Genomic DNA, 144,179 nt, shown 5'->3' on the forward strand with positions numbered 1-144,179 from the left:
TCCCTTGGTGCACAACCTGCTTTCACCCAATCTTTCATTTCCTCATCTCCTGCCTCATCCTGCAACTGCTTCACTTCCTCCCATGTTCCCACCGCATTAGTAAACATTAAGGAACAAGAAGACATTTCTCTTTCTTTACTCCGATTAATGGAATGATTATTCCTTGCACAGTATTGTGCTATGTCATTGGCAAATTTGTTCCCAACGGTGACAAAATCATCACCTTGACCATGAGCAGCACATTTTACAACTGCTAGTTCTTTAGGCAGCTGTATCGCCTCTAGCAATTTTCCAACCACTTCAGCATTCTTTATGGGAGTTCCACTTGAGGTCAGGAAACCTCTTTGTAGCCATAGCTGGCCAAAATCATGGACAACTCCGAAGCCATACTGGCTGTCAGTCATCACAGTCACTCTCACATTTCTTCCAATCTTGCAAGCTTTCGTTAGGGCTACCAATTCTGTCACCTGAGCGGATTTAACTCCTTTCAAAGGTGATGCTTCCACAACTCCTGAAACTGTACACACAGCATATGCAGCACTCAGTGTTCCTTCATCCGTTCTCAAGCAAGATCCATCCACAAACAACACATGATCACTCTCAGGCAGTGGCAGATCTCTTATGTCTGGTCTTGGTTTTGTACAGTAATCAAGCACATCCAGGCAGTCATGATCAACTTCATTCCTCACTCCCACACATTCAGCATCTGGCAACAGTGTCGCTGGATTCACATTCACACATCTCTCAAGGCTCACATTTGTTGCACCAAGAATGACTTTCTCATATTTAGTCAGCCGACTATGAGACATGAACTGTGTCCGGCTCCTTGTTAAAAGGATTGCCACATCATGAGGTACGAATACCCGTACAGGATATCCCATTATGATTCCTTCACTTTGTTCCAGACTTCTGCATGTAGCAGCTACTGCTTTCAGGCAACCTGGTAAACCCACAGCTACTGGGTCAAGTGTTGATGAGAAGTATGCAATTGGCCTTCTCAGACGTCCATGTTTCTGGATTAACACTGAAAGTGCACATCCATTTCTCTCACTACAGTACAGCTCAAATTCTTTTTCGTAATCTGGCATTCCTAGGGCAGGAGCTTCACATAGTCTGTCCTTCAACACTTTAAATGCTGCCATTTCCTCTGGGTTTAATTCCAATGGGTCTTTCACCTCACTTTTTGTCAATTTAATCAATGGCTTGGCAATCAGGGAAAAGTTACTTATCCACTGACGACAGTAACCAACCATTCCCAGGAACATTCTCACTTCTCTTTGTGTCATTGGGGCTCTCATCCCTCTAATGATTTTAATCCTGTCAATGGTCACTTTTCTCAGGCCTTTCTCAATGTTATGTCCCAGATACTGGACTTCTTTTTTGCAGAATTGCAATTTGGCTGGAGATACCTTTAATCCTCCATCTGCCAAGTGATTCAGTAGAGCAATGGTGTCTACTTCACAGGCTTCACGTGTTTTTGATGCCACAAGCAGGTCATCAATGTATTGGACCAAAACTGAATTTTCAGGCATTGTTAGACTCTCCAGAGATTTCTTCAGAAATTGATTAAATATCGAAGGGCTCTCTGTATACCCTTGTGGAATTCGGCACCATGCCAAAATTCGCTCTCCAAATCTAAATGAAAAAATTGGCTGGCTGTCATGATGCAACGGGATTGAAAAGAAAGCATGACACAAATCAATTACTGTATACCATTCTGCATCATGGGGAATCTGATACAAGATCACTGATGGATTTGGCACAATGGGACAGCATGACACAACAATCTTGTTAATTTTCTCAAATCCTATACTATTCTGAACTTTCCATTTGGGTTTCTTCAGTCCCATTATTGGTGAATTACATGGACTGCTCAATATTTCTCTTAACACCCCCTGCTGGATCATTTTCTCAATTATGGGTGTTATTCCTTCAATTATTTCAGGTGTCAGTCTGTATTGTGGAATGTTTGGGTAAACCACTCCCTCTTTTACAGTAATTTTTACTGGATCTACATTTCTCATCAGACCCACATCTTCTCCAGTAAAATCCCAAACTGCTGCTTTTACTGTCTGCTTTAATTCTGGGGGTAATGCATCTGGATTAAACATAGCATATGTTCCCATAGCCTCACATTCCCTGTTATCCATGGTCATTCTGTATAAGACATCCTCATCTGGTGTTTCAAAGGTTATTCCATCTGGAGTACAGAAAATAGTGCAATTCATCTTGCACAGCAGGTCCCTGCCTAGCAAGTTCACAGGACTGGTGTCACACACCACAAATCGGTGCATTTCAGAAAATGTCCCTATTCTAACTCTTACTGGTTCAGTAAGATGAGTTTTGATCTGTGTGTTGGACACACCAACTACTTGGATTGCTTCATCCGAGAGAGGAAGATTCTTTATATCAGCTGACCTGACAGTTGATCTCGTAGCTCCTGTGTCAACTAGAAAAGTAACACTTTCACCATTGATTTTTCCATCTACAAATGGTCCTGCCTGGTCTATTTCTAGAGTTGCGCCAAGTACGCACTCCTCCTCCTCTCTTCGGCACCGTCAAAATTCTCCCTCAGAATCACTTCCCTCATTCCTTAGCCAATATTGTGACACAGCGCTTGCGCGTTTTGGCTTGTTTACCTGCTCTTCATCGCAGAACCCCGAATCTTGGCTGTACTTCTGGGATCCTCTTCTTTGTGGCAAGGGTGGTTTTGGCACCTGATTCTGCTGCTTAACAGCCTTCTGCTGTTGCTGATGCTGACCACACCCCTCACTCTGCACCTGTGAATTCAATGATGGATTGTCATCATTAGTAGACGGTGGATTCTTACACTCGGATTTCCAGTGCCCTAATTTTCCACAGTTGTGGCAAGGAAACCTTTTCTTTGTTTTCTCAATATTACCTTTCCCTTTTCCTGGGCCAAATCTGGGTTTATTACCTGGGTTATTTGCTTGTTCAACCAACTGAGCTTCCTGTCTTTCTGCAACTTTCACCTGTGCCCACATTGCTTTTTCCTTCAGTTTCCTTTGCTTTGCCTCAATTTCATCACTGAAGTATTTTGCATGTCTCAGGATCTCATCAATCTTTTTGCTCTGCCAGTCTACGGTATGCTGCCTTATCATTTCACTGATTTCAGGTCGCAAGCCATACACAAATCTATATACAAAATGGCTCAGATCCTTGTCACCCAGATGTTCCTCTCCACTGAACTGTTTGAAAGCCAGTATTAGCCTTTCATAGTAAGCATGGACTGATTCTTTCACTTCCTGATGCGTTCGATCTATTTTAACCCAGTCTGTTTCCTTGGGGGGTATCTTATTTTTCAGGAACGCCATAACCTGCTCATACTTTTTCATAACCTCCGGGTCTGGAGCTCCTGTCTTTGGATCTCTTGGGTATTCTTTAGTGGGCCAGTCTATGACTATTTTACATTCAGCCCACAGGTCTGCTGGTACAATTATATCAAACAGACTATTCAGGTCGATCCACAGCACTTTTGACAGCTTCACAAATCTGTCTACCTGTCTATACCACTCGACGGGCTTCTCTCTTAGTCGAGGGAAAAAATTTGTAAATGATAAAATATCTTGTCTGGTCCATGGGACATGTACATACCCTCCTCCTGGAATCTCCCTCATGGGATAAGCTGTCACTGCTTTCTCCTTTTCTTTTAGGGGGAATGTTGAGTAAGTTCTGTCTGCTGCATCCTCTCGTTTTCTATACCATCTATCTTTCCATCTTTCCACATCTCCCCATTTTCTCAGCAAAGCAATCATCTCCTTAATCTGTCCTGTTAGGCCTGCATTGTTCAGATTCTCAATGTCCTTATCTGTAAAATCCACTCGGTAAGGCTTTTGTAAAGCTTTTACCTTCTCCATGTCGATCCCCATTTCACTGGCTATTCCTTTCAACCTGTCATGTATGTTCTTTGCTCTCCACGTGATACTCTTGCACAGGAATAAAATCTCCCCTTCCTGATAATTTTTCAGCGTTTCTGTAGGGATTGTTCCTACAATCAGCTCCTCCATTTCCATACGTATTCTAGCTACATCAATTCCCTGGGATTCTTTTTCTTTCCTCTGCAAAGCTTTCAGCCAATCATTCAAATCTTCCGCAGTTATCCCTGCGGATTTTTCTGCACCCCCTGGTTCTGTCACTCTTTGTGGTTCTAAGATCGATCCTCCAATCATTCTGTTCCCTTCCACACAACCGGAATTCAAACCTGTGTTAGTCTGCACATTCAACACTCCTCCACATATGGTATGTCTCCACTGATTTTCTCCTGTTCTCCACTGATTTTCTGCCGCTCTCATTTCTGCCTGCTCTGGAGGAACAATCAATCTGTTGGCTACATATGGAACTGTCAAACCACTTTCGCCAACCCTCTGCTTGATGAAAATCGGCATAACCGGACCTATCGTCACAGGCACCGTAACTGCTTCAAGATTTTTCGTCAGTTCTCTGATTTTCTCTGTCAATTCAAATGTGGTCCTTGCTAGTTCTCTGGTCTTCTCATCCTCAATTTCATTCTCCCTTTTTCTTTCTCTCTCTTTCTCTCTCTCTCTCTCTCTCTCTCTCTCTGCAAGGGAATTACTGCTTTTTAACTCAGGGGTCATAACCTCTGTCTTTATAATCCGCAGGGTGTCTCTCATTGGGGTAACTGCTGTTCCTACCTCTGGTTCTCGTCTATACGGGGGTGGTCTTTTGTAGAACATGTCATCCAAGACATCATCATCAGACTCATTCGCCCCATACCTCCCTGTCTCTATATGATGTTCTTTTTCTGTACACTTTCTCCCTTCTGTCTCCTCTGCAGTTCTCACAGGATATAATCCCTCAGTCATGCTGGCATCTCGCCATCTTCTCATCCGATCATGATGAGTTTCGTGATCATACTTTCGCCAAAACATGTACCTGTAATTTCATCCACTCCTCTGCTTTTCTCGCTCATGCACTTCATCTTCCCATTCAGTCAATGCCTCGAACTGCGTTGGCCTTGGCCGAGGCTCTAGGCCCATCATCCTCTCCCGTAAATTCCTCATTATGGCCAGATTAAATGAGCCATGCTCTGGGAACGCTAAAACTCCATCATCTTTAGTATACTTTACCCAGTTGTCTAACCAAATACAGGTATGATACCCATATTTCGCAACCATGAAGGATGCGGGGGTTCTTATCGGAGGAAGTAACTGTCCTTCCCTAGTCACAATATCCTTATCCTTGTCAAACCAGTTCTTAACCTTACTAAACAAGGATTTATTTTTCTTTTCCTCAGCGTGGTAATACATTTTGTTATTTTCCGCAACCCTTTTTTTTTCTTTCTACAACTGTACGATCTCCTGTCCAATTGTAGCGCGACTCACACTAACGCACCAATCCTGGAGCGTCTACGTCACTGACTCAGTCCACTAATCCCAGCGCGACTCACACCAACGCACCAATCCTGTATGTCTCCCAATCCTTGCGCGGCGTACACTAGCACACCAATCACAGTGCTTCCACCGTTCTAACCCTCCGTCCAATCACAGCGCGGTCTTCCTGACGTCAGTAGTCGCTGGAGCAGCTTCTGCTCCTGTCTCGTCTCTCTCTCGTCTACCCCTCCTTTACAACACTACTTGGTAGACTTTGTTTCAATTTCTACAAGTCTGTTAGTTACAACATACAAACATCTCCATTGTCTCCATTGTCTGCTTCGCTAACCACAGAACAGCAAAAGACCTTTCCCACGAGAATTCTGCCTTTCCCGAGAGCAGCGCTTACCTCTGCCCTACTACAGAATCATTACTTCAGTTGATAAAGTAGCACATCCCTCTACTCTACCCTTCTATCAAGCATCAATTAACTGTTTTCTCCGGAATGCTCCTAAGAGTTTCACAATTAACCAGAATGCCTTCTCATTCACGCACTTTCACATCAGAAAATGTAGTACATTCACACAGAATTCTGTCTTTCCCGAGAACAGCGAACAGTCTGTCCTACTACAGAATTATATCACGCGTTAACAAAGCAGCGCTTACCTCTGCTCTGTCCTTCTAACAAGCTCAGAGAATACCTATTACCTTTCTAGTGATAAGCGTTAACAGAATGCCATAAGGATCCCTGATACCTAAGACCAGAACTTCACAGATAACCTTCGCCATTATATACACTTCTATCACACAGAAAATACGTTTCTAATGGTAACACACGGCGATGCTACCTCATCGGACCCAGACAATGCGACGCGCAACTTCAATTGTCACACGTTTTCCCCTGTCTACATACAGGGCTAACAATCCCGCCTTTTTCCGAGAGCAGCACTCCCTCTGCCCTACTACGGAACTTTCACCGACTTCCTACGTCCCAGAAGCCGTACACACTACACAAAACTCAATACGACTTCAACAAACAGTGTTAGTGCAAACATCAATATCAATCAATAATCAACAAGCTTATATACACGCAAATTCACCAGATCAAGACAATAGTTAACCATCATTCTGCTACCAAGAAACTGGTGCAGATCAGAGCTTCCGAATCCCCTCTACTTCCACGGACGGAGTTATCTCACAGTCACACACGCACACACACATCATACGCTGGTGGGGCCCATAACACCAACATTCATCCTACCACTCTATCCGTGCCATGTATAAGGAGAAACACCTTTTCTCTATTAGTACCAATCTGCATATACCTTGAGGTCAATGGCATCAACTAGTTGCTATAGATTTGGTGAAAAACATCATATTACACTCAATATTCAAATAACATGACAATAAAATAACCACCCGACACAGTAATTCAAACAGAATTTTATCTAAAATTGTAAGAAAAACCAATTAAATGCAAGTTCATTTCTCTCATATTTACCTGTTCTGGCTAAAAGTCAGATCCTAAGTCAGAACCGGTCCTCAGCAAAATAGTTAGAGTTTCTAGCCGTCATGTAGAGTCACCGTCCTCTCCTGTCAGCATCGGGACCTCTGATCATCAGTTCGGGAAGAAGTGGCGCTAGACCTCTCTAGTCTACTAATATGTATACTAAAATTACATTCCAAATGTTGCAATCATATCTTACAAAACAGTCGAATGGCGAAAATGATGTCGTCTTGGTACATTGGGATACAACGGTAGTTTTTCACACGCATTGATAGTCTCAAATAATGAATAGAAATTAGGAGTCCATAACTAATTCGTTACTTCTACGGATGTCTCTTTTGGGTAAATTGTATCTCCTTCGTGAGACCACTATAAGTTCATCATGTCGGCATTTGGATTAGTAACAAATCTTCACATTCAGGGGCATTTAGCATCTCTCCCGGATTTGTCGTCATGATGATTGGCTTTTCGGTTCAGCAGGAGGGCAAGGTCGCAGTCAGCGCGAAGCCTCCTTTCAATTATTCATTTACTCAAATGCAGGCTGCGGGTGGTAGCCATATTTTAGCAGGCCACAATGGTCAACTTAAGTAAAAAGAAACACAAAACATAATTACTGCATAGAAATGATTATACAGTGTTATTCCCCTGCTAATACCCTTATGTGTATGCATTTACCTAGCTATTTGCGACATCAAAAGCCATTAATGCGTACTAATTATAAGCGCAAAACAACATAACATCACATAAGCAACATCTATTTCTGTCAGTTTGCTCACCAACTTAGTTCACTTATTATTTTAGCCATGCAATAGCATTCCCACGTGTACTTCTTCTTTAATAAGGTTGATTAGACCAGACTCGACAAATCTTTAGTGATTAATAATTAATCAGTAGTACTTTTAATTATAACATGCGAAAATGAAACAGGTATTTGGGTTTAAAGTAAAAACCCTGCTCCATCACGTGCTCCCCAGGAAGTCCTGGTGCGCCAGGCGAGGGTTCAACCGCATGGGTTGGTCCCAGGGTTGGGAAGCCAGGTTCAGGTGTTATCTGACCTGGAGGGTGGGACAACTGTAATCTGTGTCCTGACCCATGTTGCTTCTAGGGGTACCACTCCAGTTGGGAGGGTACAGCCATCTGGAAGGGGGTGCAGAGGGAGGGAGTCCTCGCCTCTGACCCCGGCTCAAATGAAGGGTTTAGACCCTAGGTTGGAGGGCCAGGTTCAGGGTGTCCCCCCTGACCTGGACGCCCAGTTGCAGGATAGAACCCCTGAACTGGTGGGCGAATTGCACAGGACACCTGCCACAGGTGCCCTGGCAATTCTGGAAGGGGATACCACTCCAAGTGGGAGGGTACAGAGCCCCAAGGAGGAGGACCGGGTGTGGGAGAGGCCACCCCAGTCTTTGGTCCAGCCGCCGGGTATAGGCCTGGGGCTGGTGGGTCGGTGCCAGGATGTCATACCTGACCTGACAGGAGGGAGAATGGACAAAGGTTGCCAAGCACCTGGGGCTACTGTCCCCTGCTCCCTGGCGCCACAGAGGTTTGAGAGCCCTGAGAGGCATAAGGCCTGGGTCTCATCCCTGACTACTGTCGGTGACCACTGTGGCATTTGGCTGTCTGTCTGTTGGGACACACCTGGGAGCCAATTAAGGTTAGGTGCTGCACAGGTGGTGTCCACAGGTGAGGAGAAGGGTTCCCCATGGATTGGCTTGGTGGTCCCTGAGAGTATGGACAGAGGGATTCCAATAGGTTCAGATTGGCGTAGAACTGGAGTCTGCCCCTGCAGTTGCGGGCCAGGTGCTTGTTCTATCGCCCCAAGTAGGGAAGACCATCACGGTGGTGATTGGTCTGCCCTGCGTTTTGACTGGAAGGGGGTAGTGTTGGACTTGGGCCTTTTTGCAGGGTCATCCCTAAACCTTTTGCCTTCCCCCTGCATTTTTTTGGACCTGTTGTTGGCTGTTTTATGACTCTGGGCACTATACCACTGCTGATCAGTGCTAAAGTGCATATGCTCTCCCCATTGTAAATTGCTATGTTGGTTGGATTCCATAATTGGCTTATTTGGTTTACTGTCAGACCCCAGTAAAGTGCACCAGGAGTGCCAGGGTGTGTAAATACAAATGCCGCTGGTGGGCTCGCAGCACTGGTTGTGCCACCCACAGAAGCAGCCTGGTAAAATGTGTCTAGGGTCTGCCATCACAGAACCTGCGTGCAGTCTGGTACTGACATGCTGACCGGCAAGTGCACCCACTTGCCAGTCCCTAAACCTTCCCTTAACTTCATGTTAGTCACCCCTATGGTAGGCCCAAGGGCAGGGTGCATTGTAGCGTAAGGTAGGACAAGCCCTGATGTGTGTGGCATGTCCTAATAGTGAATTACAGCCAGTTTTGTTTTACACTATTGTAAGGCTACCCTGTTCTCATAGGCCAGAATGGGCTGTTAAGATTGTTACATCCTATAATCCTAACAGACCCAGGGAACATGGTAGAAAATGGATTTTAGTATGCTTGAACTCAGAATAGTAAGGTACATCTTTTCGTAAGGTTTATTTTAATATTCTGCGGTTGCAAATGCCACTTTTAGAAAGTTGGTCTTTGCTTGCCTAACCATTGCAGCCTGCCTCTGCGTGATGTGTATCTGCTGTCTGGCTTGTGTGAGTGACAGGGCTGGGGAAACCCAGATGGGCAGGGCTAGGTAGCCTGGTGGTGAATAGAAAGATTGACCTGTAGATGGGTGGGAGGAGTACACCTGGACTCTGAATAGGGCTGTGCTCTGCCACCACAATGCTGGCTCCGCCCCCTGTGGAGCGTCTGCTGGCTCTGCCCCGCACCCTGAAAGAAGAAGCCTGCATCGCATCAACAAAGTGCTCCAGAACTGGACTGAACTAGGCAAGGGCCCCCCTGGCCTGGAAGAACAAAATAAATGGTGTATAAAAGAAGGAGCCCTGCTCCTAAGAAATCAGATCCGCTTTGAACCAAGAAGAATCTCTGCCTGAGGAGGAGGCGCCAGGAAAGCTGTAAGGAGGAAGATTGTCCCTATCCTGGGGGACTGGCCTGCAGTGGTGACCTTGCTGACGAAGGAGAGAAGAGGAACCTTTTGCTAGAGACTTTGCTTTATTTTTATTTTCAAGAAACTTGTGCTTTTCAAAACGATCTCCAAGGGCTTGGAAGCAAGCTTGCCCCCTGAACTGAGCCCCAGGACCATTGGGCTCATCCTGACCTTCACCCGCCTGCCGCTGGACTGTGGTGTTCCTTCCCTCGCCGGAGCTGTGACCCTCGTGCTTGTAAGCCCCTCCTCGAGCCGTGACCGGGCTGCTTGGTCGCCCCCGCCTTGAATAGAGCCTCGCTCGATCTGAGTCGCTCTCTCTACGCTGTGCTGGGCTGCCCCCGTCACCTCGCCCGCTGGAGGCCCGCTGTGCACCTTTACCCCTCCCGCCGGAATCGGCATCGTGAGCATCCCGAAGCCTCGGATGCCCCGAACGTAGACTGCGTGCCCGGCTGCCCAACTCTGCTCACCTGCCCCATCTGAGCACCCCGCTCCCCCTGTAAGCCTGAAGGATCGGACCCCCCCGTAAAGTGTGGGAGCCCCGGACACCGCCTCACTCTCCTACAAGAGCCGCTGGACACCCCAAAACCACCTTTGCTACAAAGAAACAAGGTACTTGGACCAGGGTTCAATTCCCGCCTCGGCGGGTCTTGGCAGGTCTTGGGCTCATAATTCCTCGGACCTGATTTCTCGCCTCGGTGCCTATTCTAATCATGGGTCCCACGCTGCAACCCTGGGCAATAGCTTGCTTAATCTCCACAACGGTCCCAACAGCGCTGGGATGCCTGGCTTCACCCTGGGGATGCCCAGGAGTGGACATTTCACAGGGAAAAACCAGGAAGGGTTCCCTAGCGGTATGAGTACAGCGCCGGGAAACCCCGAAATGGGGTAGCTGTGCGCTATATAAGCACAAACACATTTACTGTAACTCCCAAACTCGACCGCGAATTCGCATCGGATCCAGGGTCCGCAACGTTTGTTTTCCCTGCTCTCCGGCGCGCTCTACCCGGTCGCCTCATCAGCGCGAAGCACGCTAAAGATCTACAGCTCTCCTTGTTGTTACGTATCAAAGAACTTGCCATAAGAATAGAAATTGTGGCCCCACCTGTTCAACGTAGGGGCCCTGTACGAAGTCTGCATAACAGTATATAAAAACCTTATTTTTCTCTACAACCTGCCTAGTGTCCGTTTGTGGTGCATGTAATGAATTTACTGTGTTTATGATTGCCAATGCTTAACCGCATACGCCCTGAGGTTTAGCCTTGATTGCTCGTGCCACGCACCTAGAGGGTGAGCAAGGGTTATTCTAAGGAGCCATCCTTCGCCCTGACTAGAAGTAAAGGGTTCCTGCTTGTCGCTGGTACCTGCCTGCGCCAACCAGAGTCCCCTCATTTCTAACAGGCTGTATAGCCCACAAGGCAGTGTGCTTGGTCTGTGAAAGTAGAACAGCAGAAATATACAGTTAACAGTAGAAATATACCGTTAACATGCTCTTATATTGACTAGCACCCAAAAGCTATTTTTACTGTGAGAAGGCTCTTGCTATCCCAAAGGGAAATACTGGGAAGCGATTGTAAAAATAAATGTTAGTATCTCCATTTAGGGTCCAGCTACAAAAATTATGAAACAACTATTTTCTATTAGTTATTGAAATCCCAACTCAATGGTGTGAAGTCGTATTTTAATGAATATTAGGGAAAGGTATATTTTAAGAAAGTAACATTTTCCCTGCTTGAAGCTGCTCTGGCTAATGTGCATTCTCTCATAAGCAGTGGCACAGCCAGGAATAAGCTGTGATGAATGGTATGAAAAATGATCGTAGGGCAGGTACAATGGCTTGGGAATCAGGAGTTGTTTTTCTCTTCCACTGGCAGAAAGACCAGTGGGGTTGGCCCAGGAACTTAATTTACTTTGAAGGGGTGTCCCCTGTAACAGGCAAATCTTTGGTAACACATGGAGATGTCCGGACTTATGTCCTTCTTCTTAGGCAGGCCCCAAATGCTACCTCCAGAACTGGTGAAGGGTGACCTCAGAGAAGGAGAGTGTTGATTTCCCTGGTCATACATCTGGGAGGGCAGTGCACATAGGCTCTGTATAAAGAGAAAAGGATTTCTCCATCTTGGATTTTGAGAGTGAGGGGGCACTGTGGGATTGTTTACAGAAGGGCAAACAGGGACAGTTTAAAAAGCGGGTAGGGTTACAGCTAGGAACTTTTACCCATTTGCTTTGGGCGACATTAGTTGGTACCAAACATTAATATGGAACCTCAAGGCACCCTTTTTAATCACACTTTATGGACCTGTGGAAGAAGAGAAGAGGACCGGACCTGATTTCTGTAATCAGAGCAGAGCCTTAAAGGATTGGACTTGCTTCCCCTTGTAACCGGGACAAAAAAGTAGACGCCTGTTGACCTGTGTAGCTATAGGGCCACAACAAGCTTCAAGAGGACTTTTTCATGAAGTGCCCAGCTGACCAATAACAACTGGACCTGACTTGGAACCTGCTGATGGCCTCTCCTGGCGTGAGTCTTGACTCCCAACTGTTGTTTCTCAGGTGCTGGAAACCTGAGCTGTGTCTAACTGCACTTGTCATACATCCTCTGAAAAGTTGTGACCTACAATGTTTTAGATTTCCAGTTCTCAGGAGGACCAGAACACACAAACCCATTCTATCCACCCAAGGCATAGCCACGCTGGTTTGAAGAAAGTGATTTCTCCCACTTGGAGCTTCTCCGCAGCAGCAAATCAGTGGGCCCTGATCGATAAGGTACCCGGCCTCATGGAACTCACTGTCGGATACAGCCTGGCGGCTTGACCCACTGAAGGATTTTGACTTCAACTTCAGAGACTGAGTCTCAAGGAAAAACTCTACTGTGGCCATTGATTATCAATGGTGTGTAATCCCTTTCAGTGCTTTTATCACTTTAATCTTGTTTTGGTGTCATTTTGCTTAATAAATTTTACTCTATTTTTAGAATTCGGTTTGGTATTTTTATTGCTTGGTGTTCTTTTACTTTATTACTGTTCTGACAGTGGATAAATAAGTCAGACATTGCCCTAAATTAAGCCTGTCTTAGCTACACCATTCCTATCAGCGGGTGGAGCTTAGGTTAATTAGTGACTTTGAAGGCGCACGCTGTCTCGAGTTGTGATTATTTCTTGAGATGTATAGTTGTCCACTCCAAATATGAATCCAATTTCTTGCAATCATAGAAGAAATGCATATTTTTAAAGGACTGCTTTGTGTGCTTATTGTTTTAGGTGTAAATCTCAAAAGGAAAAAAAATACATAGTTGTATTGCTTTTTAGGTTGAGCCTAGGGAACGTACATGTGCTGTCTGGATGACCTATTATATTGATAAGGGAGTTTGCTCCTGCCTGCTGCTTACCATTGGTTCAGTCGTGTGTCGCTCTTCTTTGTTGCTTCCTAAGTGGTTCATGCAGCTAAACCTCAGTTCAGTTTTTCGCAGAGGAGCACCGCCTATATAGTTTCTTTCCACTTGCATTCTTCATCTGTTGTTGGGGAGAACTATTTTTTCTTATTGTTGCAGCGTGGTACGCCATGCTTTATCACTGCAACAAATGTAAAGCCCAGCTCGTATGTACAGCCGCCCACACCTGCATTTCTCTCATTTCCAGCCCACAAGCCCCCATTTCTATCATCAGCCAGTGGTGAGAATAAAATAGTGGAGGCTCGCCTGGATGCTGTGAACTTATATGCATGAAGTCTGCAGTCCGTGCGACAGTGCCTCTGCTAAGAGCCGTCTCGCTTCTTTCGCTAGTACTTGTTTTGTGTTGCTGCCGCTGTATTAGGTTTGCGAGCTCTCAACCATGATTATGCAGTTTGCGATCCCTTAACCAAGATGGCGCATCCAAAGCTGATTACCTTCAGTGTTGATAATATCTTAACTAATATGGCGCCCCTTAGGGTGACAATGTACGGGTGCTGCGCTGGTCAAAATAATCCAGTTTTTGCCTTGCTTCTCCCTGCAGTGCTGGCTGAGCTGCTGGAGGCCTGGAAGGCAGCAACAAGCCTGTGGGGTCCAGCTGCTGCAGCACAGCAGGTGAAACTGGGCCTGGCGAATCTGGAGCAGGCAACGCGCATGGCTTGGAGCTCCATTTGTTCAGGTAGGGCAGAGGTGGTTTCCTGTCCGGACAGGTACTGCATCACAAGTTCGGCAGGAGTGCTTTTTAATACAATACATGCTGAACACCTGAAATTGTTATCTGCATCTTTGCAAGGCATACAAAATGTTTCTGGTGCATGCTTTGGGTATAGTTATACTCCTGATTTGTGAGGCTAGACTATTGTTTTTTCAGAGCGCAGTGCAGCCTTATTTCTTCTTCGTAATGCATCAGTGAATGTATGGGTCAGGTGTTTGGTGAGAGAATAAGGACTTTCACCTAGCCCATCAACTAAAGCAGTACATTAAACATTCTGGGGCCGTTTCACAGATGAGTGCTCCAGCACTAATTGTCCCTGTGCGTCAGAGTATGTCTGTGCTTATGTGCATTTGCATCTGTGCGGTAATACAATATGTGCACAGACACAAGCGCTTATATGCACAGAGTTCAAATTCTTCACCAACATCACGGCGCATTACATACTGATCCTCTGTAATGCCACTGGGGGCATAATCTGGCGCACAGTGACAATTAGCGCTGGCGCAGTCATCTGTAATACGGCCCCAGAATATGATTTATTTTGTTTGGTCTTCCAATCGAGTAAGAAACAGAGATACTGGAAAGGTGCTGCTGTGAAGGCTCACTCAAAAATGTTGAAGACCTCGGAATAAAAAGACAGTAATGCTGCCCCTGCTGTGCCAGTCATGCCATCCCTTCCTTGCCCTCACACGGTTACAAGTTGCCAAGCTCCGGAAACATGTAGCATGCCTTTTGTGTGCATGACATGCACCATAGAGTTTACAAATAGGCCTATATTTGGCAGTCTCAATGCCACAGAGTGGCATAATTGTGTTCATCAACAGGGCATTGTCAACGTGTCCTTGCAAAGTGTAGAACACCACATGCAAGTGCAATAAATGGGACCAGTCATCAGACTTTTCCTTCATCAGTCATAATTAGTAACTGTCTCTTGTAAGGTTTAATGGAACACAGCATTTAAGATTTCAATGGGTTCACAAATTGACAGATGGCTGAGGTTACCGCTGTCTATTGCTGGCAGGGTAGCCAACATCAAGATGGTTTTCCTCCCCAAATTTGTATACCTTTTCAACAATATTCCTATACCCCTTTCAAACAGCATTTTCTCGACGCTCAAATCACACTTGATATGATTGGTATGGGGTGACAAACGGGCCAGAGTCCGCTGGCAAGTGCTCACTCCCCTGTACAACAGAGGCGGATACGGAGTGCCGGATCTCCATTTGTGTTATTTAGTAGCTCAGTGCAGCTATGCATATGCTTGGTTCCAGGATCCTTTCCCTTCGCCCAGAGTCTGACCTAGTCCTCTCCGAACAATTATCCACGGTCCTACCCAAAGGCCTCCCCAGAAACCCAAACAACATTCAGACAGTCTCCACAACTAGTTGGGCCTGGGAGAAGCTTCGGCGGGTCACCAACATGGCCACTCTGTACTCAACACCGACTCTACTCTATAACACATACATATTTACATTTACAACGCCAATAGCTCTAATTCTCGTTTTCTAACTGATCACTCCACTGCAAACAAAAACAAGCATTTGCAATGCAATAGGTCTCGCATTTGCGAGAGTTTAATATATCGGCATTGTAAATGACAATGCCTTTTATTTATTTGTTTTGTAATTAACACATAAATAAAAAGATTGTAATTTACAATGCTAATAGATCAAACTCTTGTGAATACGAGATCTATTTCCTTGCAAAGAAGCAGCCACCATTGTCTCGGGCTGCTTGGAAAGTGAAAGCACCCATGGTGTGCTGAATGTTGCAGGAAAGCCTGTTCTGCCTGTAGTATGGGAAACCCATTTGAAAACCAGCATTAGATTGTGCTGTGCAGCATGAGACACATGCGTGCACCAGGTTCTGTGCGTGAAAACCAGCCATGTGGGAAACCAGCATTAAAGTGTGCTGTGCAGCGTGAGACACAAGTGTGCACAAGGACCCGTGCCTTAAAAACAGCATTATGGAAAACCAGCATAAGAGTGTGCTGTGCTGCATGAGACACAAGCGTGCACCAGGGTCCATGTATGAAAACTATCATTAGTGTGTGCTTTGCAGCGTGAGGCATGAGAGTGCACCAGGATCCGTGTGCGAAAACCAGCCGTGTGGGAAACCAGCATTAGAGTGTGCTGTGCAGCGTGAGGCATGAGCGTGCACCAGGATCCGTGCACGAAAACCAGCTGTGAGAAACCAGCATTAGAGTTTGCTGTGCAGCGTGAGGCATGAGCGTGCACCAGTATCCGTGTGCGAAAACCAGCCATGTGGGAAACTAGCATTAGAGTTTGCTGTGCAGCACGAGACATGAGCCTTCACCAGGACCCGTGCATTAAAACCAGCCCTGTAAAAAACCAGCATTAGTGTGTGCAGTGCAACTTGAGACACGATCTTGCACCAGGATCTGTGCGCGAAAGCCAGCCATGTGGGAAACCAGCATTAGAATGTGCTGTGATGTGTGAGACACAAGTGTGCACCAGGATGCGTGTATGAAAACCAGCATCAAAACGTGTGCAGTGCTACATGAGACACAAGCGTGCACCAGGATAAGTGCATGAAAAATACCCCTGTGGAAAACCAGCATTAGTGTGTCCTGTGCAGCATGAGACATGAGCGTGCACCAGAATCTGTGCATAAAAACCAGACATGTGGAAAAGTAGCATTAGAGTGTGCTGTGCAGCATGCGACACAAGCACACACCAGGATTTGTGCAGGAAAACCTGCCCTGCTATGTGGAAAACCAGCATTAGAGTGTGCTGTGCAGTGAGTGACATGAGCATGAACCAGAATTCCTGTACAAAAACCTGCCAGGTAGGAAGCTGGCACCAGAATGTATGCAGTGAGCCACCAGCGTGCACCAGGATCCGTGTACGAACAAAGGCAGTAAGGAAACTAGTCCCAGAATGTGTGCTGTGAGCAAGAAACACGAGCGTGCACCAGTATCTGCATACGAAAACCAGCAATGTGAGAAACGAACATCAGAATGTGTGCCACCAGTGTGCTCCAGGAACCATGTATGGCAAGCTTTTGCAATGCAATAGGTGTCACATTTGCCAGAGTTTAAGCTATTGACATTGTAAATTACAGATTTTTATTTATCTGTTTTTCTAATTAACACAAATAAAAGGCATTGTCATTTACAATGCCAATAGTTCCAACTCTTGTAAATGCGAGACCTATTCAAAGAAGCGGCCGCCATTATCCCTGGCTGCTTGGAAAGTGAAAGCACACATGGCGCACTGAATATTTCAGGAAAGCATGTTGTGCCTGCAGTAGGAGAAACTCATTAAAGAAAGTAGTGCTTACAGACTAAAAAACACGTACCGTGTAACAACTGAAGTCCTCATGGGAGGTTACAAATGAAGACAAGGCGGTACTAAGGAGGGACTTACAAGCCTATTAACGAATCAGAAGCCAGCATTTACGAAGGCCAATGACACAAACCAATGGCAAATATGGGAGGAGAGTGGTCGGGGTGTCTATTCCATGCTCCAATACATCATACCACAGAGTAGCGCATGCACTGCCCAGGCTCAACCTAAAAAAATAGTAAAAAACATTCAGGCACATGCATCAAAGCTTTTCGCGATTGCAAACGGTGCAATTCGCAAAAAACGGCCGTTTGCGACTGCCCAAATAGCTTTTGCGATGCATGAAACCACTTGCCACTCACAATTTAAGAAATCGCTATTTTTTGCGATTTCTTAAATTGTGATTGCATTTAAGGAATCACAAATTGCGATTCCTTAAATGCAATGCAAGAAGCCTTTCAAAATAGCTAATTCGCTATTTGGGCCCGCTATTTACCGTGGATTCATACCACATGGTAAATAGAGAAAACTTTGAAAAATGCATTTTTCAAAGTTGTGGGTTACACACACACATGTCCTTGGGACATGTGTGTGCGCAACATATGTGCACAGGTCAATTTCAGGGGTGCTACAGGGTGTCCTTTTGACACCCTTGCACCCTTAAACTTGCATGCACAATTTGTGAGTACCTATTGGTACTCGCAAATTGCGCTCGCTATTTCCCATTCATGTGTGGGAAGTCATTTCTTATGTGCGACTCGCAATTTGCGAGTCGCAAATAAAGAATGTGTAGGAATCGCTATTATTATAGCGATTCCTACGTGCATAGGATTTTGCGAGTCCTTAATTGCAAATCCTTAATATTCGAAATTAAGGGCTCACAAAACCCTAGCTTGATGCATGTGCCTGTGTGTCATTTACAACGCCATTAGCTCTAAGTTTCACAAAAGTATGAGACCGATTGCATTGCCAATGCTTGTTTAATTAGCATGAACGCAAAAAGATAGGGCAGCTGGTAAAATGCCAAGTATGTTGTATGAGTCACACTAAACATTCACTGTTATTCAACTTATTGTGCAAGTTATATGTTTGTCATTAACACCTTGTAACATATTCATTATTTGAAAATCAAAACACTTTCTTTCCCCATTTTAATACTTTGCTTTTTTCATTGCCTTTTTTTTTTTACCTTTACCCTTTAATCTTTCGCTCGTTTTGATATTATTTTTCCCCTTATTTGAACCCCTGCTGTTGTTTCTATTCTCTTCCCCTCATGTTATTTCGATATGCTTCAGCAATAGATTATTTGCTTTCACAATGTTTATTAACTTAATTTCTATTTCCATTACGATCTATTCTCTGTTTATTTCTGTCCGTCTCTCTTCGTGCAAAAGTTTCAGGGGATTTATCGCCAGAGCCGAGTTTGGCATCCTGTTGAATCGTGTATCTCCTGTACTATCGTGACCCAGGGCCTAGAAGTAAACGGCTACACCACACGTGCCTTATAGTAGTGGCCAGTGTAATGCTTACCACGCCCAGAACTCCGGGCTATTTATTACTTTTATCACGTGCCTCCCGTGTGGACATCGGGCACGTCCACTGCGCGCACGCTCAGGGGGGGGAGCTCATTTACCATTGCCAGGGACCCCAGTAACAGTGGTCGGGTCCACTTGGCAAACACTACATTCCTCCTTTACCCACAAAATGCAAAAACTAAACAAACATAAGGCCTAGCGACAAAGCATCTTTAAAGTCTCAAACTCAGTCTCAGCAGGTTTCCTGAACAAAAAAAAAGAACAGCCTTACTTGGTCTTGGCGGAGGTACAGCTCACTTCCACCTCGGGAGTTGACAGCAGCCACAAAGTCTCGGTACTTCTGGGATGGCTGCGGACATGGGCGTAGATGGTACCTGCTCTGGCTGCGCCCTTCTGGAGGGGTTGGAAACATGTCCTCAGAACAGTCTGTACCCGCCACGCCGGGGCGGCTCTGCGTCCTTTGTGACTCCAGATCTCCTTGGGCTGGTGTGGTTGAGGTGTTCTCTGCGTTTTCGGTTCTGCGTGGACCTTCTTCCGTGGCTTCTCGAGGACCCGGGGATGCCGCTGGGCGGTAGCCTTCTGGCTCGGGAAACTCTTCCTCTCCTTCATCTGGGACTTTCTTAAAGAAAGACACATTTCTTGTGACCTCTTCTCCATTCCTGACTGCTGTGATCAGCGTTCCGTTGACCCTCGTGACCGTCCAGGGGTCTAGCTCGAAGGGCAGGCGGAACTTTCCCCCTGGGTGGCGGTCTTTCACAAGCACTCGGTCTCCAACTTGGATGGGGCTGTCGGCAGCTCTCCTCTTCCGGGATGCTTCGCGATTGGTTTTTGTTCTGTGTTCCATGGACCGGTTAGGCAGGGTCGGTGCTGACGCCCACATGGGATGGTGTGGGATGGTGTCGGTGACTGTTCTGCCAAAACAGAGGCGGCTTAGAGGAACCCCCGTGGTGCAGTGGGGCGTCAGCCTGTATTCGCGTAGAAACTTATAGAGGGCTAGCTCTATGCCCTGGCCGTCCACCAGTGCGATCTGAATGGTCTTGTTTAGGGTTCTCATTAGCCTCTCGACTTCCCCGTTAGCTTGAGGCCACCTCGGGGTTATGCGTCGGTGCTTGATACGGTGGGACTGCAGGTAATCTGCTAGCTCGGCGCCATTGAAAGGGGGACCATTGTCCGTGCGCAGCTCCCGAATGAGGCCATGGGTGGCGATTATCTTTTCCAGCTTGGGAACTACCTCAGAGGTGGCTGTCGAGGACAGGAACTCCACTTCGGGGTACCGTGAGAAGTCATCCACCACCACCAGCATGTACTTTCCCCCGGGGAGACTGCCGAAGTCTGCGCTGGCTCGCACCCATGGAGACGTTGGTCCTTCCTCGGTGATTACTGGCGCTGAAGGGTTGGGTAGGCTGGTCGCTAAACATACTGGACATCGCTGGACGATTGTTTCCACAATTTTATCAAGGCCGGGGAACCAGAGCTTGCTCCGAAGGCAGTTCTTTGACTTTACAATGCCTTGGTGCGCGCCATGCGCCGGGAGGGCTGCCTGTTGGGTGAGACAGTCAGGTAGCACCAGGCGGGGGCCTCTCAGGAGGCATCCTTCCTGAGATACGGACAGTTCTTTCGGGACTTGATGGAGCGCCTTAAGCGTCGCTTGGGCACCAGGTGTGCGGAAAGACGATGGGCTTTGGAGGGGTTTCCAGTTGCCAGATGTGACGGCCTGGATGGCGATCTGTAGGCAGTCGTCATCTTTGGTGGCTCGCGCTACCTCCTCCAATGAGATCGGTAGCGGCCGTGACCTTTCCACGATCATCCTGACATACTCCTCCGTGGCCGCGGCTTCTGCAGCTTCTGAGTCAGTGGCTGGGCGTGCGTGCCTCGACAAGAAGTCGGCTGGGTTCCGGGTGCCCGGCCGATACTCCACAGTGATCTGGAATTCCTGGAGCTGGAGCACCCATTTTTCGATCCGAGGAGGAGGACGTGTGGAGGAACCTTGGAACAGCGGGACTAGAGGTTTGTGATCTGTGATGACCACAAAGGGGTGCCCATACAGGTAGATGTGGAAGTGCCGGCACCCCCACAGGATGGCGATGGCCTCTCGTTCAATCTGCGAGTACCGCTGTTCCGTTGGCGTGAGGGTTCTGCTCGCATATCTGATGGGGGCCCATTCTCCGCATGCCTGTTGTTGGGTTAGCACGGCCCCCAGGCCTGTCGGGCTGGCATCCACCACGAGTTGTGATTCGTTTCGGGGATCGAAGTAGGCCAAGGTTGTGTCAGCTGAGAGCGCCACTTTGGTCTTTTGGAATAACTCTTGCTGTTCCGGACCCCACTCCCAGCTTTTGTGAGGTCCCGAAGGGGGCCGGTGAAGTCAGACAGATCCTTGATGAACCTCCCGCAGTAGGTGACCATCCCGAGGAAGCTGCAGACTGCTGTCACCGATGTGGGGGCGGGGGCCGCGTGAATATCCTTGACCTTTTCTGGCTCCGGGCCAATTCCTTGGTCAGAAAACTTGTAGCCAAAGAAACTAATGTCCTTGCGTAGGATGTCGCATTTTTCTCGGTGGAGGGTCAACCCTTGTTCTTGAAGCCGGGTGAACACTGCCTGGAGGCATTTGATGTGTTCGTCCAAGGTTGGTGCGTGGACCAAAATGTCGTCACTGACATTTAAAACTCCATCGAGCCCTTGCAGGACATTCTGGATGATATTTTGAAACACCTCCGCTGCACTCGATATTCCAAAATTGAGCCGGGTGTAACGCCAGAGGCTCGTGTGCGTGGAGAAAGTGGTAATCGGGAGCGAATCAGGGTGTAGGGGAATCTGGTGGTATCCAGACCTCAGGTCCATCTTTGAGAACCACTTTGAGCCAGACAGCTCTCCGACTATTTCGTCTATAGTTGGTGTCAGGTGGCGCTCGCGCTTGATAGCGAGGTTGGGGATGTGCATATCCACGCAGATCCGCACGGCGTCTGGCTGTTTCGGCTTCTTGGCCACCACGATGGGTGACACCCACGGGGTGGGCCCGCTTACCCTTTCAATGATTCCCGCTCGCTCGAGTACCCTCAACTCTGCTTCAACCTTGGGTCGTAGGTGGAACGCAATGCGTCGGTGACGGAGGGCTACCGGGGCGACCGACTTGTCTATGTGGAGGTGGATGGCGGGTCCCTTCAAACAGCCGATCCCTTTGAATAGAGACGTGTGTTTTAGAACTAGATGGTCAAGGCTGCGGGCTTGGACTGTGAGTGCGAAATGGATCAACCCGAGGTCTTGGGCTGTTCGGCAACCAAGCAAGAATCCCGATCCTTCTTGCGACACATAGACCTTGGTTTGCAGGCGAGTGGTGTCGTGGGACAGATCCGTCCGGAACACCCCGCACAGGCGGAGTGGGCATCTGGTGCCGTAGGCGTATACATGTACCCTCGTGGGATGGAGTGCCGGGGCATTTTCTAGCTTCCGGTACACGCTGGCGGCCATCAGGTTGATTGATGCGCCTGTGTCGATCAAGGCCGCCACTGCTTGGTCTCGCACATTGACCGTGCACATGGGTTCTGAGGATGGTGTAGCTGCCAAGGTGTGAAGCACTCTCACGACATGGACGGAGGCTGCATCCGCTTCCTCATCATCCATGTCGCTGCTAGTAGACGTGCTGGGTAGCTGATTAGTTCTTTCTAAGCACCACTATTTGGTAGATGGTCGTGGTAAAGGCTAAGACTTTTGTGTTGACCAAGCTGAACTTATGCATCAATAAGTCTACGTCCCAAAGGAATTCATTTCATTCATTTTTAATTTTAACATGTTTTCTTGATCAGTGGCTGTTTTTTAAACGAAGTGCAACATTGTGATCTAGGCATTATACGTTATTATACAGTGGCCGAATATATGAAAAGAAACCTTGCTGTTATGTGGGTCTCTTGAAGGAGTGTTTCTCTGGATGGTGCACAGTATAATATAGATCCAGATAGCATGTTAATCTGGACAAGGAAATAGTCCTAACAAAATCTTGTCTTTTTTCACCCAATCCTAGGTTATAATAGCTGACGACTATTCCGATCCGTTTGATGCGTAGAGCGAGCTTAAGAACAAGAGGGGAAAGGGGAAAACAACGGCTACATGGAACCATATGAAGCCCAGAAACTAATGACAGGTAACAGTCGATGTAGTGGGCCACTATTTCAATGTATTGTTGATTTAGAAACTATTGACCTTGGGCTGTAGTTTGTACAAGGTGCCTTATGCCCTCTTTTTGCCTGTGTGTTCTTACCAGTGCACACGTAGGCTATTTAAGTTAGAAAGTCAGAGTCTAGTCCATATTGCAAGCAGCCTAAGAATCAGAAACCGTCTAGTTGCCTGCATTTTGAAAGATTTCTCCTTTTATCAGTGCTCAAAGTGGGTGGAATCTGAGGGGCGAGACGTGTCCTTACTTTTTGCATTTATCTATAACAGTTGCCCCAACTTTTTGTGAAAGACAGCCGTCCTGGGACAGTTAATTCTGACAGTTTAAATGATTCATCTGAAGTGTAAGACAGAATCTGCTGTGAAACCGAGGGAGGTGCAGACAGCTAAACAAGCCTTCTTGCCAGGGTGCCCCCTTGCCTGAAAGAAATGTAAATGTGCACAAATGGTCAATCTGCAAATGTAAAGGGTGCTTGGAAGCAGGTATTGGCTTTAATTCAAAGAATCACTTGAAGCTTCTTGATGAGGCATTTATTTTTTTTGAGTGGTATTGTAAGGGAGTTACCATCTGAGCTGTGAACGGTGTCCTTTTAAAAGACGGTTATCAACAAATGTGTACTACATACAGTCTGGGTATTGCTAAAATCTATATTTTGGAAGCTCTTTTTACCTTAAACCCATGGAGGGGAGGTTTCATTTAAAAAAAAGAAAAAAAAGTTAACTTGCCTTCACCGGTCCGGTCCCGCCCTGTCTCTGGTTCTCTGCTCATCTCCTTAACAGGAAGCAGGCAGCCTCCCGCCCCTCCCCTAAGCCAATGCCAGCGTTGTGATTGTTTGGGACGCCAACCAGCCAGGTATCTATGGGGAGGCCATTTTCTCCATGTAGGCTGCATGAAGCCTACATGGAGAAAAGGCAGAGTGTACTAACTGGTTTGGTAGGCCCCAAAGGGCCGACCAAACAGTCAGCGCCCTCAGCAGTGGGCAAGCCACTCCTCACCTGCCCTAGAGCAAACCAGCCCGCCTCCCAACCAAACCTTTCTGCTTTCTTGCAGTGCGAGAAGCAGAAACATAAAATGGTATTTATAATACCATTTTAGGTTTCTGTTTCTCACACTGCAAGAAAGCAGTGTGGCGACGCTTCTCTGCCCACATGGAGGAGCCGCCCCTGATAGGCACTGGACACTGAGCTGGGTAATGGTGATGTTTCAACGTGGGTTCGGTGAGGTTAAAAAACAATATCTTTATGCCGAGTTAGTATTCATGATGTAGCCGAAATGAACATCTGATTAACCAAATGGCCCCACATCTTGATTTTCTTTGCTTTTTTTCTTCCTGGTGCTCATATTTTTTTTGCTGGTTGATTTGTCATGAAGCCTTGCTGCATCTATTGAAGTTTGTCCTCGTGTTGCAAATGTGACAAGAACCTTCTTTTTGAAAAGGAGCCAAATTGATATAACTTGAAGCTTTATTCTTTTTAATTGTTCTGAGAATTTTTTGTCTCCTAAGCAATTTCTGTGGGTGCTTAACAAAATGGACGTTTGTGACATTCCTCTTGGCCTGGCGTAGACAGCTCCATACAAGTACCGGCACTAGGAAGGATTAGTGACTCAACGCATAATGTAAATAACGATCGGCTGACACCATTCTAAACCGGTGCATTGTACTTTTAACAACTGTTGAGAAGCTGCACTGGTGCGTGCGCGGCCTCTGCAACAGGAAACGATCTGTAACTTGCTGTTTACACAGGCAAGCTGTCATCGGCCACAGCAGGGCAGATGCCCTATCAATCACCAGAGATGTGCGTTTGCACTTCCTGCAGGCTTTCACGTTTGTAATGTTATACACAAATGTATTATTGGAAATCGTTCCCCTTCTTTCATGTGTTACACCTTCAACTAGTCTTGACATTTTTGGCACTCCACCTTCTGGGGCTTGTTTTAAGATTTTTCCATTTTATCGAATCATGTATGAACCTAAAATAGGCTGACCAGATTTTGAAAAAAAACAACTGTACAGTTTGCAAACACAGAAGTAGGGCCACAATTCTGCTTCACATTAAAAAGTGCCTCCCTCTGAAATACTAAGGATGTTCGGCAACTTGCAGTTGAATTTAGTAAAAACAGGCATTGAAAATGCAATAGGTCTCGCCTTTGATTAAGTTAAAGCCATTTGCTTTGCTAATGGTATTGTATAGCAAAGCAAATGGCTTTAACTTAATGAAAGGTGAGACCTATTGCATTTTTAATGCTTGTTTTGCATTTGTCACCCCGAGTGGGAAGGGTATGCCCAGACGTGGGTCCCGTGCTCTCCATGCCACTGTAATCAAGCTATCCTGGCTGAAGAGGGTTGAAACCCCCAAACCGGTCCTATGATTCTTGTTTCCAGCCCAGGGAGGACCTAGCTTGGCAGTTTGGGCTGGACTGTTCCCATGAGGCACAGGGTCAAGACTGATTTGCATATGGCTGGGTTCAAACTGGAAAGGCATGGTGAGCAAAAAAACGATGGATTTAGGCCCAGATCTCTGTACTGGGATGAATGTATGACATTGTTCTGCATTCTGTCCATCAACGGTTGTTTTTGCTCCAGGAATAAGTCACCAGCGAATCGCTGCTTGATGACACTCAGTCCAATATGCCTCGCCTTCCTGTGCAAACGTGAGTTTTAACAGTATTGAACACTCTTTGCCACAGGAACTCTGCACATCCGCAACACATGCAGGCACTTGGTTTGTTCTGCATTCTTCCTTGGGAACGCTGCCTATCTTGTAGCACTCACTAATCATGTTAGGGAGTTACCATATGCGATTAGCATGACACATTTTAACATGATTCTGTACCCAGTATTAACTCATGACCTGCCAATTATCTTAACTACAGTCGAGGCTGCAGGTCTATGTTTCTTAGCGTATGAAATGTGCGTGTTATTAATTTTTCCTTATCTTGCAGTGGGACTTTGTGAATAACCTCCTATGAGGTGGACTGCATGCGTTATACAGTTTATGCACTTTGGATTTACAAACAGCATTCTATGAGGAGTAAGTGTCACTGGCTTGAAGGCCTACCTCAAATCACGACTGATCAATGCAATATGCATTAAACACACACTTCAATGTCCGACGAGTGACAGGGGTATTTGCTGGTCTTGTACATCACATATAAACTATCACAGTTAATTAACGCTAATCAAACAGCATGCTATATATGATTTCTAGAGTGCCACGTGCACTGTAGAGGCCTGAAATATCAATATCTGTTTACAATGACTTAAAGGCTGTGTTTCTGATGTCTAGAATGACAACATAAGGGGAGGTAACGGGTATCAAGCACACAACCTAATTGCCCCTGTAGAAGGCAGTGTTTCAAGTGGAAGCATAATAATAGTTTCTACTGTAGCAAAGATGTGAGTGCGGTGTGTCATCCTGTGCCAGTCAATCATAAGGATACTAACACTAGGATGTGAACTTTAACACGAGGTTATGGGAGCAGGTGGTGTGTTAGTGAGCCCGGTAGTATCCCAGACACTTGTTAGACAACTGGTAAGGTATGAAAATGCGAGGAGTGAGAAAGTGGACATTTGCAAGCACACCGACAGGTTGGGGTGTATTCGGTACCCCTTGCTTTGAAAAGAACACATAGCTAGCTCAATGTATCGACTACAGATGGCTAGGGTGTCAGCTTACACACAAGAGAAGAAATGGTATACACCTCTTATCAATTCATACTGTGGCAGGAGCTGGTGCCAGGATCATGGAACAATAAAATAAATAGGTGGATTTAGTAAGGTCTGTCATTACTCGTGCTATTTTCAGAGAGCGTTGTTATAATTCACGCTACGAACTCAACCATATTTGGGGGTTTAAAGAAGTGCTGGTGAAAGGATGCTTTCTTTGAGCAGTACAGGCTTTCACACACCGCCAGCAAGCTCCAACTCAGTAGGTCAAATAAGGAGATCGTCCACAAGCCATGTTTTCTCAAAACTAGGCCTCCATGCAGGGTGTTAGACCTGGCATCTTTGGCGTGGTGTCCCCTGACTTTTTGCCTCTACCTCCTGTATTTTTGACGCTGTGCAGGATTTCGTTTTTGCTGGTTGAGATGCTTTGGGCACTTTGCCACCGCTGATCAGTGTCAAAGTGCAAGTGCTCCCTAGGTAAATTGTTATATTGATTGATTGGTTATCCATGATTGGTATATTTGTTTCACCTGTTAGCCCCTAGTAAAGTGCACTGAGTGTGCCAGGGCTGGTGATTCAAATGCTGAAAGTGGGCCTGCAGCACTGATTGTGCCACCCACAGGAGTAGCCCTAAAATGGTGTCACAGGCCTGCCACCGCAGTGCCTGGGTGCAGTTGCTAACTGCCATGCTGACCTGACCAGTGTCCACACTGGCCAGGCCTAACCCTTCCCTTTCTGTACAAACTGGACACCCCTATGGAAGGCCCTAGGTAACCCCCCAGGGTGCAGTGTATGTGAAAGGTAGAACATGTATTGGTGTAGGTGACATGCTCTGGTAGTGAATTACAGCCATTTTCGTTTTTCACTATTGAAAGGTTATCTTGCCCATAGGCTATAATGGGGAATGATGAGTATAACGTTTACCTGCATATCTTCCCATAGGAGCAAGATAGGAAATTAAAGTCTGGTATCCCTGAACTCAGAATTTAATAACACATCTTTTAGGAAAGATGGTTTTTAAATCCTGTGTGTGAAAAAAGCACTTTTAGAAAGTGGCTGTTTCCTTTTCTGCCCTTTCTGTGTGCCTTGGCCTGTTTGTGAATTGACTGTCTGGTTTGTGAGTGACAGGGACACGTGTGGCCCCCAGAGGCTGAATGAGTCAGCCCAGGGCTGAATAGGGAAATTCCCCTGTAGATGGGTGGGAGGAGTAGCACTTGGGCCTAAATATAGGGCTGTGCCTGCCTTCCACAATGCTGGCTCCACCCCGTGCCGGGCGGCTGACGACCCTGCACCTCTCTCTCAAAGGAAAGAAGAAACAGAGTGCTCCAGGACTGGCCAGAACTGGTTCTGACTAGGCCAAGGCCCCTCTCCCTTCAGAGGACAAAGGATTTTGGGGTATAAGTATTGGGACCCAGACTACAGAAAATTAGATCATCCTGGAATCAAGAAGCTGGAAGACTGAAGAAGAAGGACTGACCTGCTGTAAGGCTGACCTGCAGTTGCTTTGCTGCCAAGGAGAGGGGAAGGACTTTGCTGTGTGCTGTGTCCCCCAGCTTGAATGAATCTCCAAGGGCCTGAGTAGAGCTGGCCTCCTGTTAAGAAGTCCCAGGAACAAAAGGACTTCACCCCCAGCTTCCCCCTGAACTCTGCTGTTTGAGTTCTGCCCTTCCTAGAGTGCTTGATCCAATTGTGGGGCCTCTGGAAGTGGTGCCTGCTGTTGGGAAGCTGACCAAGAGAAAAGAAGTAAAAGATCTGCAACTTTTTCACGCACCGCAGGCTTAGCGTGAAAATTTCCGTCACCGTGAAGATCGTCGCAGCGCCTGTCACCGCTGCAAAGTCAACGCCGCGTTCATCTTCGGAGCGCATCGCCCCTGGAGCGGGAAGATTCCCCTCGCTGCGAGTATCGTCGCAGAGCCTGCCGCCACGGAGTGAGATCGTCGCACCGCTCGTTAGCGGGCCGCATTTCGTTGCTGCGAACATCGTCGCAGAGCCATCGAAGATCGTCACACCGCTCGTTAGCGGGCCATATTTCATCGCTGCGAACATCGTCGCAGAAACATCGAAGATCGCTGCATCCTGCCTTTGCGAGTAAATTTCTACTGGAGAAGCTACGCCTTGGAATCCATACAAGTATCGCCTCACTCCCCATACAGGCCGGATTCGTCACACACGCCCGCTGCGTGCAGCGGGGTTGTAGCATCGCCTCCCCAGGGTCTTAGGACTGACGCTGTGGCTTGTTTTTCGACACCTGAGCGCCGCTAGGAACTTTTATCGCATCACCAGGCACTGTTGGCTAAGATCGACGCTAATGTGGATTATTTTGTCGCTAAGCTAAGAACTCTTTTGTAAAAGTACTTTATTTATCTACACTGGTGTGGAGTCCATTTGTGGTGTTTTCACTGTGTTACTGTGAGTGTTTGTACAAATACTTTACACATTGCCTTTGATAAGCCTGTCTGCTCGTGACAAGCTACCAAGGGAGTGAGCAGGGGTTATCTAAAGAGTGTATCCCCCTTACCCTGACTAGAAGTAAGGGTCCCTATTTGGACAGTGGTACCTACCTCTGCCAACTAGAGACCCCCAGATCTAGCACAGGGACACCTTTCTTCCAGAAAAACCACTAGGAATGAACAATACAAGAGCCACCTGATGTAGTAATTTTGGGCACAAAGTGTTACTGGGCTGTCTGTATCTAAGAGGACAGAAGAGTGAACACGGCGTCAGCTAGCAAATACTCATATTCACATATACATGTATATATACACAAATTGCATCTAAAACACACGGTGTCAGCCTGTACATGAAAACTTGATTTGACATCCCCGTCCACTCAAGCACTAACCTAGTCGTATACAGCAGGGTTTTAACCCCTTCCATGCTGCGCAAATTCCGCCGCTGTGCTGACGGAATCTTGCGCGGGCGTGGTCATGACGGAACGGTTCCGTCATGAGCACAGCTCAACCGTGGCTCATGACGGAACCGTTCCGTCATGAGCACCGAAGGGGTTAAGCCTATAATGTGAAATGTTTGTCCAGTTACTTAGTTGTTCTTTATTGACCTGTTAGACCTCGAATCAAACTCGTTGGATGCAAGAATTGTGTCAATAATCCCGTTGATCCTCAAATTGTCGTTGATCAGATAGAGCATAGTTCTGCTCTTTCCTGTATTTTGGAAATGACAGGCCGGAACGGATACTGTGAGGGGCAGTAAACTATAGATAAGAGAACAAACTGGATAAACTACTCACACATCACATACTGAGTTTACCTGTTAAGTAGTGCGAAGGAGGACGTACAATTATACTATAATACTGAGTGGAAGCGCCTTACAAGCCTCCTCTCGCACTGCACAGTACACCCACAAGGCCCCCTCACCTCGGAGCTGTGGCAGTGGTGAGAGCTCCACCACATTGCCCTGACTGCGGAACTGCGACGAGCCTTGGGAGCGCTTCTGGCGCTGCGCCGTGCGCACGGGTTTGCGCGTGAATCCGTCCACCTTCTCCGATGCAGAGATAGCCGACATGGCTGCGGCTATGCTGGCGGCTCAGTCTCCGACAGAGGACGGCGCTCAAAAGCTGCTGTCTGCCCCGGTATCCTTGGTCACTTCTCGTCCCGCACATGCCCCGGGGTACGTTCATGTCCGCCCGAAGGCTGCTGGCTCTGGCCCCCTTGGAACCTCCTGAACCGACACCACTTGTCAGTGTGGAGTGGCCTACTCCCCCAGACGTCCGCTCCTGCTCTCTCCCGTTAGTCTCCGACCCCTTGCTTAATTTGCAACCACCACAGAACGGGCACAGCGCTCGAGCACACCCCCAACAGACAACACTTCGAGTAGAACCCGCGATGTAAACATAGAGAGCGGACTAAAGCCCTGTCTGCAGCCACTGCTCTCCCCTGCGAAAGCGCCATCTTTAACAAGTCAATGATCGACAGCAGACACAAACTAAACATTTTATTAAATTAAAGATCAAATTAAAAGTAAATATAACTTCAATGAAATAGTTATATTCACATATATAGCGATACGACATTTTTAAATGTTAAAAGGTTCCAACTTTTTAAAATAGATACCTGCCATGTGTATAAATGGTATACATTCTGGTGCCGATCACGATCCGGTAAAAACCGGGTACGAACTGTCGGACGGAGCATATTCTCCGTCCGACGCGTACCCGGTCGTCAATTTCTACAAACAAGGAATTACGAATCGCACGGGTACACCATGACCGTACGATTCGTAAAAAAGTCCGACCGAACAAAAAAACACCTACCAATGCGATCCGGGAAAGTGCCGACCTGACGTCGGGACGCTCGCAGCCAGCCATTCACGACCCAGGAATCACGATTCGCACCGACGTCACCCCGCACGGTGAATATTTTGCGGCAGCCAAAAACTGCCGGGAAATCAGGACGACGCGAACAAGGACCACCAGTACGCGACGGACAGATGACGACGCGAACAAGGAGGACCAGTACGTGACGGACACACAGGACGACGCCACCAAGGAGGACCCGTACGCGACAGGACGACGCGATTGGAGTACCAGTACGCGACGGACAGACATGGACCCGAACCTACGAGTCATCCCTGCCCTCATAGCAGTCCACCTGCTCTACAGGCACCGACGCAGACGCCGCAGAAGGTCAGAATAACTAAGGGAGGGGGGAAAGTGGGGTGGGGTGGGGGTGGCACGACCAGGGCAGGCCACAAAACAACCACATAAGTCAGACATGGCCTGGACATACCTGACTCCCATGCCCTGGTCACCACGAGGGGGTGGGGGTGTGTCCTGATAAGCCAGCGACCGCCACAACGGAAGTCCGTCACCACGCGAACCGGCAACACAACCAGACAGGTACGTCCCGTACCCACGCCTGAAGAGCGTGGGTACGAGTCGTACCACGCCCACACACACGTCACCCCAACAATGGCGGGACGGATCGTACCCACGTGGCAAAGGCCTGGGTACGGCCCGCACAAGCATCACATAGCGTGGGGACGGATATGTACGGACCCTACCCCCACCCGCGTATGCATGGAGCGTACCCCCACCCCAACAGTGTAAGTACGACTCGAACCCTCACCCGCGGACGTACGGACCGTACCCCCCATGCCAACAGTGTAAGTACGACCCGTACCCCCACCCGCGTATGCATGGAGCGTACCCCCCATGCCAACAGTGTAAGTACGACCCGTACCCCCACCCGCGTATGCATGGAGCGTACCCCCCATGCCAACAGTGTAAGTACGACCCGTACCCACACCCGCGTATGCATGGAGCGTGCCCCCCACCCCAACAGTGTAAGTACGACTCGAACCCTCACCCGCGGACGTACGGACCATACCCCCACCCCCACCAGTGTAAGTACGAGCCGTACCCCCACCCGCATATGCAAGGAGCGTACCCCCCACCCCAACAGTGTAAGTACGACTCGAACCCTCACCCGCGGACGTACGGACCGTACCCCCACCCCCACCAGTGTAAGTACGACCCGTACCCCCACCCGCGTATGCAAGGAGCGTACCCCCCACCCCAACAGTGTAAGTACGACTCGAACCCTCACCCGCGGACGTACGGACCATACCCCCACCCCCACCAGTGTAAGTACGAGCCGTACCCCCACCCGCGTATGCAAGGAGCGTACCCCCCACCCCAACAGTGTAAGTACGACTCGAACCCTCACCCGCGGACGTACGGACCATACCCCCACCCCCACCAGTGTAAGTACGAGCCGTACCCCCACCCGCGTATGCAAGGAGCGTACCCCCCACCCCAACAGTGTAAGTACGACTCGAACCCTCACCCGCGGACGTACGGACCGTACCCCCACCCCCACCAGTGTAAGTACGACCCGTACCCCCACCCGCGTATGCAAGGAGCGTACCCCCCACCCCAACAGTGTAAGTACGACTCGAACCCTCACCCGCGGACGTACGGACCATACCCCCACCCCCACCAGTGTAAGTACGAGCCGTACCCCCACCCGCGTATGCAAGGAGCGTACCCCCCACCCCAACAGTGTAAGTACGACTCGAACCCTCACCCGCGGACGTACGGACCGTACCCCCACCCCCACCAGTGTAAGTACGACCCGTACCCCCACCCGCGTATGCATGGAGCGTACCCCCCATGCCAACAGTGTAAGTACGACACGAACCCTCACCCGCGTATGCATGGAGCGTACCCCCCACCCCAACAGTGTAAGTACGACCCGTACCCTCACCTCGAATGCATGGAGCGCACCCACACTGTGTATGTCCCATGCGTACATATCCAGAAATTGGAGGTGTGTGTGCAGAGTCCTCCCAGCAGTGCACAGAGACAGGAGGGTGTGTGCAGAGTCCTCCCAGCAGTGCCCTGAGACAGGAGGGGTGGGTGTGGAGTCCTCCCAGCAGTGCCCTGAGACAGGAGGGGTGGGTGTGGAGTCCTCCCAGCAGTGCCCTGAGACAGGAGGGGTGGGTGCAGAGTCCTCCCAGCAGTGCCCAGACGCAGGAGGGGTGGGTGCCTATCACTCCCAGCAGTGCCCAGAGTCAGGAGGGGTGGGTGCAGAGTCCTCCCAGCAGTGTCCAGACCCAGGAGGGGTGTGTGCAGAGTCCTCCCAGCAGTGCCCAGAGACAGGAGGGTGTGTGCAGAGTCCTCCCAGCAGTGCCCTGAGACAGGAGGGGTGGGTGCCCATCACTCCCAGCAGTGCCCTGAGACAGGAGGGGTGTGTGCAGAGTCCTCCCAGCAGTGCCCTGAGACAGGAGGGGTGGGTGCAGAGTCCTCCCAGCAGTGCCCTGAGACAGGAGGGGTGGGTGTGGAGTCCTCCCAGCAGTGTCCAGACCCAGGAGGGGTGTGTGCAGAGTCCTCCCAGCAGTGTCCAGACCCAGGAGGGGTGTGTGCAGAGTCCTCCCAGCAGTGTCCAGACCCAGGAGGGGTGTGTGCAGAGTCCTCCCAGCAGTGTCCAGACCCAGGAGGGGTGTGTGCAGAGTCCTCCCAGCAGTGTCCAGACCCAGGAGGGGTGTGTGCAGAGTCCTCCCAGCAGTGCCCAGAGACAGGAGGGTGTGTGCAGAGTCCTCCCAGCAGTGTCCAGACCCAGGAGGGGTGTGTGCAGAGTCCTCCCAGCAGTGTCCAGACCCAGGAGGGGTGTGTGCAGAGTCCTCCCAGCAGTGTCCAGACCCAGGAGGGGTGTGTGCAGAGTCCTCCCAGCAGTGTCCAGACCCAGGAGGGGTGTGTGCAGAGTCCTCCCAGCAGTGCCCAGAGACAGGAGGGTGTGTGCAGAGTCCTCCCAGCAGTGTCCAGACCCAGGAGGGGTGTGTGCAGAGTCCTCCCAGCAGTGTCCAGACCCAGGAGGGGTGTGTGCAGAGTCCTCCCAGCAGTGTCCAGACCCAGGAGGGGTGTGTGCAGAGTCCTCCCAGCAGTGTCCAGACCCAGGAGGGGTGTGTGCAGAGTCCTCCCAGCAGTGTCCAGACCCAGGAGGGGTGTGTGCAGAGTCCTCCCAGCAGTGCCCAGAGACAGGAGGGTGTGTGCAGAGTCCTCCCAGCAGTGTCCAGACCCAGGAGGGGTGTGTGCAGAGTCCTCCCAGCAGTGTCCAGACCCAGGAGGGGTGTGTGCAGAGTCCTCCCAGCAGTGTCCAGACCCAGGAGGGGTGTGTGCAGAGTCCTCCCAGCAGTGTCCAGACCCAGGAGGGGTGTAACACATGTGTGTGATGCCAGAATTACCCACATCCATACTGCCTACAAGGGAACATGTCCCCATGAACTCATGTCAACTTACTCCACACACAAGTACAGTGATCACCAAGGATGCCACGATTGTTGCAGGTGGAGACATGCCCATGCATGCATGGCCAAAGTAGAAGGGCTCCGTCACACACACAGCTCATGTAGACACAGTTCTGCGCTAAACATTGTGAACACCCTGCAGGGAAGAAACTGGGTACACAGAGGAAGGAATACACCCTGGGACATTTGAACCATGCAGTAACTGCTGACATGACCTAAGGAAGTTAGCCAACACCTTGTGATGGCACACAGATCCCAGGGTCGCCCCAAAGAGCAGAACACTACTACAAATCCCACACACCCAAAGCGTTAAACACCACCCAAAACATTGTAGCAGCCCCACCAACACCAATACCACCATAGCAGGAGTGTGAAAATGTCAACAAAAATAAGCTTTATTCAGCATGAGCACAATGTCCGTGGATCGCAGGCAGTTCAAATTCAACAAAGGCCATAGGGCAGTCAATGATTCCCAGCTGGATGGGGGACACAGTGGGATGTGTGTCCCCTACCTTGCCTGCACAGTCAAATGCCATCGTCTTCCATACTGGTGAGGGCATCAGGGGGGGGGGAAGCAACAGGCACCGCAGGGACATCAGGGCAAAGGGGCGGCGTTGTGGGTGCAGGGATGGAGGACTCAACCACAGGGGGTGTGTCATGGCCAAAGGCGGAGGCCAGGATGGCACTACACACCTTAGCAAGGTCCTCCAGGGAGTCCCCTGCACCCGAAGTGACCTCAGGCCCCAAGGAGGGGGGGGGGGTCAGAGGGATGGGTTGCAGCGCCACCGGGGGAGGGTGGAGACAGGGGGGGAGACTCAACCACCCTGACCGAGGACTTCCTTGACCGCTTGCGTGGTGGCGGAACTGTGGGGCTCAGGGACAGAGCGGCCATGAAGGAGTCCTTGGGGGAGATGTGGCCAGGAGAGCTGAGGGGAGGGGATTTGGAGGGAGTGGATTGTGTGGAATGCAGACTCCCACTCTGGCTGCGTGTCACACGTTTGCCCCCCGACCCAGTGGGTGTGCCTATCTCACCCTGTGTGTGCGTGTCAGGAGGAGTGAGGTGGACCTTCCCTGCTGGTGTGGTGCCTGTGTCTGTTGTGGTGGGTGCATGCCGACGTCTGGGTGTACGTGGGACAGGCATGGAAGTGGGAAGTGTGGATGGGGCAGGGGTAGGTGGGGGGAGGTCGCGCTGCAGGAGACCCACTGCTGCAGTCAGTGTGGAGTCTATGGACCTCAGCAAGTTGCGTTGGTCAGCCTGCGAAGAATGAATGCCCTCCAAGAATGCCTCGATGTTGGTGAGGGTTTTCCCGTGGGAATGGAGGACATTAAGGATCGCAGCCTGACCAACCTGCATTTGCCGCTGGATGTCCATAGACTCAGCATTGGCGGCAGCTGTGGAGACAGGGGCAGGGGGTGCGGTGCCTGGCAGGAAGGAGACATGCGGTGACCGGGCACGCTGGGAAGGGACACGAGCAGGTGGGAGGCGGCTGATGGGAACTGAGGGGGCGGTGCCAGGTGTTGTTCCACTGTCAGCTGCTGGTGCAGCCTCCGCCAACTCGGAGACATCCTCCTCGGACCTGTCAGCCTCGTATTCTGATGTGCCAGTCGACAGGTCCTCGGCCGCACTATCCTCCGCCTCTGTCCCACTCGATGTGCCAGCCCCGATGTCACGGCTGGCACTGGTGCTCGGTCCCTCCGCCTGGTCTGTGTCCATGTCTCCCTCTGTGTCCCCCGACGATGCTGTGGGCAGGGTGGAGAGACAGAAATTAATCAGACACCTGTACACATCTGTCACATGAGTCCAATCTACATAGTCAACATTGCATAGCCTGAAGAGGAAGATCCCTAACATCTGCTAAACAAGGTACCGATGTAGGGCATGAAACACACAGTTGGTTGAGCCACCATGCCACTGAAATACCATGGAGAGTATGAGACAATAGCTAAAGACAGGAAACGGAGTCTGACATAGCACCCAGGCCCTGGGGACAATCCTGCCCAGCATCTGCACCACACAGCGTTGGTGAAAATACCGATGACCAGGGACAATAACCATGAACTTGAGACACATGCTGCATAGGTAATGCTGCAAACATGCCCAACATTACTCGGTCACTGCACCTTGCGTGTGTGTCCAGTAACATCACACACTGGCCAGACCCAGCAAGTAGAAATCAGGATTTGACACATAGGCATTGCCCGCCCCAAACAACCCCCACACGATGCAAATTGTTGAGACACAGGTGGCACCAACATCTCATAGTCTGGGTGATAAACACAGGGGCAGGCAAAAAGCAAGATTGGACGCCAAACAGCCAAGGTGCGCCTGTACAAATAATGAGGCACCAGTGCCCATCCTCAGATGAGTATAACAAGACACACAGGCACTGGCAACTGTGAGTATGAAGAAGGACAATCAGGTCAGGCTGCACAGTGGACACCTGTACATAATAGCACGTCTATATACATGGTGACAGGGGACAATGGCACAGAGCACAACCTACGCTGTAGACAGTGAGAGTGTCCACGTTGATGATGACACATACAATACTGAGGATAAGGTGCCCCAGGGGACAGTAGTGGGCACGCAACTACATGCTACAGAATGGTCATGACTGCTACACACGTCACCATCCCTGCACTATGCGTATCGCACACTCATGCACATCATGTCACAGGCCACAACATAGGACATGCGCTATGAGGCATGACACATGAGAGACCAACTCCCATGTCTGGAGTCAGCATCAGTGCCAACTGACATGGAACCCACATGCAGTGCACTTGACAGTTCACAGGCAAGGTCCCACAACCTGTTACACACCACCACCACACATGATGCTACAGTCATTGTTCTCGTGGACAAAGCGCCAGCCTACATTACCTTGTGAAGGAGTGACTACACACAGACCAGGGAACACATTGCAAGGAGGGGAAGGGTGGCAGGGGCGCAGCGCTATACTGGGGCAAACAGGATCTGCACAGCACCTTTAAACCCTGCCAGTGAATTCATGCCACAGTGCCCTTACAAATGCCGGTGACACACAACAAACGCACATGTACCTACCCCCTTCCGCCTGCTGCATCGCCTGTAAGCGCCTCTCCAGGTCTGGAAAGACCACCGGCAGCACACGCCTGTGGAGGTGGCTCAGACGGCGGCGGCCGCGGTTCTTGTGGCTCTCAGGTGAGTCCCCCAGCAGGAGCCGTGCAATCCTCCGCGTCCAGCACCGGATATCCTGCCAGCGTTTCCTCACCTGGGACAGGCTCCGCCTCCGACCATCCACACGCCTCACGGCACTGACGGCGGTCAGCCAGATCTGCTCCTTGGCAGTGGCGCCTACCTGTGAGGAAGAACAAGTGACACCACATCAATACACCAGCCACATGTCACATAGAGACATATGAGAACAAATTGGCTGGTTACAACAAGGCATGTCATGCAGCCAACGCATTGCACCTCTGTCATAGGGACATCATCCTCTGGTGAGGGAAAAGGCAGTACGTGCCATAGTGGGTACACAGGTGGAATGATGGCAATGTCACAATCAATGATCAAGGCTCACACTGTGCATCACACCCACCCCTCCTGTCTCAGGGCACTGCTGGGAGCACTCTGTACCCACCCCTCCTGTCTCAGGGCACTGCTGGGAGCACTCTGTACTCACCCCTCCTGTCTCAGGGCACTGCTGGGAGCACTCTGTACCCACCCCTCCTGTCTCAGGGCACTGCTGGGAGGACTTCGCACCCACCCCCCCCCTGGTACCCCCCCGACAGTACATGGCATGTGTGTCACACCAGGACACAATGCCGGAAGTCACAGTCAGAACACAGGGACAGTCTGTGGCAGTGGCCTATGCACTCACCTGATACCCTGGTCGCCCATACAGCATGGGGTACTGTGGGAGGATCACATCCAGCAGAGCCATGTTCTCCTCCAGGGTGAATGGCTGTGACCTCTCCACAGCCCTTGACATGGTTCCAGGGAATCAGTAGCAGCAGCTTGGTCGACAAATGCAAATATGTGCAGGCAAGTACTCCCTCATGGGACCTGGCTGCCTTATATGTGCCCTTCTGCCCAGTCTCATGCACAGGAGTACAGAGTGATTGGTCACTCACATTTGCATCCTATGTTTCCACCAATCCCTTCAAACCTAGCAGTCTGTGGGTTCCCTATCAGTTTCATTCTCCTGCATGATGTAACCCCCACAAACACATTGCAACAAAGTAGAACAATTCCAACTGACTTCTGCTGTGCACCTTCCAGAACAATTTCGAAATTTGAACTTTGTCTCCATGACAACCAGCATGCATGTAGGCCTTAATACTTGTCCCCTATGTAATTTGGAGAATCACACACAGGTACGGTGCGTTTCGGGGCCCTAGGGCACCCCAAATGCATGGCAACGGCCCGTACATGCATCCTACGTTCACTATCACTACGGGTCTGCACGCGTATGCGTACACGTAGTGGTACGGACCGTACACGCGCATGTACGCTCACTATCACTATGGGTCTCCTCGCGTATGCGTACTCGTAGTGGTACGGACCGTACACTCGCATGTACGCTCACTATCACTATGGGTCTGCACGCGTATGCGTACCCGTAGTGTTACGGACCGTACACACGCATGTACGCTCACTATCACTATGGGTCTCCTCGCGTATGCGTACTCGTAGTGGTACGGACCGTACACACGCATGTACGCTCACTATCACTACGGGTCTGCACGCGTATGCGTACCCGTAGTGTTACGGACCGTACACACGCATGTACGCTCACTATCACTACGGGTCTGCACGCGTATGCGTACACGTAGTGGTACGGACCGTACACACGCATGTACGCTCACTATCACTACGGGTCTGCACGCGTATGCGTACACGTAGTGGTACGGACCGTACACATGCATGTACGCTCAATATCACTACGTGTACGCATACGCGTGCAGACCCATAGTGATAGTGAGCGTACATGCGTGTGTACGGTCCGTACCACTACGAGTACGCATACGCGAGGAGACCCATAGTGATAGTGAGCGTACATGCGTGTGTACGGTCCGTAACACTACGGGTACGCATACGCGTGCAGACCCATAGTGATAGTGAGCGTACATGCGAGTGTACGGCCCTCTCACTATGGTTCAGCACGCGTATGCGTACTCGTAGTGGTACGGACCGTACAAATGCCTGTACGTTCGCCATCACGATGGGTACACATACGGCAGCACTCCCACAGTGATTTGGAAACATACACAGGCCCTCCCTCTTAGCAGCAGTACGGCGGTTTGTACACATCACTGTGGTGATAGGCAACACACAGGTAGGAATAGGGCGGACATACATGTCCATCGATGGACATACTTGTCCAGGAATGGACATCAATGCATCGCCTGTGCATTACTACATGTGTGGGGCACAGGTGTCACAGGCTGTGATGTGGAACATGCCTCCTGAGTGGAGGAGGCACCAGATGTATGATGAGATGTGTACAGGTGTACTGTGTGAGGGTGCAATGTGTGCCAGGCATGCCCTTGACTCCTATGACATGTGTGCATGTCGTACTGCGCACTTGGGGTGAGCGTCACTGGCATGGCACGGACACCAACACACGGAAGTGTCCCATGATGCCCGGTACAGGGGTCATGACACATGACTTGTCACTAGCCACAGTGCACAATGTGACCATGTCATTTATGTGTCCGGGATTTACATCAGGTTGATGTAGTAGCACCCTCAAAAGCTGCAGCCGTTGCAGCAACCAACATGTGTCTGTGTGTAGATTGTCATTGCACACTGTTCCGCACACCATGACACATGTGTTATCGGATGTGAGGTGCACATGTATGCATGGGACACGGAGTAGCGTGACAAGGCCATGTCAGCATCCTCACAAGGAATGTGTGGTGAGTCATGACATGTGCACCTTCATGGCAAGGTGTGTGGGCAGGCCTAGTGTAATGTCATGTGACCTGTGGCTCCGGTGTTCCGCTACCAGTCTCTGCAATCGGCATCCTACTTCTGCTGATGTGTGGGTGTATGTCACTCCTGTGTTGCGTCTGGCTGTTCACTTGCACTGGGACACAGCTATTCCCATGGCGTGGCATGGGGAGGTTCTCAATCTCCGTGTGTAGCTGGGTCTTGGAAGGAGTGTCACCTTGCATCCATACGTGTCCTGGGCATGTAGCACGTATCTGACTCCCTATGTGGCATGTGTGTATTGCCAGATTTACATGTGCTCAGTAGACATGAGTTGTTGTCGTAGTGCACTCACTCTTCCTTGTCACTTCCAAATTACTGCAGAGCGCCGCCTGTTGCCCGAATAATTCCAGACTTGGCTGCCATGCAGGAGAATGACAGGATCCGGCTCTACCGCTTCACCCAACCGTTGATTCTGGAGCTGACGGCGAGACTGGCACCACACCTGCAACCGCAGCACAGGTATCCTACGGCACTGACACCCCAGCTGAAGGTAATGGCTGCCCTACATTTTCTTGCCACGGGTACCTTCCAAAATACCATAGCTCATGTTGGTGGCATGTCCCAGAGCATGTTCAGCGGTGTGCTGCATGATTTCTTGGAGGCCATGTTGATTCACCTGGATGACTTCATCAAGTTCCCAACCCCTGAACAGATGACAGAGGTCAAGCGTGGTTTCTATGCCCTGGGAGGGATGCCCCATGTCATTGGGTCCATAGATGGGACACATGTAGGTTTGGTACCACCACACGCACGGGAGGTGGCGTACCGAAATCGAAAGCACTACCACTCCATCAATGCCCTTGTGGTGTGTCTGTCCAACATGGTGATTTCACATGTCTGTGCTCGTTTTCCAGGATCAGCACACGATGCCTACATCATGAGGCGTAGCGGGATGCCTGATATGATGATGCAGCTGCGCAACGAACGGGCATGTGTTGTTGGTGGGTACAGTCTGTCTGTCCTGTATTCTGTATAGCCGAGCAGCACGACCGCTTCGCCAGTTCTAACGATATCCATGTGCTTTCCATGTAGGGGACGCTGGCTATCCCAACATGCCTTGGCTGCTGACACCTCTCCGCAACCCCATCACGCCGGCCCAGCTCCGCTACAACACCGCCCATGGCCGGACAAGGCGTGTGATAGAGAGGACGTTTGGCATGCTGAAGAGCCGATTCCGGTGCCTCCACAAGACCGGCGGCGCACTCCCATATGCCCCGGCGAAGGTTTGCAAGATCTTCATGGTCTGCTGCATGCTGCACAACATGGCAGTTGAAAGAGCTGTGCCACTCATCCTGAATCAACATGACGAGGACCATCCACCCGTGGAGGACGAAGGCCTTGGCAATGGGGCTAGTGATGTGGAGGATGTGGAGCCGCAAGAGGACATCCGGACTCGGCTCATACGCGACTTCTTTGCTTAGTGGTGAGTACCAGTGTCTGAGTGTGCACGCCTTGGTCCCCGTGTGGCATGTGTTGTGATGTGTGTGTCCACCTGCATGTATGGCACGTGAGTCAGAGGTGTGTGTGGGTGTGTCACTGGAGTGATGGTGGCAGTGATGGTAGTATTTCCCCAGTCATAATTGTGACCTAGCATGTTGTCATCCATACATGTGTCGAGTCAATGCACATGCAAGTGGCTGTGCTTTTTGTGGCTGACTTCTTGTGTGTCTCTCTTCCCCAGGTACCTGCGCATGCCATCTGCTGGTTGCATTGTTGTGGCACTGCTATTCCTCATGGACATGGCATCGTGGGCTGACTCAGCGTTACAGGCACGGACACGTTTGGAAGTCTCCATGGGGTAAGGGATGCATCTGGGGTGTATTGGGTGTGGCAGTTGTTCACGATGTGTGCACACTGCCCAGGTCGGGGTTTGGTTCCTCTGCAGTCATGTGGCATCCCCATGGGACACGACATGCAGCTGGGTACACCAGAATAGATGGGCTGCCTGGTTGTCAGTCATCAGTGATGGGATGGTGGATTGTGATGATGGCATCAATGTGTGTGACACTGCCCTCGGACACATACGGTTGACATTGGCTTGACATGGCGTGGGACTTCCACATCAGCGGATCTATGGTGTATGGCAGGCTCTCCGTGTGCAGCTGTGGGTATTTAGCTGTTAGCCGACGCTTGTGTGCCAGTACCATGGCTATCACGCATTTGTGCTGCAGAAGGGGGGTGCCAGTGTTTGAGCCACATGTTACTCCACATGATGTGTTCATGTGTACTTCAAGTTGCCTCTGCAATCCCAAAAACATGACTATTAAAGGTGTCCCTATGCCTCCAAGGTGCCTCTGCTCAGTCAATGCTGGTGTGTTGGCACGGTGCATCCTGCATGTCTGGCATGGTATTCCCAGATTGTGGCTATGTGTCAATGTGTCGAGTGGCAAGATGCAAGCTGTGTGTGTGTGCTGAGACTGTGTATTGGGCATGATGTCCATGACTGTGTGGGTAGTGTGACATGTGCCATCCCCATGCATCCAACGTTGTCCAGGCCCCCATTCTCTGCATCCACCGGACTCAAGCTTGCAGGACATGGTTCTGCCACCTGTCTACACGTACCTGGGTGCCCCCCAGGACACGGGCCAGGTTCCCTGACCTCTGCGCATGACTGTTGCTGTACTCAATGTGTCTGTCAGCACGGTTGTTCGGCCACCCCCTCAGCTGGTTCTGACCATCACGGGTGTGTATGGTGCTCCATGTCTGTCTTGCCTAATAAACTGTGACCCATGTGTCCTGTGCCAGACTCAGGCCCCAGGGTGTGGATGGTTGAATTGAACAGATGACTCAGGCATGTTTAGACTGTACAAGACACATGTTAGGTAATAATGCTACCAGCAGGCATCTAATCTTAATAGTGTGATTTATTAGGGGGGGGGGGGGGACAAAGTGGGGGGCTTTCCGGGATTAGGGAATCCAAAGTTCAGTAGGGGAGTTGGTGTCCTTGCCATTGGAAATCCTCAGAGTCCATGCCACAGTCTTTGTCAACATTGGTCAGCCAGTGACCAGCAGGGCCATGTGGCAGAGAATGTCTCTTGATGCTGTGATGCTGTTGCTCCAGTGGGCCAGGTGCCAGGCCAGGTGTCCTGGGAGATGGTGATGTAGCAGCCACCCTCACGGTCCTTTCCGTGGACGACCCGGCTTCCTGCGGGGAACCTCAGCAGCACGCCGTGACGACGTCTGGGATGCTCCGTCGGATGTTTCCTCCTCCTCCTCATGATCCCTCCCTGTGGGTGGTGATGTTCTCCGCCTTCTGGCACAGGGAGGGTCGGCCATGGTGTCGGCCATCCGACGGAGTTCAGCGTGAATCCCCTGGGACGCCGTCACTTGCTCAGCCTGTCTGTCCTCCATCCTCCGTTGGTGTAGCTGTAGACAGGCTATTAGCTCCGCATGTTGCTGGGCCTGCTGGACCTTGATCCCCTCGAGGACGGACACAACCTGGGCCATGCCCGTGGTGTCCTGCCGGTATGAGTCCAGGATGTTACGGACATGTGAAAATACCGGATCCCCAGCCAACTGGTCAGGCTCGCGCCTCCGCCGTCCTCCACTCCCACCACCCCTGCCCACTTGCGTCTGGCCTGCACCTGTGGGCACATCGGGTCTCCGGGACCCCTGAGGGGTGGCATTGGCGTTGTCGCCTGCCTCCTCCTGGGTGCCCGGGACACCGTGTCCCTCCTGGCGAGCCTGGCTGCATTGTGGTGTTGGGGCAGGGATCCTGGGTGTCTCCTGGGATGTGGCAGGAGTGGGGGTGGTGGTTGGCACGGTTGTACCTGACGCAGGTGCTGCAGGTGGTTGGACACCAGAGGGGCCAGGTCGGTCGGGGTCGTCCGCAGAGTGGTGAGAGTGGTCGCTGCCGGTGGGATCGGTCTCCTGCAGATCCGGGTCCTGTGAGAGTTCCCCCCCAGTGTTGGGGGGTGCAGCACGACGTTGACCTGTGTGTGAGAGAGAAAATGTTAATTTTGATCCATGCAACATCCATGTTTCATCCGTTACAAAGTTGGCACATTTCCTCTTGGAATTAGGATCTGTCTTGCATTCCACTCACAGTGCACTTGTGCATGTGTGTGTCCCTTGGGCACCAATTTGGCCCCTTTAACTATGTGTGGCACAGTCTTACTTGCTGCGTCAAGTGTGACTGCAGTCAGCAGTGGAGTGTGCATGTGTGCCGAGCTATGCATTTGCGCCTTCCTTGTAGCACTGTACATGTGCACATGGAGTGGATCCACACACTCATATGATGCAGGTGGCTGTCCTTGTGCTCGTGTACAGGTTGTGACATGGCCCTGCGTTTTGCCATGATGAAGAGGGGGGGTTCTGGCACTGGCCACCCTTGTCTACATGCACGCAGTCCACCTGCTGACGAGCAGACATTCCCACACACCACAGGACTGATTTGCTCTCCCTGTGTCTCTCTCCTTCTCTGTCCCCCTCTCCCTCCCTCTCTGTCCCCCTCTCCCTCCCTCTGTGTCCCCCTCTCCCTCCCTCTGTGTCCCCCTCTCCCTCCCTCTCTGTCCCCCTCTCCCTCCCTCTGTGTGTCAGCCACCTCCCTCTGTCCGTCTCCCTCCCTCTCAGTCCCCCTCTCCCTCCCTCTGTGTCCCCCTCTCCCTCCCTCTCTGTCCCCCTCTCCCTCCCTCTGTGTGTCAGCCTCCTCCCTCTGTCCGTCTCCCTCCCTCTCAGTCCCCCTCTCCCTCCCTCTGTGTCCCCCTCTCCCTCCCTCCGTGTGTCACCCTCTGTCACCTTGGCCCAGCTTCCTGGGCACACACTGTTAGCAGATCTTTGAGTGGCCCTTGGCCTGTTGATGTGAGTTTGTTTCTGATCTCCAGGCACCCATTTTGTCTGCTGTGTGTCTGTGCGCTGCTGCTGTGGTGGTGTGTGCTGCCACTCTTTCACACTGTTGGCTGTTCATTAGCTGCTGGCATGTGCAAAACAGTGCCTTCACCCCCATGTGTTGATGCAAGGCATCCGCCATTTGCTGGCAAGTCATTCCTGTGTTGGGACACAGTGTTTGTCTGGCTGTGACCTAGGCCATATGGGCAGAGGGCATTGTTGTCTGCTTTGGAGTCGCACTATGTGATTCTTGGTGCCCAGCCTCCCGCCATCCGGGTTACCGTGTCATGTGTTGTTGTCTTCTGTGGCCTGTGACTTGACATTGTCCAGCTGGGTGCATGGGGCATGGTGGCAGCAGTGGCATGTGCCTGCTCATGGAGTGTGGTTGAGTAATGCGATGGCTTGTGGTGGTTGCGTGGCTGTTATTAATTTTGGTTGTGGTTGCAGTTCCCCCCATGTGAGGTGCGTTGTTTGTGTACTCACCCGGGTCTCGGAGTCCTTCTACTCCTTCAACTGCCTCCACCGGCAGTATGGCCATCACCCTCTCCTCCCAGGGATGGTACTGTACGGGTCTGCGGGAGGGCCCTCCTCCGGTGGCGTTGGCCTGGTCGTGTTCCTCCTGTCTCTTGGCTCTGACCCTCCTCCGCAGATCGTACCACCTGTTCTGGCAATCCTGCTTGGTCCTCCTGGTGTCCGCAACAGCATTCACAGCATCGACGATGGTCTGCCACATGGCTGTTTTGGCTGCCTGGCTGGTGCTTCTGACCAATGTTCCAAAGATCTGTGGCTCGACTCTGAGGATTTGATCAACAAGGACCTCCAACTCTCGGTGACTGAACTTTGGATTCTTGGTAGTGGGCATGGTGAGGGGTGTGGGTGGGGATGGTGTGGGTGTGGGGGGTGTGTGGATGTTGGGGGGGGTGTGGATGGTTGTGTGTGTGTGTGAATGTGATGAGAGGGTGTTTGTGAGGGTGGTCGTGTGAAGGTGTGCAAGTGTAAGATGTGGTGTTGCTTGTAGTCTGGTTCTGTGGTGTCTGGCAGCAGTGGGTCTGTTGCAAAGGCTCATGGTTTGTGTGTGTGGGCCCTTTTTATTGGTCCATGGGTGGGTGTGGCAGTGTTTGAATTTTGGGTGGGTGTGTAATAAGGAGTGGTGGTGTATTGGGCCTCTGTTTGTTTTTGACAGTTGCAGGTCAGTGATTGTGTTATTTTAGTGGTTGTTGGCCATGTTTAGTGGCTGTGTGCCTTTCGAATGGTGTATTGTTGGGTTGTTTTGTTTTGTCCTTGTTGTGTACGTGCGTTTTGAGCGTGTGTACGGTGTGTACATGGGCCATTTGGTTGTACGATTTGGTCCTTGTGTGTGGCTTTGTACGACTCGTACATGCGGTTGTGATGTTGGGGCATGGGGTGCGCTCCGTACTTAGGAGGTTGTGTTGGGGGTGCGCCAGGAACGTACTGGGGTGGGGGTACGACTGGAACGTACTGGGGTGTACATAGACGGTGGTACGACACGTACAGGGGTGGGGGGGTGTACATAGACGGTGGTACGACACGTACAGGGGTGGGGGGGTGTACATTGACGGTGGTACGACACGTACTGGGGTGGGGGTACGACTGGAACGTACTGGGGTGTACATAGACGGTGGTACGACACGTACAGGGGTGGGGGGGTGTACATTGACGGTGGTACGACACGTACAGGGGTGGGGGGGTGTACATTGACGGTGGTACGACACGTACAGGGGTGGGGGGGTGTACATTGACAGTGGTACGACACGTACAGGGGTGGGGGGGTGTACATTGACGGTGGTACGACACGTACTGGGGTGGGGGTACGACTGGAACGTACTGGGGTGTACATAGACGGTGGTACGACACGTACAGGGGTGGGGGGGTGTACATTGACGGTGGTACGACACGTACAGGGGTGGGGGGGTGTACATTGACGGTGGTACGACACGTACAGGGGTGGGGGGGTGTACATTGACGGTGGTACCACACGTACTGGGGTGGGGGTACTACTGGAACGTACTGGGGTGTACATAGACGGTGGTACGACACGTACAGGGGTGGGGGGGTGTACATTGACGGTGGTACGACACGTACAGGGGTGGGGGGGTGTACATTGACGGTGGTACGACACGTACAGGGGTGGGGGGGTGTACATTGACGGTGGTACGACACGTACTGGGGTGGGGGTACGACTGGAACGTACTGGGGTGTACATAGACGGTGGTACGACACGTACAGGGGTGGGGGGGTGTAAATTGACGGTGGTACGACACGTACAGGGGTGGGGGGGGTGTACATTGACGGTGGTACGACACGTACAGGGGTGGGGGGGTGTACATTGACGGTGGTACGACACGTACTGGGGTGGGGGTACGACTGGAACGTACTGGGGTGTACATAGACGGTGGTACGACACGTACAGGGGTGGGGGGGTGTACATTGACGGTGGTACGACACATACAGGGGTGGGGGGGTGTACATTGACGGTGGTACGACACGTACTGGGGTGGGGGGGTGTACATTGACGGTGGTACGACACGTACTGGGGTGGGGGTACGACTGGAACGTACTGGGGTGTAGGTAGACGGGGCTATGACACGTACTGGGGTGGGGGTGTGGCTCGAACGTACTGGGGTGTAGGTACACGGGGGGTACGACACGTACTGGGGTGGGGGTACGACTGGAACGTACTGGGGTGTAGGTAGACGGGGCCATGACACGTACTGGGGTGGGGGTGTGGCTCGAACGTACTGGGGTGTAGGTACACGGGGGGTACGACACGTACTGGGGTGGGGGTACGACTGGAACGTACTGGGGTGTAGGTAGACGGGGCCATGACACGTACTGGGGTGGGGGTGTGGCTCGAACGTACTGGGGTGTAGGTACACGGGGGTACGACACGTACTGGGGTGGGGGTACGACTGGAACGTACTGGGGTGTAGGTAGACGGGGCTATGACACGTACTGGGGTGGGGGTGTGGCTCGAACGTACTGGGGTGTAGGTACACGGGGGGTACGACACGTACTGGGGTGGGGGTGCGACTGGAACGTACTGGGGTGTACATAGACGGTGGTACGACATGTACAGGGGTGGGGGGGTGTACATTGACGGTGGTACGACACGTACTGGGGTGGGGGTACGACTGGAACGTACTGGGGTGTACATAGACGGGTGGGGGTATACATATACGGGGGGTACGTGTCGGACGTACGGGGGCTGGGGGGAGTGTTGGGCGCGTATGCGGGCACATGTCTCCATGGTTGCTATAGGTGTTCGGTGCGGACGGTGTTTTTTCCATACGGTTGTAGGCTCGGACGCACGGGATGGATCGTGATTCCTCGGTCGGACTTGGATTTTTACGTTTGTAAGGTAAATCGTCCGAGGACGTGTCGGACACATTTTCCGACCCGAGGACGTGTGGGGAATGATTCCCGGTGCGGTTCGTATGGACTTTTTACCATGCGAATCGTGATTGCCAGTTCGTACGGCACTTGTACGATTCGTACGGTAAAAAGACCCGATACGAGTCGCACGGGGGAATTTTTTACCGGATCGTGATCGGCACCTCTGTTTGCTGAACGACGCCTTGTAGACTTTTCTGTTTTTCTGCCGCGCCACTTGGACGGCCTGCTTTTCTTCTGAAGTAAAAGGTTTCTTATCTTTATGGGGCCATGTGTTTGGCCCCATAAAGATAAGAAACCTTTTACTTCAGAAGGTAAGCAGGCGAGGCCATCCAAGTGGGACGGCAGAAAAAGCCAAACAAAAACGTCACAAAGACCTCTTTTCCAATGGCTGGCCACCGTTTAGCATAAACGGTGACGCCAGCCAATGGAAAAGAGGGGCGGGGCTGAAAGCCCTTTGCAGAAAATACCTCAAAACATTAAATCTCACCAGCGAGACTGCGCATGTGCGCAGCCCGGATCACTGACTAAATATCGAAGGTCAAAATATCGACCTACAAAAATATCGGAACAAAAATATCGATGTCAAGAATATCGACATCCTATCTACAACATGGTAAGTACAAAAATATCGATAATTAAATATCGATGTCAAAAATATCGTTAGTAAAAAATATTGTTTTTTTTATAGTTTAAAAATATATGTAAAATAAACCAAATAATACTTATAAATAAAATAAACATAATTATATTTTATAATATTTAAAATTAATAATTAATATATATAATTTAATAAAACATTAATTAAACATATACATATAATATATAATATATATACTTAATAATTAGTTTTAATAATTATTATAGTAACGTATAAATTATTAAATGTTTTTAAAAATTACCAATACATCTATACACATAAAACAATAACATTAATAAATATTAAATAATTACATATAGCAAATAAAAATAAATAAATTTAATTTGAATATTTTTTATTATTAATGATATATTACATTAGCTAAAATAATACAAAACATATTAAATATCAGAGAGAATAAAACTACTAGTCCAACTCCAACAAAAACAACAGTAAGGATAATGTTGGATAGTGTAGGGCTAAAAATTACTATTTCCACTACAGGGAGTGTAACAGTAGGGAAAGTGTTGGATAGCGTAGGGATAATAATAACTATTCCAACTCCAGAGAGTGCAACAGTAGGGAAAGCGTTGGATAGCGTAGGGGTAAAAATTACTATTCCAACTCCAAAGAGTGCAACAGTAGGGAAAGCGTTGGATAGCGTAGGGGTAAAAATTACTATTCCAACTCCAGAGAGTGCAACAGTAGGGAAAATGTTGGATAGCGTAAGAGTAAAAATTACTATTCCAACTCCAGAGAGTGCAACAGTAGGGAAAGTGTTGGATAGCGTAGGGGTCAAAATAACTATTCCAACAACAGAGTGCAACAGTAAGGATAGCGCTGGATATCTTAGGAGTAAAAATTACTATTCCCACTCCAGTGATTGCAACAGTAGGGAAAGCATTGCATAGCGTAGGGGTAAAAATTACTATTCCCACTCTAGAGAGTGCAACAGTAGGGAAAGCGCTGGATAGCGTAGGGGTACAAATTACTATTCCCACTCCAGTAAGTGAAACAGTAGGGAAAGCGCTGGATAGCGTAGGGGTAAAAATTACTATTCCAACTCCAGAGAGTGCAACAGTAGGGAAAGCGCTGGATAGCGTAGGGGTAAAAATTACAATTCCCACTCCAGATAGTAAAACAGTTGGGAAAGCACTGGATAGCATAGGGGTTCTATGAACATAATAACCAATTAAAAATTTGTTATTCAAAAATAGCATATTAATAATTAATTTACAAAATAATTATTATTAAATACCAATAATTTAAACTAAATATTTAAATAAATAACATTAAATTACATCCCACACTATTCCCCCTTTAACACAAAACACACTACACATACAAAAAACACAATAAATTTAACTATCAATTTATCTATTATTTACAATCAATAATACATTCTTTATAATTAATATAGTTATTAATTTACTAGTTAATACATATTAACTAGCAAATTACAATTAATCACCAATTAATTATTAACAATACATTAATTAGCAATAAAAACAAATAAAATGAATAAATAAATTATCTATATTTACTATATTTAACTAACTAATAACAATTACCAATTAATAATTAATTAACAATTAATTAATAATAAATACAAATAAAAAGAACAATATCATTAATTATTTGAATTTAATTACATCCCACCCTATTCCCCTATAAACCCACAACCCACTACACATAAAAATTCACATAATTAATTTAATTATCAATTCATCACTTAATAAAAATAAATCACCAAATAATTATTAATTAACAATTAATTAACAATGACAATAAATAAATATTAATAATAAAGTAATTATAACTAATACAATTAACCAATTAATTTACAATTAATAATTAATTAACAATTAATTAATCATAAATACCAATTAAACAATACATATTAATTCATAAATTATCATTAAATTACTTCCCACCCTATTCCCCTATAAACCCACAACCCGCTCTGATACTAAAACGCTAAATTTACTTTAAGATAATTATTAATCTCTAAACATTTATTTTTAAATGTATTAAAATACATTACAATAGAGAGTGCTAGGTGGCGCTAGCCAAGATAGCCGCAATGGAGTGAGGCTCTTGGATGTTGGACCCCTCACATCCGCACTACATCCGTGGTGGCAGTCCTAGGTTGGAACCGACGGCAGGCGAGTGTGGGGGAGCCGCTGCCCTGCCCCCGGAGCAACTTTGAGCAGAATTCAGTGCTGCCGGCGCTGAGCTAGACGGCCCGTGGGTCGCGCCGGTGGCTGCAACGCGTCTATCCGGTTCCCTGGACGGCAGTGCCTGCTACGGGTGCCCCCGGCACACCACGAGGGGCAAGGGCCGCGCGGCCACCGGCGGCTGCCTGAGATCGGAGGAGGTGCGGACTGGACCCGCGCTGGTGCTGGACTTTAGGTGGGTCGGGGGGGGCGACGGATGGCGAACGCCCCCCAGTGCTGGAGAGACCCCGCTCGACGGGCAGATCGGCCCGACCTGAAATGTGCTGACCGGGTCTGGCTGAGGGACTGGGCCCGACCTTGCCGCTACACGCGCCCGCTCTGTCCCGGCGCCTGGGCCTTCGCTTCCTGAGGGGGGCGGCTCAGTCTGGCCCCTTTACCGCTTCTCCTGGTGGAATCCTGTCTGGGGGATCCTGGAGGTGGAGCGGGTGAGGACTGCAGGACCACCAGCGGTTGCCCCAGAACCGGCGGACTTTCGAAGCAGATCTGTGCTGGCTCCGGACCTGAGGTGAGCTGGGGGAGGCGGCGGCTGGCGAGCGCCCCCCCAGGGGGTGGTGAGGCCCTACTCAGCGGGCGGATCGGCTCGCACTGAAAGGACGACTTGTCATTGCCTGCGCCGGCCCGTTCCCGGGCCTGGGCCGGGGCTGATTGAGAGAGACGGCTCCTCCTGGCCCCCCCTGCTGATTTGCCTTGGCGGACCCCTGTAGGGGTGACCCCGGAGGCGGTGCGGCCTCGACGGACCCTGCGGACGGCCACCGCACTTGGGGCAGGGTCGTCCTCTTGGCGGCCGCAATACTGACCTGAATGGGCGGCTGAGGTTGGTCTCCCTGGCCCTGCACCAGTATCCGGGAGCCCTCGCCTTGGATTGTCTTCCCCGGCGCTGTCCTTGGCCCCAGGAGCTGGGAGGGGGATCAGCTGTTGGCTCCGGAGTGGGGTGGAGGCGGAGCCCCCTAGTGACTTGGCTGAGCCGATGGGCCGGGGTGCTGGCCGGCGCCCCCATTGGCTTGCGCGTTGTACACCGACGGAGGGCCGTCACAGGCGCGGACTGTAGCGCGAGGCTCAGGACGTGGTGAAGGCGGCTCTGCCCGGATCCAAAGCTGAGGACGAGGAACGCCTTTACCCTTCCCCTTCTCCTCGATCTCCCCATTCGTTGGCCTGGTGCGGGGGGCTGAGTCACTTGGCGAGTGGGAGCCGTCTGCTGGTTCACTGCACCCACTCCCGTACCCGGCCCGTGCTTCCGGGGTCCACCATGGGCAAGGAGAAAGGCTCCAGACCACCGAACGCGTCCCACCAGACGCGGATTGATCAGTTCACGAACTCGGACCCGCCGGGCGCGGGTGGGGGGGGGGGCTCCGGCCCCGAACAAGGATTTGGCCGTCATCCTCCAGGCCATTGATGCCTCCCGCACATCCCTGGAGGGGATGGTTGGGGAGGTGAGGGTCGATGTTGCGCTCCTGCGGCAGGATCTCCGCAACGCCACAACTCGCATTACGGAAGCGGAATCCCGGATCTCTGCGGCAGAGGACGACATTCATCTACTACAGGATCAGGTCCGGGAGCTCACAACCCACTCCAAGGAACTACACAGGCGGGCGGAAGATGCCGAAAATCGCGCCCGTCGCAATAACCTTCGGAGGGGGTCGAGTCTGGCCGAGCTGACGACTTCCTCGAGACGTGGTTTAAATCCTGGATGCCGGCGACCTGGTTCGTGGTGGAGAGGGCGCACCGGTCGTTGGCGGCCAAACCTCCCGTGGGAGCCCCCCCGCGCCCCTTTATCCTTCGGATCCTCAACTTTAGGGACAGAGACGCTATCCTGCGAGAGGCACGGGTACGAGGCCCTTTAACCTTCAACAACCACACCATTATGATCTTCCCGGACTACACCCGGGAGGTCCAGGAGCAGCGCCGCTCCTACACGGAGGTGAAGCATAAGCTGCGCTCCCTGGGCCTTCAGTACCAGCTCCAATTCCCGGCCCGCCTTCGTGTGGTTTTCCAGGACAAGACGCTGTTCTTCGATACCCCCGGGCAGCCTGGAGTTGGCTCACGGAGGAACGGTCTTTACGCCAGCCCGCTGGGGCGTCGTCTGCTGCGGTGCCCCGGGCCGCGACGTAGCTGGACCCCGGCGGCCGGGGCGCAGGAGGCGCACACAGTCCCGACTGCGCAGAGGTGCGGTGATGGCTCGGACCCGGTCTGCCAACGCCTCTGAGAGACAAGTGAGGGACTCCTCGGCCTCCTCCGACACATCATCCCATGCGGCTGGGGGGCTCCGGCACCGCTCGTCGCCCCTGCTGGGCGGGTCTCCAACTCCTCTCAACGTACAGACTGACTTGTCCGACCTCTCCCGTAGTCCTGCTATGTAACTTACTGTATACTTCATGCATCCGCAAGGAGGGGCGGCGGCCCAATTCGGGGGCAGGGTTGAGGGAGCTTTGCAATCTTAAGCTTTCTCGCAAATACCTAGGGTGCGATACTGGAATCCGTGCTTCAGGAGGGGTCTACCACGCTCTTTACACCCGAGCATTTAGGCTTGGGGTTTTGTAATTGTTGGGTCAGTTAGGGCGACATATGCTTCCGTTCTTGAAGTGTAGGGTGGGGGGTGGGGGGTTGGGGTTGGGGAACTGTTGGTTGCTTCTCCTTGGAAGGCTGTTTTGTTTGGGTTGGGTCTGTTTTCTTTTGAGCCTCATCTGCTGCAATACACACTGCGCGTCACCACGCCTCTCTATGCAGTCATCTGCAGAGGCTCTGCTGCCGCTCGCTCTCCTGCGCTGCCCGCGGGCTTCTCCTAGCGTGGGACCCGCAGTCCTGGCCTCACCTGCCCGATTTAGTCCTAGCGCGCTCCGTTCCCTTCACTCCCATGGGTGACCCCACCTCCAAGGCTCAAGTGCGCGTCCTGTCCTGGAACGTGAACGGCTTATTAGATAGACTCAAGCGCACTGCAGTCCTTAAGTACGCCCAGCGCATAGAGGCCGATGTGCTCCTGCTTCAAGAAACCCACCTGCTCGGCGAAAACTGTCCCTTTTTGGCGCGATATGGGTTCGACCGGGTATGGCACTCTGGATTCTCTCGAGGATCTCGGGGGGTCGCCGTCCTGCTGCGCCGCTCCCTCCCTTTTGTTTGCACCCGGGTGCTTCATGACCCCCTCGGGATGGCGATCGCCATTTGCGGCACGCTGGAGGGTCGGCCGCTCCATCTCCTGTCACTCTACGCGTCGCCCGCCGGGTTGTCCCAGGCATTATCCCACGTTGCATCCTTGTTGGCAACTCTCCCACCGGGCCCTATTGTTTTGGGAGGGGACTTCTATGCTGTATCTGCTCCACAGCTCGACTCCTCCGGTCCGGTGTCGGCGCCCCGCGCCGCGCGGGCAAGGCAGCTGGGGAGCTGGGCAGAGGCTCAGGGCTTATGCGATGCATGGTGTATCTGGCACCCACGCAAGCGGCAATACACTCACACCTCGGCTGCCCATCACACTCACGCACGAATTGATGCGATCTTTGTCCCCTCCACCGACTGTGCAGGCATCCAAGATGTCCGTATCCTTCCCAGGGGGATATCCGATCATTCTCCGGTCCTGCTGGGTCTGGGCCAGACGTGGCAGTTCAACGCCTGGTTTCTCCAGGATAAGAAGCTCTGTAGAGAGGTGGGGTCCGCACTGATGCAGTATTTTGGCGACAACGACAGGTCGGTCTCCTCGGCGGGGACCCTGTGGGAGGCTTGTAAGGCCACCATCAGGGGGGCCGCCAAGGCACTGGTGGTGCGGCATCGCCAGACGCAACTTCAGCGGCTCACTGCCTGCGAGGCCCGGGCATTACGACTGGAACAATCTCTCTCTGAGGGTGGGGATCCGGCCGAGGCCCAGCAGCTGCGGCTGTTGCAGGAAGAGATTCGTCAACGGTCGCTCGAGGCGGCTAAACTCCTCTGGCAATCCTCGTTGGCAAGGGTATACGGGTTCTGTGTTCCATGGACCGGTTAGGCAGGGTCGGTGCTGACGCCCACATGGGGTGGTGTGGGATGGTGTCGGTGACTGTTCTGCCAAAACAGAGGCGGCTTGGAGGAACCCCCGTGGTGCAGTGGGGCGTCAGCCTGTATTCGCGTAGAAACTGATAGAGGGCTAGCTCTATGCCTTGGCCGTCCACCAGTGCGATCTGAATGGTCTTGTTTAGGGTTCTCATTAGCCTCTCGACTTCCCCGTTAGCTTGAGGCCACCTCGGGGTTATGCGTCGGTGCTTGATACGGTGGGACTGCAGGTAATCTGCTAGCTCGGCGCCATTGAAAGGGGGACCATTGTCCGTGCGCAGCTCCCGAATGAGGCCATGGGTGGCGATTATCTTTTCCAGCTTGGGAACTACCTCAGAGGCGGCTGTCGAGGACAGGAACTCCACTTCGGGGTACCGTGAGAAGTCATCCACCACCACCAGCATGTACTTTCCCCCGGGGAGACTGCCGAAGTCTGCGCTGGCTCGCACCCATGGAGACGTTGGTCCTTCCTCGGTGATTACTGGCGCTGAAGGGTTGGGTAGGCTGGTCGCTAAACATACTGGACATCGCTGGACGATTGTTTCCACAATTTTATCAAGACCGGGGAACCAGAGCTTGCTCCGAAGGCAGTTCTTTGACTTTACAATGCCTTGGTGCGCGCCATGCGCCGGGAGGGCTGCCTGTTGGGTGAGACAGTCAGGTAGCACCAGGCGGGGGCCTCTCAGGAGGCATCCTTCCTGAGATACGGACAGTTCTTTCGGGACTTGATGGAGCGCCTTAAGCGTCGCTTGGGCACCAGGTGTGCGGAAAGACGATGGGCTTTGGAGGGGTTTCCAGTTGCCAGACGTGACGGCCTGGATGGCGATCTGTAGGCAGTCGTCATCTTTGGTGGCTCGCGCTACCTCCTCCAATGAGATCGGTAGCGGCCGTGACCTTTCCACGATCATCCTGACATACTCCTCCGTGGCCGCGGCTTCTGCAGCTTCTGAGTCAGTGGCTGGGCGTGCGTGCCTCGACAAGAAGTCGGCTGGGTTCCGGGTGCCCGGCCGATACTCCACAGTGATCTGGAATTCCTGGAGCTGGAGCACCCATTTTTCGATCCGAGGAGGAGGACGTGTGGAGGAACCTTGGAACAGCGGGACTAGAGGTTTGTGATCTGTGATGACCACAAAGGGGTGCCCATACAGGTAGATGTGGAAGTGCCGGCACCCCCACAGGATGGCAATGGCCTCTCGTTCAATCTGCGAGTACCGCTGTTCCGTTGGCGTGAGGGTTCTGCTCGCATATCTGATGGGGGCCCATTCTCCGCATGCCTGTTGTTGGGTTAGCACGGCCCCCAGGCCTGTCGGGCTGGCATCCACCACGAGTTGTGATTCGTTTCGGGGATCGAAGTAGGCCAAGGTTGTGTCAGCTGAGAGCGCCGCTTTGGTCTTTTGGAATGACTCTTGCTGTTCCGGACCCCACTCCCAGCTTTTGTGAGGTCCCGAAGGGGGCCGGTGAGGTCAGACAGATCCTTGATGAACCTCCCGCAGTAGGTGACCATCCCGAGGAAGCTGCAGACTGCTGTCACCGATGTGGGGGTGGGGGCGGGGGCCGCGTGAATATCCTTGACCTTTTCTGGCTCCGGGCCAATTCCTTGGTCAGAAAACTTGTAGCCAAAGAAACTAATGTCCTTGCGTAGGATGTCGCATTTTTCTCGGTGGAGGGTCAACCCTTGCTCTTGAAGCCGGGTGAACACTGCCTGGAGGCATTGGATGTGTTCGTCCAAGGTTGGTGTGTGGACCAAAATGTCGTCACTGACATTTAAAACTCCATCGAGCCCTTGCAGGACGTTCTGGATGATACACCTCCGCTGCACTCGATATTCCAAAATTGAGCCGGGTGTAACGCCAGAGGCCCGTGTGCGTGAAGAAAGTGGTAATCGGGAGCGAATCAGGGTGTAGGGGAATCTGGTGGTATCCAGACCTCAGGTCCATCTTTGAGAACCACTTTGAGCCAGACAGCTCTCCGACTATTTCGTCTATAGTTGGTGTCAGGTGGCGCTCGCGCTTGATAGCGAGGTTGGGGATGTGCATATCCACGCAGATCCGCACGGCGTCTGGCTGTTTCGGCTTCTTGGCCACCACGATGGGTGACACCCACGGGGTGGGCCCGCTTACCCTTTCAATGATTCCTGCTCGCTCGAGTACCCTCAACTCTGCTTCAACCTTGGGTCGTAGGTGGAACGCAATGCGTCGGTGACGGAGGGCTACCGGGGCGACCGACTTATCTATGTGGAGGTGGATGGCGGGTCCCTTCAAACAGCCGATCCCTTTGAATAGAGACGTGTGTTTTAGAACTAGATGGTCAAGGCTGCGGGCTTGGACTGTGAGTGCGAAATGGATCAACCCGAGGTCTTGGGCTGTTCGGCAACCAAGCAAGAATCCCGATCCTTCTTGCGACACATAGACCTTGGTTTGCAGGCGAGTGGTGTCGTGGGACAGATCCGTCCGGAACACCCCGCACAGGCGGAGTGGGCATCTGGTGCCGTAGGCGTATACATGTACCCTCGTGGGATGGAGTGCCGGGGCATTTTCTAGCTTCCGGTACACGCTGGCGGCCATCAGGTTGATTGATGCGCCTGTGTCGATCAAGGCCGCCACTGCTTGGTCTCGCACGTTGACCGTGCACATGGGTTCTGAGGATGGTGTAGCTGCCAAGGTGTGAAGCACTCTCACGACATGGACGGAGGCTGCATCCGCTTCCTCATCATCCATGTCGCTGCTAGTAGACGTGCTGGGTAGCTGATTAGTTCTTTCTAAGCACCACTATTTGGTAGATGGTCGTGGTAAAGGCTAAGACTTTTGTGTTGACCAAGCTGAACTTATGCATCAATAAGTCTACGTCCCAAAGGAATTCATTTCATTCATTTTTAATTTTAACATGTTTTCTTGATCAGTGGCTGTTTTTTAAACGAAGTGCAACATTGTGATCTAGGCATTATACGTTATTATACAGTGGCCGAATATATGAAAAGAAACCTTGCTGTTATGTGGGTCTCTTGAAGGAGTGTTTCTCTGGATGGTGCACAGTATAATATAGATCCAGATAGCATGTTAATCTGGACAAGGAAATAGTCCTAACAAAATCTTGTCTTTTTTCACCCAATCCTAGGTTATAATAGCTGACGACTATTCCGATCCGTTTGATGCGTAGAGCGAGCTTAAGAACAAGAGGGGAAAGGGGAAAACAACGGCTACATGGAACCATATGAAGCCCAGAAACTAATGACAGGTAACAGTCGATGTAGTGGGCCACTATTTCAATGTATTGTTGATTTAGAAACTATTGACCTTGGGCTGTAGTTTGTACAAGGTGCCTTATGCCCTCTTTTTGCCTGTGTGTTCTTACCAGTGCACACGTAGGCTATTTAAGTTAGAAAGTCAGAGTCTAGTCCACATTGCAAGCAGCCTAAGAATCAGAAACCGTCTAGTTGCCTGCATTTTGAAAGATTTCTCCTTTTATCAGTGCTGAAAGTGGGTGGAATCTGAGGGGCGAGACGTATCCTTACTTTTTGCATTTATCTATAACAGTTGCCCCAACTTTTTGTGAAAGACAGCCGTCCTGGGACGGTTAATTCTGACAGTTTAAATGATTCATCTGAAGTGTAAGACAGAATCTGCTGTGAAACCGAGGGAGGTGCAGACAGCTAAACAAGCCTTCTTGCCAGGGTGCCCCCTTGCCTGAAAGAAATGTAAATGTGCACAAATGGTCAATCTGCAAATGTAAAGGGTGCTTGGAAGCAGGTATTGGCTTTAATTCAAAGAATCACTTGAAGCTTTTTGATGAGGCATTTATTTTTTTTGAGTGGTATTGTAAGGGAGTTACCATCTGAGCTGTGAACGGTGTCCTTTTAAAAGACGGTTATCAACAAATGTGTACTACATACAGTCTGGGTATTGCTAAAATCTATATTTTGGAAGCTCTTTTTATCTTAAACCCATGGAGGGGTGGTTTCATTTAAAAAAAAGAAAAAAAAGTTAACTTGCCTTCACCGGTCCGGTCCCGCCCTGTCTCTGGTTCTCTGCTCATCTCCTTAACAGGAAGCAGGCAGCCTCCCGCCCCTCCCCTAAGCCAATGCCAGCGTTGTGATTGTTTGGGACGCCAACCAGCCAGGTATCTATGGGGAGGCCATTTTCTCCATGTAGGCTGCATGAAGCCTACATGGAGAAAAGGCAGAGTGTACTAACTGGTTTGGTAGGCCCCAAAGGGCCGACCAAACAGTCAGCGCCCTCAGCAGTGGGCAAGCCACTCCTCACCTGCCCTAGAGCAAACCAGCCCGCCTCCCAACCAAACCTTTCTGCTTTCTTGCAGTGCGAGAAGCAGAAACATAAAATGGTATTTATAATACCATTTTAGGTTTCTGTTTCTCACACTGCAAGAAAGCAGTGTGGCGACGCTTCTCTGCCCACATGGAGGAGCCGCCCCTGATAGGCACTGGACACTGAGCTGGGTAATGGTGATGTTTCAACGTGGGTTCGGTGAGGTTAAAAAACAATATCTTTATGCCGAGTTAGTATTCATGATGTAGCCGAAATGAACATCTGATTAACCAAATGGCCCCACATCTTGATTTTCTTTGCTTTTTTTCTTCCTGGTGCTCATATTTTCTTTGCTGGTTGATTTGTCATGAAGCCTTGCTGCATCTATTGAAGTTTGTCCTCGTGTTGCAAATGTGACAAGAACCTTCTTTTTGAAAAGGAGCCAAATTGATATAATTTGAAGCTTTATTCTTTTTAATTGTTCTGAGAATTTTTTGTCTCCTAAGCAATTTCTGTGGGTGCTTAACAAAATGGACGTTTGTGACATTCCTCTTGGCCTGGCGTAGACAGCTCCATACAAGTACCGGCACTAGGAAGGATTAGTGACTCAACGCATAATGTAAATAACGATCGGCTGACACCATTCTAAACCGGTGCATTGTACTTTTAACAACTGTTGAGAAGCTGCACTGGTGCGTGCGCGGCCTCTGCAACAGGAAACGATCTGTAACTTGCTGTTTACACAGGCAAGCTGTCATCGGCCACAGCAGGGCAGATGCCCTATCAATCACCAGAGATGTGCGTTTGCACTTCCTGCAGGCTTTCACGTTTGTAATGTTATACACAAATGTATTATTGGAAATCGTTCCCCTTCTTTCATGTGTTACACCTTCAACTAGTCTTGACATTTTTGGCACTCCACCTTCTGGGGCTTGTTTTAAGATTTTTCCATTTTATCGAATCATGTATGAACCTAAAATAGGCTGACCAGATTTTGAAAAAAAACAACTGTACAGTTTGCAAACACAGAAGTAGGGCCACAATTCTGCTTCACATTAAAAAGTGCCTCCCTCTGAAATACTAAGGATGTTCGGCAACTTGCAGTTGAATTTAGTAAAAACAGGCATTGAAAATGCAATAGGTCTCGCCTTTGATTAAGTTAAAGCCATTTGCTTTGCTAATGGTATTGTATAGCAAAGCAAATGGCTTTAACTTAATGAAAGGTGAGACCTATTGCATTTTTAATGCTTGTTTTGCATTTGTCACCCCGAGTGGGAAGGGTATGCCCAGACGTGGGTCCCGTGCTCTCCATGCCACTGTAATCAAGCTATCCTGGCTGAAGAGGGTTGAAACCCCCAAACCGGTCCTATGATTCTTGTTTCCAGCCCAGGGAGGACCTAGCTTGGCAGTTTGGGCTGGACTGTTCCCATGAGGCACAGGGTCAAGACTGATTTGCATATGGCTGGGTTCAAACTGGAAAGGCATGGTGAGCAAAAAAACCATGGATTTAGGCTCAGATCTCTGTACTGGGGTGAATGTATGACATTGCTCTGCATTCTGTCCATCAACGGTTGTTTTTGCATTTGTCACCCCGAGTGGGAAGGGTATGCCCAGACGTGGGTCCCGTGCTCTCCATGCCACTGTAATCAAGCTATCCTGGCTGAAGAGGGGTGAAACCCCGAAACCAGTCCTAGGATGCTTGTTTCCAGTCCAGGGAGGACCTAGCTTGGCAGTTGGGGCTGAACTGTTCCCATGAGGCACAGGGTCAAGACTGATTTGCATATGGCTGGGTTCAAACTGGAAAGGCATGGTGAGCAAAAAAACCATGGATTTAGGCTCAGATCTCTGTACTGGGGTGAATGTATGACATTGCTCTGCATTCTGTCCATCAACGGTTGTTTTTGCATTTGTCACCCCGAGTGGGAAGGGTATGCCCAGACGTGGGTCCCGTGCTCTCCATGCCACTGTAATCAAGCTATCCTGGCTGAAGAGGGTTGAAACCCCCAAACCGGTCCTATGATTCTTGTTTCCAGCCCAGGGAGGACCTAGCTTGGCAGTTTGGGCTGGACTGTTCCCATGAGGCACAGGGTCAAGACTGATTTGCATATGGCTGGGTTCAAACTGGAAAGGCATGGTGAGCAAAATAACGATGGATTTAGGCCCAGATCTCTGTACTGGGATGAATGTATGACATTGTTCTGCATTCTGTCCATCAACTGTTGTTTTTGCTCCAGGAATAAGTCACCAGCGAATCGCTGCTTGATGACACTCAGTCCAATATGCCTCGCCTCCTCTCTGCAAGCCCCGAGCATTCCTGTGCAAACATGAGTTTTAACAGTATTGAACACTCTTTGCCACAGGAACTCTGCACATCCGCAACACATGCAGGCACTTGGTTTGTTCTGCATTCTTCCTTGGGAACGCTGCCTATCTTGTAGCACTCACTAATCATGTTAGGGAGTTACCATATGCGATTAGCATGACACATTTTAACATGACTCTGTACCCAGTATTAACTCATGACCTGCCAATTATCTTAACTACAGTCGAGGCTGCAGGTCTATGTTTCTTAGCGTATGAAATGTGCGTGTTATTAATTTTTCCTTATCTTGCAGTGGGACTTTGTGAATAACCTCCTATGAGGTGGACTGCCTGCGTTATACAGTTTATGCACTTTGGATTTACAAACAGCATTCTATGAGGAGTAAGTGTCCCTGGCTTGAAGGCCTACCTCAAATCACGACTGATCAATTCAATATGCATTAAACACACACTTCAATGTCCGACGAGTGACAGGGGTATTTGCTGGTCTTGTACATCACATATAAACTATCACAGTTAATTAACGCTCATCAAACAGCATGCTATATATGATTTCTAGAGTGCCACGTGCACTGTAGAGGCCTGAAATATCAATATCTGTTTACAATGACTTAAAGGCTGTGTTTCTGATGTCTAGAATGACAACATAAGGGGAGGTAACGGGCATCAAGCACACAACCTAATTGCCCCTGTAGAAGGCAGTGTTTCAAGTGGAAGCATAATAATAGTTTCTACTGTAGCAAAGATGTGAGTGCGGTGTGTCATCCTGTGCCAGTCAATCATAAGGATACTAACACTAGGATGTGAACTTTAACACGAGGTTATGGGAGCAGGTGGTGTGTTAGTGAGCCCGGTAGTATCCCAGACACTTGTTAGACAACTGGTAAGGTATGAAAATGCGAGGAGTGAGAAAGTGGACATTTGCAAGCACACCGACAGGTTGGGGTGTATTCGGTACCCCTTGCTTTGAAAAGAACACATAGCTAGCTCAATGTATCGACTACAGATGGCTAGGGTGTCAGCTTACACACAAGAGAAGAAATGGTATACACCTCTTATCAATTCATACTGTGGCAGGAGCTGGTGCCAGGATCATGGAACAATAAAATAAATAGGTGGATTTAGTAAGGTCTGTCATTACTCGTGCTATTTTCAGAGAGCGTTGTTATAATTCACGCTACGAACTCAACCATATTTGGGGGTTTAAAGAAGTGCTGGTGAAAGAATGCTTTCTTTGAGCAGTACAGGCTTTCACACACCGCCAGCAAGCTCCAACTCAGTAGGTCAAATAAGGAGATCGTCCACAAGCCATGTTTTCTCAAAACTAGGCCTCCATGCAGGGTGTTAGACCTGGCATCTTTGGCGTGGTGTCCCCTGACTTTTTGCCTCTACCTCCTGTATTTTTGACGCTGTGCAGGATTTCGTTTTTGCTGGTTGAGATGCTTTGGGCACTTTGCCACCGCTGATCAGTGTCAAAGTGCAAGTGCTCCCTAGGTAAATTGTTATATTGATTGATTGGTTATCCATGATTGGTATATTTGTTTCACCTGTTAGCCCCTAGTAAAGTGCACTGAGTGTGCCAGGGCTGGTGATTCAAATGCTGAAAGTGGGCCTGCAGCACTGATTGTGCCACCCACAGGAGTAGCCCTAAAATGGTGTCACAGGCCTGCCACCGCAGTACCTGGGTGCAGTTGCTAACTGCCATGCTGACCTGACCAGTGTCCACACTGGCCAGGCCTAACCCTTCCCTTTCTGTACAAACTGGACACCCCTATGGAAGGCCCTAGGTAACCCCCCAGGGTGCAGTGTATGTGAAAGGTAGAACATGTATTGGTGTAGGTGACATGCTCTGGTAGTGAATTACAGCCATTTTCGTTTTTCACTATTGAAAGGTTATCTTGCCCATAGGCTATAATGGGGAATGCTGAGTATAACGTTTACCTGCATATCTTCCCATAGGAGCAAGATAGAAAATTAAAGTCTGGTATCCCTGAACTCAGAATTTAATAACACATCTTTTAGGAAAGATGGTTTTTAAATCCTGTGTGTGAAAAAAAGCACTTTTAGAAAGTGGCTGTTTCCTTTTCTGCCCTTTCTGTGTGCCTTGGCCTGTTTGTGAATTGACTGTCTGGTTTGTGAGTGACAGGGACACGTGTGGCCCCCAGAGGCTGAATGAGTCAGCCCAGGGCTGAATAGGGAAATTCCCCTGTAGATGGGTGGGAGGAGTAGCACTTGGGCCTAAATATAGGGCTGTGCCTGCCTTCCACAATGCTGGCTCCACCCCGTGCCGGGCGGCTGACGACCCTGCACCTCTCTCTCAAAGGAAAGAAGAAACAGAGTGCTCCAGGACTGGCCAGAACTGGTTCTGACTAGGCCAAGGCCCCTCTCCCTTCAGAGGACAAAGGATTTTGGGGTATAAGTATTGGGACCCAGACTACAGAAAATTAGATCATCCTGGAATCAAGAAGCTGGAAGACTGAAGAAGAAGGACTGACCTGCTGTAAGGCTGACTTGCAGTTGCTTTGCTGCCAAGGAGAGGGGAAGGACTTTGCTGTGTGCTGTGTCCCCCAGCTTGAAGGAATCTCCAAGGGCCTGAGTAGAGCTGGCCTCCTGTTAAGAAGTCCCAGGAACAAAAGGACTTCACCCCCAGCTTCCCCCTGAACTCTGCTGTTTGAGTTCTGCCCTTCCTAGAGTGCTTGATCCAATTGTGGGGCCTCTGGAAGTGGTGCCTGCTGTTGGGAAGCTGACCAAGAGAAAAGAAGTAAAAGATCTGCAACTTTTTCACGCACCGCAGGCTTAGCGTGAAAATTTCCATCACCGTGAAGATCGTCGCAGCGCCTATCACCGCTGCAAAGTTAACGCCGCGTTCATCTTCGGAGCGCATCGCCCCTGGAGTGGGAAGATTCCCCTCGCTGCGAGTATCGTCGCAGAGCCTGCCGCCACGGAGTGAGATCGTCGCACCGCTCGTTAGCGGGCCGCATTTCGTCGCTGCGAACATCGTCGCAGAGCCATCGAAGATCGTCACACCGCTCGTTAGCGGGCCATATTTCATCGCTGCGAACATCGTCGCAGAAACATCGAAGATCGTTGCATCGTGCCTTTGTGAGTAAATTTCTACTGGAGAAGCTACGCCCTGGAATCCATACAAGTATCGCCTCACTCCCCATACAGGCCAGATTCGTCACACACGCCCGCTGCGTGCAGCGGGGTTGTCGCATCGCCTCCCCAGGGTCTTAGGACTGACGCTGTGGCTTGTTTTTCGACACCTGAGCGCCGCTAGGAACTTTTATCGCATCACCAGGCACTGTTGGCTAAGATCGACGCTAATGTGGATTATTTTGTCGCTAAGCTAAGAACTCTTTTGTAAAAGTACTTTATTTATCTACACTGGTGTGGAGTCCATTTGTGGTGTTTTCACTGTGTTACTGTGAGTGTTTGTACAAATACTTTACACATTGCCTTTGATAAGCCTGTCTGCTCGTGACAAGCTACCAAGGGAGTGAGCAGGGGTTATCTAAAGAGTGTATCCCCCTTACCCTGACTAGAAGTAAGGGTCCCTATTTGGACAGTGGTACCTACCTCTGCCAACTAGAGACCCCCAGATCTAGCACAGGGACACCTTTCTTCCAGAAAAACCACTAGGAATGAACAATACAAGAGCCACCTGATGTAGTAATTTTGGGCACAAAGTGTTACTGGGCTGTCTGTATCTAAGAGGACAGAAGAGTGAACACGGCGTCAGCCAGCAAATACTCATATTCACATATACATGTATATATACACAAATTGCATCTAAAACACACGGTGTCAGCCTGTACATGAAAACTTGATTTGACATCCCCGTCCACTCAAGCACTAACCTAGTCGTATACAGCAGGGTTTTAAGCCTATAATGTGAAATGTTTGTCCAGTTACTTAGTTGTTCTTTATTGACCTGTTAGACCTCGAATCAAACTCGTTGGATGCAAGAATTATGTCAATAATCCCGTTGATCCTCAAATTGTCGTTGATCAGATAGAGCATAGTTCTGCTCTTTCCTGTATTTTGGAAATGACAGGCCGGAACGGATACTGTGAGGGGCAGTAAACTATAGATAAGAGAACAAACTGGATAAACTACTCACACATCACATACTGAGTTTACCTGTTAAGTAGTGCGAAGGAGGACGTACAATTATACTATAATACTGAGTGGAAGCGCCTTACAAGCCTCCTCTCGCACTGCACAGTACACCCACAAGGCCCCCTCACCTCGGAGCTATGGCAGTGGTGAGAGCTCCACCACATTGCCCTGACTGCGGAACTGCGACGAGCCTTGGGAGCGCTTCTGGCGCTGCGCCGTGCGCACGGGTTTGCGCGTGAATCCGTCCACCTTCTCCGATGCAGAGATAGCCGACATGGTTGCGGCTATGCTGGCGGCTCAGTCTCCGACAGGGGACGGCGCTCAAAAGCTGCTGTGTGCCCCGGTATCCTTGGTCACTTCTCGTCCCGCACATGCCCCGGGGTACGTTCATGTCCGCCCGAAGGCTGCTGGCTCTGGCCCCCTTGGAACCTCCTGAACCGACACCACTTGTCAGTGTGGAGTGGCCCACTCCCCCAGACGTCCGCTCCTGCTCTCTCCCGTTAGTCTCCGACCCCTTGCTTAATTTGCAACCACCACAGAACGGGCACAGCGCTCGAGCACACCCCCAACAGACAACACTTCGAGTAGAACCCGCGATGTAAACATAGAGAGCGGACTAAAGCCCTGTCTGCAGCCACTGCTCTCCCCTGCGAAAGCGCCATCTTTAACAAGTCAATGATCGACAGCAGACACAAACTAAACATTTTATTAAATTAAAGATCACATTAAAAGTAAATATAACTTCAATGAAATAGTTATATTCACATATATAGCGATACGACATTTTTAAATGTTAAAAGGTTCCAACTTTTTAAAATAGATACCTGCCATGTGTATAAATGGTATACATTCTGTTTGCTGAACGACGCCTTGTAGACTTTTCTCTTTTTCTGCCGCGCCACTTGGACGGCCTGCTTTTCTTCTGAAGTAAAAGGTTTCTTATCTTTATGGGGCCATGTGTTTGGCCCCATAAAGATAAGAAACCTTTTACTTCAGAAGGTAAGCAGGCGAGGCCATCCAAGTGGGACGGCAGAAAAAGCCAAACAAAAACGTCACAAAGACCTCTTTTCCAATGGCTGGCCACCGTTTAGCATAAACGGTGACGCCAGCCAATGGAAAAGAGGGGCGGGGCTGAAAGCCCTTTGCAGAAAATACCTCAAAACGTTAAATCTCACCAGCGAGACTGCGCATGTGCGCAGCCCGGATCACTGACTAAATATCGAAGGTCAAAATATCGACCTACAAAAATATCGGAACAAAAATATCGATGTCAAGAATATCGACATCCTATCTACAACATGGTAAGTACAAAAATATCGATAATTAAATATCGATGTCAAAAATATCGTTAGTAAAAAATATCGTTTTTTTTATAGTTTAAAAATATATGTAAAATAAACCAAATAATACTTATAAATAAAATAAACATAATTAAATATATTTTATAATATTTAAAATTAATAATTAATATATATAATTTAATAAAACATTAATTAAACATATACATATAATATATAATATATATACTTACTTAATAATTAGTTTTAATAATTATTTTAGTAACGTATAAATTATTAAATGTTTTTAAAAATTACCAATACATCTATACACATAAAACAATAACATTAATAAATATTAAATAATTACATATAGCAAATAAAAATAAATAAATTTAATTTGAATATTTTTTATTATTAATGATATATTACATTAGCTAAAATAATACAAAACATATTAAATATCAGAGAGAATAAAACTACTAGTCCAACTCCAACAAAAACAACAGTAAGGATAATGTTGGATAGTGTAGGGCTAAAAATTACTATTTCCACTACAGGGAGTGTAACAGTAGGGAAAGTGTTGGATAGCGTAGGGATAATAATACCTATTCCAACTCCAGAGAGTGCAACAGTAGGGAAAGCGTTGGATAGCCTAGGGGTAAAAATTACTATTCCAACTCCAAAGAGTGCAACAGTAGGGAAAGCGTTGGATAGCGTAGGGGTAAAAATTACTATTCCAACTCCAGAGAGTGCAACAGTAGGGAAAATGTTGGATAGCGTAAGAGTAAAAATTACTATTCCAACTCCAGAGAGTGCAACAGTAGGGAAAGTGTTGGATAGCGTAGGGGTCAAAATAACTATTCCAACAACAGAGTGCAACAGTAAGGAAAGCGCTGGATATCTTAGGAGTAAAAATTACTATTCCCACTCCAGTGATTGCAACAGTAGGGAAAGCATTGCATAGCGTAGGGGTAAAAATTACTATTCCCACTCTAGAGAGTGCAACAGTAGGGAAAGCGCTGGATAGCGTAGGGGTACAAATTACTATTCCCACTCCAGTAAGTGAAACAGTAGGGAAAGCGCTGGATAGCGTAGGGGTAAAAATTACTATTCCAACTCCAGAGAGTGCAACAGTAGGGAAAGCGCTGGATAGCGTAGGGGTAAAAATTACAATTCCCACTCCAGATAGTAAAACAGTTGGGAAAGCACTGGATAGCATAGGGGTTCTATGAACATAATAACCAATTAAAAAATGTGTTATTAAAAAATAGCATATTAATAATTAATTTACAAAATAATAATTATTAAATACCAATAATTTAAACTAAATATTTAAATAAATAACATTAAATTACATCCCACACTATTCCCCCTTTAACACACAACACACTACACATACAAAAAACACAATAAATTTAACTATCAATTTATCTATTATTTACAATCAATAATACATTCTTTATAATTAATATAGTTATTAATTTACTAGTTAATACATATTAACTAGCAAATTACAATTAATCACCAATTAATTATTAATTAACAATACATTAATTAGCAATAAAAACAAATAAAATGAATAAATAAATTATCTATATTTACTATATTTAACTAACTAATAACAATTACCAATTAATAATTAATTAACAATTAATTAATAATAAATACAAATAAAAAAAACAATATCATTAATTATTTTAATTTAATTACATCCCACCCTATTCCCCTATAAACCCACAACCCACTACACATAAAAATTCACATAATTAATTTAATTATCAATTCATCACTTAATAAAAATAAATCACCAAATAATTATTAATTAACAATTAATTAACAATGACAATAAATAAATATTAATAATAAATTAATTATAACTAATATAATTAACCAATTAATTTACAATTAATAATTAATTAACAATTAATTAATCATAAATACCAATTAAACAATACATATTAATTCATAAATTATCATTAAATTACTTCCCACCCTATTCCCCTATAAACCCACAACCCGCTCTGATACTAAAACGCTAAATTTACTTTAAGATAATTATTAATCTCTAAACATTTATTTTTAAATGTATTAAAATACATTACAATAGAGAGCGCTAGGTGGCGCTAGCCAAGATGGCCGCAATGGAGTGAGGCTCTTGGATGTTGGACCCCTCACATCCGCACTACATCCGTGGTGGCAGTCCTAGGTTGGAACCGACGGCAGGCGAGTGTGGGGGAGCCGCTGCCCTGCCCCCGGAGCAACTTTGAGCCGAATTCGGTGCTGCCGGCGCTGAGCTAGACGGCCCGTGGGTCGCGCCGGTGGCTGCAACGCGTCTATCCGGTTCCCTGGACGGCAGTGCCTGCTACGGGTGCCCCCGGCGCACCACGAGGGGCAAGGGCCGCGCGGCCACCGGCGGCTGCCTGAGATCGGAGGAGGTGCGGACTGGACCCGCGCTGGTGCTGGACTTTAGGTGGGTCGGGGGGGGCGGCGGATGGCGAACGCCCCCCAGTGCTGGAGAGACCCCGCTCGACGGGCAGATCGGCCCGACCTGAAATGTGCTGACCGGGTCTGGCTGAGGGACTGGGCCCGACCTTGCTGCTACACGCGCCCGCTCTGTCCCGGCGCCTGGGCCTTCGCTTCCTGAGGGGGGCGGCTCAGTCTGGCCCCCTTACCGCTTCTCCTGGTGGAATCCTGTCTGGGGGATCCTGGAGGTGGAGCGGGTGAGGACTGCAGGACCACCAGCGGTTGCCCCAGAACCGGCGGACTTTCGAAGCAGATCTGTGCTGGCTCCGGACCTGAGGTGAGCTGGGGGAGGCGGCGGCTGGCGAGCGCCACCCCGGGGGGTGGTGAGGCCCTACTCGGCGGGCGGATCGGCTCGCACTGAAAGGACGACTTGTCATTGCCTGCGCCGGCCCGTTCCCGGGCCTGGGCCGGGGCTGATTGAGAGAGACGGCTCCTCCTGGCCCCCCCTGCTGATTTGCCTTGGCGGACCCCTGTAGGGGTGACCCCGGAGGCGGTGCGGCCTCGACGGACCCTGCGGACGGCCACCGCACTTGGAGCAGGGTCGTCCTCTTGGCGGCCGCAGTACTGACCTGAATGGGCAGCTGAGGTGGGTCTCCCTGGCCCTGCACCAGTATCCGGGAGCCCTCGCCTTGGATTGTCTTCCCCGGCGCTATCCTTGGCCCCAGGAGCTGGGAGGGGGATCAGCTGTTGGCTCCGGAGCGGGGTGGAGGCGGAGCCCCCTAGTGACTTGGCTGAGCCGATGGGCCGGGGTGCTGGCCGGCGCCCCCATTGGCTTGCGCGTTGTACACCGACGGAGGGCCGTCACAGGCGCGGACTGTAGCGCGAGGCTCAGGACGTGGTGAAGGCGGCTCTGCCCGGATCCAAAGCTGAGGACGAGGAACGCCTTTACCCTTCCCCTTCTCCTTGATCTCCCCCTTCGTTGGCCTGGTGCGGGGGGCTGAGTCACTTGGCGAGTGGGAGCCGTCTGCTGGTTCACTGCACCCACTCTCGTACCCGGCCCGTGCTTCCGGGGTCCACCATGGGCAAGGAGAAAGGCTCCAGACCACCGAACGCGTCCCACCAGACGCGGATTGATCAGTTCACGAACTCGGACCCACCGGGCGCGGGTGGGGGGGGGCTCCGGCCCCGAACAAGGATTTGGCCGTCATCCTCCAGGCCATTGATACCTCCCGCACATCCCTGGAGGGGATGGTTGGGGAGGTGAGGGTCGATGTTGCGCTCCTGCGGCAGGATCTCCGCAACGCCACAACTCGCATTACGGAAGCGGAATCCCGGATCTCTGCGGCAGAGGACGACATTCATCTACTACAGGATCAGGTCCGGGAGCTCACAACCCACTCCAAGGAACTACACAGGCGGGCGGAAGATGCCGAAAATCGCGCCCGTCGCAATAACCTTCGGAGGGGGTCGAGTCTGGCCGAGCTGACGACTTCCTCGAGACGTGGTTTAAATCCTGGATGCCGGCGACCTGGTTCGTGGTGGAGAGGGCGCACCGGTAGTTGGCGGCCAAACCTCCCGTGGGAGCCCCCCCGCGCCCCTTTATCCTTCGGATCCTCAACTTTAGGGACAGAGACGCTATCCTGCGAGAGGCGCGGGTACGAGGCCCTTTAACTTTCAACAACCACACCATTATGATCTTCCCGGACTACACCGGGAGGTCCAGGAGCAGCGCCGCTCCTACACGGAGCTGCGCTCCCTGGGCCTTCAGTACCAGCTCCAATTCCCGGCCCGCCTTTGTGTGGTTTTCCAGGGCAAGACGCTGTTCTTCGATACCCCCCGGGCAGCCTGGACTTGGCTCACGGAGGAACGGTCTTTACGCCAGCCCGCTGGGGCGCCGTCTGCTGCGGTGCCCCGGGGCCGCGACGTAGCTGGACCCCGGTGGCCGGGGCGCAGGAGGCGCACACAGTCCCGACTGCGCAGAGGCGCGGTGATGGCTTGGACCCGGTCTGCCAACGCCTCTGAGAGACAAGTGAGGGACTCCTCGGCCTCCTCCAACACATCATCCCATGCGGCTGGGGGGCTCCGGCACCGCTCGTCGCCCCTGCTGGGCGGGTCTCCAACTCCTCTCAACGTACAGACTGACTTGTCCAACCTCTCCCGTAGTCCTGCTATGTAACTTACTGTATACTTCATGCATCCGCAAGGAGGGGCGGCGGCCCAATTCGGGGGCAGGGTTGAGGGAGCTTTGCAATCTTAAGCTTTCTCGCAAATACCTAGGGTGCAATACTGGAATCCGTGCTTCAGGAGGGGTCTACCACGCTCTTTACACCCGAGCATTTAGGCTTGGGGTTTTGTAATTGTTGGTTCAGTTAGGGCGACAGATGCTTCCGTTCTTGAAGTGTAGGGTGGGGGGTGGGGGGTCGGGGTTGGGGAACTGTTGGTTACTTCTCCTTGGAAGGCTGTTTTGTTTGGGTTGGGTCTGTTTTCTTTTGAGCCTCATCTGCTGCAATACACACTGCGCGTCGCCACGCCTCTCTATGCAGTCGCCTGCAGAGGCTCTGCTGCCGCTCGCTCTCCTGCGCTGCCCGCGGGCTTCTCCTAGCGTGGGACCCGCAGTCCTGGCCTCACCTGCCCGATTTAGTCCTAGCGCGCTCCGTTCCCTTCACTCCCATGGGTGACCCCACCTCCAAGGCTCAAGTGCGCGTCCTGTCCTGGAACGTGAACGGCTTATTAGATAGACTCAAGCGCACTGCAGTCCTTAAGTACGCCCAGCGCATAGAGGCCGATGTGCTCCTGCTTCAAGAAACCCACCTGCTCGGCAAAAACTGTCCCTTTTTGGCGCGATATGGGTTCGACCGGGTATGGCACTCTGGATTCTCTCGAGGATCTCGGGGGGTCGCCGTCCTGCTGCGCCGCTCCCTCCCTTTTGTTTGCACCCGGGTGCTTCATGACCCCCTCGGGATGGCGATCGCCATTTGGGGCACGCTGGAGGGTCGGTCGCTCCATCTCCTGTCACTCTACGCGTCGCCCGCCGGGTTGTCCCAGGCATTATCCCACGTTGCATCCTTGTTGGCAACTCCCCCACCGGGCGCTATTGTTTTGGGAGGGGACTTCAATGCTGTATCTGCTCCACAGCTCGACTCCTCCGGTCCGGTGTCGGCGCCCCGCGCCGCACGGGCAAGGCAGCTGGGGAGCTGGGCAGAGGCTCAGGGCTTATGCGACGCATGGCGTATCTGGCACCCACGCAAGCGGCAATACACTCACACCTCGGCTGCCCATCACACTCACGCACGAATTGATGCGATCTTTGTCCCCTCCACCGACTGTGCAGGCATCCAAGATGTCCGTATCCTTCCCAGGGGGATATCCGATCATTCTCCGGTCCTGCTGGGTCTGGGCCAGACGTGGCGGTTCAACGCCTGGTTTCTCCAGGATAAGAAGCTCTGTAGAGAGGTGGGGTCCGCACTGACGCAGTATTTTGGCGACAACGACAGGTCGGTCTCCTCGGCGGGGACCCTGTGGGAGGCTTGTAAGGCCACCATCAGGGGGGCCGCCAAGGCACTGGTGGTGCGGCATCGCCAGACGCAACTCCAGCGGCTCACTGCCATTACGACTGGAACAATCTATCTCTGAGGGTGGGGATCCGGCCGAGGCCCGGCAGCTGCGGCTGTTGCAGGAAGAGATTCGTCAACGGTCGCTCGAGGCGGCTAAACTCCTCTGGCAATCCTCGTTGGCAAGGGTATACGGGTGGGGTGATAAGAATGGTGCGCTGCTGCACCAGCTGGCCACTTACCCAAAGGCATCGCGCATCATCCCGGTGGTGGTTGACTCAGATGGCCTGCTCCAGTCCTCCTCCGTGGCAATGGCAGACGCCTTCGCTCAATATTACTCGCAGCTATACCGGGCCCGGGCATCAGACTTATCCTTGGCCTCCCTGCTTGCAATTAATAATTTACGGCTTCCTTGTCTTCGGTCCAGTGATTGGGAGAGTCTGGAGGGGCCTATCTCTCCAGAGGAGATTGAGGATGCGATAGGGCGCATGTCTGCGGGGAAGACCCCGGGACCGGACGGCTTCCCCCAGGAGTTCTATGCCACCTATATAGACCTTTTGGTCCCGCGAGTGGGTGCCCTCTATGCCGAGGCGGTAAAAACCGGCTCCTTCCCTCCGGAAGCCGACATGGCCACGATTGTGGTCCTGCCCAAGTCTACGCCGCCTTCTTGTGATTGGTCGGCATACCGGCTGATCTCTCTTATTAATACCGATATTAAACTTTACGCGGCGGTCCTGGCTCAGAGGCTCTGGCCCTTTGTCATACTTGGTGCATCCGGACCAATGCGGCTTCATGCCGGACCGCGGCACCCGCCATTGTCTTCGCCGCCTTCACGTGGCCCTGGCTCACCGCCACCGCATATCCCCATATCTCACTCTCCTACTTGCCGATTTCGAAAAAGCCTTCGACTCGGTTGGGTGGCATTACCTATTTGAAGTCCTGACCCACATGGGCTTCGGCCCCAAGTTTGTTGGAATGGTGCGGGTCCTTTACGCGCGCCCTCGCGCCCGAGTGTTGGTTAACGGGGCGCTGTCGAGGCCGTTTCGGATCGGCCGGGGAACACGGCAGGGGTGCCCATTGTCGCCCCTCCTTTTTGCTCTTGCAATGGAGCCCCTCGCTGCCCTGATCCGAGCGGACCCTCTCCTCCGGGGCTGGGAGTGGCCGGGTCTCGAGCCAGACAGAATAGCCCTTTACGCGGACGACGTTTTGTTGTACCTTAGCGATCCGGCGCGCTCGGGCCCCCGTGCACTCCATATCCTGGGCCGCTTTGGCCGCGCATCTGGCCTCTATTTAAACCCACAAAAATCGGTCCTGGTGCCTCTACACCCTTCCCGGGAATGCTTTGATTGGCAGGACAATATTCCCCTCCGTCGGCTGTCCTTCAAATACCTGGGGATTTGGGTCTCCCTTCTCCCGGACCTAAGCTGGGCTCTTAACGTTACCCCTCTGGTTAAGAAAGCCAAGGTAGATCTGGCGCGATGGCAGTCGCTCCCGCTCAACCCGCTGGGGAGGGTGGCGCTCTACAAAATGATGATCCTCCCCCGGTTCCTCTACGTACTACAGAACACTCCCGTGTCTTTCCCGAGGCCTTGGTTCCGCGAGTTGGACGGGTTGGCGACCAGATTTCTCTGGGGTGGTGGACGACCGCGGCTGGCCTTGTCAACATGTCGCCTGCCCACCTTTGATGGAGGGCTCGGTATGACCAACCTTTACCTCTACTATTTGGCCACTCGCCTCCTAGTCATCCATGACTGGTTTGGAGGGGGGTGGTCCGACCCGGCCTATCGGGTTGAGTTAGAAGACTTGGGTTTCTCCTGTATTCTGGGCCGCCTGTATGGCGCCCCCATTCCCGCTTCCTGCCCAGGCATCACCAGGGCGATCTTCCTGGCCTGGCGAGCGGCACTTCGCCATACCCAGTGGACCGGGAGGCTGACTCGTGCCACTCCCCTATGGCATGGGACATGGCTGTGGGACGTCGCGGCCCTGGAGGGTTTTCGATCGTGGGACCTGCTCGGCATCTCCCAGCTGGGGGATGTCTGGCGGGGGGGCCGCATGTGCTCATACGCGGAACTGCAGGCGCGCTTCTCCCTTCACTCATCCCAATTTTATAAATACCTCCAACTGCTACACGCCATACGCACCTACACCCCTCTGGACGTTCGGCTGCTGGACCACAGCCCCCCGGAGGCCCAGGTCCTATTGGGTAACCTAGGGAGGGGGGGTATATCCCGGATACACCGTTCACCTATTAACAATACCCCCATGGCCCAAGAAGGCTTGAAGGGAAGGTGGGAGGAATGGGTGGGCCCCGTGGACGAGGTCGACTGGCGGGACGTCCTTATGGCCCCCCGGCTGGTGACGGCCTCCGCCAAACTGAGGCTTATTCAAGTTTACTATCTTCATACTGCCTACATCACACCGGCGCGTCTGCACCGTGCGGGCCTCTCCGCTGATGCAGCTTGCCCCCGCTGCGGTTTTGACCCGGCTGACTTCATCCATATGGTGTGGTCATGTCCGGAATTAGAGGGCTACTGGAGGGGCATAGAAGCCGACCTCACGGAGGTCCTGGGTTGGGTGGTGCCGCACAATCCTAGACACATCCTTCTGGGCATCACGGACGGTCTAGATGGCACACGGGCTGAGAAGCTATTCCTTATGACAGCACTAATGGTGGTGAAAAGAGATATTGCGGCGGCATGGAAGCACCCACAACCGCCTAGTCTGGCCAAATGGAGTGCTGGTGTGGACTGGTGCGCGGCACAAGAGCGGACTCTCTATCAGGCGAGGGGCTGCCCTAAGAAATATCGCAGGGTATGGGGGAAGTGGTTGGGCAATGTATTGTGAATATGAGACTAGGGGGGAAGGGGCAGGGGGGGAAAGCCTCAGGTGGGGGCAGGGGGGGGGTTGGGGCGGTCTCATCCCGACAGACTGTACATGGGTGGCTTGACAGGCTCAATGTTTTGTTTGTGGTGTCTTTAAAACCAATAAAAACTTGTTTATCAAAATAATACATTACAATAATCTTTAACATACAAATAAAATACATATTAAAATACATAACACTAAAAAAATAACGATAATATTGACATCGATATTCTTGACTTCGATATTCTGTCCCTACGATATTAAAAACTCGATATTATTGTAGGTCGATATCAAAAACTCAATATTTTGACTGACCACCGTGCAGCCCACGCAGGCGAGACATAACAAGGGAGTACACATCAAATGGGAGAAAATCGATCAGGATGCCTTTTTTTGGCAGATTTCTTTACCAATAATCAGCTCTAAATTGCTACGGTCTTATGGGCTGATGCAAATCCAACAGCTGTTATTTAAGCCCACTCCATCTTCAATACCTATAAGGCAGCTAGGTAACCAAAAGTGGCACTAAGCTTAGCTCCAGTCCTAGCTGGTTCAATAATGCTTGCTCCAAAGCCCATCAGGTACTAAAACTAGCACTTGCTAAACGTCCTGAGAATGCAGGAGTAGCCTTGGCCAGAAAATCATATAAAGAAGTAGTTGCCACAAGGAAGGCCGAAATAAGGGAGAAGGCAGGGGAAGATCTTTGGGTAGCAAGTACACGGAAAGAATTTAGAGCCTTTTGGCAGGTTGTTAACTCACCAAGTTTGTTGGGAAATTAACTACCCTAAGTAGATATGCCAATACTAGCTAAAAACTGGGTGGCTCATTTTTCCAAAATGTTTGGTTTGGGAGTTCAGTTTACTAGTGTGCCGATGGATTCTGTAGTACCCTGTGATTTTAATGCAGCTATTGCCCTTAGTAGAACAATTGATGTGTCAGATGTTACTTTAGCTATTGAGAGCAGTCCCTCGAACAACGCACCAAGGCTAGATAGAATCCCTGTAGACGCTTACAAATCACTACCGCAATTCTGGACGGCACTTATTACGAATGTCATTAGAATTGTTACTGTGGAACTCTTAGTTAAAACCTGGCAGGACGCCATTATTGTCCTCTTCCTTAACAAGCATTGGCATAGCCAATAGGTCTCGCTTTTGGGACCTTATAAGTATTTAGTTATGCAGCACAATATCCTTGGTGCAACAACATGAACTGTTGCATGGCTAAACACTTATACGGTCCCAAAGGCGAGACCTTTTGGCTATGCCAATGCTTGTTGTCTTTCGCCCCCGAGCATGTGTCCTCTGGTTTGTCCCTTAACTTTCACTTTTCCTGTCCCTGCCCCATGTGTCATCTTCCTTCCATGCCTTTCTCTCCTTTTTTTCGCTCTTTGTTCTCTCCATGACTCACTCCTTCTCCTCCCAGGTTCTCCTTTCTCTCTCTCATACCTCTGTAACCTGGATCTCTCTCCCTGTCTCTTCCTGTGGCACTGCACATTTTACTACTTCCTGCGTCACACTTTTTCTCCCAACCCAACCCATCCCTGCCTTCCTCTTTCCTTTGTCAAACTTTGGCAATTATACCTCCTCCCTCTCGCCCATTCAGCCCTGCTCCCTGAAATACAGCGCACTTGTTGCATGAATCACTGGCCTGAATGCTACAGCACTGGAATAATAAGGTGGGGTTTTCCCAGAGACCCATCGCTTCCCCTGCCCGTCCGACACACATTCTCCTCCCCTGCCCTCCCCCAATTTCCGTACTTTTCTAGCTTGTTGCCTGCACAGCGCTGAAGCTGTGGTGCAGGCTGCATGGGTGCACTTCCAGCGTTATGATACGGGTGGGCACTGGGTGCACAAACTCACATCACATATGCAAGCACACAAAATACTGGCTGTCTCTCGCACGCACAGCATTCAATCCATTTGATACGTTTATATTTTACAAACAAATACACTCCATCAGGTGAAGAACGCTCCCCTTCGAGCCGTACCTGCATCTGTCTTCCTCACCTCCTTCTCAAGTCAGCCTGGTCACACAAGGTGTATTTATCGCGATACCCTGCCAGGGCCGGACTGGTACTTTCGGGCACCGGGTAATCCCCTGGTAGGCTGGATGGGGTGGGGGCGGTTTACCGACAGGGGGGCGGTTTTGTGGCCGCCGGGGTGTAGGCCCGATTTTCAGTCCGACCGTGGTGAGTGACGTGAGTCACTTCAAGTCACTGTCTGACTGACTGTCTGAGTCTGACAGTCTGTGTGTCAGTCAGACTCAGACAGTTGCGGCGCAGGAGTGGGCAGCCTGCAGCTGCAGGGAAAACAGCACAGGTTGACCTGTGCCGCCGTGCAGTGTGCAACCCAACTTTTCAGGAGGAGGTGACTGTGCGCAGTGCACACTGTCGCCACGTCTGCGCGCCTCTCTAGGGTGCGGCTGATGTAATTCCCGCATGCGCATTGGGCCTCGCGCAATTTAAAGTTCGCGTGACTGCCTGCAGCATCACGAGTGACGAGCAGAGGCACTGTGCGCACTGTCTTGACCGGTGTTGTGTAATATATGGTATCCCCACGGTATCGTGTATCCCCTGGCTTCGGCTGTCTTCGGAGGTCTTCTATGGGAAACAGCCTTTACCACGAAGCATTTTCCACGCATTACGTTTACAACGATACACTTATCTCGTAAACGTCTTCACAACGCGTAATGCTTCAACGACCATCTTCACCACACAAGCAACGTCATCACGGAACAACGTCATCCTAATCCGAAAAAAAGCATCAGTCCGTTTTCAGTGTCGGCGGAGACCTGCGGAAAAAGGAAAAAAAAGAAGAAAGGGGGCTTGGGGGGGTCTCCCCCCCCCAAAAAGAAAAAGCGGAGTAAAGGTAAAATCGAGGTAACGGCAAAGCGTGGAAAACACATTCCGTTGTAACGCATGCGTGGTAAAGGCATGCGTTGCAACGGAATGCGTAGTAACGACATATATTCTTGTTGGACCTCTCGGACGAGCCCACGAGCAGCCCCGCCCACCTCAGGAGAGGAGCACCTCGGCTCCAGCAGGCAGAAGCAGCAGCGCTCCGAGCAGAGCTGCTGCTAGAATACAGATGGGTGATTCTTAAACAGTTATTCAATCAGTGGTCGGAGTGGGCGGGATCGGCAGGGCACGCGTGCCCCTACTTCTTTAATTTTAAGAATTCCGTTCCCCTACATTTTTCATTCTAAAAAAGTGTCCCAGGACGCAAGAATTTGCCACCAAGCTGAGCATTCCTGACGTTCGTGATGGGCTGACGGCAGAGAAGTAAAAGGACTCTGGTGCCGATCACGATCCGGTAAAAAATGTCCTCGTACGACTCGTATCGGGTCTTTTTACCGTACGAATCGTACAAGTGCCGTACGAACTGGCAATCACGATTCGCATGGTAAAAAGTCCATACGAACCGCACTGGGAATCATTCCCCACACGTCCTCGGGTCGGAAAATGTGTCCGACACGTCCTCGTACGATTCACCGTACAAACGTGAAAGGTGAACTCCGACCGGGGAATCACGATCCATCCCGGGCGTCCGAATGTACAACCGTATGGTGAAAAGACCGTCCGCACCGAACTCCCATAACAACCATGGAGACGTCCAAACAGGTGCCCGGTACGTGCCGTACCCCCCGCAGCCCCCGTAGGTACGGGCCGACCCCCCCCCCAGCCCCCGTAGGTATGCGCCGACCCCCCCCCCAGCCCCCGTAGGTACGCGCCGACCCCCCCCCCAGCCCCCGTAGGTACGCGCCGACCCCCCCCCAGCCCCCGTAGGTACGCGCCGACCCCCCCTGTGTGTACACCCGTGTACGGTGCGTACCCACCCGTGTATGTACGGTGCGTACCCCCCCGTGTACGCTCGAGTCGAACCCCCCGTGTACGCTCGAGTCGTACCCCCACCCGTGTATGTACGGTGCGTACCCCCCCGTGTACGCTCGAGTCGAACCCCCCCGTGTACGCTCGAGTCGTACCCCCACCCGTGTACGCTCGAGTCGTACCCCCACCCGTGTATGTACGGTGCGTACCCCCCCGTGTACGCTCGAGTCGAACCCCCCCGTGTACGCTCGAGTCGGACCCCCACCCGTGTATGTACGGTGCGTACCCCCCCGTGTACGCTCGAGTCTGACCCCCCCGTGTACGCTCGAGTCGTACCCCCACCCGTGTACGCTCGAGTCGGACCCCCACCCGTGTATGTACGGTGCGTACCCCCCGTGTACGCTCGAGTCTGACCCCCCCGTGTACGCTCGAGTCGTACCCCCACCCGTGTATGTACGGTGCGTACCCCCCCGTAGCGCTGGGGGTACGCACCGTACATACACGGGTGGGGGTCCGACTCGAGCGTACACGGGGGGGTTCGACTCGAGCGTACACGGGGGGGTACGCACCGTACATACACGGGTGGGGGTACGACTCGAGCGTACACGGGGGGGTTCGACTCGAGCGTACACGGGGGGGTACGCACCGTACATACACGGGTGGGGGTACGACTCGAGCGTACACGGGGGGGTTCGACTCGAGCGTACACGGGGGGGTACGCACCGTACATACACGGGTGGGGGTCCGACTCGAGCGTACACGGGGGGGTTCGACTCGAGCGTACACGGGGGGGTACGCACCGTACATACACGGGTGGGGGTACGACTCGAGCGTACACGGGGGGGTTCGACTCGAGCGTACACGGGGGGGTACGCACCGTACATACACGGGTGGGGGTACGACTCGAGCGTACACGGGGGGGTTCGACTCGAGCGTACACGGGGGGGTACGCACCGTACATACATGGGTGGGGGTCCGACTCGAGCGTACACGGGGGGGTTCGACTCGAGCGTACACGGGGGGGTACGCACCGTACATACACGGGTGGGGGTACGACTCGAGCGTACACGGGGGGGTCAGACTCGAGCGTACACGGGGGGGTACGCACCGTACATACACGGGTGGGGGTCCGACTCGAGCGTACACGGGGGGGTTCGACTCGAGCGTACACGGGGGGGTACGCACCGTACATACACAGGTGGGTACGCACCGTACACGGGTGTACACACAGGGGGGGTCGGCGCGTACCTACGGGGGCTGGGGGGGGGGTCGGCGCGTACCTACGGGGGCTGGGGGGGGGTCGGCGCGTACCTACGGGGGCTGGGGGGGGTCGGCGCGTACCGGGCCATCTACTCTGGTCGATTCGCGCCGTTCTTCGCTTTTGCGGCACTTTTTGGGTGCCGTGAAAATATTGCCGTCCGGACTGCTGTCGGTTCGAATCGTAATTCCTGGTTCGTGAAACGCTGCCTGAAAGCGTCCCGACGTCACGTCGCAGCATTCCCGGATCACATTCGTATGTATATTTTCGTCGGTCGGTGTTTTTTACGATTCGTACGGAAATGGTGTTTCCGTGCGAATCGTAATTCCATGTTTGGAAAGTTTTACAAACGGGTACGAGTCGGACGGGGAATTCGCTCCGACCGACGGTTCGTACGCGGTTTTTAACGGATCGTAATCGGCACCTCTGTCTTTTCCTTCTTTCCCAGAGAAGAAAAAGAGAGTGTCCACTTCTGCTCCGCCGCTTCAGCTACCCCCACTCTTTCCTTCTTTCTTCTCTTTCTGTCTATCAGTTCTTCTCTTACTGAAAACCGTCACATCAAGACGGGGATCTCACTCTCTTTCCTCTCCTTTCTTTTTTTTGCTCCCCTGTGAAATGGATCCAAAAAAGAAAAACTCTTATGCTGGAAATGTATTTTTCCGACATTTTAATTCCAAAGTGCAGCATCAGGAATAAAATGTTAAATATAAGAAAAATAACTAAATAAAGTAAGATAGAGTGGGAGCAAACTGGCCAGATTGATTTTATTCACACCCAAACACATTAGTGCCACTTCTACAGAGTTTGCCAGTGAAGCGCTATTTTTGTTTTCTTGACTTTGTTTTCCCTGGGCTTGCAACTAGTGCAACATTCCTGGAGGTACTACAATGTGTGGATTGGAAAACAAAATGTGTACTGCAGCTCTGCGTCCAGGGATGTGGTCTTTTTACCATGCGGCTAACGTTTTGTAAGGATATAAGCAATGGACATTGAAATGGGCCCATTCAGGACCCTTTAGTCATGTCCTTAACTTTTCAGGCAAAAGCACTCACTGATTTCTGAATAGTGAGTGTAAAAGCGTTAAGGTAACCATGTTGTTCCTGCTTACATTTCACATGGTTTGCTAAATTTTGCATTCCCTATGAGTGTTTGCTTTTTCCATGATGTTGTTACTGTTTTTTTGTAAGCCACATATTGCTCTTGTGTAGTACGTAATTTAAATTGAGCCGCATCCTGAGCCACATCCTGAGCCGCATCCATGCGTTTATAACCTGCAAAAATTGGGTTGTAATTCAAGGCAGTGTGAGTTTTCCTCAGTGGGGCAGTATGGTGTTTAGTGGGGGAGAGGATGTGGCACTATGGCCAGAGCTGTTGAATTTGGAACTGGGGAACTAGGTTTAACCTTAATAACCAGTCCACCAGACCACTCTCCTGAGAGAGCACAATCCCATTCTAGACCTTAGAAGGTTTCGCAAGAGCTTAGAAGCCCTGGTGTCTTAGTACCAGCAGGTGGACCCTAGCATGACAAGTGTAGGTTAACCTTCAAGGCTTGTCCACCACAATCCATACTGAAGTTCACCTCCAGTCTTGCGGGCAGGCCTATGCAGCAGCACACTCTAGAGCAACAGTGACTCTGTCACTGATGTCACAGGACCCTTGAGAAGGGCCAGTTCTAGGGCGGTGCAATCGGTGTGACCGCACCGGGTGCTGACTTTGGGTGGAGGCATTATAGGGCAGATTTGCAAGCCCCTTGCGCCTCATTTACGCAGCCGTTGCATCACTTTTGTGACGCAGCGGCGGCGCAAATCCTGCGCCATGGTGCAGGGTACTTACAACGTGACACATCTGGGAGATGCATCACGTTGTAAAGCCCTGCGCCACATGTAGGCGTTCCTGCGCGGGGGGGCGTTCTGGTGCAGGAACGCCTCCTAAAAGTGGCTGAGTGAAATCTACTTGATTTCACTCAGTCACTTTTCGGCCCATGCTGCGTCAAAAACCTGCGCCTGCCTGAAGCAGGCATAAGGATTGACGCAGCATTAACAAGATAGGGCCCCCCAGAGCATTGCTGGAGCTGCGTCGCGCTTGCGACGCAACTCCAGCAATGCGCCACTTTTATGGCACGGATGCGTAACGCATCTGTGCCGTTTTTGCCCCATAGTGCACCGCATTGTAAATGCGGCGCATCCATGGTGGCGGAGCTGTGGCGCACAATAACTGGCACATCCCTGCTGATATGCAGGGATGCGCCAGTTATTGTAAATATGCCCCTTAGTTTGCTAGAATATTATGGTTTTTAAAGCACTTGCTGCCTCCTTCTTGGCGCAATTTTTGGCAACAATAAAAATGTCATGATGACTCTGGTGATTAATGTTCTTCCTAGAATCTTGTTTAGTGGAAGTTTTGACTCATGGAAAGGTAGCTCAGAGGGTTAATGTGCCTGCTGCAAAGAACATGTACCATGCAGATCACAAAGTGCACATAATGTAAATAGGTCAGTGGGCTACTGCTTTTGTCAGAGAGATCCTTTTGTTACTTGCAGTTTATACGTTGAAATCCTAACATAGAACAGTGAGCTATTAACTGTCAGCTAAGAGCTGCATACAAACTGCAAGGTATAAATTAGAGCTTTATGTTTTTTCCCCCAGTCTTTGATTATCCTAATGTTGCAAAAAGTGTTCTTTTGGACAAAAATCAATTCTGATTATTAAAGAGAACCCCTAACCACGGTATTACATTTTAAATTCTGAGTTTGTGTTTCTCCAGACCAATCACTATTAAACTATACGGCCTACTAGTATGGTTGTCATGTGACTCCAACACATTGTAGTCCTTAGAATTATGTAACTTTTTCTATACAGTGATTTGCACACATATTGATTGTCTCTGTGTAATGTGTGTGATGCAAAGTGCTCTGACACCCTACAATGGTATAAGTGGTGCTGTAAATCAAATTAAACGCATCTGAGAGAGAATGTGGTTATGGAGACTTGAGGGGCACTGTTAAAGGGTGGTAGTGAGGGAATCCATAGCAGAGGTGGTCATTGGGGGGCACTAACGAACATTAATGCACAGGGCACCACCAGTGCTAAGGCCGGCCCTGCCCTTGAGGCCAGTCTGCCTCACCCATAGGTACCTCCATTGGCCTTGTTTCAGCAGTAGTAGCTGCAACTCACCAGGGATTGGCAATGCAGGATTTGCACGCACACCAAACTAAGTTTGCAAACTTCACAGTCTCTCTGCTTCATTCACAAGCACTTTTAGCATGTGCTGCTTGCTGTGGGGCCACTGGAATCAATTATGCAGCAAAGGAGGACAAAATGATGCCGCAGTGTTGACTAAATTATGCATTCGAAAAAAGTCTGCAGCGTAATGCAGTATATTTTCTTATATTTTATTATTTTGACATTTGTACACATGCTAACAGTCCCTGGAAAGATTTTGCCTTATTTGTAGCAGTGTAACATGCACATGCAGCAGTGAGAAAGGTGATCAGTCAACCTTTGCAAGGTGCCCTCCACTTTGCGGCAACACAAGTTACTTTTTTTATTAACTTTTGATACGTTTGAGCTACAAACAATTTATTCATTTAAATGGTCAGATCATGCAGCAGAACTTGCATTATGAGGAAAATATGGCAGAGCCATAATTATATAGAGAACATTTGTAAACTAGGATATTTTGCCATACATGTTTGAACTGCTGTTGTGGAAAAAGGGAGAAGTGCTGAAGGCAGAAGCGCCATGGCTCGGAGACAAATGGCTTGTGCTTCCACATTTTACCTTATTTGGGACATTCGGGGAATAGAAGCATATCCCACTTTGTGAATGTATTTTAATGTCAATAACTCATTATAACCTTAAATAATCATGTGTATCCATTGGTTGATTTAACTGGGCAGTGAAATGCCAAACAAATACTAAAAATTGGGATGTTTGCGCATTCTGGCCACGCCTCGGGCTTGGCCCAGTGATCCAATCCTTGGGTTTTTCCCACCCTCTGATTCTCCACTCACAGTTCCCCTACTTTTTTTCCCCCACTTCGACCACTGCATTGAATCCCTTACCTCTCAGAGACAGGAGAGGGAATAATTAACGAAAGAATGTGTGCTGAAATTAGCTATTTCGTTGCTGGGTAATCTCTTTCCGCTCGCTAAACATATTCTTATTACGTTTCTCCTTAAATAACTCATTTGTTGCCTAAGATATAGCTATTATCTTGGGGAACCTTTCACCCCAGTAAAGGCCTCCGGATGGAGAGTTCTTTTATGAAGCACAATTAAAAGATATCTACTGTAAAAGCGTTATAGGAATTATATTTGTGTTTATGTGTGCTATATGTGTGTTGTGAGCATATATTTGTGTGTGTCTGTGAAAAAGCATGTATGCCTTTGCACCACTTTCATTTTGTGCTGTGGAGGGCACGCATGTTTTATATCTACATATTTTAATTCAAGCACCTGCCTTTGCTTGTTTCTGCAAGTGTCAGTGCCTGTGCATTTGTCTTAAATGGCACGTTTCTGTGTGTTTGCATGTGTGCGTGTTTGTTGGTGCATATGTGAGGGCATCATTAGGTGGATGTATGTGTGTTTGGGCACCTGCATGCTTTTGTTTTGTTGGTGTGAGTGTATGAGTGTGTGCCCTTATCTTCCACGGCTTGTTTGCATGCAACGTGAGTGCATGTGTGGTTGTGTGTGCGCCTCGTCTACAGACTGGATTGCCATAATGTATCTTTAAAAGTTAAGATATAAGATACCAAATTATATTCTGGACTGCCCAGTTCTGGTAAATAAGAGCAACAACAGTCTAAAGACTATGGGTCTTATTTAGAGTTTTAAAATGGATGGAGACATGCAGGTTCCTGCTCTCCTGAAGACTAGCTGTTCCACACAAAACCAAATGAGATGCTTATTAAATGTTTCAAATGTAAATGAGTTAGATGATTTGTATGAAAAGAGTCAAAAAGGAGAGCTTCCTTTCAAGTATGTTAGTGGCTCTAGGTGTTGTGCTCACGGGGGGCATATTTACAAAGAAGTGGCGGAGTGAGACATTAGCCGTCATGGCTTAACGCCTCACTCCACCATTTTAGAAATGCAAGGCTGCACTATATATAGTGCAGCCTTGCCTTTCCCCCTGCACTGGCGCTACACTTAGCTGCCTGCCAATGCAGGCACCCTTGCACCATAGTGCAAGGGTGTCTGCCTGCAGGGGAAGATTGTTTATGTGTAGGAAGGTGTCCCTTCCTGCACATAAACAATCCAGCACAAGGCAGCACACAAGGAAAAAGCAAAATCGAGGAGAAATAAAGCATTTCTCCTCATTTTGCCAAGTTAAGACCAGGTTTTCCCTGGTCTTAATTCTGGTGCTGCCTCCTATTTAGGTCACCCTTGTAAATAGGGGGCAAAATCAATGGGTGTTTTGCGGTGCAACGCCCACCTCAACACCCACTGCCCACCCCTTTCACGCTAAGCATAGCGTGAAAGGAGCCCTTGTTTACATGGCAGCGTTAAGCCACGTTAAGTGGCTTAATGCTGCCTTGTAAGTAACGCAAAGCCCCTATCGCCACAGGAACGTCCAAAAAAGTGAAGTTCCTGTTACGATAGGGGCTTGTACATATGCCCCAGAGTTTTTCTTGTGAAGTGATTGACATTTAGCTATGAACTTGTGATGAGGGCCTTTCGAGTTTTCTAGCAAAGACTAACTAATTTGTCCCGATTTTCACTCTCTGTCCTAAGTTTCTATGGAAAATCCCTGCTCCTGTCACACCTTTAGTGCCACTCCCCATGTGGGTCACAGAAGAGGCCCCCTGGCCAGTGAAGCCCAGCTATTCACAAAATGCGAGCAGAATAAGAGTGATAAAACCTTTTCATGCTGCACAAAGCTTTCTCATATTTCAGAATGGTGGGAGCTGGTGTGAACGTGGAGTTCCCATGTGCAGAGCCAAGGAACTGGGTGATTTGTGTGAAACTAAATTTTCCAATGTAGTGATGCCGATTGCAATCCAGTTCGGTGGGCTAATGCACCTGCAAAAGAAACCTGTCTATAATCAACAAATCATGAACTAGAATAATATCTGGAACTACTAAACCTTGTATCGTGGTGTCTGAACTATGAGAAAGCATTTTCGAAGCCAATTAGTCTGGCTTACAACTGAAAGTACCTCTGCGCTTTCATCCATGCAGTCACTCATCCACTCTCACATGAAAGTAGTCACTCTATATCATACAGTCAAGCTTCTGGCCTCACCTTACCAACGTATGAGATTGAGAACCTCAAGATAGGACAGTGTTCCACAGCGTATTCATCACAAGCCCAGAAGACTGACAAATTAGGAAGATGCTTGATATGCATGAGGCCTCACTTTGGGAACAACCTGGACCCTTTTATGAGAAACCTGGTAAAGTGCCTTCAGTTCAGAAAACACCTTAGAACATTCATTTTCATAGATGCATTCAATGTTTACCATTTAAAACATAGTCAATATAAAAACCAGACAAAAATGTCCTCCGAGATCCCTTCCTAGGATGACCATTGACATATCTCCTAATGTTTACCATATCCCGGTGGTCCAATTCCTTTCATCGCCATATCATTCTATTCCTTTCACCGTCTTTGCTTCCATAGTGCTCTAAAGTAGTCATAGGGCAACATCTAAGAGCTTTATAAACACATCTGCACTTTAGTTCCGCTTCCATACCTAAATAAAACTATATATGTCCTATTTGTCATACTTGCAGAGGGGCTCAGACCCAGTAATTCAGTACTTTGCCTGATCGGCCAACAAATATGGAGCCTGCTTTGTCCAACCGCAATTCCTTGCTGCCAGCCTGGTTGGATAGAGTTCGAAGTGCGCTACCCACAGTCATCCATTTTTTGTGGTCATGTGATGACTGCTGGTGTGGCTTATATAGGTGGGGCCAGTGCGGGAACAAGGAAACTACAGGTATTCCTGCTGACTCTCCTCAAGCACTATATCATGTGCAGTGGCGGCTGGTGAAATTTGAAATTGGTAGGGCATAAAATTAATGTTGTACTGCACTGCGGTGAGCGAGCGCAGCGAGCGAGCCCGAACAACCTACAGGGGGTTCGGACAGGGTTCTACCCCCGAGAAAAGTTTGAGAAAAGAGTGGACAAATGGTCCATTTTCAAGCAAATTTGAGGAAGCAGGAAGGTTAAAAAAGCAATACGATTGAATTATTACTTTTTATGAGCTATAGAGTACAATCTTTGCGTATGCTTATGTAAATGTGTGCAGCTGTTTACATAGGTGTGTCTGGGATTCAAAACCAAGGCGACCCAGAGAAGAAAAGGCAGAAAAATTGAACGAGCAACGGGCACCCCTGGAACAAAGGGGATGCATTTCACTCGTGGAAAGGAGGGATGGGGAAAATTGGGTAAGGGATGACGAACATGATGTACCACTATATGTGGGAATGGAGCCACAAGCGTGGCGTGACATTTGGGCAACTATCTTCCTGTGCCAAGGGTCAAAGTCCAGGGGAAGCCCCACTATCCCGCATCTGCGCCTCCAGCAGTTCTTAAAGCTGGGTCCCCATCTGTCCCTCAAGAGAAACGGCAAGAGAAACACCTGAGCCCCAAATATCCCACTGACACGAGACCCACAGGATACCCTTAGACATCGTACACACCCCAGAGCTGGGCCTATGTCATGGAACATCCAACCCACGCCATAGCACAACCTCAGCCCAAAGAATGCTTAATCTCTGACACCCGGGGCTGGATTGAAAAGGTGGGCACTGTGGCAATGGGCCGGCATCCGTGTACCAGATGTTGGCTGCTTTTTTGGCCAGCGGGGGGGGGGGGCGATTTCGGCTGTGTCTGTGCAGTTCAGATGATGCCACAGGCACAGTGTGGGTCTAAGCAGCCTTTCTGGAGGTAGATGGGCCTCTATTACTGCCCTTTTACCAACGGGGTGGAGGTGTCATTCCCGGTATCTTGCTTGCCAGCCCATTAATGTATGCAGATTCAGCAGGGGGCCTGAGCACTTATATTCAGGTGTGATTCACCATTGTGAGCTAATCCGTGCACAAAGATTCCAGGCAACATTTGCATTTTTGTTTATTTTAGTGAAGTTAAGAAAGATGGCTCTTTTATAGAACCCCCTCCTTTTTAAAACACTTAAAACACTGAAGCTGTGCTTTGAAAAAAAGACAAAATCCTCAGATGTGTGCCAATTTTTGATCCCAATCCAACCCTGCACATCCAAAAGTCACTTAGAGAAAGACCGAGCCTACAAGATGTCCCCTCTAACCAGCTCACCCTTTGAGTAGGACCTTACCTCACAATATGCCCTCTGACTTCAACCACACCTCAGAGGAATCCATAATAAACCCAGAGTGCCTTCTGACCCCACCCCAACACTGTTGCAGAGCAGGACATAAACAGTCACACATGGTAAACTCTGCTGCCATCGCAGAGCATGCGCTGAGCACAGCGGGGTTCCTTAAATGCCAGCCTCAATCCATAGCAGGGCAAAAGCTCCAGATTGCCCGTAGAGACACTGCCCCTACCCTGCAGCAGGGTCTAAGATCACAAGATGCACTGACTTACACTTACGTCCCTCTGACAGAAGGGTGTGTACCCCTGCATGCATTTCATTTGTAAAGAGTCATGCTTACTTGTGGAATTTAATAGAAAACGCACCATGGGAGAGAAACAAGAGAACGTTTTAAAACTTGTTGACGTGACCCACATCGAATTTCACCTTAGAGGGCCGCAGGTCATATTCGGTCACCTCCTCAGTGACTGCAGCAAAGAGATGGGGTGACCCTCACAGCAAAGCAAATGTTTCTGCTTCTCGCACTGCAAGAAAGCAGTGGGGCGATGCCCCTCCACCCCAAAGGAGGAGTCACCGCTGAACATGTGACAACAATGTGTGCTGCCTCGGCCATCCCAGACGGCACAAGTGACTTACAGTCGCTGACACTTGTCATCATTCCTAATGAGTGCCACCATCCATCAATTGTAACATTCACTCAGCAAATCAAGGCTAAGCCCTAGTGCATGACTGTGCAGGACCTGGCGAATGTCATGACAGGTCTGTTGGTGTTGAGTGGATAGGAAGCAGGCTGGCATACAAACATCTAATGATTGACAGCACAGCAGAGCAGTACAAAACTAAATTCATAATTTTAAATTGGTGATGATGTTACTGCTGAACTGGTAAGCTGCATGGGCTGGGCCTCCTCGTGCACAGTGACAGTGCTTGGATAGGAAGAACAGTGGCATCCCAATGATCACCAGCCTCACCCTCGGTCATGGTGACCTGTAACCCCTGCTGAGGGTGTAACTCTGGAGTGTCATTAGCGCAAGAGATCGTCATGGCACACGTGCAGCAAGTATTTCACCTGTTCATGGCAGATTGCATCAATCATAGTGGAGATGCAGATGCCCCTTCTAAATCATGCGAAATTACCCTCAGGAAGAATGGAGCCAGCATATTGTTATTCCGTTCCAAATGTGTCTTCAGACATGTCCAGCTTCTGCTACTGCTGCACTGTTCTGGTAAATAGCATCCTTTGTTAGCATGATAATTTCCAGCGAGTGTTAATGTTAACCCTTTAGCAGTGAGAAGCTTGTATTTGCCTTTAAAAGGCTATGCCTGTCCTCTCACCTACTTGGCTATAGATGGCCTACAAGAAAAAAGTCAGTCAGGGCGTAAATTTCCTTTTTGCATTTCATAAGCCTGCCAAGTAGCACTACGACATATGATACTATCAGCCATTCCTGACTTTTAAGACCACAGCATTGCGGGTCTTGTAGTTTTGCTTTTTACACTTTCATTAAGTGCTGATAATCCTAGCAGTCAAAGTGCTTCTGGCTAAAATGCCAGAATTGGCTGGCGTTTTTATACATGAACTTTAGACACTTGTCAGCTATGTTTAAAAAACAATTTAAACCGATCTAGATCAGTGTTTCTTAACCTGTGCTCCAAGGAACCCTGGGGGTCAGGGACGGCAACTCAGGGGTCCATGACTGTATAACATAATTAAATAATATTAAAATGAATACATTCAAAATAATAAAGTGTATGCAAATAAAGAAGCCACATTGAAAATGTTAAACGTTTCTATTGATTGTGAATTAAACAAAATATTTCAATATTTGTGCATTTGTTTGGTATATGTTTCTTTTTGTATTTTTGTGCATTGTTCTGAGGTTCAAATCATAATAATTGCTTAGGCTGGGAGGACCTCATCTTTCATTAATGACTCAGTTGGGGTCTCCGCATTCCAGTAATGATTCAGTGGGGGTCCACAGAAGTCAAAAGGTTATGAACCGAAAGTAAATTCTCATTCACATCAGGCATTAAAATAAGCATTTGTAATATAAATCGTTTTGTCCTTTGTTTTAATGGAAAGCATAATACTAAGCCTCATAACACAATAAACGAGACAAATAGACAGCAGCAGCTCAACCTTTCCAAAATCTCCTGGAAGAAATTTGCATTATATCACTTTATAGGGAGGGTCTGTGTTTTGATGCTACTTAATAATTTCAACAAATTGTTGTAGTGACCATTTGGTGTAATGTATGCAGGGGTTTTTATGTCAGTGAACTCTCATGTTTTGTGTAGTCGCTGCTTTGCAGGGCAGTTCTGCTTTGTACGTCTATGTGGTGTACAATCCTATTGTGTAGTGCAGAGCAGGTGTCCTTGAGTCAGCTGTGGATGGACAGTGTAATGGCAGCCTTGCTGACTGTATTCCAGTTTCACTGGGAGATCTGTGCATGTGTACATGTGTTGTGGATTATAGATGCTTTGTCGGTTGGACAGAAGCGTGTTTTGTGTGGTTGTGCAGTGAAACTTATCTTGGAGATCCGCTTCATTGCATGACCCTCCCTGTTCTCTTCCATCATTCCATCTGTTTTCTTCCTTGCTGCACACTGGTCCCACTTCTGCTTGCCCCTCCATCCACTTGCTTTCGTCTCTGTCGTCTCTTTCTCTTTGCACCCAGTTCCTGCATCTCTTGATCTTTTCTGCCTCAGTTCCATCCCTGTGTCCCATTCTTCCCCCTCAATTAATTTGTCTGCCTTTCCTTTCTGCCCCATGACCCCAGAGGCAATAATTATGCTACGTTAACGGGGGTGTCGCCCACTCTTCCTGTTACCACTTACCTCCCTGCTTCTTAACATGGGTGTCAGGGCCTCCTCCGCACCTAGGAAGGGGGGGTTGAACCAGGATCAGACCCGAGGGAGGAAGGGCCTAATCAATTCAGGCACCATCTCACCCCCTCACCCTCCAGGGCACCCCCCTGTAGCAGCCCCCAACTAATGGCCTCCCTGTCGGCCTCTCAATCAGCAAGTCTCCGGTCCCACCTATGCATAGCCATGGGTTCAGCCTCCCTTTGTGCTTCATATTATGTAGCGCGAGCTCGACCAGAGGGTGTTGGAGTGCTTCCCATGGGCACCATTTACATAGCACAGGGACACACAGGTTTTGTGAGCACAAGAAGATAGAGTGGTTTGCCCAGATTCGCCGGATGTTGGGTCGATGCCGAGACTCGAGCCTTGTTCCCCGGCTCTGGATTCAGCAGCTTTTGCTGCCTCTTTAACCATGAATAAAAGATGGCACCACACGGCAGACTGATTTTATTTTACAGTCTTATATAGCGCAAACTTGTTTCAGGGGCACTGGAGCACTTTAAATGAGCATCACACCTTTTTTGCAGTATCTAGAACTCTTAATGTTTGAATTATATTTATGCTTGCAATCACATGTTTGTCCTGGATATAGACCACTATGTAGAATGTTACTCTCTACAGCTTGCATTCTCTGACTACTTGCTAACTCAGAAAGCCTCTCCCACTAATCTCCTAAACCCTGCATGAGAAAGTGGCATTGATTTACTCTCACTTGATTCCTCTCCGTTCTTTCTTTGGAGTGACCCTCTTTTTGGCTTCCATCCTCTGCATATCTTCTATTCTTCTGAGAATAGTAGTTTAATTAAACAATAGTCTCCTCTGTCTCTTGCCTGTCTGCCCCAATCCTTCTTATTGTAATTCTGCAATTGGCTCATATCTCATTTCATAGATCACAATCTCTCCTCTTTAAATCCCTATCCCTGTAACCTAACAATAACTAATCTCTGCCAGCCTATCTATCCCACCAACCATTCACCTGAAACCACATAGCCCCCACTAATCATCACATTTACCTGGTATTAATATATAATAAAGTAACTTGAGTAAATGGATGCAATTTCTCTTGAGAGCACATTACTAATCACAATAATCAACAATAACCACTAGACTAACCGCAAACCTTGGGTTCCAGAGTAGCGTGCTACTCGCTGTAAAGTGCTTCAATGTCTCGTCAGGGGTAGTAAGCACTATATAAATCCAATTGCAATTACAATTGCATGACAGACGTGGAGGATTTCTCATTCATCTTATTACAAAGTGCATTATAGCCTATGTTTGGTACTTGTAATATGGCAGAGGGGACATCCGTCACGGTTTGTGGAGGTTTCACATCTGAGAAACCCTAAATAAGATCCTGTGTGTCTCAGCTAAAAGAATGCCTGCTATTAATTTAGCATATTCTTAGTATACGCTTAATTGCACGGTTGTATTATGTTTATAATTTTCAGTAGTAAGGCACCACTGGAAATCATCCACTGTGCACATGTGAGCAGCTCACAATTTATAAATTATAGATAAAGTTGAGAAATTAGGTTTCTGTTGAACTCAGATGGTGAAAAGAAGTTAGACATGCATTGACAGTAGGATGGTAAAGAAAAAGAATCAGGTAGGAAAGGAGACAAATGGTAAATAGATTTCCGGAAGGAAGAGAGATAGGCAGTGTTTAATTTGTAAAAGAATAAGTCCCAGGGCCAAAACTTTAGCTCAGATGCCCACGGCTGGCATTATTAAATGTTGGTGTGTGAAATTCAATATTGCATTGTCTCGCTTCCACCTCACCCCCCACCTCTTTATCTCACTCTTACAGGTGCTTTTTCTCCCTGTTTTGTCCCTGTGTCACTGTTTTTCCGCTTTTCTCTTTCTCCTTTCCTTCTTTTGGGGGTTTTCTCTCCCCTGCTCTAGATCTAAGCCTGTTGAGGAACAATAAATGCGCGTCCCCAAAAATAAGTGCATCCAAGCATTGGGGAGACTCTATGTGACGACTGAACAGTAAGAACAGATAATCTCATAAACAGAAAGTAAATATGAATGGAAGAGAAAAGAGTGCTGACAGAATTTGAAATATGCCTAGATTATATATATTGCACCACAGACATTACAAAACAGAATCAAGAATTCATGGTAAGCGGTGCAGAATCTGACGCAGGATGTAGGAAGTGGAAGCAGAGGCAGGAGCTTCAACGTTGGAGTTTGGGCGCGAAGCTAGTGAGGTTTGCGGCAGCTGAGGTCAGGCTAAGGAGAATGATGCTATGAGAAGCAATGTCGTGTAGGTCCTACTAATCTATATAGTATCTGCGCATTTAGACGACAAACTATGGGACTGGGGTCCAGACTGATTCCAGCCACCCACAAAGGATATGTTAGTCTGTAGACCAGCTAGCTCACAGTGCCACCATAAGTTCCCCTGACCAAGGAGAAAATAGTTTCTGGCAACTATCGAACATGACAACCCTGACCCTTAAGGTATTGTGGAAACAGTACAGTTTTTTGCTCTCGGTCACTTGTGCTCACTTTGTCTCCGATAGATACACAGAATAAACGGTGGGGATGTTTTCAAGAAGCATTTATTGAACCAGCGTCATTCTAGTGTATAATACGTGTGCTGCAATAACCATGAGACCGAAACAGATATATGCGATTACTAGCACCAACAGAGTAAATAAAAGGTAGAATTCTACTATGGTGCTAAAGCAGGGAATATATGCAGGCATATAAATACATGACAGTAGTAATGCGTACTCCTATGATGCAACCCTAACTAGATGTGCCTAGCATGCATGTAGGTGTATAGCCAAGAATACCCTAGGAAAGAGCCAACCCCATTACCTGATGTCAGAGACCGAAGTACCCCATTTTTTTCTCTAGCTGGACACCCTGCGCGGGATGTAAGACCACTGCGTGCTGGAGTGTCTGCTTGCAGGGACTTCAGCATCTAGTGTCAGCATGGAAGTATCTTTCTCCTCTGGTTTGCCCAGCAAAGATGTGGTGCTTATATACTCAAAAGGTACCCTTTGGGTTTGTACCTAGATGTGTTATGGTACTGTGTTCATGTCGGCCGAGGATGACGATAGGGGTGACCCTTATACAGAGGTATTATGCAGAAGATGGTAATTCTGCTGTGACACTGAGAATCCTCATGCATAATAAATTAGGCTAGTTTTCGGAGAAAACCACACAACATTTATGTAGCACCTAACTCGATAAAAGGTCAGCACCAGAACTGTTATGTAGAATAATGGTAGGACAAATGTAGGTAAAAGGCCGTGCAACTACTTAGGCCTATATTGGGGTACATTGGGGTTCATAACAGCAAGTGGCATCTCAAGAGACATTTGAGGTGCACAAGGGGTCCGCCCGGGGGATCCCAGTTTACACAGGCCTCTGGAGCAGCGGCCCCCAAACTGTGGCCCCGCTGACAACAGTCCCTCACAGCTCTTGACTTCTACATCACCAGGGGAGGCACACGAGTTCCCACAGTACATGATCGTTGCTAATGCCAGTGATCAATATACTTGCAAAACAGGCACCCCTTCACCCCGACAGCACTTAGCATTCTGGGGCTGTTGCCCCACCGAACGTTCCCACCGTGCCAGCTGGTGGGGTGCCGGTCACGCCTTGCAGCACCGAGGTGCAGTATCAGACAGAGACACATACCGTGCTGCAAATAGCTCCCAGGAAGGGGAGGTTTGTGCCAGGACCTCTCGCAGAGCTCGCAGGCCTGTGTGTGCCTTGACGGTCGGCAGAGTATACATTAGGGATACTGAGCCTGCATGACATCTGGACTGCGAGTGAGGAAGGTGGCTAGTCTTCGTGCAGAGCGACGCAAGCCAAGTCCTAGAGAAGCTCTTAGGAAGAAGCAAAATAGGACGGCAGAGATTGTTGAGCTCTGGAGCAGAGGGTGGAGTATGAGCTAAAGTAAGGCCATAGGGCTGTGGCACACAACTGGTATGTGCTGAGGTGGACAGCTTTAGGTCGGTGCGGATAGTGCCTTCCTGTTTAGAACCACATACCAGCTAAGCCTTTACCATTTTTACTACAACATTGTCACTATTCCCCCTCCCCTCCCCTTGGTCTTGGCCAGTAAGCTCAGTTTTTATTGCAATTCCCTGCTGGGGCACACAGCGCATCGCTCCTTGAAATGCAACTGGGCTGCCACTGGGCAGCCACAGGCTAAGAATAGGTCACAAGTACTCAAAACAGCCAACTCAAAACCATTGTAGTAAGATCCGATCCTTTTAAGACACCATAAGGTATCTAACAAAGACACAAGGCTCAACTCATATTGGGTACCTGGGCAGTGAACGATAAAAGGCGATTTGTAGCCATGGGAGAAAGGCTGTATCGGCTCTGGCTTTTACTGTGAGACGACTGGGATTGGGCCACACATAAATCAATGGGAGGTGGGGCCTGCAGACACCCATTGGAATAACTTGGGGAAAAAGATAACAGCATGTGATCAGGGACATCCGGGGGTCCAGTGGTGACCGAAAAGAGGAAAAGGAAGACGCCAAAGCAGCCAGGCCAGCCACTGGTACTGACACCTATAGCGGTATCTCCACAGCAATCTTCAGCAATTTCACTCCTGCACTCCTCCTGTTTCCCTAGGGAGGCCAATAAAGGGCTGGTACAGCCAAAGATTACGTCTAAGTTTACCTTCTTGAAAGATGCAGGGGTAGTCTTATTTTCAAGCAACATGAACATCAAAGGGCTTCCTGTTCTCCTATGCCCGACAGTACTAGTACAAAACCATCTTAAGAGGAACAGCTACACCCCAGCAGACAGTGTGTTCCACATCCAGAAATGGCACCACGATAATTAAAGAAACCCATAGGTCCCCTGTTAAGCAGTACAATTCAGATAACAAGGGTATGGTGCTGGTATAGGGAGTCACCCGAGAGCCAAAATCAGTCCTTAATGCCTCAAGCTCGTAGAACACTCTGAGCTGACTGAGGAAACAGTGACAAAAAATAGTATCCGTCCGACTGCAGAAAAGTTCTCGCAGCCAACACTCAGTAAACCGCGCGGAGTGGGGATGACCTGTTCGAGTTAATAAGCCAACTTGAAGGAAGAAGAAAGGAAAAGTCGAATGCTCAGGACTGACTCACAGCCACGGCTAGGACCGGGATCCCATAACAACTGTTCAACTCAGCCAGGTTGCGCTGTGGCTGCGACTATCCCCCCCACTGTGTTAAGCCCTCAGGAAACAGCAAAAAAATTGGCTGGTACAGACAATGAGGACTCAATAGCAGCTGTGACCGATACCTTATGTCTCTACTCGAACAAATGGGAGAATATGCTTGCCTCATACGGCAACAAGGCACAAACAAACTCCAGCCCTAACCCAAAGGAAACAAGAACTCACAAAGAGCCTTATGGTCAACCATGTTAAGAATTCTGCAGAGCTCAGAAGAGGCACTCAATTTTCAAGCAAACATAATGGACATACAAATTAGCCTCCTGAATAATCTAGCAATGTATGTGTCAGGCATTGATGAGAAAATTGCAAACCTCAACAACTTAATAAAGAGAGCACAGGCTGACGCACAGGGAATAGGGCAGAGGTGCAGTTATTCCCCTGTCCTAAACAAGTTGTCAACAATTCCGGCGATAATGTCTAATCTACTGGTTGATCTCAAGGACATGAATAAAGACAGGCCCCAAATGAATGAATGAATAGTACTTAAAGAGCGCATGGCTACCAAAGGCCTCCCAGCGCTAGAGACAAGCCACCAACAATCAAACAATCAGACAGTTCCGGAGAACAGCAGGGTCTTAAGCTGTTTACGGAAGGTGAGGTGATTGGTCTCCAATCTGATATGATCCGGGAGCTGATTCCAACCCTTAGCCGCAACGCGGGAAAAGAGGCGTCCCCCACTTCGGGCTCGAAGTACTCTGGGGATTATAGCTAGATGTTTTTTCTCGGAGCGGAGGGATCTGTTAGGGCGATAAGGGAGAATAATGGATCAAAGGGCCAGCAGTGCCTTGGCAGAGAGTACCTTGTGGACAATGCACAAGGACTTAAACTGGATTCTCTCCGCCACCGGGAGCCAATGGAGGGATTTGATATGAGCTCTGGCCGAATCCAGCCTATGCACCTGCAGCAACAATCGAGCCGCACAGTTTTGAACTGTTTGTAGTTTTTTGATTGTTATGGCTGGAGACCCTAGGTAAAGCACATTGGCATAATCAAGCCTTGAAAGAATCAAGGCTTGCACCAAGAGCTTCCTGGCAACAAAAGGCAGAATAGGAAGGACATTCCTGAGCATTTTCAGGATGCCATAACAGGTACCTGCCCCCCTACGTGCCTGTTCCTTAAGATTTAAGTTATGATCGAGCCACACCCCAAGACTTTTTATTTGAGTCTTGGGAACAGGTGGGACCCCCAAACATTGCGGCCAGAGTGTGTTGATGTCCATATTACCAATTTTGCCCAGAAACATCACCTCGGTCTTGGCCGCATTCAGTTTGAGGAAGGAGTTGTCCATCCAGGCAGAGATCCCTTCCAAACAGCTGGCCAAATTACTCCTAGTATTATCCAGGCTATTCAGGGATGCAATCAGCTGAGTGTCATCAGCATACGTAATGATGTTAACCCCAAAGGGTTTTACCACCTCAGCCAATGGGCGCAGATAAACATTAACCCCTTCCCCGCTCATGACGGAACCGTTCCGTCATGAGCCACGGTTGCCGTGTGCTCATGACGGAACGGTTCCGTCATGACAATCCTGTTGGCGGCCGCTCCGCCTGCGCGGCGCTGTTTCCCCGCCTGTGCGGGGCGACAACGCAAATGGGCGGAGTCATGACGGAACCGTTCCGTCATGAGCACAGCTCAACTGTGGCTCATGACGGAGCGGCTCCGTCATGAGCACAGGCCCACCGCGCTGCCCCCCTGCCCCCCCCAGCGCTGCAGCGGAATGTCCGCAGCAGCGAAGGGGTTAAAGAGTGTGGGACTCAACGAAGAGCCCTGCGGCACTCCGCATCGTAGAGGCATTCTTTCAGAGCTGGTACTACCCTCAAAGACCTGAAAACACCTGTCTGACAGAAAAGATTCCAGCCATTTGAGTATAGTTCCTGACACCCCCACTTCTCTAAGTCTTGTGATCAGAAGCTGGTGGTTGACAGTGTCGAATGCCGCACTGAGATCGAGCAATACAATAGCAGCGGACCCGCCACTGTCTACGATTTTCCTTGCTTCTTCGACCACAGCTAGCAGGGCTGTCTTTGTGCCTTGTTGAGGTCTAAAGCCCGTTTGGGACGGGTGTAGGCGTTCATTCTCCTCCAAAAATGTGGAGAGAACATGATTGACGTGTTTTTCGCAAATCTTTGCAATACCTGGTAGGAGTGAGATAGGGCGATAATTGGCAAACACCTCGGGGTCCAGGGAGGGTTTCTTCAGTAATGCTCTGACCATAGCTCGCTTCCATGTGGACGGCACAATTCCAGAGGACAGTGAGCTATTGATGAGTTCCAGAATAGTTGGTGCAACAGAGTCAGAGACCCGATAAAGGGTTGAAGGAGATGCTGCATCTCCTGGGGAGCCTGATTTCAACTGTTCCATATAGGTTTTCAGGGAGTTTATGTCTAAGTGGGGAATGGTCTCAATGAGGAGCTCCGCAAAGCGCGGCTCTACCTCTGCCGAGGTCATTCCTGAAAGCAGAGGGGGAGAAAAGGTAGAGTAAATATCATTGATTTTTTTATGAAAGAACTGCGCCAACCTAGTACACCGTCCTGCAATGTCCTCTGAGGGCAATGGAGGTGAGGGGGGTTTGATTATGGTTTTCATAATTTTAAAGATCTCCCGGGGAGAGTTAGATGCGGAAATAATCTTGCTTGCATAATACTCAGCTTGTGCGCATTTAATTTCCGTTTTATAGACTTTAATAGCTTCTTTGTATTTAATTTTCTCTACACTTGAGAAGTCCCTCCTCCAACGTCTCTCGAGGCGTTTACATAATTGTTTCTGTTCTCTAAGTTTGGGGGAATACCATGCTACACAAAGCCTCTCTTTCTTCCTAGTTATCCAGCTTTCCGGGATCAGTGTATCTAAGGATGATTCCAGCCATTGCTGGACTAGAGGATTATCCCGTTCAGGGTTATCCCCTAGCACAGGTCTAGAGTTGTCAAGGATAGATGCCCAGGCTTCAACAGAAAGTTTAGACCAATTTCGGCACCATGTTTTCCCTTTTTCCCGTGGCTGGCTACCCTCCTGGATTGTCCAGCCGAAAGGGACTAGAAAATGATCTGACCAAGGCAGGCGGGTATGCTTTCCTACCACGAGACTATCAATATTGGAGAAAAGTGGGTCGAGGAGGTGACCTTTCAGATGGGTGGGAGCAAGTGCTAGAGCAGAGTTTTCAGTTTGAAAATAATTGGGTTTTGAAGCTCTGGCATGTCTATTTGTTATATTAATTTACTAATTATTAATTATTAATTATTTGTCTTGTGTAAGTGTTTATACTTACTAATCAATTCGTTTGTTTTAACAAGAGAGAATCACACGTGGGGATGCATAAATGTGCTATTTAACAATAATGTGCATGTTTTCATGTTTAAACGTTGCTGAGTGCTGTTTATTTTTAAGCACGAAACGCTTTTCGAATTAATGCTTTTCTATGTTGCAAGAGCTAGATAATTGCATACACATAAGGGTATTAGTGGGGTTAACACTGTTCAATCACTATACTGTGGTAACGTTGTTTTTGTCTCTTTTAATTAAGATGGTCTATTGTGGCCTATTGTGGCCTAGTCAAAGATGGCCGATTTGCAAAACCTGGCCTCGAGTAGAATTTGTGACGAGAGAGAGCCTTGCTGAATATGGTCCTGAAGTCAGCTGACCACAGTCCTTGCTTTGCTTGATTGAAATTTTCCGTGAGGACAGCAGCAGTTTTGGGCGATCTCCAAGTGAAATGAAGCGTCCTTGGCAGCTTTGGGAAACAAAGGAGCTTTAAAGAAAGACTCTGAACTATGATCTCATTGCCGAGGAGACGTGGAATTACACGATACAAATGTATTTTTTGGTTCCTGTTCCGTTATGTTTATTTTGTGATTTTTCCTGAGCAGAGATTTTCAAATGTAGCGATGCTACATCCTTTCCTTCTCGCTTTGCTCAGAGGTTTGACGGAAGAAGTTATTACAAATTATGTTTTTCTTTGTTCGATTTGCTATAAGAATTGTTAGCCTAGAGAGGGCTTTGCCACTTGCCATTTGCCTTTTGCCGCGTTCCGAATCTGCGTTGGTGAGGATCGTTGCTGAGAGGACTTCGTCTTGAGAGACTTTACCGAGAGACTTGTCCTGACCCGTTCTGACATTTAGCTAGAATAGGTAACTATGAGAAAAATGATTTATTCTGATTGATTTTCTTTGACTAATTTTAGATAAAGCAATATAATTTGAATATGGTATTGGTTCTTATTGTTTGTCAATTATTGAGTATCCTATTTTGATTATTATTGTATAGATTGTTTAGATTATGTTTAAGGACAGTCTCAATAACCAGATCTTATCGACCCCGATATAGATGCAGAGTGTTTAGGAGTTTTTCTTTCCACAGGTAATTGCTGGTAGAGTATTTGAGTGTATGTTAGTGAAATGGGCCCTAGTGTATGAAGAATGTATGTGCGTGTAACTGTGAGATTACTCTATCCGTGGAAGTAGGGATATTATATACACCCTGATCTCTAACAATTTCCTGGTAGCAGAGTTAGGATGGTTATTGATGATTGTCTTGATCTGATTAGATTACATATTGATTATTGATTGATGTTGGTATATGTACTAATACTATATGTTGGAGTTGTCATGTTGAGTTATATGTAGTGCTTCTGGAATTTGGAAGCTGGTAGCAGTTCCGTAGTAGGGCAGAGGGAAGTATATGCTGCTCTCGGGAAAGACGGGATTGTTGGTCCTGTATGTATGCAGGAAAATTCACATTGTCTGAGTTCGGAATTAGTGACATTATTGTATGTTACTATTAGAATATATTTCTGGTATATAAGGAGTGTGTATGGTAGTGAAGGTTATCTGTGAAACTCTGGTCTTAAGTCCCAGGGATCCGTAAGGTTTGCCGTTAAAGCTTATCGCGGGAGGAGTAATAGGTATTCTCTGAGCTTGTTTGAGGAACTGGGCAGGGTAAACTGTTTGGTTAATGTGTGTAATAATTCTGTGTGTAATAATTCTGTAGTGGAGCAGATTGTTCGCTGTTCTCGGGAAGCAGGATTCTGTGTGTATGTACTATATTTTCTTGCATGAATGTGCGTGAATGCATATACATTTAGTTGATTGTAAGACTCTTTGGATAAGTCCTAGAGGAAACAGTTAATGAATGTATGTTAGAAGGGCAGAGTAGAGGGAAGTGCTACTGTGTCAACGAGAGGTTCTTGTGAAATAGATTTCTTTTACTATTCTGTGGTTAGCGAAGCAGACAATGGAGATGTTTATATGTTGTAACTAATAGATTTTGTAGAAATTTTGACACGAAGTCTACTGAAAAGATTTTGTAAAGGAGGGGTAGACGAGTGACAGGAGACAAGCGACTGCAGCGACTGCTGACGTCAGGAAGACCGCGCTCTGATTGGATAATAGATCAGAATAGTGTTCGCGCTGGGATTGGTGCGTTGGTGTGAGCCGCGCAAGGATTGGAAGAGCTATTCTAGTGACGTATACGCTCCAGGATTGGTGCGTTAGTGTGAGTCGTGCTATTATTGGTTGGAAATCTGTATTGTATATTTATAATACGGAAAAGAGTAGAGGGCTTTGGTAAAAACTAAAATGTATTACCAAGAAGAGAAAAAGAAGAAAACATTCTTTGGAAAAATTAAAAAGTGGTTTAACAAGGATGAAGATGTTAAGACGAGAGAGGGTGAATTGTTACCTCCACCGAAAACACCTGCATCCTACATGGCTGCAAGATATGGGTATCATACCTGTATATGGTTGGAGAATTGGGTTAGGTATACTAAAGAGGATGGTGTTCTAGCATTTCCAGAACATGGTTCATTTAATTTGGCCGTGTTGAGAAATTTACGGGAAAAGATGTTATGTCTTGACCCGAGACCAAGACCTACACAGTTCGAGGCTTTAGTGGAATGGGAAGAGGAAGTACATGAGCGAGAAAAACAGAGATCTGGAGGACAGTACAGGTACATGTTTGGGAGGAGACATGATCGTGAGACTCATCATGATCGAATGAAAAGGTGGCGAGATGCTAGTATGTCAGAGGGATTATATCCAATGAGAACAGTAGAAGAAGGAGCAGAGAGGGTTCCTGAGTCAGAAATGAGAAGATATGGAGTTAATGAATATGAGGATGAAGTCTTGAATGACATGATTTACAAAAGACCACCTCCATATAGACCAGAACCAGAAGAGAGTACACCAGTTGTTTCTCCAATAAGAGATACAGTTTGTATCATTGAGACAGAAAATGTGACACCTGAATCAAGAAATGGTAATTCTTTCAGGGAGAAAGTGAATCGAAGTGGTGACGAAAATGCAAGAGAGTTAGCTAGAACTACAACAGAGCTGACTGAAAAAATTAGGGAGTTAACGAAAAATCTAGAAGCTGTTACGGTGCCTGTAACAATAGGTCCGGTTATGCCTGTGTTTGACAAACAGAGAATAGGTGAAAATGGTTTGGTGATTCCATATGTTGGGAATAATTTGATAAGTTCAGTTGGTCCTTCAGGAGATTCAGGGAAAAGGACAGAAAATAGTGACCTGAGACAATCCAGACATGACACATGTAGTGAAATACTAGATGCTAGTGAAGCTAGTTGTTCAGGGATGCCAATTTTAGAACCGCAAAAGAGAGTGGTTCCAGTGAGAAAAACTACTGCAATAACAGCTGAAGATTTGAATGATTGGATGAAAGTTCTTCAGAAAAAGGATAAAGATTCACAAACAATTGATGTGGCTAGGTTACGAGTAGAATTAGAAGAGCTTGTTACAGGGACAGTTCCAACAGAAATTCTTAAAAGTCATCATGATTGTGAACTAATGTTCATGTGCAAGAATATTACCTGGAGAGCGTGAAATACACATGACAGGTTAAGAGCAATAGCGAATGAGCAGGGAGTTGACATTGATAAGGTTAAAGCTTTGCAAAAAACCTACAGGATGGATTTTTCAGAAAAGGACATTGAAAATTTGAATGCAACTGGTAGAACAGGACAGATTAAAGAAATGGTTGCATTATTGCGAAGATGGGGAGATGTAGAAAAATGGAAGGATAGGTGGTATAAGAAAAGAGAGGAATCTGAAGATAGAACAACTTATTCAGCTTTTCCAGTGAGAGAAAAAGAGAAACCAGTGGATAATTATCCTATGAGAGAAATACCTGGAGGAGGATATGTACATGTTCCATGGACCAGAGAGGATATTTTATCATTTACGAATGATTTCCCTCGATTGAGAGAAAAGCCCGTCGAGTGGTATAGGCAGGTAGATAGGTTTGTGAAATTGTCAAAAGTGCTGTGGATTGACCTGAATAGTCTGTTTGATATAATTGTTCCAGCAGATTTGTGGACTGAGTGTAAAATAGTTGTGAGTTGGCCTACTGAGGAATATCCAAGAGATCCAAGAACAGGAGCACCAGATCCAGAGGTAATGAGAAAGTATGATCAGGTGATGGTATACCTGAAGAGTAAAGTACCTGCAAAAGAGACAGATTGGGTAAAAATAGATAGAACACAACAGGAAGCAAAAGAATCAGTTCATGCTTTTTACGAGAGGCTGATACTGGCATTTAAACAATTCAGTGGAGATGAACACCTGGGTGACAAAGATTTGAGTCATTTTGTATACAGATTTGTATATGGTCTTAGACCTGAAATTGGTGAGAGAATTCGTGAACATACAGTGGATTGGCAGAGTAAGAAAATAGATGAGATTCTGAGACATGCTAAATATTTCAGTGATGAAATTGAAGCAAAACAAAGAAAGCTGAAAGAGAAAGCAATGTGGGCACAAGTGAAAGTTGCAGAAAGACAGGAAGCACAGTTGATGGAACAGGCAAATAATCCAGGAAATAGTGCAGGGAATAGACCTAGATATGCAGGGAAAGGAAAGGGGAATCTTGAGGAAGCGAAAAAAAAGTTTCCTTGTCACAACTGTGGCCAATTGGGACATTGGAGGAATGATTGTACGAATCCACCATTAGTGAATAATGAGGGTAAAACCTTAAATCAACAGGTGCAGAACGAAGGGAATAATCAACAGCAGCAACAGCAGAAAGTTGTGAGACAGCAGAGTCAAGAGCCAAAACCGCCCTTGCCGCAGAATAGAGGAGCACAAAAGTATAATCAGGATTTGGGATTCTACAATGATGAGCAGGTAAACAAACCAAGGCGTTCTAATCAGGTACAACAGTACTTGTTAAAGAATGAAGGGAGTGAATCTGAGGGTGATTATTGACGGTGCCGAAGAGAGGAGGAAGAGTGCATACTTGGTGCAACTCTAGAAATAGACCAGGCAGGACCATTTGTGGATGGGAAAATAAATGAAGAAGGTGTTACTTTTTTAGTAGACACAGGTGCGACAAGATCAACTGTCAGTTCAACAGATATTAGAAATCTTCCTCTCTCGGATGAAGCAATCCAAGTAGTTGGTGTAGCCAATACACAAATCAGAACACGTCTTACGGAACCAGTAAGAGTTCAGATAGGGAAATTTTCAGACATGCACAGATTTATTGTCTGTGACACGAGTCCAGTGAACCTGTTAGGTAGGGATCTGTTATGCAAGATGAATTGCACAATTTTCTGTACACCGGATGGAATAGCTTTTGAAACACCAGATGAGGATGTTTTGTACCGAGTGACTCTAGAAAACAGGGAAAGTGAGTTAATTGGTGCATTTGCTGTGTTTGATCCAGAGGATTTGCCTCGAGAGCTGAGGGACACAGTGAAAAGGACAGTTTGGGATTTTACTGGAGAGGATGTGGGATTGATGAATAATGTAGATCCAGTGAAAATTGCAGTGAAAGAGGGAATTACATATCCTAACATTCCTCAGTACAAAATGACACCAGAAATAATTGAGGGAATAACTCCTATAATTGAGAAAATGATTCAGCAGGGAGTCCTGAGAGAACTACTGAGTAGTCCGTGTAATTCACCGATAATGGGGCTAAAGAAGCCTAATGGGAAATTTAGGATCGTACAGGATCTGAGAAAAGTTAATCAAATTGTGGTGGCATGTTGTCCTATTGTGCCAAATCCATCAGTGATCCTGTATCAGATTCCACATGATGCTGAGTGGTATACAGTGATTGATTTGTGTCATGCGTTCTTTTCAATTCCATTGCATCATGATAGCCAGCCGATTTTTGCATTTAGGTTTGGCCAGGGTATTTTAGCATGGTGTCGAATCCCACAGGGGTATACAGAGAGTCCTTCGATATTCAATCAGTTGTTGAAAAAATCGTTGGAGAGTTTGATCATGCCTGAAAGTTCAGTACTAGTGCAATATATTGATGACCTACGTGTGGCATCAAAGACACGAGAAGCTTGTGAAGTAGATACCATAGCTTTACTGAATCATCTGGCAGATGGAGGGTTAAAGGTATCTCCAGCCAAATTGCAATTTTGCAAGAAAGAGGTGCATTATCTTGGACATAATATTGAAAAAGGTCTGAGAAAAGTGACTGATGACAGAATCAGAATCATCAGGGAAATGAAAGCTCCAAAGACCCAGAGAGAAGTGAGGATGTTTCTGGGGATGGTGGGTTATTGTCGTCAGTGGATAATTAATTTTTCGCTGATAGCAAAGCCACTGATTAAACTGACAAAAAGTGAGATGACAGACCCATTGGAACTAGATGGGGAACAAATGGCAGCATTTGAAGAGCTTAAAAATAAAATGTGTGAAGCTCCAGCTTTGGGTATGCCTGATTATGAAAAGGAGTTTGAATTGTACTGCAGTGAGAGAAATGGATGTGCACTTTCAGTGTTAATTCAGAAACATGGATTACTGAGAAGGCCTATTGCGTACTTCTCATCGACACTTGACCCTGTAGCTGTGGGTTTACCAGGTTGTCTAAAATCTGTGGCTGCAACATGCAGGAGTCTGGAACAGAGTGAGGGAATCATAATGGGATATCCTGTAAGGGTATTCGTACCTCACAATGTGGCAATTCTTTTGACAAGAAGCAGAACTCAGTACATGTCACATAGTCGGTTGACTAAATATGAAAAAGTGATTCTAGGAGCATCAGATGTGACTCTTGAGAGATGTGTAAATGTGAATCCAGCGACACTTTTGCCGGATATTGAAAATGTGGGTGTGAAAACAGAAGATGATCATGATTGTTTGGATGTGCTTGAGTACTGTACAAAACCGAGACCAGACATAAGGGATCTTCCCTTACATGAAAGTGATCATGTGTTGTTTGTGGATGGTTCATGCCTGAGAAATGATGATGGTGTGCTATGTGCAGCATATGCGGTGTGCAAAGTTTCAGAGGTTATGGAAGCATCACCATTGAAAGGAGTGAAGTCTGCACAAGTTGCTGAATTGGTGGCATTGACAAGAGCTTGTGAAATTGGGAAAGATTTGAGGACGACTGTGATGACTGATAGTCAGTATGGATTTGGAGTGGTGCATGATTTTGGCCAGCTTTGGCTACAAAGAGGTTTCTTGACATCGAGTGGAACTCCAATAAAGACTGCCGAAGCAATTGGGAAATTACTTGAGGCGATACAGCTGCCTAAGGAGTTAGCAGTTGTAAAGTGTGCTGCCCATGGACAAGGGGAGGATTTTATCACGGTTGGAAACCGGTATGCAAATGACATTGCTCAATACTGTGCAAAATCGAATCAGTCAATTAATAGGGACCGAGAGGGGGAAATGTCTTTTTGCTCTGTGATGTTTACTAATGCCTTAGAGACATGGGATGAAGTGAAGCAGTTGCCAGATGAGGCAGGAGAGGAAGAGAAAAAAGATTGGATTAAGGCAGGATGTGCCCCAAGAGAAAAAGACCATGTTTGGGTCTACAGGGATGGCAGACCAGTAATGCCTAACTCCATTTTGCCGTCAATGGCAAGGATGTATCATGGCCAGGGACATTTGGGGAGGGATGCGATCATAAGGTCGTTCAAACAGACCTGGTACAATGCAAAATTCAGGACAATTGCGGAGAGCATCTGTCAAAGGTGTTTGATTTGTCAGCAATTTAACACTGGGAAAAAGACAGTGGTGAGTCTGGGAACAAGAGGCAGAGAAGGAGGTCCTTTTACAAGAATGCAGATTGATTTCATTGAAATGCCCCAAGTGAACAGACTGAGATATGTACTAGTTGTAGTCTGTTTGTTTTCAAGATGGGTTGAGGCTTATCCGACTAGGAGAAATGATGGAGTGACAGTGGCAAAATTACTGTTAAGGGAATTGATTCCTAGGTACGGGTTTCCAGTGACGATTGAGTCTGATAGAGGTGGACACTTCTATAATGAACTCATGAGTTTGATTTGTGAAGCATTAAGCATACAGCAGAAGCTACATTGTGCATACAGACCAGAGGCTTCTGGTGTGGTTGAGCAGATAAACGGCACAATCAAGAATAGGATTGGAAAAATGTGCTTAGCCACTGGCATGAAATGGCCGGACGTCTTGCCTCTAGTGCTAATGACTATTAGATCTACTCCAGATAGAACTACTGGTTTAAGTCCGCACGAGATAATCATGGGACGTGCAATGCGCCATGCATTTGTACCTGTCAATAAGTTGATGACAATAACTGATGACATGATTTTGGATTACTGTAAAGGCCTGGCTGACGCAGTTCATTCTGTGTTTCACCAGGTTGGAGAAGAAGCTACCACACTTGAGAAGAAGCAAGCTCATGATCTGAGTCCAGGAGACTGGGTGAGGATAAAGGTGCACAGAAGAAGAAATTGCTTAGTTCCAAGGTGGGGAAGACCGAGACAAGTTATTCTAACAACGACAACTGCAGTGAAGTGTGCTGGTGTGAAAAACTGGGTGCATGCGAGTCATACTCTGAGAGTTCCAAACCCAAAAGAGGGAACTGGTAAAGAGTATTTTGAAGAATCAGATTCCAGTGATGATGAGGACCCAGAACCAGTGAGAAAAGAAGCAGAAAAAAACTCCAAGAGAACCATTGGGAGTCTCAGAAAGGAGATCAGATTCTGTAAGAGAGCCTGAAATTTCAAAAAGCAGTGAAGAAAAAAGAAAAGAAAAGAGCAATTCCACAGAGATTACTCCTGAATCAGAAGAGGAGGAGACTGAAGAACCACTTGAGATTATACTTGAAGAAGCAGGGTCAGAAGAAGATAGAGAGGGACAGATTGCGGAAGACCCCCGAGGAGGTGTAGGGAACTCTTCTAATAAGCTAGATGAAGGGACAAGTAGACAGCAAGAAGATTGCGTGTCGGAGACCCGAGGAGGGACAGGAGTAGGGAAGTCTCAAATAGTGGTGAAAGAAACTGTGGAGGAAAAGAAAACTGCTAGAAAACGAAAGAAGGCACTTGAAACATAATTGGATGAGAATGAGAATGAACAAACAGAGGGTCGAGTTCTGAGAAAGAGAACTTGGATTGGAGAAAGAAACAATAAAGAAATTAGGCCGAAGAAGGTGATAAAAGGAGATCGTTGGCCTAACAACAGAGTAAAGAGATTGAGATACAGAGTAATAAGAACAAATTCATCAAATGCTGAACAAGTGAATGAAGTATTGAGTCAAAATGAAGTAAAAAGAAAGGAGCAAGAAGAATCAGGAGAACCTGAGGAAATAAAAAGAATAAGAAGACCCAACCAAAAGTACAGATCACCGGAATGGTCTTATGTGGCACTGTCTGAAGAAGGAGAAGAAGAAACAGTGACTCGAGATAATCCGGAGGGGATCTTGAGAAAAGTGGTTGAGGAAAAAGAAGGAATCTTAAAAGTTATTCTGACTGACATTGGAGAAGAGTCAGATGCACAAGATGTTGTTGATGATCTGATACAATTTGATGTTGCTGAAGAAGAAGGAGTGAAAACTGATGAATATCCAAATTGAGTGAACTGAAGAATCACTTGGAGGAAAAGTGAAAAGAGAAAGTCTGAAATTCAGTTGTCTGGAGTAATCCAAAGCATAACAGTAGTGGAGTAGTAGAGGCTAAGTCAAAAGACAAGGTCAAAGTAATAAAATGGCTAACATAGAGGATAATAAATATAGATGTGCCTTCTTTAAAAGATGGTGTAGAATGTGCTGCTGCTGTATTGGATTATTAATGCTACTATGGGGAGTTTTAGTTTTATTAGTTACTTTTAAAGTTACATTTGAGATGCATACAGAAAATATGACAGATATAGAGAAGAATTCGCAAAAAGTAGTTTTGAATAGAATTAGTAATACTTACATACACAAAGATAGATCAATTAATAATTTTTCTAGTAATGTTTTTTCGAAGTTGTTGTACGAATATGTGAAAACAATGGAAGTAAGGGATTGCTACGTTTGTATGCAATTACCTGCATCCGTTTCAGAGGGTGTTACTTATCATCATTTGCCAGCTACATATGGTATTTCATGTAGTATATTAAGTAGTGTTTTTTATTTGTTAGGGAAAGTAGATTATAAGATGTCTAACAGAGATAGTATTTTTGGGCATTTGCCAATGAACAAAGAGCTGAATCCAGCTAAAGAAGCTAACACTTTTGGTGAAATTTTTATTGAAGAAAAAGGATTAACATTAGATTACATTTTTAAGAATAATTTAACTTGCAGTCTGAAAGAAGAAGAGAAAGCTTTCCTGGATATGGTAGAGGAAAGGAGATTGAACATGCATGAGAAAGCAGGGAAATATGAAGTGAGTGAAACAATTTGGGACATTGAGATGGGAAAAGAATTGAGAAATGGGGCTAGTCCAACTTTAGCTCTAGATGTACCACAAAAGGGTAAACTATGCATTACAAGAAGGAAATCCCAATATGATACATATTTTGTTGGGACTAGTGAGTGCCATGATACATACTTCATTGCAACAGGTTGGGGTTTCAGAGGTGGAGAAGATACAGTTTTCCCAGGAGTGTATTATGTTTGTGGGAACAAGGCTTATTACAAATTGCCTGACCATTGGTATGGCACGTGTTATGTGGGTTTGGTCTTTCCAAAGATTTTTCATATAGATAAAATAACAGATGTAGAACATATTAATTTACTAATGCGTTTCAAGAGAGAAACCTGGTCTGAAATTGTGGGTGATATTTTTGGGGTTTTAATTCCAGCAGTGGGAATTTCTTTAAATGCTTATGGAATTCGGAAACTGTCAACAGTGGTGGATCGCTTATCGACAAATACCGCTGGGGGGTTTCTATTAGTGAATACGGAATTAAGTGCCGTACGTGCCATGTCAATGCAAAATCGACTTGCCCTTGATATTTTATTGGCCAAGGAGGGTGGAGTTTGCGGAATGCTGAAAGTTCAACATTGTTGCACTTACATTCCAGATGAAAGCAAAGACCTGAAGGTCTATATCAAAAATATTACTGATTTGCATGAAGAATTAGTACCACTTGAAGCTGAGAGTTTATGGACTAAAATAGCTAATAAAGTGATAGCTGTTAAAGATTTTATTGCAAAAATAGGTAGTACTATTATAGGTAGAATATTGTTTCCTTTAACTTGCATAATTATTGCTTTATTGATACTGAGATTAGTGTGTGTGTGTTGTAAAAACAGGGGAGGGAAGAAGAAACTGAATAAAGAGAAGAAAAACAGAAGGTTGAAAAGAGAACCACAAGAAATTGAATTAGAAGAATTGAGGGAGAGTGTTTATTTGGAAACAAAGCGGGATGATGAAAGAGTGACTGGTGTGTAGTGTTGTGTAATGAGAAAAAGACATTTCCGATTTCTCCTAAAATGGGACTAAATTTTCACTAATTTTTTTTTTGGGGGGTTTATTTGGTGATAAAATCACCAAAGGGGGGATTGCTAGAGCAGAGTTTTCAGTTTGAAAATAATTGGGTTTTGAAGCTCTGGCATGTCTATTTGTTATATTAATTTACTAATTATTAATTATTAATTATTTGTCTTGTGTAAGTGTTTATACTTACTAATCAATTCGTTTGTTTTAACAAGAGAGAATTACACGTGGGGATGCATAAATGTGCTATTTAACAATAATGTGCATGTTTTCATGTTTAAACGTTGCTGAGTGCTGTTTATTTTTAAGCACGAAACGCTTTTGGAATTAATGCTTTTCTATGTTGCAAGAGCTAGATAATTGCATACACATAAGGGTATTAGTGGGGTTAACACTGTTCAGTCACTATGCTGTGGTAACGTTGTTTTTGTCTCTTTTAATTAAGATGGTCTATTGTGGCCTATTGTGGCCTAGTCAAAGATGGCCGATTTGCAAAACCTGGCCTCGAGTAGAATTCGTGACTAGAGAGAGCCTTGCTGAATATGGTCCTGAAGTCAGCTGACCACAGTCCTTGCTTTGCTTGATTGAAATTTTCCGTGAGGACAGCAGCAGTTTTGGGCGATCTCCAAGTGAAATGAAGCGTCCTTGGCAGCTTTGGGAAACAAAGGAGCTTTAAAGAAAGACTCTGAACTATGATCTCATTGCCGAGGATACGTGGAATTACACGATACAAATGTATTTTTTGGTTCCTGTTCCGTTATGTTTATTTTGTGATTTTTCCTGAGCGGAGATTTTCAAATGTAGCGATGCTACATCCTTTCCTTCTCGCTTTGCTCAGAGGTTTGACGGAAGAAGTTATTACAAATTATGTTTTTCTTTGTTCGATTTGCTATAAGAATTGTTAGCCTAGAGAGGGCTTTGCCACTTGCCATTTGCCTTTTGCCGCGTTCTGAATCTGCGTTGGTGAGGATCGTTGCTGAGAGGACTTCGTCTTGAGAGACTTTACCGAGAGACTTGTCCTGACCCGTTCTGACATTTAGCTAGAATAGGTAACTATGAGAAAAATGATTTATTCTGATTGATTTTCTTTGACTAATTTTAGATAAAGCAATATAATTTGAATATGGTGTTGGTTCTTATTTTTTGTCAATTATTGAGTATCCTATTTTGATTATTATTGTATAGATTGTTTAGATTATGTTTAAGGACAGTCTCAATAACCAGATCTTATCGACCCCGATATAGATGCAGAGTGTTTAGGAGTTTTTCTTTCCACAGGTAATTGCTGGTAGAGTATTTGAGTGTATGTTAGTGAAATGGGCCCTAGTGTATGAAGAATGTATGTGCGTGTAACTGTGAGATTACTCTATCCGTGGAAGTAGGGATATTATATACACCCTGATCTCTAACACAAGCACTTTCAAAATGAGTTTCAAAGCCCCCAGATTGTCTATGATCGCCTCAGCATCTGCAGATGTGGATAAATCCAGATGAATGTTGAGGTCGCCCAGAACAGAGAATTTTGAAGAGGAGCTAACTGTTTTAGCTAAAAAGTCCAGGAGCTCTCTAATAAAAAGGCCCGCCGGGCCCGGTGGGCGGTAAATGAGGACTCCGGAGAAGGTGCATGTAGGAGAGAAGCCGAGTGAGAAAAGCAAACTTTCACATTCTGGAATCTGGCTGGGTAAAATCCGACAATTAAATGTATCTTGAAAAATAATAGCCAGGCCTCCTCCTCTGCTCCCTTCCCGATCCTGTCTCTGAATCACATATCCAGGGGGAAGGGCTTGTACTACAGCTGAGTCAGCTCCATTTACGAGCCAGGTTTCAGTAAGAAACAAGGCGTCTAAGTCATGTTCCTTAAGGAGCAGGGAGAGCTCTATGGCATGTCTGGGTAGTGAGCGGCAGTTTAAGAGGGCCATCCTGAAAGTCATTAAAAGTGGCAGGCATTTCTGCTCCGGGGGCGGACGCCAGGAGTGTAAGCCGAAGCCGCATTGGAGGCATTTATAGCAGTCATTGGCTAACCTGTGTAGGCAGTTGTAAGGTGACCTCTCTCTTAACTGGAATAACTGCTCAGAAGTATATGATATTTTTTCTCTTGTTACGCAACCAGGGTTCCTGGCCCCGGACGGGCGCAGACGGGTTGCCTTAAGCGCGCCTCTTTTGAGGAGAGATGAATGTAGAGTCCCATGCTACTAGACTGCTACCCCCGCTTGCAATGAGTACTGATAGTCCCCCCGGGGCATTCAACAAAGCTCCTTCCCGTCTTCCCGCCTCCCGTGCAAAAAGCGCAAATCAAGATTTCAAACACTTATGGCAACTCCCAGCACAACTTGATTATTGGTTTAAAAAATGACTAACAGCAGTTTTAGTGATTAAAATCAACATAAAACGTTATTCAATTTTAAAAAAAGCCCAGACTTGTTCCCCAGAGCGTATTTCTTTAGCAGCACAGATCGTTTTAAGAGCAGCACAACCGATGCCTGCACCGATCCGCTAATGATCGGGAAGGCTATGTCTCTCAAATGAGGATAGGACCCCTGAAGACTGAGGCAGGCCACTCAGAGGCACCACTTACAGCAGAGACAGACAAGGGTTGAAGTGTGGCCACCCTTCTGGCTGCAACAATGAAGGCCTGGAGACTGCTGGATCTGACCCTGGAGTGGAGCCTTCACCAATAGCAAGCTCACCAGAATCTGATAGAAACCAATAAAACATTGACAGACCACCAAAACAGAAGAGAGCAAGGAAGCGAAAGGGTCACAACAAAAAGCTCCAACGGCCTAGCAGGCTGGCAGCCTACCCAGTCTTCAATACAAGACCCAGGCTCCACTCCACTCCCAGGAACGCAGATCTCTATGACAAACTGACGACTCTGTACAGGGAAGATGTGACAGCATTAATGACCACTTTTAAACAGACCACCCCTGCGAACGGAAAGCATAATAGTTTGGGAGCGAACCTGGAGATTGACTCACCGGTCACCATGGCCGCAGATGCGATAAACCATCTTGAACCACAAGACATACCGACACAGGCCACTTGTGCCAATGAACCAGCAAGTACCCAGGACAGCATTGCTATGGGGTCCCCCTCAAATATTAGGGCTGGATCCTGAAAGGAAGAAGGAGACGTAATCACTTGTACCCTTAACTTGCGCAGGCCTCATACTCACCCAGAAAGGGACATTCACGCCATAAGAAAATATGCAGACATCACCGTCTGGGAGAGCTGAGTGCAACAAACTAGAGCACAACAAGACCCACCCAACAAGGAAAGTAGGCATGCACAAAAATTGCCTTGCGCATTTCCACCCTGAATATATTAACAGGGGCCCTTTTGATAACCGAAATAGAGGCAACATCCTCAAGCTCATTCGGACACTGAATGGGAAGGAGGAAGCCGCCCCAGTCAGTGAAATTAATCAGCTAAAATGGTATGGGGATCAATTGAGAGGGTGATATATTCCAAGGCTGGGGGACTACCATTACACCATTCAAGGCAACAGTATATCTCCATGTCCTGAGTCACAAAAAAAGATTGACTTAACATTGGTTTGAGAGAGAATGGTCTACTCTGTCCTTAGGAACGAAGAAGCAAATTCCCCGGACCTCAAAATGAATGGGCTAAACGAAACCTGTGGCGGGACTGCCACAGAACCAGATGTGACCACAGAGCGGGGTTGGCTGTCTGGTGCCTTGAACACAAACAGACTTTTAAAATGACTACTGGTGTCGACCAGGCACTTAGGATCTGCTCTTGGAATATTGGAATATTAATGGCCTGGCCAATAAACCTGAAGAACCAGATACCTACCAATACCTTCTCCCCTTCCAAGTGATTCTCCTCCAAGAATCCTGACCTCAGCTCCCACCTCATCTTTATAAGCTTTTATACTCCTGCAGTCAACGCACACAAACATTGCCGCAGTAAGGGTGGTCAGACAACATACGTCTCAGCTTTAAGTGAGATTGAAGGCCTAGAGCAAGAAAACGAGGAAGCTGGCCTAGAAATCGTAGTAATGAGCGTCAAGACTACAAATAGCCCACCTGTTAGACTTGGAATCTTTGGCATGGTTTGCCTGATTTTTTGCCTCTACCGCTTGTATTTTTGATGCTGTGCTGGACTTCATTTTTTATGGCTTAGATGCTTTGGTCACTTTGCCACAGCTGATCAGTGTTAAAGTGTAAGTGCTCCCTGTACAAATTGTCATTACAATTGGTTCTCCCTGATAGGTGTATTTGATTTACTGGTGACACCCTAGTAAAGTGCACTGAGTGTGCCAGGGCCTGTAAATCAAATGCTTCTAGTGGGCCTGCAGCTCTGATTGTGCCACCCACATGAGTAGCCCTGAAAAGGTATCTCAGACCTGCCACTGCAGTGTCTGTGCATAGTTTTTAACTGCCATGTCGACCTGGCAAGTGCACCCGCTTGCCAGACTCTAACCTTCCCTTTTCGTGCATGCGAAACACCCCTCAGGTAGTTCAAAACATAAATCCATAGATGGAAGGTGCACTCATTGAAATTGGACACATTAAATCAAATAGTCCAATTAATGTGATGTTTCTTTCTTTTTAATTCTGATGATTGTAACACGGACAACGTACAGCCAAAGCGTTGCGTTCCATGCAGGAACTTCGTCAGGGCTGCAATAATCACAAACATAAACAACATTCACAAACATATATATATATATATATAACATTCAAAAACACAAAACATGTAATATGTAGCTACACAATCTTGAGAGGAAAATGGCACGAGAAAAACACACATATAAAAACATTTTTGACATATGGATATATACATATAAAAACAATTCACATAAAACATAAACATATAATTTTTAAATGTTTAATTTTTTTTTAAATGTAACAAACTGTTAAGCAAAGCTCCATATTGATAGACAGTATTAATCAGAATGAAGCAATGTTCAAATGGATCAATTAATAAGAGGAAATGAAAAAGGAAGGATTAATCGAAAAGGAGAAAAGCTAGAGAGTAAGAGAACAATATAAAGGAAAAGAGAAAGTCAATGAGATGCTTAGAGCAAGTGTAGACAATACACATATACAGCACTTCAAGAGCATCACAATTTTCCACATGACCAAAAAAGATGGCCAAAACGACAGAAGTGACAACTATTGACTTCTTACCTATTTCCGAAGTACACAAAGTATCCAAGAGTGATAAATATAATCCTTGCGATCTTTGTTCGTCTGTGAAAAGAGAGGGCCATAGGGAAAAATTCTTAATTCCTGCATTGAGTTGGACCAAAGAATAATATATAAGTCAACAAGGAAATCATAATCCTGAATGGAGTTAATGACCAAAGATAAGAAAAGAGGAAGAGCCAGGAAATAACACCATGTTTAAAGGTATTATAATCATAATTCTAAAAGTCACACCCAAGGATATCCTCCCTAGGCCAATATAGACTAATTAATTAAACCAAACGTCATACAGTAAAAACAATATAAATAATGATTTTGTGACAAATAAGTCAAAAAGCTCACCTTGCGTATTATTAATAATGTAGTGAAGTATGTACAAGGCGGACCCTCATATAATCATAAAGATGGTACATGTAACAGATGGCAAAATAGGTAATTGAAGGCAAACATTATCCTGTATGGGAATGATACAGAATAAGAATAATAAAAAATATGATTTATAGAAGGAAAAATAACAAATTAAATAAAAATAAAGAAAGCGATGAATTACAAATTATTTAAACAAGAAAGTAAAACGTGGTGGGAACATATCTGATTAAAGTGCACGAAAAAACAGTATTCATACAAATGTATGGAGACCCTCCCTAGGTGACATCACGTATATGACCAGCCACCAAGCACAGTCCCCCAATGACCAAACTCAGAAGAGACTCCAATACCGGTACAGGGCATATAGCAAGGGAAAGACTGCAAGGGCCGACATCAGGTGGGCGAACCAACACTGTATCACCGGCGTGAAAACCCCTCCGGTAAGGATCCCAAACAAACTCAAAGAGGTAGTCACCCAAGAAAAGCAATAACAAGGTGCGAAAACCAAGAGCCCACACCGACACAACATCCGCGGCATCTGTTCACCCAATTGATGTGCACAAAGAAACCCAAAGTCAACATAATCCATAGCAAAGGCACCAGCAAAAGCAAATGCCGGGGAAGCGCACATACACGCACAGCATCCTTAACGTCTATGCATTCACAAACACACAGCCAGACAGGCTCAGACCCAAAGAGTCACGAAATAAAACACCAGAAAACACGTACACCGGGAGCGCATAGGGTTTTCCTACCTTCAAAGAAAACGTCGCGTCTCAGCATGGTAGCCGTAAAGTATGAACCATGCGACGCGCAAACGGTCTCCATATAAAGCCCCGAGCAAACATAACGCGTTTTGACATCACGTCGGTCACGTGGTGTCGCGTATCAAAGAGATTCCCTAAAACATTGAAAACGGACGAAAGCCACTAGTGTGGCAGCCATATTGTAATGGCGATCAGCATTAGAAATGTAGTGTATCCAAACACAATGAAGTGAAAACTAATATTCATAACGATGTCATAATAAACGGCGAGTAAACACCAAGATGGGTTAAACTATAATAGAGTCAACCAATATCTCAAGTAAAGAAAAGAAGTATATGATTTAAAAAACAGCAAAAAGAAAAATAATATAGCGGCCATATTATCATGTCAATATGGGTTAGGATAAAGAGTGGTGTCACAGCGTAAAGTCAAAATAGATAGTCACCTTATTAGTTGATATCTATTTGTTTGTACTAATTATATATATTTTCCCCAGATAAGTAAAGCTGTAACAGAGCCAGCCATATTTCTCGAGTAAGAAAGAAAAGTATTTTGTGATTAAAGAAAAAGACACCAAACAACCACAATAACAATGATACAAATATGATAGGAGACAGAAAAACCTATAAATGTTATTTGACATAAATTAGAAAATAATTAAGTAGGTATTCACAAGGGTATCTTATCTTACAATTCATTCCCCATAGTCATATTGTCACTGGCAGTTAGAATCGAACAAATGGCAGTAATAAGTACTAACTAATAATAGTGTCACAAAGCGATATGTCTGACTCGATGATGTGGTGTTAGGCAGATTATATTGTTCAATGTCGAAATGATAGTGTATAGACTAAATGTCATATTTCAAGGAGGGTGTTGGAAACCTATAATCGGGACTCCATATAGATTATCTTTTTCATTTTTCATTTTATAGATAGTAGACACAAAGAGTATTCTTACATAGGGAACCCTATAATGATGTCTACAAGAAATAGTGTAGTTCCCTATCGGTATTGTGTCCCCTTAAAGTCGCCTGAAGACGACATATCCATTTGGCCTCTCGTTGCCTTACCAAGAGCTCCCGATTTCCACCCCTTTCACTACGAGGAACGTGGTCAATTCCATGAAACCAAAATCCGTGATTATTTGGGTCTGACTGTGTGTTTGTGAATGCACAGACGTTAAGGATGCTGTGCGTGTATGTGCACTTCCCCGGCATTTGCTTTTGCTGGTGCCTTTGCTATGGATTATGTTGTTTTTGGGTTTCTTTGTGCACATCAATTGGGTGAACAGACGCCGCGGATGTTGTGTAGGTGTGGGCTCTTGGTTTTCGCACCTTGTTGTTGCTTTTCTTGGGTGACTACCTCTTTGAGTTTGTTTGGGATCCTTACCGGAGGGGTTTTCACGCCGGTGATACAGTGTTGGTTCGCCCAGCTGATGTCGGCCCTTGCAGTCTTTCCCTTGCCATATGCCCTGTACCGGTATTGGAGTCTCTTCTGAGTTTGGTCATTGGGGGACTGTGCTTGGTGGCTGGTCATATACGTGATGTCACCTAGGGAGGGTCTCCATATATTTGTATGAATACTGTTTTTTCGTGCACTTTAATCAGATATGTTCCCACCACGTTTTACTTTCTTGTTTAAATAATTTGTAATTCATCGCTTTCTTTATTTTTATTTAATTTGTTATTTTTCCTTCTATAAATCATATTTTTTCATTATTCTTATTCTGTATCATTCCCATACAGGATAATGTTTGCCTTCAATTGCCTATTTTGCCATCTGTTACATGTACCATCTTTATGATTATATGAGGGTCCGCCTTGTACATACTTCACTACATTACTAATAATACGCAAGGTGAGCTTTTTGACTTATTTGTCACAAAATCATTATTTATATTGTTTTTACTGTATGACGTTTGGTTTAATTAATTAGTCTATACTGGCCTAGGGAGGATATCCTTGGGTGTGACTTTTAGAATTATAATACCTTTAAATATGGTGTTATTTCCTGGCTCTTCCTCTTTTCTTATCTTTGGTCATTAACTACATTCAGGATTATGATTTCCTTGTTGACTTATATATTATTCTTTGGTCCAACTCAATGCGGGAATTAAGAATTTTTCCCTATGGCACTCTCTTTTCACAGACGAACAAAGATCGCAAGGATTATATTTATCACTCTTGGATACTTTGTGTACTTCGGAAATAGGTGAGAAGTCAATAGTTGTCACTTCTGTCGTTTTGGCCATCTTTTTTGGTCATGTGGAAAATTGCGCTGCTCTTGAAGTGCTGTATATGTGTATTGTCTACACTTGCTCTAAGCATCTCATTGTCTTTCTGTTTTCCTTTATATTTTTCTCTTACTCTCTAGCTTTTCTCCTTTTCGATTAATCCTTCCTTTTTCATTTCCTTTTATTAATTGATCCATTTGAACCTTGCTTCATTCTGATTAATACTGTCTATCAATATGGAGCTTTGCTTAACAGTTTATGTTACATTTAAAAAAAAAAGAAAAAAAAAGAAAAAAATTATATGTTTATGTTTTATGTGAATTGTTTTTGTATGTATATATCCATATGTCAAAAATGTTTTTATATGTGTGTTTTTCTCGTGCCATTTTCCTCTCAAGATTGTGTAGCTACATATTACATGTTTTGTGCTTTTGAATGTGTTATATATATATATATATATTATCTACTGGCGGTCGCCAGTAGATAGTTATAGTTAGGACCGTGTTTCCATAGGAAATCCGCAACATTCTATTTGGAATAACTTTGGCGCCCGTTGACGAATCCTCGCGAAATTTTCAAAATAGGTGGGGCACTCCGCTCCACTCCTACCCTGAAAGTCTCGGGGGGATTCGTCAAGCGGGGGCTGAGAAAAAAGGGGGGTCCCAAAACACGTTTTCCCCATGCAATTTTCCATAGGGACCTTTAGCCCAAAGTACAGCCCGAACGGCTGAACAGAATTATTTGAAATTTGGCAGAGAGGTAGTCCTCAGCTCAGGGAAGTGCCTTTTGCAGGTCTGGTGTCAATCTGTTCAGTAGTTCCTGAGAAAATCATAAGTAAAATCATATATATATGTGGGCGGAGCCTAACCACACATCTCATCCTGAGATCTGATTGGCTGTCAGCACTTCATCCAAGAAGTGTTGGCAGCCATCTTGGGACCAATATACATGATAGCACCTCATTAAAAAGCATTGCAGTTAATAGAAGGTTTTAAGACTTTAGTTACATTATAAATCATTTGTTGATGGTACCATACTCATTTTAGGAATTGTGGTATGTTCTAAGGTGATTTCACCATGTGAAAAAGCCTTCTGCTGGGATATCATGATTGCGAGAAAAATATTTTCTCATGCTTTCCCACAGATGTTTGGAAGGTGATCTATAAGCTAAACTGAGAGCTTATTTTCTGTAAATTCACATTATCTTTCTCAGTCATGTGAGAATGAAGTCTGACATTCTCAGTAAAACATGTACATCCAACAAGGGCAGAGACTGTCAGTTGATTCCATTGTATTCTACTGCAGCTTCCCAGAGTGTTCCAAAGAACAATCAGAGCGCTAACAGTCCTACTTATGATAAACGTATGGCACACCTGAAGCCATCTTGCTTGGATTAAAGTGGTAACTCTTAAAACATTTAATTTAAAAAGGAACAAAATGAGGGGGTTCATTTTTCCATAACAAGTATGATTAGTGCTGCAGAAAGAAAAACTAGGGCACATTTTCACTTCTGAAATCCTCTTTTATTTCATTAAAAAATTCTGACATGCAGACTGAAACATGCACTTTCAATACCAGCAGCAGTTTTCCCTGGTGAGCAGTAGCTTTACTACAGTGATCTAATGAGCAAAAAGAGTGCTAACATTCTGAATTTATGGCAAATGTGTGACACATCTGAATGCCTTCTTGATGGAATCAAAGTAAAAAACTGAAAGTATTTCCTACTGAGGAGACTGCAGTAAATGAGGAAATTAGGAAACTTCATAACAAATAAGTCTCCCAAGATGGCCACCAGAGACAAAAGAGCCCAAATGTAGCCCAAATATCACCCAGATGTAGCCCAAGTATAGCCCAATGACAGAATGTCCCAGAGTGTTCTTAAAAACAACTAGAGCACTTACTGTCTTCATTATGACAAAAGTATGGCACACCTGAAGCCATCTTGATTGGAATAAACTGGTAACACTTAAAACATTTAATTTAAAAAGGAACACAATGAGGGGGTTCATTTTGTCAAAGAAATTATGATTAATGCTGCAGAAAGAAAAAGAGGGCATATTTTGAGTGACTTCTCAAATCCTCTTCTATTTCATTAAAAAATTCTGACATGCAGACTGAAACATGCACTTTTAATACCAGGAGCAGACTTCCATGGTGAACAGTAGTTTTACTACAGTGATCTAATGAGCAACTAGAGTGCTAACATTCTGAATTTATGGCAAATGTGTGACACATCTGAATGCCTTCTTGATGGAATCAAAGTAAAAACCTGAAAGTATTTCCTACTGAGGAGACTGCAGTAAATGAGGAAATTAGGAAACTTCATAACAAATAAGTCTCCCAAGATGGCCACCAGAGACAAAAGAGCCCAAATGTAGCCCAAATATCACCCAGATGTAGCCCAAGTATAGCCCAATGACAGAATGTCCCAGAGTGTTCTTAAAAACAACTAGAGCGCTTACTGTCTTCATTATGACAAAAGTATGGCACACCTGAAGCCATCTTGATTGGAATAAACTGGTAACACTTAAAACATTTAATTTAAAAAGGAACACAATGAGGGGGTTCATTTTGTCATAGAAATTATGATTAATGCTGCAGAAAGAAAAAGAGGGCACATTTTGAGTGACTTCTCAAATCCTCTTCTATTTCATTAAAAAATTCTGACATGCAGACTGAAACATGCACTTTTAATACCAGGAGCAGACTTCCATGGTGAACAGTAGTTTTACTACAGTGATCTAATGAGCAACTAGAGTGCTAACTTTCAGAATTTATGGCAAATGTGTGACATATCTGAATACCTTCATGATGGAATCAAAGTAAAAAACTGAAAGCATTTCCTACTGAGGAGACTGCAGTACATGAGGAAATTAGGAAACTTCATAACAAATAAATCTCCCAAGATGGCCACCGGAGACAAAAGAGCCCAAATGTAGCCCAAAATCACCCAGATGTAGCCCAAATATAGCCCAATGACAGAAGTGTGCAAAACACTTATTATTTTGTGTTTTTGCAGTGTTATATAGTGCAGACTTGTCAGGTATTGGAGTGCTTTACATGAGCATTGGTTACATCACACAAGAACAAATTTATTTTGGTTGTAGACATGGGGAGACTAAGTGATTTGACCAGAATCACAGAATGTCGAGCTGAAGCAGAAACTCCAACCTGGTTCCCCAGTTGCAAAGTCTGCAGTTCTGGACGTAACACCACATCCTCTCCCCTAAGTGCAACATTTAATCAAGTGGTCAACTGGATAAAAAAACATAAAGATCACAAATAATTTAAAAGTGCTTTGTCGCTATTTGAAAACTCAGAAAATATGTCCTTATTTTAGTCTTTTAGAGCACTAACCATAATTTTGATGCCAATAAGACCCTCTCATATATGTAATTTCTAAAGGAAATGCTCTAGGTATTACAGTTTTGATTACATCAAGATGACGTCAGGCGTTCCACACTTTTGTAATAAATATAGAATGTTAGCAATCTAGTTGTTCATTAGGATACTGTTGAGAGGCAGAGGCCAGGGGCACGGACTCTGAAAATTGAAGGCAGGTAGGAGGGTGCAAAGGCAACAATTTAACCACACTGAGCAGGCAGGAAGGGCCGTGGCAGCACAACAGACTATGGAGGGCAGTGGAAAGGGGGGCAGGGGCAACAAACCAACAATACAGTACTTGCAAGAGAGGCTGTGGCAATGTAATAGACCATTGTGGGCAGAAGGAAGAGGCAATGGTAGTACAACCATACATGCCAACAGACCCGATTCAGCCAGGAAACGTCCAATGTTTTTAAGCTCAAATGGGCTTTATTTGATCTGTCTCCTGTCTACAATCTCTTCTTTTTCAATGTAAGTCAAAGGGGAAAATCAATACCCCAGTTTTTTTTCAAAATCTCCCTCTTACCAAGTTCAAAATGTTTGCAAGTATGGTACATTGGATCATGGAAGGGAATGGGGTAGGGACATGGACTTGGATAACAGAGGACAGGAGGGACATGGAGAGGTGCACCAAACTGACCCTGCAGGGCAGGCATCAGGGTTTGCAGCAGCACAATACACCACACAGGGCATGCGGGACGGGAGTACAGCACAACAATCCATAGAAAGCAAGAGGGAGGGGACAGGACCATGCACATGGACAACAGAGAACAGAGGGGCAAGAGGCAATGGTAGCTAGCTGACCATAATAGACAGGTGAGAAAGCTGCAGCATAACAGACCATAAAGGGCAGGAGGGACGGATCAGGGGCATTACAATGGAACAGACAAGCCAGGAGGGAGGGAGTAGGGGTCTGCACATGTAAACAGAGGGCTGGGGGCAAGGGGGCAGGGCAGGAGCAGCAAGATAGCCATGGAGGTCAGGCAGGATGGGCACTAGAAGCAAGACACACCATGAAGAGCAACAGTGAGACTGTGATGGCATACACACAGACCATGGAGGGAAGGTGGGAGGGGGTCAGGGGCAGCTAACTGACCACACAGGGAAGTTGGGAGGGGCCATGGCAGCACAGAAGACCATGCATGGCAAGTGGGAGGGTTAGTGGCAGCACAATGGCTATGATGGGCAAAAAGGAGGGTGCAGGGGCATGCACAAAGGACGATGGAGGATAGAAGGGAGGGTCAGGACCTGTGCACAGACAAGAAAGTTCAGGGGAAGGGGCCTCACAACAGACCGCACGGGGCAGGCAGGAGGAGCAGTTGCAGCACAACAGACCAGGGAGGGCAGAAGGGTGTGGCAGTACAATGGACCATGTAGTACAGGAGGAAGAGGATAGGGGCATGGCATGTGGACAGGCAGGGTGGAGGTGGCAGGGACAGGTTACAGTCATCTGACAATGCTAGGCAGGTGGGAGGGGAGTGGCAGCTCAACAGAACACTCAGAGTAGATAGGAGTGGCAGGTCCATGGAACATGGTGGGCAAAAAGGATGGAGCAGGGGCATGCACAAAGACATCGGAGGGCAGGGGGAAGGAGAATAGGGGCAGCAAGCTAAGCACAGAGTTTAAGCAGGAGGTCAATGATGGGGCATAGAATTGGGCAATGGAGGGCAGGAGGTGGGGACTGGTACATCATACTAAATTGAGGGCAGTGGCAGCAACCATGCATGGCAGGAGGGAGGAGGCTAGTCCATGGATTCACACAACAGAGGATAGGGAGGAGGGGGATGGGGCAGCAAGCTAACTGTTCAGAGAAGGTGGGTATTAGGAACTTTATTGTTTTTAAAACGTGTGTCTGTGCGAACTACTTAAAATATGAACAAGTATGCAGCATAATCTCACTTTTATTCAGGAAGAAGAAGACGTTTGTGACTGTGACTCCGGGCTCACATGGCAGAAACACCCCCTGACCCTCCACCCCCTCTCGCAAAATGTAATGCCCGTGAAAAGGGTAGGTGAACACAGTGTTATATAGAACATAGTCCTGAGAGCACGATTGAAAATGAAAACTAGATATAGTGCATGGTATAAACTATGCACCAAAAAGTGTGATATAAGATGAACCGGGCGTGAAATATATTATGCAATACATTGTGCGCAATGACAGATTCATTGGAGAGCGCGAGATAGCACAGGCACTAGCGCGTGCTATGCGATGTGCGCCTTGGAGTGTAATATGCACAGGGCAGTGTTGTGTAACCTAACTAGTCTCTAAAGTTGTAATATAAAATATGTGCTGGGGAGTGTAACGTTGCATATGCACTGTGACAAAGATATGGATCCCAGATTGTAATATGTATGGCATAGCACTGTGCGTTATAACATAGGCATCGAGGAAGGCACGTTAGATGGGGCAATATAACCCGTGCGAAGACAAGTGTGGCATGACATATTCACGGGGTGGTGTTACAGTGCACATGGGCTAGAGAGTGTCATAGCATATGCACTAGCTGGTGGAATACAACACAGAGGTGTGTGGCACTCGGCAGGCAATGGTGGGTGTAACACAGCATTGGGCTCTGCCAGGAGCGCGCTGTGACTCTCAAGTGATGTTCGTCCCCTTTCCAGAGAGTAAAAGAAAAAGTATTACACATGCGGCAGTGGATGTGTGTTTTATTAACCGTGAGGGGGGTTTCTTACATAGTTTTGGTCGAATTTTTGTCGAATACCCTTTGAATGGCTTGGTGTGCATGTGTATTAAATGTGCCCGTCAATAGCTACCCATGTTTGTATAAATAAACGACAAGGGTGTCTACCGGGATTAGGCACGGTAGGGCATCAGACATGTCAAAGCTTCACTAGTGGTGTAAATACATTCCACGTGGATTCATTGTATGCATAGTCGCCTTTTAATGAATATCACTCAAATCGTCATGGTGATAGGTGCGTACGGTTTGTCCAGCATGTCCTAGGTGTGTCTATAAATATATATTTTATAAAAATAATAAAAAACAGTGGCCGGCCCTGGGGATTGGGGTAAAAAAAATATAATTAGGAGACAGGCCCTGGGGGATGGGGTCATCAGGGCCAATAAAGTAGAATAAGAAGGGGAACCACACAGCCCCCCTTCTTAAAAAATTAAAATTAATAAAAGACTGGCATCGTGCCGGAGTCCACGCCCCCTCCTTGCAGCACTCTGCAAACGCGCCCCCTGGCGAGTTGTAAGTTGGGGAATTAATTCCTCTTCAATACTGAGGGTCCCTGAGGGCCAACTAGCCCAACAGGCATCTCCAGTATGCGCCAGGGAGCTACGCTGCAGACAGGTGTTCTGAGGCCAAGCCCCTTTTTACACCTCTCTGCAACGCAGCTCTGTGGCGCTTACTGGAGGTACCTAGTGGTCTAGTTTGACCCTAGGGACCCTTAGGATTCAAGGGGACTTAATCTCTCAACTTAGAACAGCCACAGGGCGCGTTTACACAGTGGTGAAGGGAGGGGACGGGGCCTGAGGTGACGTGTGCAAACACGCACTATGGCACGTTTTAAATTGGGGATATCATTTCCCTTCAATACTGAGGGCCTCTGGGGGCTAACTAGCCCACCAAGTGCTTCCAGTAAGCGCCACTGAGCTGCATTGCAGAGAGGTGGTCCAGGCTGTGCCACTTTTTACACCTCTCTGCAACGCAGCTCTGTGGCACTTACTGGAGGTACCTAGTGGGCTAGTTGGACCCTAGGGACCCTCAGGATTCAAATGAACTTAATCTCCCAACTAAAAACAGACACAGGGCGTGCTTTCACAGTGGTGAAGGGAGGGGACGGGGCCTGAGTTAACGTGTGCAAAAACGCCCTGTGGCCTGTTTTAAGAGGTAGTTTTAATCCCCCTGCCCTATTATATACTAGGGGCTTACAGAGGAGGTCATGCTAATCACAGGGGGACCCCAACGCATAATGTTCCCTAGTGTATGTAGGTGTTTTCACTGTATTCTAAGTGTCTTTTAACATAGCACTGGCTCTAGGACTGGTTAGTCAGACTCAGTTACCACCAGTATCCGTCTGAAAAAGTTGAGGGTACAGGATGATTTTGCGACAAGGATTCTTTCTGCTCTTCTTTTTGTTCTTTCTGCACGTTATCCTTCTTCCTGCACTTTTCTTCGTCTTTGAGGACTTCTGTTGCTTCTTTCTGCACTTCTTTTTTTTCTTTCTGTGCATTTTCTTCTTTCTTCACATGTCCTATCTCTGTAGGCATAGTTAGAAATTAGCATTTAAAAAACCTTTGAAATTCACAGAAAAAACCATAGGTTTCAGGCACGTTATAGTTAGGAATTAGCATTTAAAAAACCTCAGAAATTCACTGAAAAAACCATAGGTTTCAGGGGTGTTATAGTTAGCTGGACTTCTCACTTGTACAAAACCATTGAAATTCCCCCGTTATAGTTAGTTCAGCTAACTATAACTCGCGCGCCCGCAATGCACTGCTGATGACGTCACATATTACATCACTCATGACATGGTCAGTGACATCACTCATGACATCACTGATGACATCTCAAATGACATCACTGATGACATCACTGATGACATCATCCTTGTGATAGAGCGGCAGACCTCCTCTCACCCTAATATAACCTTTGATACACACATTCAAAAATAGAGACTAACATTTTCAAAACAATGGACATACCAATACCAGTTACAACAACCTCTTCAGTAATTCTAAGATCCACATACACATCCCCTCATTCACCAACAGTCCTATACAGTCACTCATACATGTACTCACTCATCATATGTGCTCATACACCTATACATCCTGTTACACAATGCCACTCATCCATAGAGTTACTCACACACATAGTCACTCATGCTAATAAAGAATCAAACATACATTTACTTGCATATACAGTTATACACACACCACCACACTTACTTCTACGGAAACTTACACATACTTAGTCTTTTAAACAATAACTTATAGAAACACATACTTATTCATACAGGAACTCTTTCAATCTCTCACTCTCACATATACTCACTTATATACACCAATAGTCACATATACTAGTTTAAAACATATGTAGTTACTCATAAAGACGCTATTGAGACAGTCATTCACTCACTAACACACCCATACACACACTCATCCACCCATACAGTCCTGCACACATGCTGTCTTCAACACATACAGACAGTGAGTCACTCATTCATGCACCTATGCACTACGTAATACCCCCCACCGAACCATGCAGACACTCAGACTGATACTCAAAAAACCAACTAATAACCTATATAGACACCCATGTAGCTACTCACCAACCCATGCAGCCACTTATACACAAAGTGAGAGACTGATACAGATATTTACATATTTAAACATTACTCACTAAGCCATGTATTCACTATGATACACTTAATCAGTCAGTTACACAATCAATTTTTCACAAAAAAATCATCCATTTAGACACTTATATACCCATTTATTCTTCCATCGACCTTGAGATATACATATATAAAACATATTTAATTTTCAGAAAAACAGACATTCACCGGATGATGTCATCAGTGATGTCATCAGTGATGTCATTTGAGATGTCATCAGTGATGTCATGAGTGATGTCACTGACCATGTCATGAGTGATGTAATATGTGACGTCATCAGCAGTGCATTGCGGGCGCGCGAGTTATAGTTAGCTGAACTAACTGGGGGAATTTCAATGGTTTTGTACAAGTGAGAAGTCCAGCTAACTATAACACCCCTGAAACCTATGGTTTTTTCAGTGAATATATATATGTTTGTGAATGTTGTTTATGTTTGTGATTATTGCAGCCCTGACGAAGTTCCTGCATGGAACGAAACGCGTTGGCTGTACGTTGTCCGTGTTACAATCATCAGAATTAAAAAGAAAGAAACATCACATTAATTGGACTATTTGATATAATGTGTCCAATTTCAATGAGTGCACCTTCCACCTTTGGATTTATGTTTTGATTTACTTTGCATCTTTGGACGACGGATGTAGGAAGTGTCTTTTGCACCAAAGTCTTTGATTATTTACGATACATGTGTTTTGGTTGAGCTGGACCTTGGTCGGTCGTTCTGTTTTTGTTTGTTAACCCCTCAGGTAGGCCCAAGGTACCCCCATGGGCAGGGTGCAGTGTATGTGAAAGGTAGGATATGTACTGGTGTGTGTGGCATGTCCGGATAGTGAAATACTGCCAATTTCATTTTTCACTATTGATAGGCTACTGTCTCATAGGATAGAATAGGAGATATGTTGTAACATCTTACAAGTATAACTTCTCATTGGGACAAGATAGAAGAATAAAGTTTAGGCTCTCTGAACTCAGAATTTAATAACACACATTTTAGTAAAGATGTTTTTTTATTGTGTGTTCGAAAATGCCACTTTTAGAAAGTAGGTATTTTCTTGTTTAACCATTCTGTTTAAACATTCTGTATGCCTCTGCCTGTTTGTGGATTGACTGTCTGGTTTTGGAGTGACAGGGACTGGGGATGTGCATTCACTGTAGACAGACTCTGGGGTGTTGAGGTGTGCTTGGACCTTTCTGGATGACTCAGAGCTGAGCTGAAGAGACCTTGACTGCATTTAGATGAGTGGGAGGAGTTTTCCTTGCACTTGAAAGGGCCTGTCTCCCTTGCACAATGCTGTACCAACCCCTTTGGTTATAGTGCACCAGTGAGGACAGAACTGGTTTGGACTGTGCTCAGAGACCCTTGCACAAAGAAGAACAAAGACAAAACGGGGTATAAGTAGTGACCTTAAACCCCAGAACTTTAGATCACTTCTGTACTCAAGAGGAATCTTTGCCAAGCAGAAGTGCTGGGGAGATGTAAGGAGTATCACCCCTTTGCTGCGTGCTGTGTGGGGTTGGCCTGTAGTTGCTGTTTCTGGCAAGGAAAGGACAAAGGCTGGAACTTTGCTGAGAAGCTGCTTGAAGAAGAATCTCCACGAGCTTGTGTGTGCAGGCCTCCTGTTCTGAAGTCTCAGGGACGCAAATACTTCACCCCCAGCTCCCCTGAACGCTACTGCTGAGAGTTCTGGCCTGCCAGGACTTGCCTGTTCCAGTTTTGGGTCTCTGGAGGTTGTTACTGCTGTTGAGAGCTGGAAGAAAGTGAAGAAACTAAGAAAACCGATGCATCACCCTTCTTGCGGCTGTTTTCCTGATGCAGCACCGCCGTGCAGGAAGAATCTCCACGCACCGCCTCCGAGACGAAGCAGCACCTGCCAAAGTTGCAATAGTCGAAGCATCGTGGGGTCGCGGCTGAAGAAATTGATGCAACGCCGCTTGCTGCTTGCCGCCTCCGCACGGATCGCCATCGCTTCGCCATCGCATCCAGAATTTCCACACATCGCACCTGCGCAGCAAGTTTTACCGACGCATCAACCGCAGGCCAGTACCGTCTTGGAATCGGCATGTCACTTCCCCCTACAGTCCAGATTCAACGCATCACTTCTCCTGCATGCAGCAGAACTGTCGCATCGCCTCCCCAAGGACTCAGGAATTGACGCATTCCTTTGTTTCTCGTCGCTTTCCTTCTCTGCAGCTGTTTAGCCTTGTGAACTTTTAACACATCTACAGGTACATTGTGTAAAATCACGCATTTATAAGTTCCCATGGACCAAGTTGCTTGAAACCTTTTAAAAGTCATATTGTTATTGAATGCATGTGTTTTTTTTTTGTTTTGGTCTTGTGTTGGTTTAGATAAAGATGCCTTGTTTTTCTAAACTGGTGAGGTGTCCCTTTGTGGTGTTATCACTGTATTGCTGTGTGTTTTGAGTACAAATACTTTACACATTGCCTTTGGGATAAGACTGTCTGCTCGTACCAAGCTACCAAAGGGGTGAGCAGAGGTTATCTAAAATGTGTATCCCCCTTACCCTGACTAGAAGCAAGGATCCCTACTTGGACACAGGTACCTTCCTCTGCCAACTAGAGATGCCGATTTCTAACACAACCCAAGAAAATTATAATGGTAAACGTCTACATTCACCCCAATGCTGTAACCAGGGCTAGTCTAACAGACATGTTGACTGAGACAATCCTGGCTCTAAGGCTAAAAGAACGAAACTATGAAATGATAGTTTCAGGATACTTCAACATGTGGCTAATGAGCAAGCTGCTGAAAAACTAGGTCACAGAGACCAAAGAAGCCCTTTGGATGATATCAACTCAGATGGCCCCTAGTGGCCAAAATAAGACAGGGGAGGTCAAAACCCTACAAGGAAGCCTAGAACATTTAGGCCTTAGAGCATTAAACGGTCAGTACAACCCCGACAAACCACCTGGGCCTTCGTTCCTATCCAGATCTGGTGCATCACTTATTGACTACACATTTGTAAGCCTCTCACTACTGAAAGTTATTAGTTCTTAAGGGTTTGGTAAGAAATTGGAAAGCAACCACCAGTCCCAAAATATAATTCTAAACTTAGACTTAGAAGCACACATACCCACAAAGGATCAGGGAACTCCAGGTTACATGATCAATCTCAAACACATAAAATGCACAGTCGCCTCCCTACCAGCACTGGCACAAACTGCCAAACTATTGGTGATTCATTCAAATTCTAAAACAACTGGTGAAAACACATTGATGAGCTGGGAAAGATTCACTATAAAACTCGCAGCTCAGACCGCAAAACCAGTCAAGTCAGTCACAATAAACAGGTAATGGCAAAAGAGTAACGTGAACTCCCTGGAGAGAAGGGAGTGTAACACCATGATCTGGATGGCCAAAAAAGAAGCCAACCGCCTCTGGCGAGCCCTCAAAAAGCTGCTTCATGACATAAGGGAAAACAACTCCACCTCTTTTGGCCAACAGTAAATGGGATCACTCGTCCCCTCCCAAGAGTGGCCGCATCCAACATCTCTTAGACCACCTGTATCATTTCTTGAGCCGTTACTATAATTAAGTGGCACTGAAGGAACAACACAAGTGCAAATTAGATGACCCATCAAGCACATCTCAAACCCCTCAAAGGGAGAGGGCCCCAGCATTAGCCAGGTGCACAATCAGTCCTTGCACCGTGGAGAAACAAATTGCAAGGGGACGTAAGGAAGGGGCACCGGGCCTGAATGGTTTTCCACCACCCATCTACAAGGAGGACCCACTTTTCTGGGCATCTCAAGTTGCCCCAGTCTTCAATGCCATCATTTAGCTCCATAGTATTCCTTACCCATGGAGGGGTTCAATTCTTTCCCCAATATACGAGGGGGGATAAGGGCGACCCCAGAAATTCCTGTTTAATTGCCTTAATTGATAACAATGCAAAATACTACCTGGGAGTTCTATTGGAGGAATTACAACATTGCGCTGAGGCATACTCCAATATGCCTGCAAATCAAACCGGCTTTACTAAATAAAGAGGGCCAACAACAAATATTATGGCGCTTTCGTTGCTGATAGATTCTATAAAAATGAATACAAACCCTGTCCACCTGGGTTTTATTGATTTTAAAACTGCTTTTGATGCGCTGGATCAGGGTAGACTGTGGAGCAAATTGGCAAACCTAAACATGCCAAATGTTTTTTTAAAAACCCTGGAAATACTACACACAGACATGATCAAGATAGGGGACGGCTCCCATTTATCATGGAAAATCAAAACCACGCCAGGGTTGAAACAGGGATGTGGCCACAACATTGATTAAACTGTTCCTTGCAGACCTCACACCCTCACTAAATGTAGTGAACTCACACTCACCCAAAGTGGGGGGCTTCCAGTTATCAAACCTACTGTATGCGTATGATTTAGTGTTGCAAACAGAACCAGGGTCAACCTACAGCACTTGTTGAATGAAACCCTTGCCTACTGTGAAAAAAATGGACATACCACTAACCGGAAACAAAAACTAAAAAATTACCAGTGTAAGGAAAAATGGCACAGAACCATACCTGGCGTCTTGGGGATGAAAGAATTGAAACAATAAAAAGCTTCAAGTACCTTGGAGTTTATTTCAATGGGAACGGAAGCTATAGCGACCAACTGGAGGAAATCAGGAAGAAGGGCAATGCATTGGCCTTCGGTTTAAGGTCTCTTTACAACAAGCTTAAAGGCCCCATGCTAATCCCATCTTACAAGTAGCACAAGCTAAGATCCTTCCAACCTAGACATTTGGGAGCACGGCTCTCAGGGGGAAGGGACAGTCACACTCTGGACAGAAGGCTTCTCATAATAAAAAATTATCAAAGGGAGGGATTGAAGAGGTAATTGGATAGAACCTACCTCCTATACGATTATGTTATAAACAAAAGTGGTTCTACCCTATCTAAAATGTGAAAATTGATAATATTTATTTATTTTTAAATTTTAAGTGATGGTAAGTAAGGTGAAAATGAATGATCCATGAGGTGTCATGGAAAGCACTATGTGTTTTTAAAATACCCCTCACACACTATGAATCCCATAGTGTCATGCTTCATCATGGGGGTCTTCCCGTCCCTCTACGGGGCGGGGCGTGCTACTACCTACGAATACGTGGGAGCACTGTTGTTATGAATAGATAGGCTATGTGTAGTGAAGGGATGTGAGTGTTAGGGTTTGGTGTAGGATATCAAAATTAAAAGGACCCTGGCTAGTAGAAAAAACAATTTTATTCGGTTCTCTAGCTGGGAGCGTTAAAAATGGGGAAGAGTGTAGGAAGGGTCACAAATTTGTGGCTGCCTACTGGGTCAACATGTTTCGTAAGCAGTCCCCACTGCTTTACTCATCAGGACCGACAATTAGTAATCCCTATTGCACTCAATATAGAATTAGTAATATGGTCTGTATGCCTATTATTCTGATACACCAGACCTTTAGAAGTTTAGTAGATCTGTGAACAAGGGTACAATAACCCCAGTGATTTAAGACCAAATTGGTATCTGTAAGAAAAAAGGGGGAAGGAAAACAACAATACAAACGAGTTTATCGCTGTTAGATTCACACATCACCATACTTTTGGTTTATCTAATTAGAATTCATTTTGTTTTCATGATATATTTTTCTCAATATATATTTTTCATTCTATATCAGCGTGGGTTGGGTATTCTTGTACCCTCTACCCATGTTTTTTTTGGAGAAATTGAAAAGAAAAGGTAGTTAGACAAAAGACAAACTGTACATATATTTACGACAAAATTTACGACAAAAATAGAGGTCAGGAGACGACACAAAACACTGATGTTCTTGATATAGTATAATAATCAATCATCTGTGGCTTTTAAAAGAATTGCTCCCGTTAATCAATTGCCCAAAGCCGTTTGCTGTGTAAACTCACTATGTACATACATTACATAGGCGGGGTCGCCCACAATCGTTAACTATGTAAATTCACTATGTACATACTTTAATTAGGCGTAATGTTCAAGCTTCATGAGCACACACTGGAGGGGAGGGTGCCTGGTTTAGTCACTGCGGGGTAATAAACATTGCATTAGTTAATGAAAAAGGGCCGCCGAAAGTCGGCAAGCTAGCAGTCACCCTGACCCGATTTAAAGACTTGGCCAAGTCTCAACTTACGATTTTCAGGATCATTCCTCGCTTCCATGTACCTCCGTGTTGCTCCGTGGATGTCAACACGGAAGTGTATATCGAAGCTTTTATCGGGAGGGAACAGGCGGGAAAAGCTTCAAGTAGAACTAGAGCGTAAAAGGCTCCAAAAAATGGCCGCCCGGAATGGGCTACTGGAGGACTAAATAAATCGCTTCCTGGTTTGTAAAGGAATAGAAATGAAAGTTTATGAACACATCGTTTTTTGGAAAAAGGGGGTTATCCAAACAATGAGCGGTGTCTTTTCAGAAAAAATATATATGATAAAGATAATAAAAAAACGATAAAAGAAAGGCAGGTTGGTACAGAGTTGCGAAGTAGAATCACCAGTTTTTGCCACTAGAACATGAAAGACTTGAAAAATGGCCGCCCGAAGCGGGTCAATGAAGTAGTCGATATATCACTTCCTGGTTTTCACAGCGGATTTGCGATGAACATTGATACACGATCGTTCTGAATTGTCTAATTGGATCTAAGTTCAAGAATGTAAATAGTGGCATTTCACTTATCGTTTTCCACCTAAAATCAAATGCAGCACCACAGGGTTTGATTGTTCGCAACGAACCATACATCTTTCAACATGATATGAGGTTCAAAAAAGACTGGTCACAAATATCGTGGCATTGCACAAGAGACTGGATTGTCCTAATAATAAAAACAGCAAGCAGATTGGCATTAGAATTAAAAACGGAAATCCAAACCATAGAAATAAGACTAAAGAGCTATGAATCGCCCAGTAGCCTGAAGAAACATCTAGAAGAACTTAATAAAACGTTGAACGACTTTGAGGCTACTCTAAAACAGAGCAAATATAATAAATTAAACAAGGATACCAGTAGATTCAGTCACGAAAAAATATATCCATAAATCAGAGAAGACTACAAACCTCAACAAGAAGTGACCACAGGCGATGATTCATCTGATACCGGTTCCAATAGCTCGGGGTCCAACCACGGGAGAAGTCCTAGATAGCCAAGCATGAGGAGCAACTATAGACGCCCTAATCAACAAGGACCAAGAGGATGGGGCAATTTTCAAGGGCCAACTATGTATCCTCCGCAATTCTTCGGACCACCCCCATTCCCACATCCTCAAGGGACATATCCACCATGGCACTATCCACCCCAAGAATACTCCTATTTTGATCAAGTTCCTTTTTTAGGAACACGCCAAGGAAGAAACAGAGGAAGGAATCGGAGAGGCAACAACGTCCATTGGACACCCAGAGAAGAAGAACAAGTGAAAGTATCAACCAGGAGCATGACGAAGGCATCAACAAGCACGGAGCAACACGGAGGTACATGGAAGCGAGGAATGATCCTGAAAATCGTAAGTTGAGACTTGGCCAAGTCTTTAAATCAGGTCAGGGTGACTGCTAGCTTGCCGACTTTCTGCGGCCCTTTTTCATTAACTAATGCAATGTTTATTACCCCGAAGTGACTAAACCAGGCACCCTCCCCTCCAGTGTGTGCTCATGAAGCTTGAACATTACGCCTAATTAAAGTATGTACATAGTGAATTTACATAGTTAACGATTGTGGGCGACCCCGCCTATGTAATGTATGTACATAGTGAGTTTACACAGCAAACGGCTTTGGGCAATTGATTAACGGGAGCAATTCTTTTAAAAGCCACAGATGATTGATTATTATACTATATCAAGAACATCAGTGTTTTGTGTCGTCTCCTGACCTCTATTTTTGTCGTAAATTTTGTCGTAAATATATGTACAGTTTGTCTTTTGTCTAACTACCTTTTCTTTTCCATTTCTCCAAAAAAAACATGGGTAGAGGGTACAAGAATACCCAACCCACGCTGATATAGAATGAAAAATATATATTGAGAAAAATATATCACGAAAACAAAATGAATTCTAATTAGATAAACCAAAAGTATGGTGATGTGTGAATCTAACAGCGATAAACTCGTTTGTATTGTTGTTTTCCTTCCCCCTTTTTTCTTACAGATACCAATTTGGTCTTAAATCACTGGGGTTATTGTACCCTTGTTCACAGATCTACTAAACTTCCAAAGGTCTGGTGTATCAGAATAATAGGCATACAAACCATATTACTAATTCTATATTGAGTGCAATAGGGATTACTAATTGTCGGTCCTGATGAGTAAAGCAGTGGGGACTGCCTACGAAACATGTTGACCCAGTAGGCAGCCACAAATTTGTGACCCTTCCTACACTCTTCCCCATTTTTAACACTCCCAGCTAGAGAACCGAATAAAATTGTTTTTTCTACTAGCCAGGGTCCTTTTAATTTTTATATCCTACACCAAACCCTAACACTCACATCCCTTCACTACACATAGCCTATCTATTCATAACAACAGTGCTCCCACGTATTCGTAGGTAGTAGCACGCCCCGCCCCGTAGAGGGACGGGAAGACCCCCATGATGAAGCATGACACTATGGGATTCATAGTGTGTGAGGGGTATTTTAAAAACACATAGTGCTTTCCATGACACCTCATGGATCACTCATTTTCACCTTACTTACCATCACTTAAAATTTAAAAATAAATAAATATTACCAATTTTCACATTTTAGATACGGCTTCTCATAATATACAGGTTATTTTTCCAACTACCTTCGAACAGATCGCCTGTTCAAATAAGGCTGGAACTTGGTATCCTCAAACAGTCAATGGCTCAGAAGGCGGCCTTTGTGTCATGTTGCCACATGTTTAGAAAGGCTCCAGAGGGCTCCCTGGGTGGCCACCTTTGGTAGGAACTGGAACTCAGGCTGAGCTCCCCGCACATGTCTATCTAAACCAGGCCTTGAATTTACTCAGTTTAAAAAACACTTGAGGCTTATCTCTCGGCCACTGGGAGCTAAAATAAAATAACCAAATCCAGTGCACAGTTGTAATTAATTCTTGAGGATAAAGATACACTGTCTAAACCTAGTCGTGGGTGGATGACAATTCAAACTATTCCAGGTTAAAATCACAGGGCTACCTTTACAAAACCTATGGCAATTGGGCTAAGGTGCACTGAAGTACAGGCTGGGTTTATTACCAATATTAAGGCACTCCCCCCATTGAGAGGAAGCCCAGGGCAAGACACTTGCTGGATATGCCTGCAAGAAATGAAGAACTTCATCCACGTCTTATGTGTGTGCCGCACCGATATGGGGGATCGCCGTGAGCTTTCGTGGAGGAAGTGGAGAAACCGGGCATAAGATCATGCAGGGGGGCGGTGCTGTCCTGCTTTGACCCTACGGATATCAGCCTAAACTGTGCCATGGTCAAATTCCTTCAGAGATAGATTGAAAAAGAGGGCTGCGAGGAAGGAGTCAGCAGTGGGTAGAGATGCGGGAGCTACTTGAGAAGTCACCACTTGAGCATTAACACTCAAAAGCTTGCAATTGCCCACAGCTAGGCTCAAACCAACTGCACAACACTCGAAGGAAGTAACAATGGCACTTGAACTTTTAACTGCACCACCCGACCCCCTTGACGGCCACTCTATTGGTTTAGTTACGGCTTTTTTCCCAGCAATTAACATTTGCCTTCATTTTTAGAAAAATGTTTTTTATGAACTGACATCTTGTACTATAATGTTTTATTGCTTACTAATTCCCGCACCAGTACAGATCTAATATTTAATTTTTTAAGGTTTCATAAAATGCTTTTAAAACGGATTTTTATTGACCTTACTGCTATGAAATTGGTCATTTTACGTGCTTTGTATAGGTTTTATCATGTAATATATTGCAATGGTTTTCATTAATCATACATTAAAGATTTACTTACTTAAGAGTTTATTAACTTTTCTTAATCATCTAAAAAAAGTTTAAAAATCCACAGAATCATGTAATCAGCTTGCTGTTTGGTCACAAAGAGGCTAATGTGGTTAGGTGCAGAAGAATGGGTGTTAATAGGACATGAGAGTTAAGGAAAACATGTCAGTTTCAGGAGAGGTAGGCAAGGCTGAGAGAAGTTTGGTGTAAAGGGCTGAGATGACATGAACCAGAGGGAAGGCTAGCGAAAACAGGGAAGGACTGCCGGAGCGGGCCTTATTATCCCACTTATTGAGTTCTCTGAAAAAGGAGAAGCATCTCCAGAAGTGAAAATAAGGGGTAGAGAGCAGCATAACTTTGCTGTGGAACATGGGTCTCTGGGCTTCGCCCATCCTCTGTGAGGAATTTGGGGCTGGTCCTACCCATACCCACAGTGAAAAAATGGCTACTCCGTGACACATGCCAGCCCTCATTCAGTTAGATTAGCTGAGACACAAAGAGAAGAAGGAAGATTAAGGACCCAATCTCGATAGGCCTGCACAAAATGAGTGCACAAATTAGGTGGTATGTAATTTGTGCATGGCTACGAGAAAGGCGCCTTGAATTGTAGAATGTCATAGAATGTCATTTTAAAAGCTCATACTATCCATCCCATAATTTCCAGCAGGTTTCACCTCACAAAAATCACGATAGCAAACACTGACAATTTGCGACCAAATTTTAATTATCACCTCACTCTTAATAGAGGCCTGAGAGAGATACAGAAGGAAAAACACATTTTATATTTTGCGATTATCCACACCAGACTAACTTATTTCTTATTGGTGCATCAATGTGTATCAAACAATTCAATGAGCCACACAGTTTCAAGTGGTGGAGAAATTTATTTTTATATGTATGTATGTGGGATTTATGTTCCACCAAAAGCTAGTGGAGCTCTCAACACAGGGCAAGGCAAAAACAAGGTCAACGCATGATGGGATGGCTGCCAAGTTTTTTTTTATGCCAATGAAATTTTGCAACATTCACAATTGCTGCAATTCATAAAGTTTGCAAAGTTTCTGCTCAGTTAAAATTCCCGGAGGAGGAGCCTAGCGCGCAACCAAGATGGCCGCGTAGGTGCGAGGCTCCCGAGGACCTCCGCGACCTCCTACATTTATCCTGTCTTCATCCTGATTCGGTTGAGGGGACTGTGTTGGTGAATCCTGAGCCGAGGTGGTACCCGTTTTCCGTATTTCAATCGACGAGCCTGGCGAGACGCGTACCCCACACTTTCACTTTCGCTTTTGAGCCCTCTTGCCATTGTTGCGAGTGGGATCACGGCCCTTCTGTGTGTGGTGGTTGCCTCGCTGGGGGACCCTGCCGGCCCTGCGGGGGACCTACTCCGCCTTTCTGAGGCGACCTCTGGGGTCTTTGGCCTCGATTGTTCGCTCTCCGCGGTAGGACTCGTGGGTGTACGGGATACTGGACGATGGCGACGAAGCAGGATGGAGAGAAGCCGAAGGCCAAATCGACCCGGCGTGGCGCTGCAACTCAAGCCAACATTATGGATCGCTACACCCTGCCGAAGGGTTCTCCCGGCGGGTCGCATAAGTCTCCTGAGTGCCCCGCGGATGCCCCGGATTTGCCGACGGATCTGACTTTGCAGGACGTCATGGGCGCCATCGCGGAGATGAAGACCTCGGTGGGTCAACAATTTGATACCCTGGCGCACAAACTCGACGCGGTTCTCATCGATGTTAACCTTGTCAGGGCAGATCTTTCCAAGACAAATGACAGGGTGGACTCTTTGGCCCACACCGCGTCGGGCCTCACGACTGAGGTGGCGGCCCTCCAGACGGAGGTACGTCGGCTCCGGCAGGCCAGTGCGCTCACGGATCAGCGACTGGAGGATTCCGAGAGTCGGGCCCGGAGGAACAACGTTCGCATTATCGGGGTGCCAAAGGGACTGGAGGATTCGGCGGCGGATCTATTTGTGGAGGATCTGATTTCTAATCGTCTGCAGCCTCGAGGTTTGAGTAAATTCTTTGCGGTGGAGAGGGCCCATAGAGTTCCTGGTGGCAAGCCGAAGGTCGGAGCTCCCCCGCGGCCTCTTATTGCCCGTATCTTCAACTTTCGGGACAGGGATGCGATTTTACAAGCTTCTAGAGTGCAGGGGCCGCTTAAGCTGGAGAACGTGGAGGTGAACTTCTATCCTGACTTTACGCAGGCGGTCCAGAAGCAGAGGCTGGGTTTCATGGGCGTCAAGCGGCGGCTCCGAGATATGAACTTGAAATACGCCATGCTTTTCCCGGCCAGGCTGCGTGTGGAGTCCGGGGGTCGCTCTCATTTCTTTGACCGTCCGAAGACGGCCGGGGACTGGTTGGACACTTTGCCTAGGGGACATGATCGAGAGGGTGTGGGGGCCGCGGGAGGAGAGTGCCCACTGGACCGGGCCAGCGGTATTGACACTGGGGCTAATTCCTGATGATGCCACTTTTCGGCTGTGCTCAGGGTTTCTTGACTGTCGTGCTTTGCTCCCCCTCCCGTGGAGGTTGTGGTGTGTCTCAAGGGGGTTCTCTTTCCTCCTCTAGGGGGTCTTTGTAGTTTAGTTCATGCAGGGGCGACAGGCATACTGCAAGTTGGGGGGGCTGTTTGGGCTCATGCAGGGGTGCAGGGAGGGGGGAGTTTTGTTTGGAATGTTGGGTTGGGGTTGGGTATTGTTTGTTTGTACCACAAGGCAGACATATTATTGTGTTCTATTCAAGGTGCTCTCTGGGAGGGGACTGATTGGTTTTGGCTGTGATGGGGGGTAGGGGGCTGAGACTTCTTTCCTGGAATGTTAACGGACTGGGGGACAGGATAAAACGGGGGGTGGTCCTGCAGTTTTTTAAAACGGATTTCACCTGATATTGTGTTCTTGCAAGAAACACACCTTATTGGTAATTCCTTCTGTGCTATGAACAGGCGGGGCTATCGCCTTGTGGCCCATTCGGGCTTCACCTCTGGTTCGAGGGGTGTGGGCATTTTGGTTAAAACCTCGCTCCCGTTGGAGGTTGACGAGGTGCTCCATGATGACAGGGGGCGATATACGGCTCTGGTGGGTAGATGGGAGGGTAAAGTAGTTGTTTTGGTTTCTGTTTATGTCCCGCCGGGGTTGCAGACGACTACTTTTGCTGATTTGGGGCGCCTTCTTCTTGGGCTGCCGGAGGGGATCCTAGTGGTTGGTGGGGATTTTAATGCTGTGGTCTCCGGAACTGAGGATCGTCACCCACCCAGGGATCTCCCCCGGGCCCAAACTTGGTTGTCTGGCCTCTTAGATACCCTGGGTCTGGTGGATTGTTGGCGGCTAAAACATCCTGCGCAGGTACAATACACCTTTCATTCCGGGGCTCATGGTAGTCTCTCGAGACTTGATTATGTTCTGATGCCAGAGGCACAGGCGGGGAGGGTCGGGGAGGTGCGGCATCTTGCTCGGGGTATTTCAGACAACTCCCCGCTCTTGTTGCACTTAGATATTGTCCCGGGGATGGAGGGGAGGGTGGTCCCGATCAACCCTTGGTACCTGCGTAATCCCGCAATTCGCGCAGATTTGATTAAATCCCTTGAGCAATATTTTGGAGATAATGTGGGATCAGTGTCGTCTGCTGTTTCTCTGTGGGAGGCGTTCAAAACGGTACTCCGGGGGGAAGCCCTGTCCCTCATTTCCCATTCCAAGAGGTGTGAGCGGGAGGAGGTGACCCGTATCGAGTCTGAGATAACTGAGTTGGAGGGTGACCTGGACTGTGGTGTCACGGACGACAAACTGCATGCTCTCAGGATCAAACAAGCGGACTACAAGGCCCTAGTCACCGAAGCGGCCAGGGGCCTGAGTAGGGAGCAGCAGGGGCGACTGTATGATATGGGTGATAAAGCTGGAAAACTGATCGCGTGGCTGGATAAAAAGGAGAGAGCGAGTCGAGTTGTTCCGCTGGTTGAGAGAGTGGAGGGTGTGTATGTTACTGATCCGGGTGAAATTGTTGATTGCTTCGCAGAGTATTTTCGCGGGGTGTATTCCCCGGTATCTTCTCGCTCGGAAGAGGATTCCCGCGACCTGCTTAAAGATATTGTGTTGCCTTCCCTTTCGGAGGAGGATAAATCGTTGATGGACGCGACTCCGACGTCTGAGGAGATCGCCCTGGCTATACGTTCAGTCGCCTCTGGCAAGGCCATGGGTCCTAATGGCCTCCCCATTGAATTGTACAAATTGCGACCGAATACATTGGCGCCGCATCTTCGTGATATGTTCCTCGCGGCCCGGGCGGCGGGTTCCCTCCCGCTAGACCAGCGTCTAGCCACTATTGTGGTTATTCACAAGGAGGGGAGGCCGCGTGATCGGGTCACTTCTTACAGGCCCAT

Source organism: Triturus cristatus, chromosome 1_1 (assembly GCF_964204655.1).
Source record: "Triturus cristatus chromosome 1_1, aTriCri1.1, whole genome shotgun sequence".
NCBI classification, from domain to species: Eukaryota; Metazoa; Chordata; class Amphibia; order Caudata; family Salamandridae; genus Triturus; species Triturus cristatus.